Here is a 144,179-nt window from a genome sequence, read left to right as displayed (position 1 = left end):
ATCTACGAGGTGGACCAACGAGGGAGAGGTGTCTAAATGATCGGACAGTGTGCATTGGACCAGGAAATGTATGCCCCCACCTTTCTGAGACTGGGAGACACTCAGTGACGGATGGAACTGGTAAAAAGGAACAACCTATTACCTAGAACATGTTACTATCTGGTTGTATTCACCTTTCAGCTTGAGATATGATAGAAAGTCAATGATGGTGTGGACAATGTCTTCATCCGTTATCCTCTGAGCTCCTTAGAAAACACAGAGGTTCTTATTAGATACAGATACAGACTTTCAACCAGCCACAGCATCTTAGGAGCTCCTTAGCTTCTCTACTAACTTCAGTTCGTTCACAGAAATCTCAGCGAGACTCTTACACCCTGTCATTAATCATCCCCACGTTCCCTGAACTAATCTGTGATCTGTTCAGACACCCCTCGACTTTGGGAATGCACTGCCTGATCCATCAACTCATTTAAAGCACATTTACTTCCACTGAAAGTACTTCTGTACAGTTATAGTTATAGTGTGTGTGTGTGTGTGTGTGTGTGTACCTGATTTGAAGTCATCCTCCATGTCCCTCTTCCCTGCAAGGCCGTGCTTATCACTCAGAGTCCTGTGGCTATCAATGGCATCTGATCACAAAGCATAACCACATCATAATCCACTTACACACACACCGCAGCCCCGTCTTGTACAAGAGGTGCTGCAGGAAGCTTCAGGCACCCCGTTTGTCCCCACCGAGGCGCATTATCCTGAGATTATGCACCTAGAGCAACCTGCAGGGCTTCAGTCATGGAATTGCTTGTTCTTTTAACTGGACTTTGACCAGTTTTGCAAAAGGCACAAAGGCAAAGGAGAACAGGAGTCATGTTCAGAGACAGAAAGAGGCAGCGACCTGCTGAGGAAGGAGGGGTCTCACAGTCAGAGGTGGGTAAGTATCCTACGTTCGGACTCAGATTATAGCGGTAAAGACTGCCTTTAAAATACATTCCCAAAATATTAAAAATAAAAAACCCACACAACCCCTAGAGCTGGAGAAGCTCAGAAAAATGCTTAAAGCAAAACTAGGTACGATTTTAAGTTTGTCCTGGGATCCCCCTACGTTTATAGAGTGTAATTCACTTTTAGAGCACTGTCCTATCATCAAGGAGGAGGTGGTTTCCTACCCTCTTCGAAAAGTTACATAGTGCCGTTTCTGCAGTGCTGAATCCAGAGTAGCAACGACAAAGGCTCTAATCTCTGTTACAGCCCAGTGACTGGAGCATTACAATGATTCTGATGCTGTAATTTTAAGGTAAAAATACTACCTAGTGTTGCTTTAAGTGCAGAGTAATATCTAGAACCTGAAGCATCTCTCAGCACAGGAACTGGAGCGTACACCACTCTGTTCTTCTCTTCACGGATCTCTGCAACAACACACACTATCACTTTACACACAGCAACAACACACCATCACATCACAACCAAGCAAACCAAAGTTGAACACAGCTAAAATGATCATTTATTTACTGGAAATATGCGTCATTACATTTAACTACGTGTACTTGAGTAAATGTAACTAGTTACTACCCACCTCTGCTTAAAACACAGCCAAGAAACAGCCACACACACACACGCAGGCAGAGAAAAGCTGGAGGGAAAAAAGCTTAATTCCTGCGTAGGTCTGCTTATAAACGTATATATTTATACAACGGGACCTTTTATGTGCTTAACTGCTGCAGCAGGAGGACTTTTATTATGAAGCTAATAATTCAATATTAATTTTGTTAGGTTTGATGACAATTTCAGTTCATAATTTAAGAGATATATGTTTGTAATGTTATTTAAACTTCTCTATTTAAAGCAATAGTCCACTTTTTCTCCAAATGTATGAGCAGCAGCAAGAATCGGTGACTAGCGTCTTTAGCGTTAGCGCTGGAGCTAGAGAGCACAATGTTAACAAGAAATGGAAGCTTATGTACTCCACAAGGATTAGGCAAATGTTTTTAAAAAGGCACCTCCCTTACTCTGAAATATATTCACTTTCTCTATACATTCATCCATTCATCCATTCTAATTGTGGTGGGTCCAGACTTTAGCTGGAAACAATGGGCTCAAGGCAGAAACACACCCTGAACAGACCATCACACACTCACCCAGTCGCACATGATGGAAATGAAACACAGACACACACTCCTGTAGACAGTTTCTCTCTCACACACACACACACACACCTGTCCACTCATAATTTCCTACATTACTCCAAATGTTAGCTACATAGTGCAGTTTCTGCAGTGCTGACTCCAGAGTAGCAATGACAGAGGCACTATTCTCTCTATTACAAAGCAAAATGATATCCTTTTTTTTTTGAGACTGTTTTTAAGGTATAAAATACTACCTAGTGTTGCTTTAAAAAAGATTTCAAACAGCCGCTCTGTTTGAAATTTTCGACACATCATTAGCATGATGCTAATGGCTAAGCTTTCCTTACTTGTAGGTCACATTAGCCTCGTTGCTTTTGTTTAAAACAAACACAAAAAAACAACAACAACAACAACAACAAAAAAAGCGTGTCTTGGCTGATCCCATAGGTTGGAGTTAAGGGGGAAATGTCACAACTTCCATTTTTTGTGTTCCTGTCAAATGATTTCTTTAAGGGAAGCCTACGTTAGTCGTACATCTCTCCACTGAGAGGCATTTTCATTCACTCGCTTTCTGCAGACGTTTTCATGCCGCGTTGATACTGCGCTGACAGTACAAACACACAGAGCCATACAGCACAGAGCAATTCCCTGTGTTGACGTTAGCGGCCTGCAGGAGCTAGCTTACATTCACCAAGCAGCTCTTCTCTCCCCCTTGCACTGGGAGCATCCTTTATCTGTATTAGATGATCAATACGACCTGAAACACACGGATGAGGGAATTTTACCCGAGCTTACACAACTCCAGCAAATGCTGAACGACAGACGCTCTTTTTCCACACACATTCACTTAATACGGGCACTGCAGGAAATACAACTACCAAATTAAACATTAAAGAAGAATAGAGTGAAAAGGGGCATTCTAGACTAAGTTAAAACACTGAACCATTGCTGTTACAAATAAGACATGGACATGGCTTTGGACCTCACTCTTTTACTCCATCACTTGTAGCAGTCTAAAGTGTTTCCAGCAGAGGGTGCTGTTGCGATGCAAGTGCAACTTTCTGAGAGATCATTCCTTTTTATTTTACTGGGTCCATTTCCATCCTCTATTATTATTAATATTATTATTATTACTATTATTATTCATTAATGACTTTAAGTTTTTACTCGAAATCACTTGACATTTTAACCCTTTAAAGCCTGCAAAAACACTGCAAAAATGCAAGTAAAATTGATTAAATCTAGTCTAAATATTTATTGTTACTCATTCGGTAATTGTTATAAGGTTATAATAAGATCAACCACGTATTTGTACATTATTTTGACCTGTTTGAAGTAATATTATCTACAGAAAGTGTTTTATTCCAGTGGCAGAAATATTTGCTTAATTCAAGAAATGATGTAAAATGATGCTTAAAAGAAGGAAACATCTGTCAATGGAATACAACACTTTCTGATATAAACCTGACAAACACCACGTGCTAATTCATGTCAGAATGCCCCTTTAAACAAGAAACGTTGGAATCAAAAACTTCATAAATATTAAGCTCTAAATGATATTAAATGGATGTTTAATAAAAAAAATAAAAATAGATAAAATGAGTGTTCCTATTTCTTTAAAATGGAATGGAGGATCACTAGCTTTGACCTGACTGAATTGTCAAGTGACCTGGAGAAAGTGTGTGAATATGAGAGAGAGAGAGAGGGGGGGGGGGAGTCAGAGAGAGGAGAGCGAGAGAGAGAAGGAGAGAGAGAGAGAGGGGGGGGGGAGAGAGAGAGCGAGAGAGAGTCAGAGAGAAGAGAGCGAGAGAGAGAGAGAGAGAGGAGAGCGAGGGAGAGAGAGAGAGAGTCAGAGAGAGGAGAGAGAGAGAGAGAGAGAGAGAGAGAGAGAAGAGAGAGAGCGAGGGAGAGTCAGAGAGAGGAAAGCGAGAGAGAAGGAGAGAGAGAGAGAGAGAGAGAGAGAAATGCCTGAGCCAGTTTGGACCAAGACATTTTGAGAGAGACTTACGCGGGCCCAGCAGGTATCCAGCGCTGTTCAGTGTCCACCCACGTTTCTCCTTCGCCTGGAGGAGGAGCACTCACAGATCAGTAAAATGACCTTTTTCTTAAAAGGTGCAGTGTGTGAGACTCATGTAGCAATGAATACCCCTCCCTCACTTTCCAGGCTCATTCTAAACTAACAGACACACAGTGTGATTATATTCCCCTGAGAGCAAGGAGACGGCGGACCACGGCTGGGGACTGAGGCCAAAGTTGGAGGTCCACTAGTGTTTTACACAGAGTTTTCTGGGCGAACCACCAGTGAATAAACAGAATTTTAGACAAAACGCCACATTCACATTCACAGTTTTGTTATTCTTTATAAATTTGATCAGTAAATAACTTTAATCAGCACAGTGTCAACATTTTCAGCATTTAATCATTTTATATCAGTCTTATACTCATTATTATATCTCTCAGAGTTGTTGGTGATATTTGTATTAGTGTGTTTTCCAGAATAAAAGCCTCTGTGAGTGTAAAATCTGTGTGAGGAGATTATAAATGAATTATATCCGGTACATGACAGTAATCTGAGGGGTCCAGCAGTGGTCTACAGTCAGTGGTGTGACAGCCTGGACTGATATGTGCTCACTGTCTGGGCACCAATAAAACATCTCGTGTACTACATCCTATTTCTGCTAATACAGCCCCCTACATCTACACCCTGAGCCTTTAAACCACACTTTACTGAACGCACTTCTCAATTACAGCTGCCACCATTTTACCATTTTACTGCAAAGATCAATATTATAAATCACAGAAGTTTGTTGGATATTTACAAGCAAAATCACCACTGCTTTAAGGTCAATTATGAGCAAATGAAATGAATTATTGTTAAATGTGAATCTAAAGGCTGCAAATAAATCACTTACAGTGAATTAACGATTGTTCTCAGAACGGATAACAACACAAGCCCTAGACTTTTTATGTCATCTCCATATCTGCGTGTGTGTGTGTGTGTGTGGTTTACTGCATCATCTGAACACAGCAGCTGTACTTCACACTGCGTGAAAATCTCATGAAAAACCGACCAATAGATACGCTCCAAAATCACTCTGAATTACGTCTTTTTACTGTTGACTTTCGCTGAAAGTTGAGCAAACTTTTTTCCGTTCTCCTGTTATATGTTTTCCTTTGTATACGTTCAGACGTATACAAATCCTCGTATACTCTAATCCTCGTTATAAACCGCTATGAGAATGTTGTCTAATTCTACAAAGAAAATATCAATTAAACTATAGCTGTTTCAGACACGTTTAGTTTTAATGATAAACGCAAGCCGCTCTGAATCTGCACATGTGAAAAGTGAAAGAGAGAGAGTTGAGTGGATGTCACTTACCGCTATGACCATCCCCACAGTCTCTGAGAGGACAGCGCAGAGGATAAGAGACACGCAAACTCCACCTAAACACTTCTGCATCTGTAAAGAGAAAAACAGCAGAAGTGAGCCCCACACGCCCAGGCTCCGTACAGATAAGAGCAGAGTTAAACACCGCGGGAGGGAAGAGAACTCACCTTGAGTGTGTGTGGCTTCTGTCCTGGAGGATATCTCAGTGTGTGTGTGTGTGTGTGTGTAGAAGAGTCAGTGATCAGCTCTGGTCCTCAGCTCCCTCTCTTTATGAAGCCTGAGCTCCACGCAGCTCTACGTCAGCAGACGGAGCCTGAAAGTCAATTAGAGATGATCCTGCTCTCATACTGAGCTTTTAACGATGGGTGTGTGCTCTTATAACTGCTCTGCACCTATAGAGAGGCACAAACAGCACCGCTGAATCATCAGGACTGCTCTTATTCAGACCCAGGTACAGTGAACACGTCCCCGTTTGGGTCCTCCTCATTGAATAGGTGTTTACTGTGATTCTACGCATACATTCTGCTTTAAGGACGTGAGCTTAAATCAGTTTATACATTTAGCTTGAACAGACATGGACAAAAACTTCAGACAACTCAGAATTATAGATTTATAATGCCACTTAAACTTAAATTTACACTTAGGAAGTCTGCTATAACATCTGTTAGTACCCCCTACTAGCGCTTACAATAAGATTAAGCCTTACTCTAACCTTAAACTTAATCTTAAATCTAACCCTGACCATAAACCTAACACTAAGCTCCATGAAAAACAACTCCGATTGTGTCCTGAACCCCAGGGCGTCACAGTGGTACAGACCACAGTGCTACCCCACAGACGGCAGGTAGTGTCTCTGTCACAGCTCCAGGGTCCTGGAGGTTGTGGGTTCGAGTCCCGCTGTGGGTGACTGTCTGTGAGGAGTGTGGTGTGTTCTCCCTGTGTCTGCGTGGGTTTCCTCAGGGTGACTGTCTGTGAGGAGTGTGGTGTGTTCTCTCTGTGTCTGCGTGGGTTTCCTCCGGGTGACTGTCTGTGAGGAGTGTGGTGTGTTCTCCCTGTGTCTGCGTGGGTGTCCTCCGGGTGACTGTCTGTGAGGAGTGTGGTGTGTTCTTCCTGTGTCTGCGTGGGTTTCCTCCGGGTGACTGTCTGTGAGGAGTGTGGTGTGTTCTCTCTGTGTCTGCGTGGGTTTCCTCCGGGTGACTGTCTGTGAGGAGTGTGGTGTGTTCTCCCTGTGTCTGCGTGGGTGTCCTCCGGGTGACTGTCTGTGAGGAGTGTGGAGTGTTCTCCCTGTGTCAGCGTGGGTTTCCTCTGGGTGACTGTCTGTGAGGAGTGTGGTGTGTTCTCTCTGTGTCTGCGTGGGTTTCCTCCGGGTGACTGTCTGTGAGGAGTGTGGTGTGTTCTCCCTGTGTCTGCGTGGGTTTCCTCCGGGTGACTGTCTGTGAGGAGTGTGGTGTGTTCTCCCTGTGTCTGCGTGGGTTTCCTCCGGGTGACTGTCTGTGAGGAGTGTGGTGTGTTCTCCCTGTGTCTGCATGGGTTTCCTCCGGGTGACTGTCTGTGAGGAGTGTGGTGTGTTCTGCCTGTGTCTGCGTGGGTTTCCTCCGAGTGACTGTCTGTGAGGAGTGTGGTGTGTTCTCTCTGTGTCTGCGTGGGTTTCCTCCAGGTGACTGTCTGTGAGGAGTGTGGTGTGTTCTCCTTGTGTCTGCATGGGTTTTCTCCAGGTGACTGTCTGTGAGGAGTGTGATGTGTTCTCCCTGTGTCTGCGTGGGTTTCCTCTGGGTAACTGTCTGTGAGGAATGTGGTGTGTTCTCCCTGTGTCTGCATGGGTTTCCTCTGGGTGACTGTCTGTGAGGAGTGTGGTGTGTTCTCCCTGTGTCTGTGTGGGTTTCCTCCGGGTGACTGTCTGTGAGGAGTGTAATGTGTTCTCCCTGTGTCTGTGTGGGTTTCCTCCGGGTGACTGTCTGTGAGGAGTGTAATGTGTTCTCCCTATGTCTGCGTGGGTATCCTCCGGGTGACTGTCTGTGAGGAGTGTGGTGTGTTCTCCCTGTGTTTCTGTGTAGGTTTCCTCCGGGTGACTGCCTGTGAGGAGTGTGGTGTGTTCTCCCTGTGTCTGCGTGGGTTTCCTCCGGGTGACTGTCTGTGAGGAGTGTGGTGTGTTCTCCCTGTGTCTGCGTGGGTTTCCTCCGGGTGCTCCGGTTTCCTCCCATGCTCCAAAAACACATGTTGGTTGGTGGATTGGAGACTCAAAAGTGTCTGTAGGTGTGAGTGTGTGAGTGAATGTGTGTGTCTGTGTTGCCCTGTGAAGGACTGGCGCCCCCTCCATGGTGTATTCCTGCCTTGCGCCCAATGATTCCAGGAAGGCTTTGGACACACCGCGACCCTGAACTGGATAATGGTTACAGACAATTAATTACTTACATGTAGTTCACTGTGCAGGTTCTAAACTTTAAATCCATGCCACATTTGTATATTTATGTAAATGTAAGTTTAATTATACTTATATTTCATGTATATTTCATTACAACTGTATGCATAGTAAATTATAATAACTCTGTAATATGTTTAAAAAAAGGGTTAAAATGTTCAGAACATAAAATCTATTGTTTGCATGAAGCCCAAATAATGTCAGATTCGCTGAGGTGGAGGTGGGTGGCCGTTCTTGCCCTTATTCCTTGATTCAAATTGATCTAGACTCATTCCATGTTCATCTTGCGCTTAAATTTTCTTTCACTGCGGCTTTATCAGTTTCTCTATTACATCTTCCCCAGTCAGGACTGATGAGGTTATGATGTCGCTGCAGGGTCACAGTGGACTCCAGAAAATCTCAAACCCAATCTCCCGTGGCCTGTAATGCAGTTAGCATCGAGATAGCAGGGGCATGAGGAACTGCGGTGGAGTCAAAGCACAATAGTTTAAGAGACAAGAAAAGACAAAGACAAGAACGCAACAGCATTAAAAGTAAAGTAGATTGTGTACAACTTTTAAGGTGGAGTGGTGAGTGTGAGTAAGAAGCGACTGAATCTTTTAAGGTGGAGCGGTGCGTGTGAGTAAGAAGCGACTGTATCTTTTAAGGTGGAGCGGTGCGTGTGAGTAAGAAGCGACTGTATCTTTTAAGGTGGAGCGGTGCGTGTGAGTAAGAAGCGACTGTATCTTTAAGGTGGAGTGGTGTGTGTGAGTAAGAAGCGACTGTATCTTTAAGGTGGAGCGGTGTGTGTGAGTAAGAAGCGACTGTATCTTTAAGGTGGAGCGGTGTGTGTGAGTAAGAAGCGACTGTATCTTTAAGGTGGAGCGGTGTATGTGAGTAAGAAGCGACTGTATCTTTTAATGTGGAGCGGTGTGTGTGAGTAAGAAGCGACTGTATCTTTAAGGTGGAGCGGTGTGTGTGAGTAAGAAGCGACTGTATCTTTTACTGTGTAAGTTTTTTATTCACTATTTGAATCCCCACAGAAACATATTTATAATTCAAGCTGTTTATTATTGTAGACCTTTAGAAGACAAATTGTGAACATCCCATTTAGCAGAATGAAAGAACATTAGCATACAAAAACCAAATGTGACAACACACTTTAAAAAAACCTGAACACGACAACAACAAAACAAAACCGCAAACCTTCAAACAGAACTCAAGCATGCCACAAAATTAAGTAGTGGGCGTTCATTCATTCATTCATTGTCTGTAACCCTTATCCAGTTCAGGGTCGCAGTGGGTCCAGAGCCTACCTGGAATCATTGAGTGCAAGGCGGGGATACACCATGGAGGGGGCACCAGTCCTTCACAGGGCAACACACACTCACACATTCACTCACACACTCACACCTACGGACACTTTGGAGTTTCCAATCCACCTACCACCATGTGTTTTTGGAGTGTGGGAGGAAACCGGAGCACCCGGAGGAAACCCACACAGACACAGGGAGAACACACCACACTCCTCACAGACAGTCACCCGGAGGAAACCCACGCAGACACGGGGAGAACACACCACACTCCTCACAGACAGTCACCCGGAGGAAACCCACACAGACACAGGGAGAACACACCACACTCCTCACAGACAGTCACCCGGAGGAAACCCACACAGACACAGGGAGAACACACCACACTCCTCACAGACAGTCACCCGGAGCAGGACTCAAACCCACAACCTCCAGGTCTCTGGAGCTGTGACAGAGACACTACCTGCAGCACCACCGTGCCACCCTTAATGGGGGTTAATTAACATATTAATTCATGTTTAGAAAATAACAATGCTTCTCAACTGCCCTGTCTCCTCTGAGAGTGGTTTGAGATGATTCTGAAGCTTTTCATTTTAGATATTACTGAGTTAACAGAACTCAAAACAAAACAAAACATTTAAGAAGACTTTAAAATGGCTCCGGCCCCTCGTCTGAGTCTGTCCAATCACAGCGCTGGACCCGTGTTTATGTGAGAGCACAAAGACGAGGTTAAACTCAGCAAAACAGACACAACGAGCGCGGAGAAATAAGAGCACTGAGTAAAAACGGAGAAGAAAGAGAACAGAGTGAAAACGGCTAAAAACCAGAGCTTCTGCTCCTCGCTCCTCACTGCTGTGCGCTCGGGGTCGGGGTGAACAGCGAGCGGCTCATTATCATTTAAAGGAACAGGTGCTGAAAGTGGGTGTTCTGAACAGGGGCTGTTTACACAGGGGGAGAACACTGCTGTGGGGCTCGTGGGGTTTGGACCAAAGCGGGTCACAGACGTTTCATTAAGAAACAGCACTGTGTTCCACTGTGGAGAAGGAGGAGAATGTCCCTCTTTTTCAGCTTGTTCCATCATCTTCAGGTGAACTACTGGAGGAAGTACAGCTCTGGAACCCTGAAGAGGGAAGTTGCAAAGACCCTCATAATCATCATCATCATCATCATCACGGCTGAGATCTTGACCGTCCACAAAGAGAGTCAGTGATTCACACACCTCCAACCATTACTCAGCCCCTGTTTTCTGCGGTTTGGACATAATCTTCTCTACTCTCTGTGCTCAGAGACATCAGTCTTTTCCTCTTTTCTCTGACAGTTTAGTGGGCTTCAGAAAACATAGGTCACCTCTTGTGTCAGTGTGTGTGTGTGTGTGTGTGTGTGTGTGTGTGTACAGATATACACTGATCATCCTTAAAACAATGACCATCTCGTTGTTTCTAAACTCTACTCTCTCAGCTCCACGGGCCACACAGGGGCGCTCTGTAAAGTCAGAGACAGTAACTCATCTGTCGCTGCACAGTGTGTGTGTTGATCATCCTCTAGTCCTTCATCAGTGGACAAAGGATGGTGCCCCCTGCTGGCTGGACTACTTTAATTTCAGCAGTGGCACTAAAAACTCCAGCAGCTCAACCAACTATACTGTCTGCTGATGGCTTGCCCCCCAAAACATCGGTCTGTCTGTCTGTCTCCCTCTCTCTCTCTCTCTCTCCCCCTTCTCCCTCTCTCTCTCTCTCTCTCTCTCTCTCGCTCTTCTCTCTCTCTGTCTCTCTCCCCCTCCTCTCTCTCTCTCTCTCTCACCCTCCTCTCTCTCTTTCTCTCTCCCCCTTCACCCTCTCTCTCTCTCTCTCTCGCTCTTCTCTCTCTCTCTTCCCCCTTCTCTCTCTCTCTCTCTCTGTCTGTCTGTCTCTTCTCTCTCTCTCTCTCTGTCTGTCTGTCTGTCTCTCTCTCTGCGTGTCTCTTCACTCTCTCTCTCTCCCCCTTCTCCTTCTCTCTCTCTCTGTCTCTCTCTCTCTTTAACTTCTCAGGCCTCTTTAACACTGAGGTTTTTTAAATCTCTGAAATGTGGGGTGACTATTAAATCGCATGCTTTTACCTTTGGGGCTCGGTATAATCACAAACAACGTTTTAAACGGCAGCTTCTTAAATTCATAACTCCAGACGAATCCAGGTATTGGATGTTTTACTGTTGTTCATGGCTCTGGTAATGTCCAGAATCCTCCTTCAGTTTGGGTTTCACAGAGCCATGAACAATGTGGAGGTGTGTGGAGGAGTGGTGCCATGACGGCGTGATGGGAGCTGAAGACAGTAAAGAGTGATGTGTGTAAAAGTGGGATATTGAACTGAATGAGCTTCCTGTACAGTGTCTGTTAAACTGCTGAGTAAAGGTTACGTGTTCCTTATGAGCCTTGGTTCCTCTCAGCGCTTTAAACCCACGCAGACACAAGGAGAACACACCACACTCCTCACAGACAGTCACCCAGAGGAAACCCACACAGACACAGAGAGAACACACCACACTCCTCACAGACAGTCACCCAGAGGAAACCCACGCAGACACAGAGAGAACACACCACACTCCTCACAGACAGTCACCCGGAGGAAACCCACGTAGACACAGAGAGAACACACCACACTCCTCACAAACAGCCAACCGGAGGAAACCCACGCAGACACAAGGAGAACACACCACACTCCTCACAGACAGTCACCCAGAGGAAACCCACGCAGACACAAGGAGAACACACCACACTCCTCACAGACAGTCACCCGGAGGAAACCCACACAGACACAGAGAGAACACACCACACTCCTCACAGACAGTCACCCAGAGGAAACCCACACAGACACAGAGAGAACACACCACACTCCTCACAGACAGTCACCCGGAGCGGGACTTGAACCCACAACCTCCGAGTCAGCACTGCACCTGAACTAATATTCTTTAAATAGTTTAAATCTGATTCATTTTAAACTCTGAACTGCTTTTAGTGAAGTAGTATATTATTAACACGAATAGTACGAACCTATTGAGCTGTTTTTATTCTAGAGCTTTAAATAATTCACAGAGCTTTGTTGCATGGAGAGATCCTAATTTCTCCAGTGAGGAAGGCTTTACGTTTATTATATTACTGAACTAAACTAAACTCCAGAGCGGCGTGTGTCTTGAGAGGAATAGGAGCTGCCGCAGAGCTTACGGGAAAACGACATCGTGACAGAGCGAAGAAAGCCCACCAGGTCACGGCAGCTCACTTCACCACCTTCTCTGCACCCTCCCAATGGCCGGAGAAAGAAGAGAGAGAAAAGAGGAGAAAAAAGCCCTCTGATTTCTCCTTCTGCTTTTAGCGCAATCTCTCCACCAACAGCAGCATCAAAGGAAATGGGCCACATCACAAAGTACCAATGATTAGGTGTGTTATGAGGGAAGATGAGGCTTAAGAAAAGAGACACAGGCTGGATGTGCCCGGCCATTGTGGGCCGTAAAAAAATAAATAAATAAAAAAAGCACAGAGGTTCCACCTCAAAGAAATGGATTACAGGGGCACCGCTGGACAACATGCCACAAAGCCACATTCTTAGCAGCACACGCCGTTTCTCAGCAGCCTCAGAGCACTTGATTAGCATCAAAATGGAAGATTTGCAGCAGTCCCGGCATCAGAGCAATCTGAATCCCAGATTATAAACATATTGCACATACTAAGGCCACGAAATGGAGACTGATTCAACCTCAGTGTGTAGTAACATGGATTTACAGCCGCACGCCTGTTTTTCACTCATACATAAAGACCACCCTTTAGAGCGTTATAACAGAGCCATGTCCTCGAAAACCCCAAACCTCACTGCTCTCAGGAAAGTACACCGTACAACGACAAATCATATGCTTTATCTGTATTAAATACAAGTTATTGTCAGTTTTCAGGGCACAACGCTGTTTAACAATCCCTCCCTCAGGTCAGAGGCGCATTAATGTGTGAATCTGGAGCCCACCAACTCACACACTGTGAAACAAGACCCCCCCCCCAGTCAGTTTTCTCTGTGCTTTAGAATTGTCCCGCCCCCTCGTCTGAGACTGTCCAATCGCAGCACTGGACCCGCAAACAAAGGCTGGGATAAACTGTGTAAAACGAGCTAAAACATAGCTAACGAACTGTGGCATAAACGTTAGCCACAACATTTCCGTACAGTTCATCAAAGGTAAGACATTAAATAATAATGTACAATGTGTATCTTTATTCTAACAGTTTTTATTTTGTTCGCAAATATTTGTAGAAAACTAAAATTGACAGCTAATGTTTTGCAGAGAGGATAACAATGGGTTGGTAGCTAAACAATCAGCTGCAGCTAACAGGCAAATCTCGTGTGTACATTACATGAAGGGTTAACATGGATCCTCCCCAATCACAGACGCATTCTTACGGCTCAGTTACAGCACTGTCATTCTGACGTGTTACACTGTATTACCAAAAGTATACACACATTCATCCAAATCATTGGTTTCTGGTGTTCCAATCACTTCCACGGCCACAGGTGAATAAAATCAAGCACCTAGGAGTGCTTCTACAAACATTTTTGAAAGAACGGGTCGCTCTCAAGAGCTCAGTGAATTCCGGAACAGTACCGTGATAGGACGCCACCTGTGCAACACGTCCAGTCGTGACATTTCCTCACCACTAAATATTCTACAGTCAAGTGTCAGTATTATAACAAAGAGAAAGTGACTGGGAACAACAGCAACTCAGCCACAAACTGGTAGGGCACGAAAAATGACACAGAGGGTTCAGCTGATGCTGAAGCACAAAGGTTGGCAACTTCCTACAGAGTCAATCACTACATACTTTCAAACTTCATGTGGCCTTAAGAATCGCTCAAGAACAGGGCGTAGAGAGATTCACAGAATGTGTTTCCATGGGTGGCGGCATGGTGGAGCAGCAGGTAGTGTCTCTGTCACAGCTCCAGGGACCTGGACATTGTGGGTTTGAGTCCCACTCCGGGTGACTGTCTGTGAGGAGTGTGGTGTGTTCTCCCTGTGTCTGCGTGGGTTTCCTCCGGGTGACTGTCTGTGAAGAGTGTGGTGTGTTCTCCCTGTGTTTGCGTGGGTGTCCTCCGGGTGACTGTCTGTGAGGAGTGTGGTGTGTTCTCCCTGTGTTTGCGTGGGTTTCCTCCGGGTGACTGTCTGTGAGGAGTGTGGTGTGTTCTCCCTGTGTTTGCGTGGGTTTCCTCCGGGTGCTCCGGTTTCCTCCCACACTCCAAAAACACACGTTGGTAGGTGGATTGGAGACTCAAAAGTGTCCGTAGGTGTGAGTGTGTGAGTGAATGTGTCGCCCTGTGAAGGACTGGCGCCCCCTCCAGGGTGTGTTCCTGCCTTGTGCGCCCAATGATTCCGGGTAGACTCCGGACCCACTGAGACCCTGAACTCGATAAGGGTTACAGACAATGAATAAATGAATGAATGTTTCCACGGCCAAGCAGCTGCATCCAAGTCTTACATCACCAAGCGCAATGTAAAGCATGGGATTCCATGGTGTAAGGCACACTGCCACCGGACTCTAGAGCTCTATGAATATCGTCCTATGAATTTGGTGGTGGCCAAGAGAACGGTACTTGTCTTATAATTATGCAGTGGGGTTGTTTTTCGGCCGCTTAGTTCCAATGAAAGAAACTCCTAATGCTTCAGCACATTGAGAGTTTGGACAATTTCGTGCTCCCAACTTTGTGGAAACAACTTGAGGACGGCCCCTTCCTGGTCAAACATGACTGTGCACCAGTGCACAAAGCAAGGTCCATAAAGACATGGATGAGCGTGTTTGGTGTGGAAGAACATGGCTGACCTCAACCTGACAGAACACCTTTGGGGTGAATTAGAGCGGAGACTGAGAGCCAGGCCTCGTCCAACGTATTTACTGTGTTTACTTTTAGTTGTTTATCGTAATGTAAATGTTACACATGTTTGATCTCCGGCGCTTTACGTCGTCTGTGAGAGTAGTTTTATGTAACACCTTGGTCCTAAACGTTGTTTCTTTTCACTGTGTACTGTGCACTTCCTGTGGTGGGAATCATAATAAAATCCACTTGACTTGACTATGATTGTGTCCCACAATGTCACCAATAATGCTGTTGTTTTGAATGGTTTCCCGTGTGTTTTTGAATCATTAATGTGTGGCTTCATTAAAACAGACGGTGTAGTGTCAGACAGAGCTTTAGTTACTGTTTAAAATTTCTGTATCATTCTCCTACATTCTTCTACACTTTGCGTCTGCAGAAACACTGCGCTAATGTGACGTCTGATATTTCCTTACCAGAAGTTTAATTGTATTGTCTTGGACAGTAATTCTGAAAGAACACCAGTATTGTATCCTCTGCCTACTGTCAGTGTTGACACAGGAATCATTAGCAATGTGGTTTAGGTCTCTGTCCTGTGTAAAATTGAGTTTAACCAGTGCATTGTACTCTCACAGTCAGTTACACATGGCTGCTCATTATGGGTCACTGTTAATGTGAAGCAAAACTGCACTCATATTGGAACATGTACACAACAGGCAGCTGTGTTTGACTGTGTTTAACCTGAAAACATAAATAATAACAATGGCCCTTATTCATCAAAATAAGGTTGAGTCAGATCTGATCCCCTGAAAGCTCTGATCTTCTCAGTTCCGTCATTGGTGAATCTCTTTATTCAAAGTCCCCTCTGTGACTCGAGGGTGTTAGAAAAGCCATTCAAAAATCCATGACCAATGCTTTCTGTGGAGGAAAAGTCAGTCTACGTGGGGGCACGGCACTAACAGAATAAGTTAGGCTGCTTTTGTTTTATTATTTCCAGGAGCAGAGGGCTGTGGAGAGGCTAAATACAGGTGGAGAGACTGAATACAGGTGGAGTGTGTGTGTAGTGTGTTTATAGCTGTGGAGAGGCTGAATACAGGTGGAGTGGGTGGTGTGTTTATAGCTATGGAGAGGCTGAATACAGGTGGAGTGTGTGTAGTGTGTTTATAGCTGTGGAGAGGCTGAATACAGGTGGAGTGGGTGGTGTATTTATAGCTATGGAGAGGCTGAATACAGGTGGAGAGGCTGAATACAGGTGGAGTGTGTGTAGTGTGTTTATAGCTGTGGAGAGGCTGAATACAGGTGGAGAGGCTGAATACAGGTGGAGTGGGTGGTGTGTTTATAGCTATGGAGAGGCTGAATACAGGTGGAGTGTGTGTAGTGTGTTTATAGCTGTGGAGAGGCTGAATACAGGTGGAGAGGCTGAATACAGGTGGAGTGGGTGGTGTGTTTATAGCTATGGAGAGGCTGAATACAGGTGGAGAGGCTGAATACAGGTGGAGTGTGTGTAGTGTGTTTATAGCTGTGGAGAGGCTGAATACAGGTGGAGAGGCTGAATACAGGTGGAGTGGGTGGTGTGTTTATAGCTATGGAGAGGCTGAATACAGGTGGAGTGTGTGTAGTGTGTTTATAGCTGTGGAGAGGCTGAATACAGGTGGAGTGGGTGGTGTATTTATAGCTATGGAGAGGCTGAATACAGGTGGAGTGTGTGTAGTGTGTTTATAGCTGTGGAGAGGCTGAATACAGGTGGAGAGGCTGAATACAGGTGGAGTGGGTGGTGTGTTTATAGCTATGGGGAGGCTGAATACAGGTGGAGTGTGTGTAGTGTGTTTATAGCTATGGAGAGGCTGAATACAGGTGGAGAGGCTGAATACAGGTGGAGTGGGGGTACTGTGTTTATAGCTGTGGAGAGTCCGAATACAGGTGGAGAGACTGAATACAGGTGGAGTGGGTGGTGTGTTTATAGCTGTGGAGAGGCTGAATACAGGTGGAGAGGCTGAATACAGGTGGAGAGGCTGAATACAGGTGGAGAGGCTAAAAACAGGTGGAGTGTATGGAAGCAAATCTTTCTCATCAGTCTTTGAAATATAACCACTTCTGAATTTGTAGCACTGAATTCTTTTGCACTGAGATTATGAATCTGTTTCCACAGAGAAGTGGAGGGTTTCCAGGAACAGAGCGGAGGGCTGTGTTTTTAGCTGTTAGCGCTGGAGAGACTGTGCTCCTCCTCCACCATTTTTTCAGCAAAATAAAACTGTTATGATTTGAAGTTACAGAGCTCCTCCTAAGGTTTCATCCCCCAGCCTCGAGGGAGTGTTTCCTGCCACTGTCGCCTTTGGGGCTTTCTGATCCACATTCTGTTCTGATACCAATTCTGTAAATCTACTTTGTGACAACATCAGATGTAAAAAAAAGTGCTGTAATGAAATATATAAATCCCTGGGTCAGCACCACCGCAGCACAGGTGAGCAGAGCTGAGCAGAGCTGAGATGTTTGCAGATGAACCGGGCCGATCCAGAGCAATGTGTGAAGCAGTATTCTGTATTCAAAGTAGATGTGATTTCAATTGGATGATGCAGGGAATGCCTTTATTGTGTGTTCAGGTCCGTATTAAAACACAGTGTAAATTACACACAGGGGCAGGCTGACAGCACAAATGCTTCCACAGAGATGCTGCTGAACTTTAACACACACAGATACTTTACAAGATAAATAACAAATGCCTCACTGGACAGATTCCTTTCAACATTTAGCCCCAAACAAAAAGTAAAGTAAACTAATATTCTTGTCATTTATTTCATTCATTCATTCATTGTCTGTAACCCTTATCCAGTTCAGGGTCGCAGTGGGTCCAGAGCCTACCTGGAATCATTGGGCGCAAGGCGGGAATACACCCTGGAGGGGGCGCCAGTCCTTCACAGGGCAACACAAACTCACACATTCACTCACACCTACGGACACTTTTTAGTCGCCAATCCACCTACCAACATGTGTTTTTGGAGTGTGGGAGGAAACCGGAGCACCTGGAGGAAACCCACGCAGACACAGGGAGAACACACCACACTCCTCACAGACAGTCACCCGGAGGAAACCCACACAGACACAGAGAGAACACACCACACTCCTCACAGACAGTCACCCGGAGGAAACCCACACAGACACAGGGAGAACACACCACAATCCTCACAGACAGTCACCCGGAGGAAACCCACGCAGACACAGAGAGAACACACCACAATCCTCACAGACAGTCACCCGGAGGAAACCCACACATCACATCATGACAGAAACTGACGAGTTTACCTTTTAACTGTTTTTAAACGTTACTAAAAGCAAGCACCACATTTTATCCACCCTCGCACTCCTCCTGCTCCCCTACAACAACGTCATTACACGTCAATGAAAAGCACAGTGAAGGGATTAGAGCTTATCGTAGGAATTGGGACGGGGGAAGACTGTGGAGAGCAACATTTTTGGACATTTCTGGCGATTTAAAGATCCCAAAAAGAGGACATGTCCGGCTAAAAGAGGACGTCTGGTCACCGTACGTAAATGCACTGCATACACTAGTGACAGTATTCAGAGGAATGGCCAGGCTTTGACAGTAGTTCCAAAGGGTAGAGGCATCAAAAACAAAACACCCACCCGCTACTGGACAGACTGGACCTATGGGCAGCTAGCAGAGGGAGCCCAGTGGACCTTAGTTTGTGAGAAAATTTCAGCCTGAAACAAAATCCTGAGGCACCCAAAGCCATCGTGCGACCAGTCGAGAAAAACCGAATGAAGAGGTGTGTAACAAAATCAACAGAAAATAGAAATCCCAGTTTAACGTAAAGCACAACTGCCTTGTTACTGCCTCCCTCTAATCTTTGATAAGCTGTGTACAAACGGGTTTACGGAAAACACAAATGTGGACCCGGTCACGTGGCCCAGCTCCCTCCTCAAATAATGAGACTGGCTAATTTCCCCTGAAGGCCACACCCGTGGTGTATGTCTTGTTTCAGCTTTAATTATCCAGCTCCCACACGCACTGAGAACCAGAGGGGAACAACACGGAGCGTGCAGGTAATACCATTAATATGTGCAAATTACACTTGATTTGTCACTTTTTTACCACCTTATAATGGAACACAATATTAGCAATTTCAACACATTACAATGTGACACTGCAATTATGGGTTATTTGGAAAGATAGGGGATAATAGGGCTGTCTCTCAAAGCCGCCATTCACTTACCTTTACCATGCATCAGCTGGGAAAAGTGCTTTTCTCCTTATAGACTTCACTGTCCTTCTGTCACACGCTGCTCCCGGCCACACATCTCAGGACTCGCTTCAGTTCACATGCTGTATATAACAGCAGCACTGTCTTAGGAGGCTGAGAAACTGATTCTTCACACTATGTAACATTAGAATAATCATATAAATAAAATAAAAACTGCACACGGAGTGTAGGAGCATTCAGTTAGAAAAATACGTTTGGTTCCTGATGTCTCACCACACTTCTTCCCCCAATGAGTCTGGCTCTACACGACTCAACCTGACTCAGCACGGCTCGACTCGCTTCAAGGCTAAGCAGCAGCTCTATGAAAGTGTCAAACAAATAAATACAGTGGAGTTTGTATGTTGTTCCTAACTTGTGTTTATTGAGAGTCAGAAAACATGTTATTTCTTACTAATTGAAGGAATAAGGTTTAAAAGACCGTTGGTCCCCCCCCCCCACGGTGTTGGGAAACTCTAATAGGCGTCTTGCCTGTGACGTAGATGGTGGACAACACTCTAGAAGCTGCACTTAATTTAATGCAAAATGACGAAAAGGTGTGTTGTTTTTGGCTGCAATCATTCAATGTACAGTGGGACATCTGTGCACAAATGGCCCAAAGATCCCAAAATATCCAGAAAATGGACTAAATTTGTCCACTTTAAACGGGCACTTTGGAAAGGACCCTCCGCTCACTCCGTTATCTGTAGCTCATTTCACTGGCGCTTTTCCAACAATATGGGCATGTAAGGACACCAACGAAAGGTGTTCAAGAGCCTCTGTAACATGGAGGTAAACAGGGTAAGGACACTCACTTCGCCTGTTTTAGTTGGTGTTAGTTAACGTTAGCTTGACTCGCTAAACTCGGTGGCTCAGATTATACTCGGCTACGTAGCTGCATTACGGAGGTTTATAGTGTCGGATGAATTCGAGTTCGACTTCGATCACATTTACAAGAATAACAGTACCTCTACATTTGAGTTTAGCTTATTGCTAGGCTATTGTCATGAATAATGTTGGTTATTTAGCTAGATACTGTCATAACAGTCAGTCATAACGGTGTTTTACCGCGGCGGTGTTCAGCTGTTGTCCACCAGTGACGTCACGGTCGCGTTCGAGAATTTCCGTAGCGAGCTCGGGTTTTTCCATCCATTTAATAAAATTGTCAGTTTTAAAGCAAATTAAGCTGCTATTTTCATTTTAATTCATACTTATATCTGTCAGTAACTACAATAATGTGGAATATACATGGAGGTCCATTAAGTGGTGCTTAGCCTTTAAAGCTTGTCACTTTCCCACCTGCAGCCCCCCCCCCCCCCCCGAGTACCTACTCAGCTCAGTTGGAACCCGGCGTGAACTGGGACTGAAAAAACGTACTTCGTTTCAGCGACCTGTACCAGATTTGTCCAGTGAAAAAGTCGTCGAGTCGTGTCGGTTTCATGCAGTGGAAAAGCGCCATAATGGGGCTGAGTAAAAACGGAGAAAACGAGGGGGAGAAGAAAGAGAACAGAGTGAAAACGGCTAAAAACCAGAGCTTCTGCTCCTCGCTCCTCACTGCTGTGCGCTCGGGGTCGGGGTGAACAGCGAGCGGCTCATTATCATTTAAAGGAACAGGTGCTGAAAGCGGGCGTTCTGAACAGGGCTGTTTACACAGGGGGAGAACACTGCTGTGGGGCTCGTGGGGTTTGGACCAAAGCAGGTCACAGACGCTTCATTAAGAAACAGAACTGTGTTCCACTGTGGAGAAGGAAACTACTTTTGAAGAGAATAATTAAAAAACATATCTCTTGAAATATTAATTAAACTTATAAAAGTATAGGTTAGGGGCGGCACGGTGGCGCAGCAGGTAGGTGTCGCAGTCACACAGCTCCAGGGGCCTGGAGGTTGTGGGTTCGATTCCTGCTCCGGGTGACTGTCTGTGAGGAGTGTGGTGTGTTCTCCCTGTGTCTGCGTGGGTTTCCTCCGGGTGACTGTCTGTGAGGAGTGTGGTGTGTTCTCCCTGTGTCTGTGTGGGTTTCCTCCGGGTGACTGTCTGTGAGGAGTGTGGTGTGTTCTCCCTGTGTCTGCGTGGGTTTCCTCCGGGTGACTGTCTGTGAGGAGTGTGGTGTGTTCTCTCTGTGTCTGTGTGGGTTTCCTCCGGGTGACTGTCTGTGAGGAGTGTGGTGTGTTCTCCCTATGTCTGCGTGGGTTTCCTCCAGGTGACTCTCTGTGAGGAGTGTGGTGTGTTCTCTCTGTGTCTGTGTGGGTTTCCTCCGGGTGCTCTGGTTTCCTCCCACAGTCCAAAAACACACGTTGGTAGGTGGATTGGCGACTCAAAAGTGTCCGTAGGTGTGAGTGAATGTGCGTGTGTCTGTGTTGCCCTGTGAAGGACTGGTGCCCCCTCCAGGGTGAATTCCCGCCTTGCGCCCAATGATTCCAGGTCGGATCTGGACCCACCGCGACCCTGAACTGGACAAGGGTTACAGATAATGAATGAAAGAATGAATGAAGTATAGGTTATACTTAAAGGATAGGATCACTAAGTAAGATTTTATATATTTGCTCATGGGCTCCCCCTAGAGTTTTTTTTACAGCACTGTCCTGAAATCAAGACAGAGCGGGGAGGGGAGCTGTAACACCTCCTGTTACAGCTCAATGGAGTGGAATGATTTTGAAAGTGTAATTTTAAGGTAGAAATAGTACCTAGTGTTGCTTTAAATGCTACACGAGTTACAGAAAGGTCTCATGCCTGAACAATGTTATGCTACTGTTTTCTAGGTCAGATATCAGTGCAGGTTCTCCTCAGTGGAAATGTAATGTATAACACGCTGTTCACTTTAAACAGAGGACGAGGGTTTATTACCAAACCCCAGCAGCTCAGCTTTCACGTACGATCCTGAATCATTAGCATTTACTAACGTTTACATTTGTATTTACTCCTTTGTCAGACTCGGATCTTGAGCGTCAGTTCCCACCGCAGGGGGCAGGGCTCTTTGTTGAGGCCTGATGTAGTTCTGTGTTTGAATCAGAGTTTAAGAATAGAAAGAGGTTTCTGAGGACAGTCTGATACCTGAGGTCACCAGCATTTTATTACGTTTCTATCATTGTGTTCTCTACAGAAGACAGATACGTGTTTGGACAGTAAGGGGTTATTTTTGTTCAGAAATCAATATAAATGGAGAATGTATGGATTATATTAATAAAATATAAGAACTATAAAACATCGGGTGAAATAAGTGTTGAACACGTCAGTTTTCTAAGTAAATGTTTATCTAAAGCTGCTATTGACATGGAATTCTCACCAGACGTCGGTAACAATCCGTCCACTCCACACTTCCACAAACACAGATATCACATCATAATATAATCCACAAATCACGCTATTAATTAAGTGAAACTGTCCTCAGGTGTGTGTGTGTGTGACTGGGTGAGTGTGAGTGACTGGACGAGTGTGTGAGTGAATGGGTGAGTGTGTGAAATTTTCCTCAGGGGGGTGTGTGTGTGTGTGTGTGTGTGTGTGTGTGAGTGAATGAGTGAGTGTGTGAGTGATTGGACGAGTGTGTGAAATTGTCCTCAGGTGTGTGTGTGTGTGAGTGTAATTGTCCTCAGGTGTGTGTGAGTGATTGGACGAGTGTGTGAGTGACTGGGTGAGTGTGTGAAATTGTCCTCAGGTGTGTATGTGTGTGAGTGAATGAGTGAGTGTGTGAGTGATTGGACGAGTGTGTGAGTGACTTGGTGAGTGTGTGAAATTGTCCTCAGGTGTGTGTGTGTGTGAGTGTAATTGTCCTCAGGTGTGTGTGAGTGATTGGACGAGTGTGTGAGTGACTGGGTGAGTATGTGAAATTGTCCTCAGGTGTGTATGTGTGTGTGTGTGTGAGTGAATGAGTGAGTGTGTGAGTGATTGGACGAGTGTGTGAGTGACTTAGTGAGTGTGTGAAATTGTCCTCAGGTGTGTGTGTGTGTGAGTGTAATTGTCTTCAGGTGTGTGTGAGTGATTGGACGAGTGTGTGAGTGACTGGGTGAGTGTGTGAAATTGTCCTCAGGTGTGTATGTGTGTGTGTGTGTGAGTGAATGAGTGAGTGTGTGAGTGATTGGACGAGTGTGTGAGTGACTGGGTGAGTGTGTGAAATTGTCCTCAGGTGTGTATGTGTGTGAGTGAATGAGTGAGTGTGTGGGAGACTGGGTGAGTGTGTGAAATTGTCCTCAGGTGTGTGTGTGTGTGTGAGTGTAATTATCCTCAGGTGTGTGTGTGTGTGTGTGTGTGTGTGTGTGAGTGTGACTGGACGAGTGTGTGAGTGACTGGGTGAGTGTGTGGGAGACTGGGTGAGTGTGTGAAATTGTCCTCAGGTGTGTGTGTGAGTGTGTGGGTGTGTGTGTGATGTCCTGTGATGGACTAGTGCTCTGTTCAAAGTGTGTTCTCTTTGTCCCCAAACTGTCCTCAAACCTGGAAGCAGAAAATTATTCAAAATGTCATAGTACAGTGAAGTATTAATATCATACTTTCCCTGTATTTACAGTGTGTTAATGTCTCCATACGAATCTGGTGGTTCATGTACAGAGAGCAACAAGAGAGTAACAACTGGGGATTAGAGCTCACCATATGATTTACTTACAACGTAAATTCCATTATTTTTGTATATTGTTACTGTCCGATTAAAAATATAATAACTATACATTAGAGGAAAAAACCTTCGTAATTTTCAATGGTAATCAAAGTAAAATAATTTTTAAAGTAATTTTGGAGCATTTCTATTGGTTCATTCATCGTGATATTTACAGTGTGAAGGACTGCGGTGCAGGTTCTTGCTATTCACCAAACCCAGACTCATCCATCAGACGGCCAAACAGAGAAGTGTGATTCCACAACACATTTCCAGCGCTCCAGAATTCAGTGGCCGTGGCTTAACACCAGTCCATTTGACACTTCACCTCGTGCTTGGTGATGTAAGGCTTGCATCCAGCTGCTCAGCCACGGAAACCCTGAAACTCCTGGTGCCGTTTTTGCACTGATGTTAATGCCAGAGAAGGTTGGGAACTCAGTTTATCAGGTCAGAGCTTTGGTGACATTTACACACTGTGTGCCTCTGAACTTTCCCTGGTCACTTTGATTCCGAGTTGCTGTGGTTCCTAAATGCTTCGACTTTTAAATTGTACCTCTTGTGGAACATCTAGGAGGAAAAAATACTACAAACTGATGTGTATCAATAGTGACATCTTATTCGGAGTACCACACTCAAATAGTGTCTGTTGGCAGATGTGACAGACCTGGGCTGTTGGCGCTCTCCTCCGGTGTGTGGTCTGTCCTGTGATGGACGTCATCTCTCATGGAAGAAGCAGGTGCTTGGCCTCACGCTTACAGGTTTGGAGTCATCGTGTGAGACAGCTAACAGCCCACAGAGGGAACTGGACACGACAAATGATGTGGGGAAAGTTCAGCAAAATCCAGACGATGAAAAACTAGTTTATTTTTTGCATGTCTCACTGTCAGGAGATAAACAGCCAGTGGAAGCTGGTTTGCTTTCCATTGCATCTCAAGAGCTGATGATATGTAAACGGATGTCTGTGCGGCTATTTTCTTTTTTTTCCTCGCTCTCTGCCGTTGAAGTGACTCACTAAATTGGGGTCTTTAGTCCTAATGGCCAGCGGTGTGATCTTCTATTGAGCCGTGGAAATGAGTTTAATTGGGAACCGATCCTGTTTTCCCAGTGCAGCTGCTGAACTGACTGTGCTCTTCCCACAGACGTACTTCACTGACATTAACTCACTGTCTGAGTCTTTTGATGTTTTCCCGGAGGAACGTTCTCTGAAGTACGCAATATGGCAGGCTCTTACTGGCAAGCACAATCGCTACTACTTTCTTCAAGGACATCAGCCACTCTCAGGGACGATCTGATTGTTTGCTGCAAATTTACAGCAAATTAAATAAAAATCATTGTAAATGTAGAAACACTACATTAGAAACCTGATGTGGGGCAGAGTGATGGTGTAACAGGTGATGTCTATTCAACACAACCCTAGCGTCGCGGGCGCTCTAGTTTCCTCCCCAAACAACCCCCAAAAAACAAGTGTGCTGATATGTGGCTTGGATGTGTGTTGTTGTCCACAGGCGTGTGAGAAAGAAACTGGGTGCAGGCGTGAGTGAGTGACTGGATGAAGCTGCCCAGAGGCGAGTGAATGAGTGACTGGGTGAAGCTACCCACAGGCATGAGTGAATGACTGGGTGAAGCTACCCACAGGCATGAGTGAATGACTGGGTGAAGCTGCCCACAGGCATGAGTGAGTGACTGGATGAAGCTGCCCAGAGGCAAGTGAATGAGTGACTGGGTGAAGCTACCTACAGGCATGAGTGAATGACTGGGTGAAGCTGCCCACAGGCATGAGTGAATGACTGGGTGAAGCTGCCCACAGGCATGAGTGACTGGGTGAAGCTGCCCACAGGCATGAGTGAGTGACTGGGTGAAGCTACCCACAGGCATGAGTGAGTGACTGGGTGAAGCTACCCACAGGCATGAGTGAATGACTGGGTGAAGCTACCCACAGGCATGAGTGAATGACTGGGTGAAGCTACCTACAGGCATGAGTGAATGACTGGGTGAACCTGCCCACAGGCATGAGTGAATGACTGGGTGAAGCTACCTACAGGTGTGAGTGAGTGACTGGGTGAAGCTGCCCACAGGCATGAGTGAGTGACTGGGTGAACCTGCCCACAGGCGAGTGAGTGAGTGACTGGGTGAACCTGCCCACAGGCGAGTGAGTGAGTGACTGGGTGAAGCTACCTACAGGTGTGAGTGAATAACTGGGTGAAGCTGCCCACAGGCATGAGTGAGTGACTGGGTGAAGCTACCTACAGGTGTGAGTGAGTGACTGGGTGAAGCTGCCCACAGGCATGAGTGAGTGACTGGGTGAAGCTACCTACAGGTGTGAGTGAGTGACTGGGTGAAGCTGCCCACAGGCATGAGTGAGTGACTGGGTGAACCTGCCCACAGGCATGAGTGAGTGACTGGGTGAACCTGCCCACAGGCGAGTGAGTGAGTGACTGGGTGAAGCTACCTACAGGTGTGAGTGAATGACTGGGTGAAGCTGCCCACAGGCATGAGTGAGTGAAGCTGCCCACAGGCGAGTGAGTGAGTGACTGGGTGAAGCTACCTACAGGTGAGTGAATGACTGAGTGAAGCTGCCCAGACGTGAGAGCGAGACTGGGTGAACGTGTGATGCACTGAGGCGGGGCTTAAAGCAGCATGTCCCCGCCCCCTAGAAAAGGGCACCACCTCTTTTGTATTTTGATCACAGACCCCGTGTAGGGAAATAGTGAACAGGGCATGGATTTGGACGCAGCTTTGGTTTGATCTTCCGTGCGGACGGAGGAACATTTCTCTAAAAGGGAATAGCACACAGCGGCCACTATCGTGAAGTAATGAAGGGTGGCACGAATAAACAAGACTTCAAGAAATAATTCCCTTGCATCTTGCCGGCACAGAGAGCATTTTATTTAAAAAAAAAAAAAAAAAAAAAAAAAAAAAAAAAAAGGATGGGTGCATGATTGAAGAATCTTAGTCCCAGTTTTTTTTCCAGGTAGAAAAGTTCAGTTCAGCTGCGTGGAAAGAGTTCTGTAAAAACCAGGCCAGTTTCTCCATGGGCCATGAGAGAGAGACAGAGAGAGAGAGAGACAGAGAGAGAGAGAGACAAGAACAAAACTGATCGTGGCCAAGTTTAAACATGGAGTGAAGAGAGGGAGAGGGACATTTCTGAGGCTCTTCATAATATTATTTCCCCTACTTTTTGAATAAATAAAAAAATTTAAAAGAAAAAAAAAAAAAAATCCAAAGAGGACGTGTCTGTTTTTACGGTCTCGCTCAAGTCGAGAGGAAAGACACATTTACAAATAATACCCGTGGCAAAATAAACCTATTTCGAATATTTAAAACACTAATAAATTTAAGAATCAAAGACCAACAGATCGCCAACGTGACATTTTCGTGGTAGCTTTTGCTTTTACTTGGAAATTAAATACCAGATTTTTTGTGCAAGAGGAACCCTTATCAAAAACAAAACAAAAAGACAGCTTATCGTATTTTGGTCACACTACGTGTTCCGATCGGTAACGTTTGGTTATTAATCTTCTGCGTCTGTATACATTTGTCTTTTTATAAAATATTTTTATTCATACAATCATTCGAACTATAGCAACATTACTATTAACTTTGAGTGGCAAGATATCAGACAGATCACCTCATAAGAACAATAGTATATAAACGAATGCAAAAAAAAAAATAATAATCATCGGAGTACAGTTCTCTTCATACAGTTCCAAGTTTTCTGTACAGATGTCTAATATGAATATTGCTGGTCCTGATCTGGTGGAGTTAGTCTGCTGCTGCTGTGGCGCCCCCTGGTGGCGTGAGGAGTTTATCACTGGCGTTGTTCATCACATAGGGCCGTTCACCGCAGCCTCGGGGGAGGGCACACACTGCTCTATTCTAGAGAGAGAGAGAGAGAGAGCAAGAAAGAAAAACAGAGAGGGAAGGAGGGGGCGAGAGAGAGGGAGGGAGGGGAGAGAGAGAGGAAGAGATAGAAAGAGAGAGAGCGAGAGAGAGAAAGAATGAGAGAGAGGGAGGGGGAGAGAGAGCGAGAGAGGGGGAAAGAGAGGAAGAGAGAGCGAGAGAAAGAGAGAGATAGAGCGAGAAAGAGTGAGAGAGCAAGAAAGAAAGAGGAAGGGAGGGAGGGGGAAAGAGAGGTGGAGGGAGGGGGAAAGAGAGGTAGAGGGAGGGAGAGGGGAGAGAGAGGAAGAGATAGAGAGCGAGAGAGAGAGGGAGAGAGAGGAAGAGATAGAGAGCGAGAGAGAGAGGGAGAGAGAGATAGAATGAAAGAGGGTGAGAGTGAGAAATTCAGAACCACAAAAATAAAATCACACACTGTAGAAAACACAGTACACAGATCCCGTCTCTGCCGCTTTACAACATCTACGTGGTCTGGAAGCTCAATCATACACCATCCAGAGTTCAGAGGGCTGTGTGACTTAAAAAAAAAAAAAGATACTTAAATATCATTAATTGGAATTAACTTTTTAAATGTTGGGTTAATTTATTTAAATCTAAAAAAAAGCTTAAAACGCTGTCGCTGTGCAATGAAAAGCCTGTATGTTCATCTCTGTCAACTCTTAGTTCACCACATTTGATCCGTCACAATGAAAAGGCTGTGATGAATCGACCAATAGAAATGCTCCAAATCTTTTCACATCCAGCTCCATTAAAAGTTAAGGTTTATTCCTTCTTTCAGTTACTAGGTTTCAGATTCATGTTTTTAATTGGACAGCAACGAGAAGTGAATTTATTAAATATATCAGATATATATTACTTAGTATAATTAACTAATTATACATAATGACGCACGTACGTTATTTTACTGAGGGGTTCAGGGTTATTTCTGCTCGTGTGGTCGACGTGTCATGGCCGACTCTAACAGGTGACGTTGACAGATGTAAGTATTTAACGGTGCACGACCCGGCGCTCATATTCGGCCTGAACCTGCCGTAACTAAGGGGAACCAAATCTGTTCTAGCTTTGGGTTTAAGCCCAAATCTGAGGACTCTCCAGGACTTTGGGTTTAAGTTATCAGGCTAAATCCAACCCCCAGTGATGTTGAGTTTAGGAAAACAAACGTGCTCTGTACTCACTTGGCTTCTTCCATGGTGGCTGCGTTCTCGAGGGGGCCGTTCACAACCTCGCAAGCAGCCTTTGTTTTCTCTTCTAAGTGCTTTGCACTGTCAGACGAAAGCGGGAGACGGACTCAGTTACACTCAGTATGTTGTAAAGCAGCGAACACGTAAATAAACAGAGGCAAGTAGCGAGTTTGAGTGTGTGGTTTTATTTTTGAGAAACAAGAGGGAATGCATTCTCAAAACTAAAAAAAAATTAATAAAAATAAGGTTTGTTCTCTCAGCGCTGCCGTCCGGACGCCTCTTACCCAGATTTCTGACAGTTGCTAGCAGACAGCGGCGATGCATTCCTCTCGCTCTCTTCGCTCTCCCCGACGACGTACTTCGCAGATGCATCTTCAGAGGTAGATCGTTTCTCCTCCTCACTGAAAAGCAAGAGCAGGTGATTTTAACCATCACCCCTTTCTCCACGTTCACTCAAGCCCAGTTAGGATCATGAGACTGGACCTGAGTTTGGATGCTACTAGAATCTGCTTCTGGACTGAATTCAGAACTGAAGAGAAGCTTTAAAATCACTGTGATGCTCCTGTGATCTGTAGTACAGGGAATGGAGCCTCTGTCATAGCAACTCCAGGCTCAGCACTGCAGAAAACGCACTATGTAACTTTTGGAGGAAGGTAGGAGTTTGGGAGATTGACCAAAACATTATGACCTTCACAGTGAGGCCCTCAGATCCTTGCACTGAATTTCTCTGGCTTCCAACAACAGACCATTTACTCAAGGCCTGATATACCCTACGTCCTCAACAGGGGGCCCTGTATCCAAGTGCTTATCTAAGTACATATACAGGAACAAGAAAGTTGTTCCCCAAAGGAGCAGCCACTTGAACTACAGAAGAACAAAATGATTTTTAGAAAGTCCAACGTTAACGTTTAATAGCATTTCATTATCGAAGAATTTCAGGTCAGAATTCAGTTCCAGGGTTCACACTACTAAATAAAATCCAAATTCAGATCCCTGGCATGATCCTAACTCAGAAAGCCCACCTGTCCACGACCCCCAAACAAACATCAGACAGAAAACATGCAAAACAGAGCTGACCACATCACAAACGACAGGGGAAAACAAATGTGCCATAAATGGGTTTGGGCTGGAGACGAGGCGTGATGACGTACAGCACATGGGGAAGCAGAGGGACGTCTGCTTAGGGGCACACAGTCTGTTATGGGATTCTGCCTGAAGGGTGGTTCTGTTTAGGATGTGAGGTGATGATGATGATGATGGTGAAGGATCATTCCAGAGAGGGGAACACACCAGCTAGCCATCATCTTTAACCCTTAGAGTTCAGAGGCAATACCAAAATCAGGATTCTTTAAGATTTATTGCTCATGACTTCACTGAACTGAGCTAAGTTTTAAATCCACACTGCGCCTGTACACAGAGGAGGAGGAGGTGTGGTATTGAGTTATATGGCATTTTTCCACTGCATGGTCCCTACTCTACTAGACTCTACTCTCTGATTGGTCCCTGGTTGGATTTCTACTCCCACAGCTCCCTGCCGAAATGTCGTCTCTAACCCCGTCTCTAAGGGGAACTTAAGTGGGCTTTGGAAACCACAACAACGGCGGCGGTAACGTTAAGCGGTGTTTACTCATGGTGTATCGGCGTGTTGTTGTTGTTTGGGACTGAACACAGCTCCGTCATCAGTTCAGACAGATCAGTAGAGTTTGTTCCTTCCTTGTTGCAGCGTCCAGCTCTCGCTGGATTCTTTCGTCAGCCACCGATCCAAGGAGCGTTTGAACCTCTTCAAAAGACCACGGCATCATTTTACGAGCTGCCGTCATGAGTCGGATAAAAACAAACGTGATCTCTGCTGCAGCTGGAGATTTTACAGATGGAGAATTGGTGCTGGTCGTCTGCGTCGCGTGGCGTAGAGTGACGACTCTCTCTGGACGATCAGCGCTCTGCAAGGTTTACACGCCACGGTTTAGTCCCTACTCGACTCGCTCTGAACCACGAGAGAACAGCCACTAAACAAGAACCCGCTTCCAGAACCAGGACCTGATTCACCTGGTGGAGAACCAGGAAAGCCAAGTAGAGTCAAGTAGGAACCATGCAGTGGAAAAGCACTAATAGCCTACTCTACTTAATCTCCAGTCAGAACAGCTGTTAAGTACAAGCCCTTCCTTTTTTAAAAATTCACCAATCGAACATTAGATTAAAACCACTGCAAGTTGCAGTGAATAACACTGATGATCTGATTACAGTGCCCCCCTGTCGAAGGGGGCAGGGAGGAGTTAGTTCTTGATGTTGATATAGTTAGTGGTCAGTGTGCACTAGTGACTCAGGACCCTATCGTTGTTCACCGCTTGTCTTTCCACGTTGGGGCAGTCATGACCAGTGCACACCAAGAACACCGCACAGATCTGAGGTTTGAAGACTGACCAAAACCTTATGACCATCACAATGTGGCCTTCAGATCCTTACACTGAACCTCTCTCCTGCTTCTACATCACCTTCAAGAACTGACTCACTACTTGATATAACCTCCAACCTCCTCATGGGGGCTCTGTAACGAGAACAGTGTTACACACCTCATTTGACAGTGGTTTTAACTGGTGTCTGACTGGTGAATTTTTGAGTTTCTAACTTTCCAGATTGTAACATGCTGAAGTAATGCAAATTAAACCCCAACTAGACTTCTAAGGGTTAAGTCTACTTGCGTTTATTAAAAAAAACAATCAAACTGCTCTTGTAGTTAAGCCTTTAGCATCTGTAAAGCCACCGTCTCAGATTAGTGCTGCTTTGTCTACACAATGACTGTTCAGGTCTCACTATTGAGGCCCGCGATGTGGAAGAATTAAGGTGTGTCTCTTTTTCCTGGATTTGGGCTCATTTACTAAATTTACCTCTTCGTCTTCCACCCACAAACGTTCTCTCACAGTACCTACTGCAATCATTGGTCAGGAAAACTCTTCTATGAATATATATTCATTTATATATGTTTTAAACACGGTGTTAGACCGCTGGTCAACTCAGGAGTGGCCCGTTCATTCAAACTACAAAACAACTCTGTTTCTAAAACCCACATGGTTTCACTGGTATATTTATTACATTCAGAGTTTGTAACTCTGTGTATAGATCAACAAGTAAGGACGATTAATACTGTATTTTTTCCACAAATGGTGAGATACGATTGAACAGAGCAAGCAGAACATTCATCAGCTTCAGCTGTTTGTTGTGTACAGATCTCACTAGTCCCACCTAGATTTATCATGAGTATTTTCCCCTCTGTCACAAGCTGAAAGTGCAGCAAAATATTCTTCCTCCTGCCATTGATCAATCCCCCAAACACTGCTCTGTCCAGAGTTAAAGATGTATAATTATTTCCAGAAAAAAAAGAGGCCTAATCTCTTGAACATGTTTTAATTGTAGTCCCTGCAAATCTCTTGTAGGATCTCTGCAAATTCAGAGCGAAGTCAGTCAGCCAAGCGGCATTCTCTCTTTTTCACAGAGTATACACCTTCTAGCGTAACCACACACACACACTAAAGGCTAAATGCTGGTTTTACACTTGAGGAGGACTATAAGCAATATCAAATGAAGTCAAGCTTTTCTGTAATAAAGGGAGAGACTGGTAAACAAAATCCAGGCACACTATGGCTTCTCTTTACTTTGAATGGACTTTCTTTAACCAGTTTTCACAGTAGCTATGAGAGAACATACGCTGGTGGTGCCTGGAGAGAGTATTTCATTTCTGGGACCAAAATATTTGAACCGTTAATGTTTGAAGAGTCACGTCCTGTGACAGAGGAGCAAAGTGAGAGAGAGAGACAGAGGGAGAGAGAGAGAGAGAGAGAGAGAGAGAGAGAGAGACAGAAATCTATACAACAGGATCAGTAAGAGCTCTTCAATCCTGCTGCTGACTTTTGTGACGTGTGTGTGCTTTGCTTTTAGAGTTATAGGATTGTTTTAACTACCTCCAACAACCTGCACATCTGGTATTAACATGCAAATGGGGATGGAGAGAGAACCATTAAAAATGAAAACAAAAAACAACAACAAACAGAACAGAACATGGCTGTAAATCAGAACTGAATGGCTGACATGGAAAAAAACAGACATGGCAGAGGGCTGCCACCTCCTCCTGGTTGGCTGTACATACCGATAAGATTTCAACACCCTGAATTCCCACGCACGCAGAGAGAGAGAGGAAGCGCATGTTTTAACAGTGGAGGTACACACTTGTTTTTCAAGTAGAAAACAAAAACAGGTGTTGTCTCTGTACACAGGGTGACAATAAATCAAAGAGAAGACAAGTAACGACAGTGTTTACACATTTCAGAAGCCCTGAGAGAGGGCAGGACCCTGGCCTGCTGGCTGTAAAGAGGGTGGGACTTTGTGCAGAGTGACATGAAGCCAGGTTGGCGGGGTTTCCAGGGGATTAGGGAGGAGAGGGTGATGGAGAGCGCCGAGGACTGAACGAACAAAAGGTGCTTACCTCTTGAAAACAGCAGTTTCGGTTTTGGCATCTACAGTAAGGCTGAGCGTCTCCTTCATGGAGCCGTTGATGACTGTCTCCGTGATCCGGTCTCCGGCTGGTTCCTCCTCCGCCTCGGAACCTGCCGGTTTTCCTCCGAGGGAAGTGGGCGGCTGAGCGCCTTCGTCACCGGCCCATTGCCCCGCACCTGCGGAGGGGAACAGGGACTTAACTTCGTGTCTAGATCTACTCCTGAGCTTTCACTGCAGTATTTCATCGTCACGATGCAATTCATTGAGAACCAAATTATTGTTCCACAATGCTCAAGTTAGACTCCACTTTAAAACAGTGATGCATTTACACTCTGGCATTATACACTGATCCTGCAGCAACATTCAACATAGTATTGCAGTCCGATTGTTTTAAAAAGGACAGATCATTCTCGCAGAGGTGCTGCCCCATGCCTAAAGCACGCTGAGCATGTCCTGTTGTGAGAACCCATTGGAGACACACAAAATAAAATATCTCCCACAAAATCTCTGGACCAGATTCTCTGGAGTTTACATATAAAACTATATTCAAACTGGAAATTCGAGTAAAAATGGCTTTGGTGTGGTTTGTGCTGCTGGAACAAGACATATTCCCTAATGGATCCATAAAGCTCTCTGTCTCGGTGTGTCTGTCTGTTCACACTGTTAAATGTGAATGCCTCACACCAGGTTCACTCATATATCAATATCAAATGGTGCTTTTTCACTGCATGGGATGGTCTCGACTCGGCTCAACTCAATTTTAGCAGGTCGCTTTCTTGCACAGCTCTGCTACGAAATGGAAGGGGTGACGTCACAAAACCCCATCTCTAACTGGAACTGCGGGCTTCGCAAACAACCAGACCACCAGCGGTAAAGTCAGGCGCTGTTTACTCGTTGTGTGGCGTGTTGTTGTTGTTTGGACTGAACATGGCTCCACCCCCAGTTCTCAGATCAGTTTTCATTGTCCCATGGAGATTTGCACTGGCCACCGACCCAAGGAGCGTTTTAAACTTTTCAAAGCCCTTCTGGGGAATGTTACAAGCTGCTGCTGAAAGTCAGATAAAATAAAAACATGAAAACTGCTGTAACTTCAGAAATTTTACAAGCAGTGGGTTTGTGCTGGAGCTCTGCGCTTTGTGGTGATTGACAGGTCTCTGGCCAATCAGAGCTATGCAGGGTTTACACCTCACATTTAGTACTGACTCAGCTCGATTCGTACCAGGTGTTGAGCGGGGACTTAAAGTACCTGGTTCCAGAGACCAGGACCAGTTTTGGGGAGTAGATAAGCAAAAGAGTCGAGCATGTTCCATGCATTGTAAAAGTGCCATAAGTGACCTGCTTTTAAAACTCTGGAGCTGTCATTCTACAAGCTCCTTCACTCTCAGCTTTGATCTCCATTACCCAGCCAGAGCTGATGAGAATAAAATTCTTCACGGTTGTCCAAATTATTAGTTTATAAAGACATTATGTTTTTAATAAACTTCATAAAGAAACATCTATTTTGCAGCGTACAAATATTGACTGAAAATGTCGGCACCATGTTCCACTTGTTTTAATCGAGCCGAGAGACAGAAACCAATGTTCTGGGCCAGTCTGGAGGGTCAGGACCCACTGGGTGGGCTTTAATCATATTCTTGGAAAAATCTTAGAGAGTATTGGCTCACCTGCCGGCGCATTCACACCAAGAGGGTCCACTGTCTCGGTGCTGGTCTCCATTGCCACCGGGGAGTTACTCCTCAGTGGGTCTTTGGGGCTGAGGAGAACAAACAACAGTAAGAAAAGGTATGAACTAGCAGCTGCCGACCAGGCAGGGAAAAACAAGTACAGGTGTGTGTAAGATCAGCTCACTTCACAGGTGTAAAGCTGGAGAAGTCGGCCCAGCCGGTCTCCGTGGCAACGGCAGCAGGTGAGTTCCAGGCGGCAGTCTCATTAGGGGCGGAGAGGGGAGTGGACGAAACGGCCCCGGTGTCCATGGGGACGTCGTCAAAGTTAGCTGTCCAAACATGCCCTGGGAATGAGGAGAGTGGAGACGACAAGCTTCTCTTAGAGAACGAACTGAGCAATGGGTTTAGAGTTTCAACACACACTGCAGGGTTTTCTCCAGAATGGAGGAGCTGGAGGAAGAGGAGTGTAGTGATGGAAAATAAGGTCCAAGTTCAAGGCTCAGATCAACTACAGAACGATGCCTCACACTAGGGCTGGGCAATAGATCCCTGATATAATATCACAATATTTCAGGGTATTTTGGTGATAATGATATTATTGGCGATATGAACATAACACTGAAAAGTGCTTTTATTAATTTCAAGAGCACACTACTGTAACAAAAAAATGTTATATGTATATATATTATATAAACAACCGTAACTTACCATGATTCTCATATTTACAAAAAAATAAATAAATAAATAAATAAATAAATAAAAAAACGTAAAATGCTTAAAGCCTCACAGTAAATAACAAAACAAATACAGAATGGTGTCTGTGCAAAGTGGGGTTTATGTGCCATCTGTTATTTTTGGTAGGAGGGCTGTTCTCAGAACAGTAATGGCAGTCTAAAAACTCCAGTAGCTTTGCCTTGTATCGAGTAGCCACTTCATTCATTATCTGTAACCCTTAACCAGTTCAGGGTCGCTGTGGCTCCATAGCCTACCTGGAATCATTGGGCGCAAGGCGGCAATACACCCTGGAGGGGGCGCCAGTCCTTCACAGTGCGCACACACACACACACACACACACACACACACACACACTACGGGCACTTGTGTCGCCAATCCACCTACCAATGTGTGTTTTTGGACTGTGGGAGGAAACCGGAGCACCCGGAAGAAACCCACGCAAACACAGTGAGAACCACTAAGATTTCTTATCCAGTGCAATTCCACCATTAAAATTAAAGATGTACTTTGGTGAAATGACATCTCCCATGCGCCTCATGTAATCCCTGTCAGAACAGAACTGCAGGCAGCACACAGAAAACTGACTGGGGCTGGTCTTGTTTTGTTGTGTGTGTGGGTTGGTGGGCTCCAGGGATCTGTTTTTAAATCGTGGAAATGTTCTTTAGTTGGTTCTTCTCTTTCATGGTTTATATTTTTTTAGTAACTTTGAAGATTCCGATAAATGTTTGAAGAAATAATTTTATTTTGGTTCTGCCTACCTGAAATCAGAATCGTAAAAGGGCCTGTTAAATAAACACCTGGGGTTTACATGTGATTAAAAAAACAAGACTTAGTGGATCCCACTGCTGAATGAACTAAGCAAACTCTTTTAGAATCACATTTCACACCCTGCAGTCCCGGCTCATCTTACAGGACATAAACCAACCCCGTGTCCCAGCATGGCTCATTACTGGTGCATTTTACAGTCTGACTGATTTGTGCAAAGTGGAAACAGAACAGACCCAGCGCAGATTGAATGCTTGTGCACAGAAACACAGCTTATCTAAAGTCTTTAAGATGAACAAACAAATTGTAATTCTGTTTCCTCAGCAACAAGCAAGTCCTCACCTTCCCCGCTGTCCACCTCCATTCTGTCATCGGCGGCCGTGTTAGCCGGCTCAAACGGGTCCCGCTTCACGTCCTCCTCCTCCGAGTCTGTACTCTCCTCGCTGTCTGTGCTGCCGGAGCTCCTGTCAAACACTGCACGTTAGTATCATGAGGAAGACAAACTAGAACAGCGTTCTCTAACACATTCCAACTAGTAATGTCGATCGCAGCATTTGTTTTAGTCAGATCCTGTCTCCTCCAAGAAAGCAGCACCTTATTTCTCTGCAGCACTGCCAGCAGGCTCACCTCTCCACAGGAGAGACGCCATGTTCTGCGGTGAATGACACTAGAACACAACATTTTTTGAGATGTATGTTGCTTCTGAAACGTATTGCATGCTTCTTTCACAAGATTCGCTCAGCCACGATCCCTGTATTGTTTTTTTTTTTTTTTTCAAATTAAAAGCCCTATGTGGGGTTCTGTTCATGACGTTTCAAAAAAGTCTGTAGCTGACTGTTCTGATCTTCATCTGTTTAATCTTTTGGTGAATCTCTCTGATCAAGCCCCCGTCTGTGTGTAAATATAAACAGAAGTTTGAAAAAAATGCTTGATATGCAGCAAACAATCAACACTACCATTTATCAATAAGAGCCATAACAGCAAGAACAGAAGCAGACACCAACACGGATCTGTGCAGATGGCGTAGGTGGAGATATTTTACATGTGCTCTGCTATAAACCCACACTGGACCTCCACGTTCCATTTAAAGGACTGTTTGTAAACATTTAAAGGCAATGTCTACGATTATGGGGAAATGCCTTTCTCTTGTTTGTTTATGTTCACAAGCTCGGCGTCTTTTAAGGTGGAGTGGTGCGTGCGAGTAAGAAGCGACAGTATCTTTTAAGGTGGAGCGGTGCGTGCGAGTAAGAAGCGACTGTATCTATTAAGGTGGAGCGGTGTGTGTGTGAGTAAGAAGCGACTGTATCTTTTAAGGTGGAGCGGCGCGTGCGAGTAAGAAGCGACTGTATCTTTTAAGGTGGAGCAGTGCGTGCGAGTAAGAAGCGACTGTGTCTTTTAAGGTGGAGCGGTGCGTGAGAGTAAGACCCACCTCTGGAGCATGAATACAGCATCTAACGTTTACCAATTTACAGACACTGGGGCTTGGTAAACACATTAGACCAGCAAATGGTGGAGATGCGTCATCAGAATTTAATAAAAAGTGAACGTCGCCTTTAATGAAAGAAAGCTTACTGTGGCTTAATGCAGCGAAACCACAAAGAAAGTTAGAGAAAATTACCTTATTATTACTATTCACTGTCAACACTGAGCGCATTTACATGCATTTAATAATCCGACCACTAAACAGAATCAGATTTTCTGTGGTCTTTACATGGCTTTAACATAATGTACTGTCAGAATGATGTGACACACACTGTGGCGCTGAGGAACTGAACAGAGCTCTGAGTCACCCAGCCTCCGAGTCTGTCGAAGGGCTGTGTCTGTGCTGTGTTCCACTGTACATTTCTCTCTTCTTTCCTCTTCCTGTATCTGTTATTTTAAATTAAAAGCCCTATTCAGATGTTTGTAATTGAGATTTCGTTACATTTCATGAAATTCTGAAGCGGCTGTTGCAGCAGTTCTGAAACGAATGAATACATTCATATAATCGGAAACACTGCAGTGGGTAAAGACCTCACTGCGTGGCCATGAATCTGGGTGCGGTGCAACTTACCTTGGACGTCTCTGAGCATCGGGAGCAAACGTCATGTCCTTCTCATCCCAAATATCCTCCTCGTCTGAGCCAGCGTCTTCAAACTGTTGAATTTTCTCTTTACAGCAGGCTTCAAACAGAGCCATATTCGCCTGCAGAAACATGCACGTGCACAAACAAAAAAAACACCACACTGTACAAGCAGCTCTCCTCCAAGAAACCACACCTTAAACATCGTCACACCACTTTCATATTCTGGCTTTAAAGGCATTATGACTGAGTCCACTGCTGTGAGATGAACACACAATATACTTACACTTTCATTTGTATTCAAGGAAAAATTGATGTCTGATATTCTATCAAAGGGAATACTGCAAGGTTAAAGAGAACAGAGTTTAGTTCAGTTAAATACGTTAGAGAGCGACAGCACAACAGCTTACAAACACAGACACAACAAGAGGGGAAAAAAAATAAATAAATAAAAAAATAAAAAACAGCACCCTGAGCCCCACCATAAACCCACAGATGGAGGGAAATAAACACCCCACTCGGACAATCGTTCGTATAAATCAATTTGTAATTATCAGTACTATTGGTGCCACTCTCTGGAACTAAGACAGGAACGTTTATGGCTGTGTTCCACTGGTCTGTGCCGTAAAACAGTTTTCTAATCTGCGATTACACGCCCGGAGACAAGTACCCGAGCTGAATCTGGTTGTCCTTACAAGCTGCTCTCTTGTGGGTGCACTTCTGAGCTGTTTTATCACAAAAATATTCACAACATTATCAACAAACGTGACTTGTGTGCTGTGCAGAGCAGATTAAGCGAAACAGTTTCAAATCAATATTAAACATGAATTCTTTCCATTTAATATGAAATAACAAGGCTCAGAGCGGTTGTGAACATGCAGAGTCAAACTTTATGTTCCCGGTTTAGTTTCCCGAACAGCTGCCGAGTGTGTGTTAGTTTCCTTTTGAGAGCACCATAGTAAATCCCAAACACGTGGCGGTTAATTACTGATTTGATTTAAAACTGTAAGCCAAAGCACCTTAATAACTGACCTCTCCCACCCAGACAACACCCCACAACCTGCAGGCCTAGCTTTCAGACACAGACCAGGTCTGGGCGACAAGGACAAAGCCAGTTCACAAACAAGATCCTGACACTGAACCGGTGTATAGACGGTGATGTAGTGGTTGAAACACTGATTCATATTTATATACAAAGGCACATAAACGGTGTTTACCTTCTGCTACAGCCCTGGTTTTAAACTACAAATATACAATTAGTTTTTATTTTTGTTTCCTGATGGTCTTCTACTGGTTTTGGGTGAATACAAACAGCTAAGCTTTGTTTAAAACAGGACCAAACGCGTTGACTAGGTTCTTGTTTTGTTTCTGAAATGTGTCTTGGTTTTCTTAAGGTGGAATATTAAGGTGGAGTTGTAAAGTATGTAACTGGCTTTAGGAGGTGCGCCTGGTTGTTTTAATTAATGATGCAATTTTATACTAGTTTTTTTTCCTATGTATTTTTATTATTTTAAATGGGTGTGAATAAAGATTTAAAGAATTTAAATGGTATTAATCCTACACAATAACAGTTTCTTAATGGTTCAAACCTCCTCTGTTAAGATTTTACTCTGCATCTCATTTATATATATATATAAAAAAATTTTTTAATAATAATAATAATAATAATAGGCTAATGTTGGCTAAGTTGGATTAGAACGTAGCATAGTACGTGATGTATTAATAATATTAAAGGCTAAGCACCACTTAATGGACCTCCATGAATATTCCACATTATTGTAGTCACTGACAGATATAAGTATGAATTAAAATGAAAATAGCAGCTTAATTTGCTTTAAAACTCACAATTTTATTAAATTGACTGAAAAACCCGAGCTCTCTATGGATATTCTCGAACGCGACCGTGACGTCACTGGTGGACAACAGCCGAACAACGCCGCGGTAAAACACCGTTGTGACTGACTGTTATGACAGTATCTAGCTAAATAACCAACATTATTCATGACAATAGCCTAGCAATAAGCTAAACTCAAATGTAGAGGTACCGTTATTCTTGTAAATGTGATCGAAGTCGAACTTGAATTCCTCCGACACTAGAAACCTCCGTAAGGCAGCTACGTAGCCGAGTATAATCTGAGCCACCGAGTTTAGCGAGTCAAGCTAACGTTAACTAACACCAACTAAAACAGGCGAAGTGAGTGTCCTTACCCTGTTTACCTCCATGTTACAGAGGCTCTTGAACACCTTTCGTTGGTGTCCTTACATGCCCATATTGTTGGAAAAGCGCCAGTGAAATGAGCTACAGATAACGGAGTGAGCGGAGGGTCCTTTCCAAAGTGCCCGTTTAAAGTGGACAAATTTAGTCCATTTTCTGGATATTTTGGGATCTTTGGGCCATTTGTTCACAGATGTCCCACTGTACATTGAATGATTGCAGCCAAAAACAACACACCTTTTCCTCATTTTGCATTAAATTAAGTGCAGCTTCTAGAGTGTTGTCCACCATCTACGTCACAGGCAAGACGCCTATTAGAGTTTCCCAGAGTTGGGGGGGGGGGGCGGTCTTTTAAACCTTATTCCTTAAATTAGTAAGAAATGTTTTCTGACGATCAATAAACACAAGTTAGGAACTCAAACTCCACTGTCTTTATTTGTTTGACTCTTTCATAGAGCTGCTGCTTAGCCTTTAATTACCATTTTCCCCAAAACCATTTTATTTTTGGAGCATCCACACCTACATTTCCCACCTAGGACCAGATAAACCTTATGAACTCATTTTAACTCAATCCAAGGAATTTTATTTTTCCAGAAGGGAATAAAGTTTACGGCTCTTCTCAAATTCTCCTTTGGTGATATTTTAAAAGACAGCTCACAGTAAAAATGATCAGGTTAGATTTATTCCAGAGCACAACTGGACTGTACCATTACTCTGCAGTGAGGGGAAGTCTGCGTACAAAAGCGAATGCAGGCATTAAAGCTGAACCCTTGTTTAGCCCAGGCTTGGTCTGTGTGTGCGCGTGCATGTTTTTAAGCAGAATTTAGCACCTCCTCTGGCAGGGAAAGGATAAAAATCATGCAGGATGTGTACTCACTCCACAACATCGTCCTGATCGGCAAACTCTTCGTCATTGAAGCCAAACTGCTCAATAAAATTGGACGTCATTTGTTGCATCTGATAATCAGAAAAGGCCTGGCAAACCCAGGACCAACGATAATGATATAGTCTCGACACTACAAGGACAGCTTCATCTTCTTCATTTCAAAACAGTCAGTCAAACAGTAAGAACATGCACGCTACTCGTGACAATGACAAACACGTAAGTAGCTGAAACACACGGAGGTTAGCCTTACTGGATAGTGTATTAGTGACAGGAGAAACAGATTCAAGACTAAAACACAGGAGGAATGTCAGAGGAGCTCATCACTTTACAGACTTACTTGCTGCAGAGACGAATCCTGATGGAAACCGCTGTCTTTGAAATCTACCTCGTCGTCGCTGGACGAGTGAATATGATGTGTGTTAACCTGAAAACAAATTTATTAAACATTATAAAAAAAAAAAAAAATGCTTGAAACGTACACCTGCTTCAGCCCACAGTGATGTTAAATCCAGCCTGTAGCTGGCTGGAGCACTGTCTCATTAGGGACATAGACATACCGTACTACACCACAAACCTGGGGCGTTTGAACACGAGGCATCTATGGCGTCAAACTAGGTTCTAAATTCCTGAGAACCAAACAGAATCCATAAACAATAAATGACATTTCATAACTGTTATTTATTCATTTATTATAATTGTGAAAGTGTCAAAGTGATGTTTTGGTTCTCAGAACTTTACAACCTATTTTGATGCCATAGGCATCTACAATAAAATAACCTGCCATTAACATTAAGGCAACTTAAAAATAAAATTACAGTGTGCATGAGGTGTCTTTTTAGCCCTTTTCCACCAACATGGAACCCACCTGGTTCCTTCGTTTTTTTGTTTTTTTTTACAATTCCCACCTGGAACCAAAGAACAGTAGGTTCTTCAGCAGGAACCGTGATGGCATCCGTGGGCGAGTCGAGATAAAGAAGCTCCAGAAAGAGCTCTGAGCCTGAAATAAAGCGTTATGGCGCACTGGAGCTGGACGATCATTTACAGAGTGTTATAAAAAATAAATAAAAGGAAATAAAACAGGGACCTGCTCCGTCTGTGTGTGTTTCTGGGGCTGAGTTCAGTGCCACTCCAGGAGCATTGCCTACATTTCTCCACTGTTCTGGAGCTCAGCAAACGACTCAGAGCCCTGCGTCATTTCCACGTGTATCATATCTCTCTCTGATCTCACTGTGCTGTAAACAGTGGATTAACCATGACTCTGTCCTCACTCTGTCCCTTTATCTCTGTCCCTGCAGCTGAATCCAGACACAGCCAGGTGGGAACTCAGCCCCCACAGCGCCCCCCGATTATGAGGTATCCTTGGTTCTCATTAAACCCCGGTGGAAACGTGGGGGGCCAGTTCACAGGAGCGCATCAAGTTTTCTAGAATCCAGAACAGAACCGGTTCAAGAACCAAAGTTCTTTTGGTGAAAAAGGGCTATTTGTGAATTTTAGTATATGATGCCTGTTTTACTGGCCCTACTTCAGCTGAATAAAGTGAGATAAGTTCTGAGCCTTTCCACCTAAACGTAGTCACAGAGGTGTTCTTCACAGTATGTGCTGTGATTCAGAATCATGAAGAAAAGATAAAACCAGGCCAACACTGGTGTTATTAACCCCTCAATGCACTTACTAAGTCTACAGTGTTTTTCTTGTTTGTGTCTGCTAGTTGCCCCGAGGTGAAGGATTCCCATCTCTCCCGATCATCCTCCTGGAGCTCTGTGGAAATGCACATGGGTGGAGTTTAGACTGATATTTGACAGGATTTTGGTTAAAACACTCACAGATACAAGTCAAGGTTAATAACTGAAAAGTGAAAGCGTAAAATACAAAATAAATGATTCCATGTTTTAAAAAACTGATGCTTGGGAGGAAATCTACTACCAGTTTTGTAGTGAACATTTAGTTATGAGCACAGTTCTTTAACACTAACTCACACAAAACTGTAAATGTTTTATGAAAAAGTTAAAGTCCGTGTGTGTGTTGACAGATAGCACTTATCGGGTTGTGAGACAACGACACAGTGAGTAAAATAAACACACCTGAAATGAGCTGTTGGATCTGAGCTCCGTTTGGACCCTTGTCGCTGTTATGCACTATAGAGTTGGCTATTCTGGTCAGGTGACCCATGTAGCCTCTCCGACGGCCACCCTCGGTCCTGCACACACACACAGAGAGAGGGAGAGAGAGAGAGAACACAAGAGGAAGATCGCAAATTAAGAAAAATAAGAAATAAATTTGGAGACAGAAACAAAAAAAAAAAGGTGAAGTAGTCCTGCTGAGACATCACTTCTCATTTTAATTACTTTGAAAACACGTAACACCAATTTTACATGGTATAATAAGAAACAGGAAACTGGATTAAGAACTCACACATTTTTCTTTGTTTCCCAATAGGTTTAAATAAATGATAAAGCTTTGACCAGTTTAATTCCGTTCCCTAAACGTCTCAAATTAAAACGAGAACACACTGGATGGACATATTTCCTGTTATTGTCCAGTTTTAGGTCTGAACTGCATGAGATGATGTGGAACACCCATAGACTGACATAAACCCAGATGCATTAAAATTATTAATAATAATAATGATAACTATAGTAATAAACACAGAAATAGGAATTCCTCTAGGAGTTTAGAAATGATCACATGTGAAAGAGGTGAACCCCCCGTATTTACTCACTGTTCTTTCTCATTAGAGCTCCACGCATCCAGAATTCTCTGTATCAGCCTGCACTTCTGAAAGAGCTGTGAGGAGAGAGAGGGAGAGAGAGAGACAGACAGACAGGAAGAGAGAGAGACAGAGAGAGACAGACAGACAGATAGAGAAAGAGACAGAGAGAGACAGAGACAAATAGAGAGAGACACAAGTAAATACACGGACCAGGGTTATATAAACTTAAACATATTTTTATTCTAATTTACAGAACAGTCAAATCAGGGGACTCACGTGTGTGATGAGGATGTTTTCTCTGACTGGCTCCTGTTCGTCCTCTCTGATTTCTGTGTCGCTCTGGGTTGGGGGCATCGCTAATATCATGGCAGTACAGATTTCTACTTGAATGTGAAGGAAGTTGTTCCAAATGTATTTGAAGTACATGTCCTGGGGATAAAGTAACAGAACAGTTAACTCTTATTAATTTAAGCCACAAAGGGCCTATAGTCTTCTCAATCATTACTGCAACACTGATGTATTACTCTAAAGCACATCATAGTCATGTTAATAAGCTCTCAGTGTTTAAGATCTCACCAGAATGACTCCCAGCATGTTGAGGTTGATCAGCTCCTGGTTGATGATATGCGTGTTGGTTTGCAGAAGGCTGGCCACTAATCGGACCACATTAAGGCGCGTGTTCCCCACCGGTGGGTCCAGCACCCCCCACGTAGTCTTTAAAATTGTTTTCTGTTTTAACAAAAATAAAAAAACATTTCAGATTTACTCTCCCTTCCACTGACTATGGGACAGACTGCAGTTCATTTCTCCCATTCCTGCTTTTAAATCCTTGACAAAGTTCTGGCCCGCCGCTTGGAAGCGGTACTTTCATCCATTATATCACCTAACCAGCGGGATTTATTAAGGATCGCCTCTCTCTTAGTAATATTAGATGTCTTTAAATATTCTTTATAGCTCCTCTCCACAAGGCGTGGCTGAGGCTGTACTATCTTTGGATGCTGAAAAGGCCTTTGTTAGCAGTATCATTTGTTTTATATTTATTTATTACCACTCTAAATTACACAATATTAAAGGGCTGCGATTTTCTTGGAGCCCGGTAAAAGAGATCAGACGGAGTGAAGCATCGGCCATGGACAGAACCTCCTCTAAACACCTTTTGGATCAAGATGAATATATTTAAATAAAATTAAATACATAAATAATGAGCAATTTTGAGAAACAGATTGAAACACCAACAGCTAGCAGTTAGCATTATATATAACCACAGTTTCCAGAGAGGGTTTGCTGTATTCACAACGACAGCCAAAATGTGAAGAAATATTCTGAATGAAAAACCCAAAGCATAACTGGATAACCTCAAACCTGAGTCACAGAGTCTGGTTTGGGCAGAGAAGTGACAACCTCCCTCGACCCAGGCTCACCTTTGGAGGCTCCAGCAGGAGTTGGTGGAAGTCTTTCAGTCTGGGTTTGACCGCATCAAGGATGCTCTGGTTAACAGAGAAGGACGGGTGATTCAGTCCGGGAGGACAAAGCTCCAGGTGCCCCTCAAAGCTGTGAAAGAGCAAAGACACAAGTCAGGAAGCTCTTTTTAGAGACTGCTGCAGTAAATAAGAGCATAGACTTGGAGGGAGTTCAGGGGATAGGAGGTGGAGGACACAAACCGCGGTCAGCCAAACTTACGCTGGTCTACGTGTCTCTAAGAGCGTAAGAAGTATCTGGATTACGCTGACTATCGCGGACTCGTTCTTCTCTTTGTCGAAGATGTTGGACAGCAGCTGCTCTACAGTCTCTTGTCTGAGGAAAGAAAACATAAATCAGAAGACAACTTTAAAACATGTAATGTCCAGTGCATTAGGGCCATTGCATTAACCAAGTCTCCACCATGGCACTAAAGGACAAGTTTACGTTTATGAGTCTTTAAACCTAACCAGGCTGGTAAGGACAGGAATCAACAATGAACAAATTAACCCTCTCCACGCTTCCAAGCTTAGAGGCTGAGAAAGGTAAAGCTTCAGCACATCTTTTCACACCGTTACAGATTTAAAAAATACAAGGGGCTTGGTAAAAAAAAAATATGATGTGAAAAGTGAACCAATAACACCTGCTGAATAGAGATTGTAGATTTTATGCTGAAACAGAAAGAACAGCTATTAAGAACCCTGCTTTTTAATTAAATTGGAAACAAAACAGAGAAGAGGGAAAAAATAAAAAGACGGCTGTCACATCTCAATGATTTTTCGATTCTCTACCGGGATAAAAATGAATAAAATTTTTTTAAAAAAGTGTTATTGTACCACGTACAAAGAAATGAAAACTCTTCTGCATTTCCTTCTGTGGCAGTGAACACACACACACACACAAACACTAGGGGCTGTGAACACACACACACACACTAGGGGCTGTGAACACACACACACACACGGGGCTGTGAACACACACACACACACGGGGCTGTGAACACACACACACACACTAGGGGCTGTGAACACACACACACACACACTAGGGGCTGTGAACACACACACACACACACTAGGGGCTGTGAACACACACACACACACACTAGGGGCTGTGAACACACACACACACACACTAGGGGCTGTGAACACACACACACTAGGGGCTGTGAACACACACACACACACACACACACTAGGGGCTGTGAACACACACACACACTAGGGGCTGTGAACACACACACACACACACACACTAGGGGCTGTGAACACACACACACACACACACACTAGGGGCTGTGAACACACACACACACACACACACTAGGGGCTGTGAACACACACACACACACACACACACTAGGGGCTGTGAACACACACACACACACACACTAGGGGCTGTGAACACACACACACACACACACTAGGGGCTGTGAACACACACACACACTCTAGGGGCTGTGAACACACACACACACACACTAGGGGCTGTGAACACACACACACACACACTAGGGGCTGTGAACACACACACACACACACACTAGGGGCTGTGAACACACACACACACACACACTAGGGGCTGTGAACACACACACACACACACACTAGGGGCTGTGAACACACACACACACACACACTAGGGGCTGTGAACACACACACACACACACTAGGGGCTGTGAACACACACACACACACACACACTAGGGGCTGTGAACACACACACACACACACTAGGGGCTGTGAACACACACACACACACACTAGGGGCTGTGAACACACACACACACACACTAGGGGCTGTGAACACACACACACACACACTAGGGGCTGTGAACACACACACACACACTAGGGGCTGTGAACACACACACACACACTAGGGGCTGTGAACACACACACACACACTAGGGGCTGTGAACACACACACACACACACACTAGTGCACTAGGGGCTGTGAACACACACACACACACTAGTGCACTAGGGGCTGTGAACACACACACACACACATTAGTGCACTAGGGGCTGTGAACACACACACACACACACATTAGTGCACTAGGGGCTGTGAACACACACACACACACACATTAGTGCACTAGGGGCTGTGAACACACTAGGCCACAGTTTCAGTTCATAATTTAATGGGAATAATGCCATATTCTCTTTAATCTACAATATCTCTAGTCAACAAGTGTTGCTCTTTTTACATTAAAATCTAAAGCGTTAGGGCTCAGCTTGCGTGGAGAACACTGTTAATAGTATTTTCAGCTTACACCAGTCGAGAGACAAAGTTTGACAGGGAACACAAACATGAATGGCTGTAGTTCATCCAGGAAATGAGTAAACAGTCAACATTAATCTAGTTTAAAAAAAAAAATCTGATCGCGTCCACTCTGTGGTTATTTACTGTTCACTACACCTCCCAGTGACAGGGGGAGGGCGTGGTAGAGCAGTACTGTAGATCCTGAATATGGGGGAAGTGCCAACTAAGCACATTTTATAAACCACTGTTCAAACCAATGATTAAATAATACAAAACAATGAGGGGGGTGTGGAGCACTGTCAGCCAGGAGGTGGGATTAGAAGGGAGAGATCTTTTACGGTGTTTGGATTGTACACTTTTATGGCTGGGGAGTTAGCTGCTGACCCTGCCTTGGCTGTATGTGTCACTGTGTAAATGTATAGTGTGACTTAAGAGAAGTGAGGAAAAAAAAAAAAAAGGCGTGAACACTAATCCTGGTGAAAGGGACGTACTTCTCCAGTGTGGTCAGCAGAGGATCGGGATCGGAGCTTCCCTGTACCTGAAACATCTGATCTCTGCTGAGGCGAATGATCTCACACAGAGACTGGGATGCATTTGAGTGCCTCTGCGCAAGAGAAAGAAAAAAATAATAATAAGCCACAACAAACCCAATGAGAAAAAGCATAGGCAGTGTAGGGTTAGGTATTACAGAGCACTTACATCCTCATCCTGAGAGGGCTGTATCATGTCCACCAGCCGCTGGATCACCTTCTCCTCATTCAGCCACTGCACAAATAAATAAAACATTACATTTGAACCAATATTTTGTTTCTACATCATACCGGGTAAGATACATTGACCTTGACGCGTTCTGCTTCGCTATAGTGCCACCATCAGGCCAAGCGCTGAGTAGCGGGAGGGTTTACTACCTGTAGGGCGTATGGTTTGGGCTGCCCATCGAATGTCATCAGACAAACAGATGTAGAAAAAAATAAAACAGGACGAAAACAATACGGCTCCAGCACCTTCAGCGCTTGGACTCAGAAAAAGGAAACAAAGCAGTACTTACATTTAAGACATCTTGCCTGAGCTGCTGGGGCTCGATGCAGGTGAGCATCCTGAGGAGGAGGTCCATGATGGCTGAGGTTCCTATGTGTTTGATCATCAAATCCACAAAATCTTCCCTCTTCCTCAGGAACTCAACGATCTACACACAACACAGATGGGGCACTTCGGTCAGACACTCAACGGGAGTAGATCAGACACAGCGCGAGCTGCTGGAGTTTTTAAACCCCTCAGTGTCTGGACTGAGAACAGTCCACTGACCAAAAACATCCAGCCGACAGCATCCTGTGTCACTGATGAAGGACCAGAGGACGACCGACACACACTGTGCAGCGACAGATGAGCTACTGTCTCTGTCAATTTCTCTCACAAAGTGGACTAAAGCAGGAGGCCTCAGCGCTGCAGTGACTTTAACACAGAGGTGGTATAGTTGGGACGGGCGATGATTAAATTGGGAGGACAGTACGGAGTAAAAGGCGTACAAACAGGTCAGAAAGCTGAGTACTCTGTAGTATTCCGATCCGTACTTGTCCGAAAGAAAAGAGCAGATCATGTTTTACCTGCTCCGGCTTTCTGCCGATGAGGATGCTCAGGACCTTGCTGAAAAAGCTGGCCAGCAGAGGGTTCAGCGGCGGCTCGTTCTGCAGAAACCCGTACAGTTTCATCAGTAAACTCTCATCTTCTCCTAGTCTGTCATTGATCTGCCCAACATCTGAGGTCAGCAGCTCACAGGATATGTTGGGGTACCTGAGACATTAATCAGAGCACAGGCCACACATTTATGAAGCTGTTTTGAAGATACAATCACAAATAACATTTGTTAACTGCCAAAAATATAAGTTTACTTGGTGTGTCAAAATAATTAATGTCTTAATTTAGACTGATATCAATTAAACAACGAATAGCAGATGATTGTCTCTGTTCTTCTGAACTTTTCAGGAAAACACTGAAGAGAGACACTGCTCCAGATGTCCTTTACCCATGAGCACTCTGTTCTTCTCTCTGACCTGTGTACATTTCATCTCCTGGTGCTAATAAAAACACAGAAACCACAAATGCTCTTTAGTGTTGATCTGCAGCGCTGTGTTTCCACATTTAGAGAAACTACAGTTGTTTCTGTCTGAACCTTGACCCGAGGTCTGACCTCCAACAGTCACCTGCATCATCATCATCATCTTCCTCTGAATCTGTCTCACAACATCTACGTCCACAACTGAGCAACACATTTTACACACAACTTGTAAAACTTGTCATTGCTGTAAAGAAGAGGTTGAATTTTCTGGATATTTATTATAATTAATGAGCATTTGACAGGTACCATACACTACAGCTATGAAATGGAACAGAAATGATTAGTTTTACTCCAAGTAACATCCCTCAGATCACACCTGGAGCTTCAGTTTTGGCAGAAAAAAATTGCCTTTACATTTTCTCCTGTGTTTTCATGAAGATATCAATTGTGTAATGGTTTGGTAAACGCTGGGAAATGCTTCCACTTCATTCACAGTTCAGTAGAGAACTCAGAACACTGCCCCAAAAGGATGGAAGTCTGTTTCAGTTCTTCTCTTCATTAGATGATGAAAGAGCCTGTTTCATATTTGACATGTTTGGCTTTAAAGGGTTAAAAATTCAAATGGTGTAACAGCATTTTCCATCCCTTAAGCCCATAGTACACTGTGCACTTTCTGTAGCAATGATAGTAAGACTGGTCTACACTTTCCAAAGGAAGAGTTGGCAAAAAGGTCAAATGTAAACACTGAGAAAAAACCAAAGTGAATCCCCAGGTCTGTTTCACACTGAACACAATCACACACTGAATACGAACAGAGCACGGCTCAGACACAGAGACGGAACTCCCAGCCGCATCGGAAACACACCCCCCACCTTTAATACTGGAGTGTGTTTACAGCACGAACCTCGTCAGGGAACTATGAGGCAACAAACAACTACTAAATCTTTTATTAGTCATAATCGAGGTAACGTTAGTCACGTTCAGGTAATCACCCAGCACCAGGCTCACTGACATTCCTCCAAAACCAGGACCAGAGTGACATATCTCAAGTCGGAACACAGCTGTGAATTACAAAATCAATTACACTCTACGTCACAGCTATAATAGCTTTCAGTCGATAACCTGATGAACGGTCTGAGCTCTACTGCCGTCTTACTTGTATTTAATCCTCTCCTCCACGTCGTCGCTGGGCTCCTTGGTGATGTAGCACACCAGGTCCTCCATGCACTGCGGCCGCACCAGAAAGTCGACCAGCTTGTGATTCTGGGCTTTACACTCCTGTAGAACGTCCTCCTCGTCCATCACCTCCGTCAGAGTCACGTCCTCCTTGTCCAGGAGCGTGTCGATGTGAGACGTTGTGTGCAGGTCAAACTTCCAAAACATGGCGCTTCTGGGGAAAAAAAAATAATAAACCAAAGACAGCAACTTTAGCTCTGACTACTGTCAAGTAAAAAGAGGACACTAGAGCTGTGTCTGACGTCCTACACTCCGTCTAGTTTTCTGAGGAAGGTGCCACTTCACCTGATAACTTTAAGCCAAAATGAAGTGTGGATGACAGGTATAACCCAAATGCTTTTAAAATTAAACACAGCACAGAAAACTAAACATATCTGCCCATAAAGTTGCTGTTTTTCTGTTTTGTTGTAGCAGGGACTACACATTAAGTGCCCAAGGGTGTACCTACTATCTAGAGGTTTCACATCGCATTTAACACCCAGGGCTCAATTGAGAAGCAGTGAAAGTGTAAACCAAGCTCTGCAGGACTCTGATTTCTGTTTTGAGGGACCTACCTGAGCGTGACAGAGCTCAGAGGGTAAAAACTCTGATTAAAAAGAAAAAAATGCTTGAACTCTTTGAGACTTCTGGCCCATTCCAGGCACCGCGGGTCAGAGAGGGACGCTAAAGAACCGCACACATGCAGCGGGACACTCCTCGGCCACAGCAGCACGCTCAGCACACACCTGAAACCAACCACAGAAAAGTAGAGTCATTAAATGGCACAGAAATACCATACGTGCAAACAGAATCACCAACAAAAATGATATTTTTATAACACGATTCTGGTACATTTCAGCAAACAAACTTAGATCTCCCATGTGGACAGGGGGTTTATAAACGCGAAACCTCACAAACCTGAAGCCCCTTGGCATATTTCTGTACGTTTATATTTTTATTTATCGGTTGAGTTCAACCTTATGGACTTAAATTAACAAATAAATGCTGAACTAATGTCTTCAAATACTAAGATGTAACAGTAAACTGAAGCCACCAGATATTAAATCAGTTGCACGTTTCATTATTCAACACTTCACTGCGTCTCCAGTTCCTTCATCAGTGCGTCTCCCCTGATCACTCAACTACAGTATTATGTTATCCATGTGAGAATAGCAGAACAGGCTGAAGTTGGCTCTTTCTCAACTCTTCTTTTCCACTTAAAACCCTACCAAAACTGGGCCAGCTTGCCTGTGAGTAGAATCCAGCTGCCCTGCTTTTAAGGTGGAACAGAGAATTCAAATGAAAAAGCTGCACATAAATAGCCTTATTTAGATTCGTCCTACGTAGAAACACTGGGTAAATCAGTGTGCCTGCATGTGTGAACAGAGCCGCTAATGTCCCGGAGAATCCCACCATTTTTTTCAGCTTAAGCTTTTAAACAGCTTAAGACCCCTGGTTCCAGCTGAGTCATTACCGGGATTCAAACCTGCTATCTTCAGGTTTTCATCGTTGCTGTCCAAGACAAAAATTTAGTTTCTCAAGAACACAGTATATTTCTCAAAAAACACAACCAAGACCATTTTCACCTTAGAAATTAAATAAAAACCTATTTACAGTCGTAAGTGCACAGTCCAATATTTAAAATTTAATTTACGTACAAGTTCTATGTGTTATTTTAGAGAGCAAACCTGACATGTGATTTTCTTAATATGGAAAGCCAACAAACTACAACTACACACTGTTCTGCCAAGCATGGTCCGGCTTCACCATCAGATCCCAGTTTTTATAACGTAAATAAAAAAATCAGCACACTCAAGGACTATTAAAACACACTACCTTGTAAGGCTAAATTCGGATGTAGGTAAATACATAATCCTAGTTGATATATACTAAGAAATATTAAAATAAGCTTATATAAACAGAGCTCTTGTGCCTGATATTTTCAGCTTCTCACTGGTCTTTTTTTTTTTTTTTTAATATATCAGCTGCTATAAACAGACGTTGACCGAACTCTAAATTTAATACATGGAAAAACTAAAGACCACAGTAAAGAAAGTGCAGTCAGGTGTTTTCAGTAGATAGTGCTGCTATTTTGTATGTTCTACTGTTAAATAATATTCTGCTAATAATTTTGCCAAATTCTTCTATGAAAAATATATAATAAATGCTAATGACGATTAAGTAGGTATTTTGCATGCGTCATTCAGAACTAATCGACAATCTTTATATCAATTATATCGATGTTTTATATTCCATTATGTCCCCACTGTGCGTTCATTGTACTGTCTCTTTAAAACCACGCTACCAGGCTGTAGTCACGTGATTCTGCCGCTATCTGCCACATGAAGAACCTAAACGCAGAGGCCGACCAAGCGACTACAGCAGCTCGCACCAAAGAAAAACTCAGTGTCTGATTTGAACGTGCTGTGTTTGACTATAATTAAGACGGAAAAAAAAAAAATAATAAAAAAAAATAAAAAAACCAGAGGGGAACAAGCTCATATTCACATTGTTTTTCTTGCACATGGCATTATATTCTATTCTCTTGTTCATGCTTTGTATTGAAAATAACATTGAGCTCCGTTTTAATGTATAAAAGCTGTTATATAATATTTATTTCATTTATTATTATAATTAATTTTCATTTTAAGAAACATATTTCTCAAATATCTGCTTATTCAGAAATCCTTTTCCTAACGTAGCACAATAAATGAATGTGTGTGTTTTGTATTCTCTGCGAGTAGGTATTTCTCAGAAAGAGCCCAGTCCCTTGACAGAGAACAGGTTTTTCCTCCTAGGCAGTGCAGCATCAACACGGGCTGTTTCCCTCCCTCTGGGCTAAAACACAGACACGAAACACAGAGGGTAAAGGTTAGAAAACAGCCACGCTGATGCTCATGAACGGCGGACAGGAAGGAAAGCTTATAAATAGCTTGAAGGGGGACTGGGCAGCTCAGAGAAAGCTCAGTCATAGGGCCTTCGCCACATCACACAACAGGGTAATGTACACGGATCAGACACTAATCTGCTCAGCACACAGGTCAGTATATTAGACATCCATCTTCCCAGAGCACAAGCCTGATATTCAGGGGGCGCAAACCTCCCCGAAACAATCCGAATCCTGACATCTGCAAAGCTTTTGAAAAGACTGCATCTCTCACTTCTTATTCATTTCTACTGATTTTAATGAGACTGAAAAACATCTCTCTCAAAACACACACATCACAAACTGAAAGTTGCTGCTGAACTCACGCACTCCTGTTACTAGGAGACGCAGATAAACACAACCACAGGAAATTATACGAGCTCGCCGCTCGTGCTGTTTTTACCATCGTCTAAAAATCAGTCTGTTTCTGCACGCTACGTCATTTACTCTCCGAGTGTCGACTCCAACCGAACCATCTTCACACTAGAGTCTGCTCAGAAAGGGACAGAGGAAAATCAGGGATGAAGTCGTAGGATAACCCTGATTTCTCCCCCTCAATATTCACACACACACCTCCAGATTCTCGGCTAAATGTTGAGGGGATTAGCGCATACGGTAAACACTTACTGGAGCCTATATGTTTGCTATGGCCATGAGAACCCAACAACACATGTCTAAACAACATGAAAACAAAACAGAGCAGTGTGAGGATCAGTTGTCAGAAGAGAAAAATTTACACATCTTTATACAACCCTTCCACAAAACACTACAAAAAACAAAGAGATTAACAATAAATTTCATCATCAGAGCCAGAACAATGCTGAATGATCATTTCTTTGCCGCATATATATACGTATATATATGACCGCCCTCACAAATATTCTCAAATACGTAGACAGAGTAGTATAACCTGGCCTTAAAGCAACTCCATTACTTGTCTGCAGAATAAAATAAATCAGGTGAAAAACTGTAGGTAATTCTTTACATTTCTAGAAAAGACCAACATGGCCAATCCAGACGGCAATAAAATCACAGAGGAGCTCCTACAAAAAATGAAATTACCTCAGGACCCTGTGGACATTTAACCCTGTGCCTTTAGGAGTTACAAGGTTCATTTGTTTTCCCCCCAAAAAGGGGCAGGGATATGCTGCAAGGCGAAGTGTTGTGATGCACTAATCTGACATATCTGCCTACTCACAGCAAATTTATGAGTGTTTTAGCCGGCACAAAAAGCAACCAATCCCAACGGAGCTCATCCACATAAATTAGGTTTAAAGCCCTCCTGTTTAATATAATTTATAATATTTTAATAATTTCATATAAACATATAAATTGTGGTTATTTTCAGTACACAAACCCAAACAAACTTCACAATAGTTATTCAGTAAGATACGGGCTCTTTAACTGTGTTTGTAAAATATGGTTAACACAGATTTTACAACAAACAATCTCCAAATCTGCGCTCGGAGGTTTGAGGAAAAACACTTTTGTTTTTGTAAAAGTTACAGCGGGCCCGGCGTTAGCTATCTATGCTAAGCTAACGCTACGGTTGAGCACTGATAACACAGGAGTCCCAATGAAACCGAACCGCAGCGGCTACATGGCATCCAAGTATTAAGCTGAGCAGTCGTCTAAAAACGCTTTAAAAGTTGAATCTGTATTAAACTCATTGTTCATAATCATCCGTTAATATGTTAGACAAGCTATAAGTAGACACAGGTGTTCACAAGTTCAGTATTATTTGCGTTATCCGAGTCAGAAGAGCGGACGAAGCTGAAGTCGGCTCTTTTTCGACTTCTCCTTTCCACCTTAAAACTCTACGAACAGCAGGGCTGGTACGCCTGTGCGCAGAATCCAACTGTCCCGTTTTTAATGTGGAAAAGAAAGTATATTCCAATTAAAAAGCAAACGAAAAGGAGGCAACTTCAGTGTCACGCACAAATATTTAGCCTTATTTAGCTTTAGCACTAGCTTAGCTTTAGCTTAGCGCGCTAAGCTAACGCTCCCCCAGTGTGCCCAACAGCGAAGAAACGAAGAGGAACGTACCGATTAAGAGCTTTTTACGCTGCAAAGACCCCGACATGAAGGTCGGAGAAGCATTAGCTAAAAAGGCAGAAAAAATATAAAAGATATAAACATGAGAAAGTCGCGGAAATGTTGATGAAAATAATGTTAAAGTGCTGACAGTCCGAGTCTGACAGGCGCCAAAAAACAGACTCCCGGAGCAGCACTGCTCAGGATGGCGGCGTCCCCTTCCTACTGAAGTGTCGTTTGAGAAAGAGACGATTCAATGACTCGACGACTCTGAGTCGAATCTTTCAATTGAACGTGGGCAATGGCGTCGATTATAAACCCTGAAAACTCCTGTCTTTTTAGTTACAGATGTAGAGGTATATCACCAATAAAAATTTTAGTCCCCTAATACTTCAAACATGCATCAGCCCTTTCACCTTCATCAGAACCACTGCATTTAAAGCAATACTTGGTAAGATTTGGTATTTTACCTTCTGAGCTCCCCCTACAGTTTCAGAGTATAATTCTTACCCTCTTCCAAAAGTTACATGGTACAGTTTCTAGAGTGCTGAGCACAAATATCAATTACAGAGGCTCTATTCTCCTATTACAGCTCAGTGAAGCATTACAATCTTTTTGAAGCTGTAATTTTAAAGTAGGGCGTAGTGTGGTGTGTTCTCCCTGTGTCCGCGTGGGTTTCCTCTGGGTGACTGTGAGGAGTGTGGAGTGTACTCCCTGTGTCTGCATGGGTTTCTTCCGGGTGACTGTCTGTGAGGAGTGTGGGTTCTCCCTGTGTCCGCGTGGGTTTCCTCCGGGTGACTGTCTGTGAGGAGTGTGGTGTGTTCTCCCTGTGTCTGCGTGGGTTTCGTCCGGTTTCCTACCCTGCTCCAAAAACACACATATGTAGGTGGATTGGAGGCTCAAATGTATCTGTAGGTCTGAGTGAATGTGTCAGTGTGTGTCACCCAGTGAAGGACTGGCGCTCCAAGGTGTGATCCCGCCTTGGGCCCAATGATTCCGGGTAGGCTCTGGACCCTCTGAGACCCTGAACTGGATAAGCACTTACAGACAACGAATGAATTTTAAAGTAAAAATACTACCTAGTGTTGCTTTAACCCATCTGTGGCAGTGAATGCATATTAGCTCCGCCTCTATCTCCACCCACTCCTCACCTGCTCACATACAGCTCAAAAGTCACGCCCCCAAGTTGGATTGGTTTAATTTAATAATTGGCTTGGAGAATGTTAATTTTAAAAATGTCCTGCTTACACAATGCTAGTGTTCACACCATTAGTGCTGTACAAAGCCCCGCCCCTTAAATCGCCACAGACAAACTAGCTGTGCTATTGGCCAAGGGCACGAATTCACATGTGCTTCTGAAATTTTCAGAAATAAATTCTAATGTGACCGCAGCTATAGTCTTTTGTATTTGTGTGATTTAGGGCATTTTGTTTCAGTTTCACAAATTATGAATAGTAGCTATTTCTGTTCCTATTAAGCTTTATTTTATTTTATTTTAACTTTACTAGGGGCTGTGAACACACACCCAGACCGGCGAGCAGCCATCCCCGGCACCTGGGGAGGGTTGGGGGCTCAAGGTTACTTCAGCCGTGGATGTTCCCGCCAGTCCTGGGGATCGAACCAGCAACCTCCCGGTACCAAGCCCGGATCGAACCAGCAACCTCCCCGTACCAAGCCTGGATCGAACCAGCAACCTCCCAGTACCAAGCCCGGATCGAACCAGCAACCTCCCAGTACGAAGCCCGGATCGAACCAGCAACCTCCTGGTACCAAGCCTGGATCGAACCAGCAACCTCCTGGTACCAAGCCCGGATCGAACCAGCAACCTTCCGGTACCAAGCCCGGATCGAACCAGCAACCTCCCGGTACCAAGCCCGGATCGAACCAGCAACCTCCCGGTACCAAGCCTGGATCGAACCAGCAACCTCCCGGTACCAAGCCTGGATCGAACCAGCAACCTCCCGGTACCAAGCCTGGATCAACCAAGCCCGGTCTCTAACCTTTAGGCCAAGGTTGCCCCAATAATTACATCATGAACATATCATACAGCATATGGACATTTTTTCTGTAATGGTTGCTGACCTCTGTGATGTCCACTGAGTTTACTGTGTGTTTATTTACATAAGAATTAAAGTCTCCGGTATATTTGCTCTGTTCTGTTCTATAGTTCTCTCTGCTCTCTCTGTTCTGGAGAAGCTGTGTTATATTTGTTTAAAAACAGTGGTTTCATTTTATGTATGTTTTTTGAGTGCAGTATAATTTAACATTGTTTATATTCCAATTCCAATGTCTGTATAATCTTAATAACTAAGTTTTGGTTGAAAATTCATTGCTGTTTAAAGGGGTGTAACTGCATTATTATGCTATTATATTATCGTTATGTCAGTGTAGATAAGAATATTTTCCACTGCAAATGGCTACTCTCGCTTACCACCAAGGCGATGCTCAGTTCATCTCGAACAAGCCTAACATCACCTTTCATGACATCTATTGTTCAGGACATTCGAATACACGTTTCTAGAAACTTCTGAGGAGACTCTGAAGGTAGCTTATGTTATCAGACTACCACTATAAGAGTCATTTATGAACCGGCACTTATTTGTGAGCCGAACTCAATTGATTCGATTCACTGAAAAAGAGCCGGAATACGGCTTACTTACCCTCCCCCAACCGTAAAAACCAGACCTGTCAATCAATCCACCTGCTGAACACTGATTGGCTCAAGCGCACCTCAGTCAGTATGTGGCGTTTTTAAATAAACCCAAACACAGCGTTCAGCTCCAGCGGAAGAAAACCGGAGTTATAACTGATCCTTGTAAAATAGGCCTAGTTAGAACTGAGCTACATTTTATTAGATACATTATGAGTTAGAAATGCTAATTTAAACGCACCCACGCCGATGTGAACCAATCAGATTCTCGGACGCTACGGAAAGCTTAAATCTGATTGGCCGCAATCCCTACGGTCCGCCTCTGCAAGCCGTCTTCACGATTCATGTAAAAAATGTCTCACAAATGAAATATCTCACCGACTTCTCGAGTGCGTGTCATGTTCCTCTCGCAGAAACCCGCATGTTTAAAGTTTCACGACAAGAGAGGTGGGTTTTAAAGGCATTAAAATACACAGAAGCCTCCCCGACTCCGGTTTCTTCGGATCGTCCTTCTTGCTTGCTCTCAATGCCTTAGCAACAGCATGACGTCACTGTGATCGACAGGGCGACGGCCAATCATCGGCGGGCTTTCAACCGCAGCTTCGTGGAGGCGGCCCCACCGGCTCTTTACAGTGTTTCGGTTCACAGGGTAGAGTCGACACTCGACTCCCAAACGGCTGTTTAGTCATTATCGTGTGCACCCACAAAATTTACCAATATACTACAATGTATCGTTAATTTAGTAAAAAACTTAGACACAAACACTTATTTATTAACCACAACAAAAAAACTCAACGCTACATGTTATTCTGAACCATATTTACAGAGCCCTGCTAATGGCGTCAGTTCAATATTAAATAGTGTGACAGATTTAACAATCTGGTTACCTCCTGTATGTGGTGTTCACATAGGTCCAAAGTGGGTTGTCTAGAGTTGTTTAGAGAAATGTTGTGGGGTCTCCATACTGGCCCTATGTTTAACCCATCGCGAGATTCTACTTAATTATTAGAACACAATGAGTGATGACTAAGCTATAATTATGGGAAACTTCTTCACTGCTAACACTCAGTTTTGGTTTCACAATGATTTACAAAAAAAAACATATTTCAGTGTGTGTTGGCTCACCTAAAAGAACCGAGTCAAAAGAGTCGACTCGTTTGCGAACGACATTTGTGAAGAGTGTGGCCTATATCTGTATGGGTATCTTTACCGCACTTGGTGGCTGAAATGTGTGCTCATTTCAAATCAGATCAAGATTTGGGGATGAGTGCTCGCTGACAGAGCATCTGGACCCTCTCTATCTGGGCCATGCTTCTTTGTTTACTAGAATACGACCCACTTCCCCATTGACTGAATATAGGTCAGACTGGTCAAGGATCAGCCAGAGCAGATCTGCAGTCACTGCCCGGGTCAGTGTGGCGTAACAAATTAAACCTGACACCTGAACCATAGTTGAGATTCACGAATCAGTCAGATGAGAGGGGATTTCAGCTTTGTTCAACACAAATGTATATGATCTGTACTGTATTTAGAATCATGTTCAGAATCAGAACCAGATTTCCTGCAAAGTACCATCAGCACAAAACATTCATTACAGCTGCAGCTCACACTGAGGTTATTCTGCCTAACACTAACAATTTACTTATTATTTTATAGTACATCTGTAGACGTTGTAGGAACTAGATTTTTAATAGTAGAATTGTAATGTTAACAAATGAAAACTAAATTTAGCAGTGGGAATTGAATGGACTATTCAGTAATTATATGTATGAATTGACCATTTGTATTGTTACTAGTAAAACATAAAACTTTACTAATAAAATGTCTGATATTAAATAATACATATATAAGTTAAAGTACATTTTTAATATTAGTAGTGGAGTGGGACGGTGGAGCAGCAGGTAGTGTCTCTGTCACAGCTCCAGGGTCCTGGAGGTTGTGGGTTGAGTCCCGCTCCGGGTGACTGTCTGTGAGGAGTGTGGTGTGTTCTCTCTGTGTCTGCGTGGGTTTCCTCCGGGTGACTGTCTGTGAGGAGTGTGGTGTGTTCTCTCTGTGTCTGCGTGGGTTTCCTCCGGGTGACTGTCTGTGAGGAGTGTGGTGTGTTCTCCCTGTGTCTGCGTGGGTTTCCTCCGGGTGACTGTCTGTGAGGAGTGTGGTGTGTTCTCCCTGTGTCTGCGTGGGTTTCCTCCGGGTGACTGTCTCTGAGGAGTGTGGTGTGTTCTTCCTGTGTCTGCATGGGTTTCCTCCGGGTGACTGTCTGTGAGGAGTGTGGTGTGTTCTCCCTGTGTCTGCATGGGTTTCCTCCGGGTGACTGTCTCTGAGGAGCGTGGTGTGTTCTTCCTGTGTCTGCATGGGTTTCCTCCGGGTGACTGTCTGTGAGGAGTGTGGTGTGATCTCTCTGTGTCTGCGTGGGTTTCCTCCGTGTGACTGTCTGTGAGGAGTGTGGTGTGATCTCTCTGTGTCTGCGTGGGTTTCCTCCGGGTGACTGTCTGTGAGGAGTGTGGTGTGATCTCTCTGTGTCTGCGTGGGTTTCCTCCGTGTGACTGTCTGTGAGGAGTGTGGTGTGATCTCTCTGTGTCTGCGTGGGTTTCCTCCGTGTGACTGTCTGTGAGGAGTGTGGTGTGATCTTTCTGTGTCTGCGTGGGTTTCCTCCGGGTGACTGTCTGTGAGGAGTGTGGTGTGTTCTCCCTGTGTCTGCATGGGTTTCCTCCGGGTGCTCCAGTTTCCTCCCACGCTCCAAAAACACACATTGGTAGGTGGATTGGAGACTCAGAAGTGTCCGTAGGTGTGAGTGTGTGTCGCCTTGTGAAGGACTGGCGCCCCCTCCAGGGAGTGTTCCTGCCTTGCCCCCAGTGATTCCAGGTAGACTCTGGACCCACCGCTGCCCTGAACTGGATAAGGGTTACAGACAATGAATGAATTAATATCAGTAGTAATAATTTTTCCTTTTTGCAAAAATTGGGCAAATTAAGAAATCAGCTGTGACTAATAAGAATTAAAATTTCACATTTGAAAGTGGTCCATCAAGGTCAGGGTCGCAATGCACCACACACTCACAGAGCCACTCACACATTCATCCAGTCACTCAAACGGAGTCAGGAGCCCTGTCCTAACGGTTAGAGCAGAGGGAAAGGTTGTTGGTTTGATTCCCACAAGCAGCATTAAAACTAGGGGCGGTGGGAGTGAAGGAACAGCACTGTCCTCCTCCTCAATCCAAGGCTGAGGGGCCTTTGAGCACAACTACAACTGTGCACTAGTGTGTGTGAGAAACTGTCCACAGGTGCAGGGTGTTTTACTCCAGTATCTGATCATTCATCTTCACTGTAGCTCAGAATCTACTGTGGTTTTCCGCCACTAAATAAAGGAAAAGAAGTGACAGCAGCTGGCCCTAATCCGTTCTGCATGTTTTAAATTAGGCATGTCATTGAAGTGTGGTTTTTATTAGGACCAGTGGCTGTGTGCTGTCAACATGTGGGATTTCCCTTTTGGAACCGCACACAAATCTGTTCTTCTCTTTTAAACCGCACTGAGAGAGGAAACTCCTCTCAGATACAAAACCCTGACATTACACCCTCTGCTGCACTTTCCCCATCATTCTGTGTTTTCTCTCTGCTTCATTACACCTCCTCTGTGCAGTGTGTCTGTGGCTGTGCCTTCACACAAACAGTTAAAGCCATAGTTAAGACAAGAATAGGGTTAACCCAACCTACCTGGACTGCAGAGGATCAGCCAGGTATCAGCACCTCTCAACGGGATCTGCTGTGACGGATCTGGGCAGTTTACATGCGAGTGGATCAGACACAGCAGTGCTGCTGGAGTTTTTAAACCCTGAGAACAGTCCACCGACCAAAAACATCCAGCCGACAGCGTCCTGTGTCACTGATGAACAACTAGAGGACGACCGACACACACTGTGCAGCGACAGATGAGCTACTGTCTCTGACTCTACATCTACAAGGTGGACCAATGAGGGAGGAGTGTCTCACAGAGTGGACAGAGAGTGGACACAGGGTTTAAAAACTCCAGCAGCACTGCTGTGTCTGATCCACTCTACACCAGCACAACACACACTAACACACCACCACCACGTCAGTGTCACTGCAGCGCTGAGAATGATCCACCACCACATCACACCTGCTCTGTGGGGGTCCTGAGCGCTGAGGAACAGGGGGGGAAATAACTAAGCATGCAGAGCAACAGATGGCTTAAAATCTGTAAAGGTATGGACAAATGGAGGTGGTTGTAATATTATGGCACACATCAAGTAGCTAAATTGCGCTTGAAATTAGAACAATATAATTCTTGAATTTTATAATTTTATGAACAGTGAGAGACGGCAGCAGAAAAAGCCAGTGGTTTTGAAATTACACTCTCCGACCACAGGGGGGCAGCAGCAGGACGGGAACCAACACGACACAAGAGGGTTCTATATAGAGTCAAAATCCCTGGTGTAATGTAGAATTAATAATAAAAACAACTGTAAATTGGGTCAGATTCTGTGAGATGAGCTCTGTTTTGGTTCATAATCCAACAAACTACTGAAAATGGTCAATAAACTACAGTGAGTCTTCATTCTGTAAATGAGGATGGTATAAATACAGTGTACACCCAGTAAACAAATAGCCGTTGATTTAACGTTGAAATAACGTAATGACTGCCGTCTAATCAACGTCCTTTTCAACAGACATTGAAAAGACGACTATTAGACTTATTTTGGACGTCTATTGACGTTATTAATTGGTCCGGAAGTAAATTTTTTGTATAAAACGCGTTTTGGACGTCCACTGACGTTATCGATTGGTCACCACTTGATAACTAACTTATTAAGATGGATTTTGGACGTCCATTGACGTTTAAAATATGTCCGTGACGGACAGACTACTTTTAGACCTATTTTGAACGTCCAGGGACGTTCCTTGTTTACTGGGCAGTGCTGTGAAAAATTCCTACACAGATTATTATTATTTAAAATAATCTATTTTCTCAGTAACGTGGTGCTTAAAATTATATTTAATCACAATTAACACAAAGAACATAAATACAGTAAAATTAAAAAAGCTTTCTTCCAAAAAGTAGTTGCCGTGCTGTGAGCGAGTGAAGAACAGTGTGTTTCCAGATGTTTCTCCTGATCGTATGGATTTATTAAATCTACAGCACACCTCATTTAACACAATGGAGTATTGTCGTCTGATCCTCTTCGTCATGATGACCACAGGAGAGAGATCTGGACGCAGGCGGCTCACGCTCACGCACTCTGTCTGCGAAGACACGCTGTTGGAGCACACGCAGAATGAGGCCTGGCACCGTCCTACTGAAACAACCATGAACTTCCCTGAAAAAGACGTCACCTCGATGGAAGTGTTTCTCTATTCACTTTCACAATAATATCTTCACACAGGTCAAACATGGCGTGGACACCAACGTCCACAGACCATAAACGCATCGGCCATAGCAACCTTTCCCTGATGATAGTGTGGGTGGTCCATTTTGTCTTTTATTTATTTTAACCCCCAAAACAATCCAGAAACATGGACATTGTCTCTCTAACATGAGTTTGGTGGCCTCCGATATCTCTGTGGCATTGCTGTATGGAGTTGATGGAAGGTTTTCTCTGTGTAATAGTCTCTTGCGTTTTTTGATGCAGCGAGGGAGGTTTATCACAGTGTGACGAGGGTTTCTCCTGCAGAGCCGTCTGAGGGCTGGAAGGTCAGGTTCATTCAGCAGTGGTGTCCGACACGGACTTAGGTTTCTCAGAATTCCTGAGTCTTCCGCAGTGTTGTGGACGGTAGACGGTGAGAGACTTAAAGTCTGAGACTCTCACAGAGTTCAGCACAAACTGGTGACCACTTTCACTTCCTCCTGCTTGGTCTTTTTTCTGTTTGTTGAGATTGGTTGTGCTTATGGTCTGGTGTATTCCTCTGTGTGTGTGTTGTTTCTTGGTGCTGTGTGTTTTTGTGACAGAATAAATGAGGCAAGAATAAAACATTCCTTAAAATAGAACCTTTATTATATAAAAATGCTTCAGATACAAAAATTATCACGTGTGCATTTTACACGAGGCGTTTGTACAAAAACGAAGGCGTGAACGGCTTTAAACTGTAGGAAGAGTTAGGAGAATTCACAGAAAGCTGCTGACCAGCCTCAGTGTTGGGGCCAAACGGTCAACAAACGTATTTCAGTCATTTTCAAAACCTACAGAGACAGCTTTGATGTCGCAGAAGTGGAAACAGTTTGGAAAATGAGCTTTGAGCTGGAGAACTCTTACATGTTTTAGGGAGCTGTACCTACAGAAACGACTGTCTCTGACTTTACATCTACGAGGTGAACCAACGAGGTAGGAGAGTGGAAAGAGAGTGGACACGGGTTAAAAACTCCAGCAGCACCTGCTGTGTCTGATCCACTCTACACCAGCACAACACACACTGAGCAGTGAGAGTTCTGACCATTGGAGAAGTGGGTGACAGGCGACTAATGAAGTATGCAGAGCCACAGATGGACTACGGTGGTGAGTGGAGCTGATGAAACGGTCAGAGAGTCTAGAAATGACTGGTGTGTGTAATTGTCTGTGTTTATAAATGAATCACCTGCTACAGATGGAGCAGAGAGAGAGAGATGAGGCTGAAAACAATGGCTGCACTTTGGCTGATGTCACGCAGCTGAAGGAAAAACCCTGCTTTCTGAAGCTCTGTCACCTGGTTTATTTCAGACGTCGGGACTTCTTCTGTAGCTACAGGTGGAAGAGAAAGTGCTCAGGGGGCGACTGTTTGGCAAATTTTCACTCTTAGTTCATGGCTATGTTCGGCCACAAATCTGAACCGTGGTGTATCATCCACACACACACACACACACACAAACTGCAGAGGGACGGAAGCACTCAAGGATTCAAGTGCGAGAGTAAACCGTCAGTTTGGACTTTGGAGGAAGGCCTCCACACAGTGAAGGTGGAGTAAATCAGGGATGGGGTAAAGCTGAAGAAATGACGCATGTATCTTATGGAGCTTTTCCACTGCGTGAAACCTACTCGACTCTTGTGCTTTTCAACCGGCCAAATCCGGTCCTGCTCCTGGAACCGGGTTCTTGTTTAGTCCCTGCTCGCTTACGGTTCCAGAGTCGGTACTATATGTGAGCTCTGATTGGCCAGAGACCTGTCAATCACCAGGAAACACAGAGCTCCAGCACAAACTCAGCGCTTGTAAAATCTCGTTCACATTAGTTTTTATCCGACCCTCAGCAGCAGCTCGTAACATTCCCCCGAGGGGTTTCTGAAGAGGGTCAGACGCTCCTTGGGACGGTGGCTGAGGAAAATCTCCAGCGAAAGCTGAACGTACGACAAGGAAAACTGCTCTGTGAGGAACTGGGGGCGGAGCCGTGTTCAGTCCAAACAACAACAACACGCCACACACCGAGTAAACAGCACCTGACTTTACCGCCGCCGTGTTGTCGCTTTCAAAGCCCGTGGTTCCCCTTAGAGACGGGTTTTGAGACGTTGTGGGAGCTGTGCTAGTGGAAAAAACAGCAGGTAAAAGCGAGTCAAACCAAGCCGAGCTGATTCCATGCAGTGGAAAAGCACCATTAATGGAATATTTTAGACAATTGCCTGCGGTCTGAACACAGCCTGGCGTCTGATCGTACAAACCACCTCCCAATTTGAGCACATCCTTCAAACCTGATTTACCAAGTCACTTCCCAATCACTTCCAAGAACTGTTTACAGCTCTCCTGGAGCGCTAGGCTAAAACACTGTGCTAATCCCACCCCTGCCCCCCACAGGGACACACACAATCAGCAGTGAGTGTGTACACGAGTTCTGTAAGAGCTCAGCCAAAAAATACACAGATGCTCCCTACACTAGCAGATGAAACCTTAAATAAAAATATCAGAAAGCGTAATCTGTGTTGTGTTTGGTGAATGATGAGGAAAGGAGGGTCTACACTCCCCCCTCGCCCTGAAACAATAGCTTAGTTTAACTCCAAACGAAAAAGACAATACAAACGAAACACAAACGACAGGGTCTCGGGGCGCCGCGGGAGAGATTTGGCGTTGTTCTCGTTAGAAACATTTCAGGATCACAGCTCAGTACAACACACACACACACACTGGTCTGGGACCCAGCGTCACCCTCATCAGGATGAAGCAGTTAATGAATGAATGAGTCCAAACAGAACCTGAGCGGACACTGAAGAGAACAGGCTCTGATTTGTTTTAAAATACGCCCCACGAATATTTCCTCGAGGCTTTTTACTAAAGGCAGCGGTTCTCTACAAAACCGTGAAGAAGGTGACAGCTCAGAAACCCAAGAGTGAAGACGCTAGAGTCACAAACGCAGGTCTGGGGTGTTTCCTGTGTGCAGTGGGCAGAGGAAGGACGATTGGCGATTGTTGTTTGAGAGAGTTTAGGGAGTCTATGGGGTAATCAGCTCCTCTGACGATCGCAGGAAGTCTCCCGAATTCAGGGGGATGGTAAACGATGATCTTCGGGAGGATCCTGTAGTGTGTGGTGACTACAGTGCGATCTCTACTCGTCCGATCTCCTCCGCTGCAGTCGGGGCCCTCGTTAACACGTGAACCAATGAGAGTCGAACTGCAGTCCGCCATGTTTGTTCGGCAAACGTCTTTGAGCTGTTACTGAGGGAGGAGGTGCGAGTGGTGTCTGTATTTAATGCTGCCTGTTTCTGCTCCAGTATCTTGTTGTAATAAAGTTGTAATGATTCTGTCGAGGGGACGCTGAAATAGTGCCGTTAAATCCTGTCTCTAATGTACGGTAGTGTGGGCAGCCGTGGCCTAAAGGTTAGAGCTCAGGCTTGGTACCAGAAGGTCACCAGCAGGAACATCCACGGCTGAAGTGCCCTTGAGCAAGTCACTGAACTCCCGAGTGCGCCGGGGGATGGCTGCTGGCCGTGAGTGTTTATTCCTGAAATCTACAGACTGCAGTTGTGTCTGCGTCTTTATACGTGCAGCAGAATATTTAGACTTTTTTATCTGAATTGTTCTGACTTTATTCTCAGAAGGTTTTTTCAATGGCGTCTGAGTTAGAGAGGGAGCCAGACGGCAGGGTGTCTGCTGCTGTCTGTTTCAGACACGGTCCGAATCCTGTAGTGTGCGCCAGGACCCTGTCCTTCATCTGACATCGTTTGTCAGCTCCTGACCACTGCACGCCAGGAACACCACACAAGACCCACATCCTCTTCCTGCTTCCAACATCGGCGTCAAGGACTGGGAGTTCCGAGTGGTCACTCTTCACTGTGCCTGTGGTTTTAATCTTGTGGCTGATGGGTGTAAATGTACAGGTTTGTGTTGCTTTCGAACGTTTGGCCTGTGGCGTACGGGACACTGCTGACCGCTCCCACAGGCTCCTTCAGACGAACGGTGTTTGAGAAAGATTCCGATGTGATTCTGTACAAGACTGAAGCTGAAACCTGGCTACGAGATTAATAACGATACACAAATATTAATCAGGATCAGTATGATTTTACAATCAACCTACAGTCAGTTTATACTCATGTATTTATATATATATAAATATATATATATAAACATATACAGATGTGATTTTGCTGGCTGTTTGTCATTATTCAGAGTAAAGGATTATGTACAATAGCAGCAAACACACATTTGGTAAAACAGAACTAGCCAAACGTCGCTAGCAACTGTTTCGTTTTTACTTACAAAACAATCAACAAGTCACACAGGAGAAATTATTATTCACTGAATTATACATATGTACAATGTCTCTGCTCTGAATCTGGTTTGGCAAATTGTTTTGGCTTTTTATTATTTCCGAGGATTTAAGAATGATTTTCTTTTCCCGCTCACTTCAACTCTCCAGGCTCCGCCCACAATGCTGTTTGTGGTTGAACTGAGGCCACGGTGGACAAGCTTCCGAACCGCAGTGAACAGGTTTGACTGAACTCGTGACAATGCTTTGTCCAGGTGTAGGTCACAGTAATTACATTATCGACTTATCGTATGATATATGACCACTCCTGTAACTGTTTTTGTTGACGTCATATGTCCCCACTGTTTACTGTGTGTCCACGTTCCTAATATTTCCTCCACCCGCTCCGTTCTGTTCTCCGGTTTTCTCTGGTCTCTCTGTTCCGGAGCCGTTACGTGAATGTCTAACGTTATGTTTAACGTCTGAATATTCTTAAGTACATGTTTGCTGAAAGTTCATCGCTCTTTAAAGAAGTATAACTGCATTTTTATGCTATTATATATTCATCAGTGTTTCCTCTGGGTGACTGTCTGTGAGGAGTTTGGTGTGTTCTCCCTGTGTCTGCGTGGGTTTCCTCCGGGTGACTGCCTGTGGAGTCTCCAATCTGGGAGAACACACCACACTCCTCAAAGTGTCCGTAGTGTGTGTGTGTGTCGCCCTGTGAAGGACTGGCGCCCCCTCCAGGGTGTATTCCCACCTTGCGCCCAATGATTCCAGTTAGGCTCTGGACCCACCGCGACCCTGAATTGGATAAGGGTTACAGATAATGAATGAATGAATGAAAAATATCATTCAATGCAATTATTTCTGGGACAATATATCGACCACAAAAAAAACAAAAAACCCCCCAAAAAAGGAACTTATGACCCAAATCCTCAGAACAGAATTTAGCAGAGGACTAACTCTACCGTGATACAGACTTACTGCGTTCTACAGAGCTACATTAATTTGAATGACTGCTCTGTAAAGCTTGTCCGACCTAGCAACAGTAGCTATGCAAGAACACATTTGTGGGCGGAGTCTGGAGAAATCAGGTAGAACGGGCTAAGGCTCAGAGTCTAAATTTAGTCCCAAATAGTTTTCTAAGTGACGCTATACGACTAAATAAAAATTCACTTACGCTTCACATAATGGTTCAGATCTAGTGGTTAGAGCCGAAGGGAAAGCGTATAAAATTATAAACGATTACGTTTATATGCACATGCACAAAAGCTGTACAAAAAGACTTCAATGAGCCATGCAGCGAGCTTTGATGATATAGGTTTGATCACGGGTTTGGCGTCTTCGCGTTGGACGCAGTAGCCTCCTCCTTTGATTGTGTGTAAAAGGCTTATTCATTACTTCTGAGAGAGTAATCGCCGTGAATCAGTGGCGCTGGGACTGATCGGTGGAGGACAGCGTTGGGCGTGGGACAAGAACCAAAACAAAAGAAACAAAAAAGTAAAATACCACGCGATATACATTCCATCGCACCCAGTATTTTAGTCCCATCCATACTCCTCCTCCTCTTCTTCAAAGCCAAGTGAGACGTCCCCCTACGCTGCAAAACAGACCTTAGGTTCGGATCTTTGTCGTCCCTACGTCCTTTTTTCTTTATGCTCACCGCTGCCACCTAGTTCGCACGTAAATATTTCCAGATTCACAGATGCACCGTGGCTCACGGATGACCTCCTGTTTGCCTGCGGCTAGTGATACTTTCTGTAAGCATCGATTAACACATCTATGACCGTCCGATTCACGTTCTTCGGTTCCTCTGTGGCACCGTTTGAAGTTCCATCGCTGTGAGACGTCTGCTTTTTCAACGGAGCAAATCAACGAGGCCCCCTATGCCTCCTGTAGTGTACTGCAGTTTGTAGGAATGCGTAGGATATACAGTCGCGTGTGAATGTTTGAACACTTGGTCAAATGACGTTGATTTGTTGATGTCTGATCTGAAAATAAGTTTACACACTTTTACGCACGAGTAGATTTAAATATAGCCTTTGTTCCACATTTAAACATCGGCGCACAGGTTTAACACACAATGTCAAATGTGCGCGGGCTTCATAAGTTAAATTTAAGAGAGGTGTGTTCACTTATTTTCATTAACAAACTCAACAAACACGTCACGAGACACGGCGCGGCCAAACCCCAATGGTACAACAGTGTGAAGGTGAGAGTGGTGGTCAGGAGGAGTCGGTGCATGGTGACGGAGGAGGAGGGCACAGGTGAAAGTAGCTGCGCTCTGTGGAGGGTGAGGGAGGGCAGCTTTCCTCTGCCGACATGTACTGACTGCGGGGCGTTGGGGGCGGAGGGTAGGGGTCCGAGTCCGAGTTCAGGTCCATGTAGTATTTGTTGCTTTTCCAGCGGCTGGTGGTGTAGTCGCTGTCGCACACGTCCGTGCTGCAGGGTGTGGTGGGCGGAGCCCCGCCGCGCATCACGTAAGGCCTGAGGGAGGTGGGAGAAAAGGAGAAACAGGTAAGAGTTCATTTAAATAAATCTACACAATTTTATCAGTGAGGATCACGCTACAGTCTCACTCTCTCTCTCTCTCTCTCTGTGTCGCTCGCTCTCTCTGTCTCTCCCTCTTGCTCTCTCTCTCTCTCGCTCTGTCTCTCCCTCACTGTGTCTCTCCCTCGCTCTGTGTCTCTCGCTCAGTCTCTGTGTCTCTCGCTCTCTGTGTCTCTCTCTCTCTCCCCCTCTCGCTCTCTCTCTCCCTCTCTCTCTCTCTGTGTCGCTCGCTCTCTCTGTCTCTCCCTCTCGCTCTGTCTCTCTCTCACTCTGTCTCCCCCTCTCTCTGTCTACCCCTCTCTGTCTCACCCCCCCCCCTCTCTCTCTGTCTCTCCCTCGCTCTCTCTCTCTCCCTCGCTCTGTGTCTCTCGCTCTCTGTGTCTCTCTCTCTCTCCCCCTCTTGCTCTCTCTCTCGCTCGCTCTCTCTGTCTCTCCCTCTCGCTCTGTCTCCCCCTCTCTCTCTGTCTCTCCCTCGCTCTCTCTCTTTCACTCTCTGTCTCTCCCTCTCGCTCTCTGTCTCTCCCTCTCACTCTCTCTGTCTCTCTCCCTCTCTGTGTCTCTCGCTCTCTGTCTCTCCCCCCCTCTCTCTCTGTCTCTCCCTCGCTTTGAATACGACACACAGTCACCGAAATATGACAAAAGAGTGGGATAATGTTTGAATTTTGAATTGAAACAAACACAAAAAAGTTTAAAAGATATTTGGAGAAACTACAAACTAAACATTAAATAGAAATAAGGAGTAATTCTTTCTAGTTTTTGTAAAATATGCTGTGGACAGTGAATATTTGATATCAGCTACTGAATATGCTTTAGTAAATATTGGATAATGTGTAGGCTGTGTGTAGTGTGTGTGTGTGTGTAGTAGAGGACTGTGTGTGTAGTGGAGGGGGTCTCAGACCTGTAGGAGCGGGTGGTGGAGGGGCTATTTGAAGAGTAGAACACCTCAGTGTTGTAGAGTGAACGGTCCGTTGCTGGAGATGGAGGAGGGTTCAGAATCTACACACACACACAATAAACAGGTTAGCTCATTACACTCACTTATCATCATCATCCACCACCAACAACAAAAAGACAAACAATGAGTTCGCTGAAGTAATTGTAGGCATCAGTGTAGTCACACTACGCAGCAGGTAGTGCCTCTCACAGCTCCAGTGTCCTGGAGGTTGTGGGTTCGAGTCCTGCTCCGGGTGACTGTCTGTGAGGAGTGTGGTGTGTTCTCCCTGTGTCTGCGTGGGTTTCCTCCAGGTGACTGTCTGTGAGGAGTGTGGTGTGTTCTCCCTGTGTCTGCGTGGGTTTCCTCCGGGTGACTGTCTGTGAGAAGTGTGGTGTGTTCTTTCTGTGTCTGCGTGGGTTTCCTCCGGGTGACTGTCTGTGAGAAGTGTGGTGTGTTCTCCCTGTGTCTGCGTGGGTTTCCTCCGGGTGACTGTCTGTGAGAAGTGTGGTGTGTTCTTTCTGTGTCTGCGTGGGTTTCCACCAGGTGACTGTCTGTGAGGAGTGTGGTGTGTTCTCTCTGTGTCTGCGTGGGTTTCCTCCGGGTGACTGTCTGTGAGGAGTGTGGTGTGTTCTCTCTGTGTCTGCGTGGGTTTCCTCCAGGTGACTGTGTGAGTGAATGTGTTAGTGTGTGTCACCCTGTGAAGGACTGATGCCCCCTTCAGGGTGTGTTCCTGCCTTGCACCCAGTGATTCCGAGTAGACTCCGGACCCACCACCACCCTGAACTGGATAAGGGTTACACACCATTTTCTTCTTAACGATTTTAATTTATTCATTTGCTTCTGTTGAATATTACTGATTAAATAATATTTTAAAATGGAAATAAAGGCAGAAATAAAGGCTGATTGGTGTTAACGTTAATTTGCCCTCTCACTGTGACCCCTTGACTACAGGGGACCCCCAACATTTGCACACATCTGTGTAACAGAGTTAGTGCGAATAAAGCACCTGTGGGTAGAAGTTAGCCTTGGTGCTGGAGGAGCTGCTGGACGAAGCTCCCGTCACGTGATTCCTGTCGTAGAGTGGCGCTCCACTACTGCTGCTGCCCATCAGGCTCACCGAACTCATCATGGACTTCCCACACGAGATACCTTAATTACACACACACACACACGAGTGATAAAACCAATAATATGAAAAGATAAGTGTTCTTTACTTTGTTGAAGAACCATAAGAGGCCTGAACATTATTCTCCACCAGAGGGCAGTGGAGAGCCTGATTGGTTAATATTAATTTTAACTAGCGTAATTTTTGACGACTGTAACAAAGGACACTGTCTCACAATCCACCAGGAAACAGAAAGGGAGGAGCTTCTTGCATCTCCGTCCCAAATAGTGCCCTACTCCCTACATAGTACACTTCACAGTTTATAAAACTAAGACTAAAGAGAGTGCACTAAATGTTAGACAGAGGGACATGAATCATATTGAATATAAATGGTTTATTATCTGAATTTTATGACCTACACTGTGCACTACGTAGTGTGGAGGGAGATATTTGAGTTTCAACTTTTAAAAAGAAAAAAATACGGACAGCGTTTCAGCTGCAGCTTGATATGACGTGTGTTGCTATAGCAACAGTTCATTCAATCCCATTAATAGGAGACTGTGTATGGTAATATTTTGCCGAACTCTATACTGTACAGATTATTACACTGTATATACTGCATAGCATTAGTGTGTAGTACACGACTGGGATTTTGCCCATGCACCAGGATAAAAAGAGAAAAAAGAAAAGAAGGAATAAATGAAAGAACAGCTGTAGAAACACATCTGGGCCACGATGGAGATATTATTTCTGGATTTTAAAAACACCACCACCACAAGCACCTCTCAGGCCGTGTTTTTACCTGTGAATGTGCCGTGCTGGGAGTTGTTGGGGGCGATGAAGTTAAGGGGGACATGGGGGGTCCCACTGATGTAATCGTGGGGGAATCCTCCGTTTGGTCCTTTATAGCGCCGACACACCACGCGCTGGCACACGAAGCACATCCCGCCCAGCACGAAGACGGAGAGAATGATGCCGATGACGGGGCCAATTGTGTTGGTGTGTCGCTGATCGTTCGAAGACGGCTGGAAATCTGAGGAGGAACAGGAGCAGTCAGTTTTTCAGTAAAAGAGTTTCACATTTGACTTTCCTCACGTCGTTACTAAAACTAAACAGACGAAGGCGTTGTCTGAATCCACAAACAAGCATCTCTCCTCACTAAACCTAATCCTCAATCCTCACTGTCCTCGTCCGTTTCCCCGGCAGTAACAATGCAATTAGACTGTAGGGGGTGCTGCTGGTTCCCTCTGTTGCACATGCTCTGTATTCCATGAACACAGAAGTGTTTGTGTGGATCAACCTGTATCGGTTATATTTCAGAAATCGCTGGATGTTGTGGGAGGAGTCAGTGGGCGGTTCCTAAATAAGGAGCTTGTATCTTATCCAGTTCAGGGTCACAGTTGGTCCGGAGCCTACCCAGAATCACTGGGCAAAAGGCAGGAACACACCCTGGAGGGGGCGCCAGTCCTTCACAGGGCGACACACACTCACACATTCACTCACACCTACGGACACTTTTGAGTCTCCAATCCACCTACCAACGTGTGTTTTTGGAGTGTGGGAGGAAACCGGAGCACCCGGAGGAAACCCACACAGACACAGGGAGAACACACCACACTCCTCACAGACAGTCACCCGGAGGAAACCCACACAGACACAGGGAGAACACACCACACTCCTCACAGACAGTCACCCGGAGGAAACCCACGCAGACACAGAGAGAACACACCACACTCCTCACAGACAGTCACCCGGAGGAAACCCACACAGACACAGAGAGAACACACCACACTCCTCACAGACAGTCACCCGGAGGAAACCCACGCAGACACAGGGAGAACACACCACACTCCTCACAGACACTCACCCGGAGGAAACCCACGCAGACATAGAGAGAACACACCACACTCCTCACAGACAGTCACCAGGAGGAAACCCACGCAGACACAGAGAGAACACACCACACTCCTCACAGACAGTCACCCGGAGGAAACCCACGCAGACACAGGGAGAACACACCACACTCCTCACAGACACTCACCCGGAGGAAACCCACGCAGACATAGAGAGAACACACTACACTCCTCACAGACAGTCACCCGGAGGAAACCCACGCAGACATAGAGAGAACACATCACACTCCTCACAGACAGTCACCTGGAGGAAACCCACGCAGACACAGGGAGAACACACCACACTCCTCACAGACAGTCACCCGGAGGAAACCCACGCAAACACAGAGAGAACACACCACACTCCTCACAGACAGTCACCCAGAGGAAACCCACACAGACACAGGGAGAACACACCACACTCCTCACAGACAGTCACCCGGAGGAAACCCACGCAAACACAGAGAGAACACACCACACTCCTCACAGAAAGTCACCCAGAGGAAACCCACACAGACACAGGGAGAACACACCACACTCCTCACAGACAGTCACCCGGAGGAAACCCACGCAGACACAGAGAGAACACACCACACTCCTCACAGACAGTCACCCGGAGGAAACCCACGCAGACACAGAGAGAACACACCACACTCCTCACAGACAGTCACCCGGAGCGGGACTCGAACCCACAACCTCAAGGTCCCTGGAGCTGTGACAGAGACACTACCTGATTTTATCAATCAAACCAAATTTAATTACAACAAAAGTCGTCACAAAGCAGCTTTACAGAGATCCGGGTCCAAGCCTCTTATGAGCAGGCCGAGCGCAACCCTCAACCCGCAACCCATCCTACTCGGGACGATACCGGAGAGCACAACAAACTGAAGGAGTCAGTAGAAAAAGGTCAAGACCCCCTTGTTTCATAAACAGACAACTCTAAAGAGGCCACCAAGTGCACTTTGTCGACTAAATTCAACCCTAAGTCTTCTCTAGAGTCTTCAGCGCCCCTCCCTCTGAAGCTGAGACAAACACAGTGACCCTGTCCGAGTGAGGAGTGGCCACACTCACCACAGAAAAGCTCGTCTGATCCGTCCATGCAGTCGGGGTATGAGTCACACTGCTGCTTCTTCAGGATGCACTTATTATTGCTGCAGCGGAACTGGTTGGGCATGCAGATGGCTGGACAAAGGAAAACAGACACGTTAGCGCACAGATCATACTCTTCAATGCACTACTCCCACAACACTACATCTTTACTAAAATCACTCAGTAAAGAGATACTTCTCATGGCAACAACGGCAAAAACAACCAACACAATACAGAGGAAGTTTTGAAATCTCAGTATTGTTGATCTTTAGAACAGACATATTGTGCTTTTCCACTGCAGGGTCTCTACTCTACTCTACTAGACTTGTCATTTCTCCTTCTCCACCAGGTGAATCAGGTCCTGGTTCTGGAAGCGGGTTCTTGTTTAGTGGCTGTTCTCTCGTGGTTCAGAGCGAGTCGAGTAGGGACTAAACCGTGGCGTGTAAACCTTGCAGAGCGCTGATCGTCCAGAGAGAGTCGTCACTCTACGCCACGCAACGCAGACGACCAGCACCAACTCTCCATCTGTAAAATCTCCAGCTGCAGCAGAGATCACGTTTGTTTTTATCCGACTCACGACGGCAGCTCGTAAAATGACGCCGTGGTCTTTTGAAGAGGTTCAAACGCTCCTTGGATCGGTGGCCGACGAAAGAATCCAGCGAGAGCTGGACGCTGCAACAAGGAAGGAACAAACTCTACTGATCTGTCTGAACTGATGACGGAGCTGTGTTCAGTCCCAAACAACAACAACACGCCGATACACCATGAGTAAACACCGCTTAACGTTACCACCGCAGTTGTTGTGGTTTCCAAAGCCCACTGTTCCCCTTAGAGACGGGGTTAGAGACGACACCAGGTATATTTCGGGGGATAGCTGTGGGAGTAGAGTAGAATAATGCAGTGGAAAAGCACTTATTGTGGGATTCATCTGCAGCATTTTAAAATAAAATCTGCCGTTTAATGTATGCGTAGTGTGCACCGTGCTGCTGCGTTACCACCAAACATACCAAGACTGGACCTGATCTGAAGCAGTACTCAACAATAAAGGAGTAGCACTGAAACTGGGGGCAAACCACATTAAGCTCATGGCTAACTATGATCCTGCATCATAACACAGTGCGGCACAGCCTGTCCAGTGTGATGTGTCATTGTGTTTTGATCAGTGTTTGATCGTACTGTCGCAGTCCTGCTCGTCTGATCCATCTGCGCAGTCATGCTCTCCGTTACAGCGCATCTGAGCGTCCACACACTGGCCTTTATCACAGCGGAACTGCAGCTCCGAGCACACGGGGCAGTTCATCTCATCGCTGTGGTCAGCACACTCTGCGATTCCGTCACAGCGCCACGACATCGGGATGCAGTCGATATCCCCTGTGGCGCAGGTGAACTGTTCACTGGAGCAGGTGGGGGGCTCTGTGGGAGGAGGAGGAGGAGGACAGTTAGTGAGTGTGTGTGGCCCTGTGAAGGACTGGCGCCCAGTGCCCAGTGATTCTGGGTAGGCTCCGGATCCACCGCCGCCCTGAACTAGATAAGGGTTACAGAAATTAAACGCATGAATGTAATTAACAATCGGCTGTGTTTATTATGTAAGCTACCTCTGGTGTGACTGCCCTCCCTCCCCATTCACTCAGTCACTAATAAGTGTTGAAGTTAAGACATTAGCATAACTCTCATGTGTGAGACAGACTTGTTAATGGTGCTGTTGCTACTGTGTGTACTGCTGTGTTTGGTGACGCAAACCTCCACAGCTGAGCAGGTTCTGCAGTAGAACCAGGTGCATGGGGCAGGAACAGCGCGGGGTCCCATCTCCTTTGGCGATGCAGATGTGAGAACAGCCTCCGTTGTCGCGGGAACAGGGGTGAGACGCTGTAGAGAGACGAGCTGGTAAACATCAGGCCAAACTTCATGACATGCTAATCATCTGTTGTTCATTAGCTCCCTCTGTCTCACTTTCGTCTCCCACTGTCTCCCACTTACCAAAGAGCAGCTTTCCATCCACCAAGGTTTTGCAAATTATGAAAATCCTGATCGGAAAAGGCCCAAAATTCACGAAAAACACCCAAATATCGCTAGGATAAGGTGGACAAGTTTGGAAAAGGGTTTTTTGAATCAACGAGGTGGTTTAAGCCGGTAGAGATCTACTGCACATGCAGCACAGCGCCCCTCAGAGCCCCGGACTGACCCCGCGACCACAGGCTGTTAACAGACTCCCCCAGTTCCTCTTCCCTCCTCTCCCTGCTTTAGGACCCCTCTGTGCTCACACCAGCGCCCCCTGGGGGTCTGATTTTAGAGTGCGTGTAGATTACTGTACACATACAGCACTGAGCAAAAGTCAGAGACCACACAGCATTTATTTACTGTTCTTTAAAGATGTTCAAAAAAGCATCATCAAAGCAAAACCCACCCCTTGTTTCGATGCCGTCCCTGATCCCGAAGCCAACGTCATCTGGAGTTTATTCGCAAAAGTGGATGGAAACGCAGCTCATTTTGCATTTTTTTCTGCCGAAATTGCTTTATTGTGCAGAACATTTGCGAACGTTTTGGATGAAAACCCAGTTACTGTCTCACTGTCTCTCTGACAGATGGAGATGATGTGAGACAGTGGGACAAATTGTGAGCTTGTGAGAGAAAAGGAGACAGTGGGAGACACTGTGGACCGGGCAGTGAGAGAAAAGGAGACAGTGGGAGACACTGTGGACCGGGCAGTGAGAGAAAAGGAGACAGTGGGAGACACTGTGGACCGGGCAGTGAGAGAAAAGGAGACAGTGGGAGACACTGTGGACCGGGCAGTGAGAGAAAAGGAGACATTGGGAGACACTGTGGACCGGGCAGTGAGAGAAAAGGAGACATTGGGAGACACTGTGGACCAGACAGTGAGAGAAAAGGAGACAGTGGGAGACACTGTGGGCCGGACAGTGAGAGAAAAGGTGACAGTGGGAGACACTGTGGACCGGACAGTGAGAGAAAAGGTGACAGTGGGAGACACTGTGGACCGGGCAGTGAGAGAAAAGGTGACAGTGGGAGACACTGTGGACCGGGCAGTGAGAGAAAAGGGGACAGTGGGAGACACTGTTGACCGGACAGTGAGAGACACTGTTGACCGGACAGTGAGAGAAAAGGAGACAGTGGGAGACACTGTTGACCGGGCAGTGAGAGAAAAGGAGACAGTGGGAGACACTGTTGACCGGACAGTGAGAGAAAAGGAGACAGTGGGAGACACTGTGGACCAGGCAGTGAGAGAAAAGGAGACAGTGGGAGACACTGTGGACCAGGCAGTGAGAGAAAAGGAGACAGTGGGAGACACTGTGGACCAGACAGTGAGAGAAAAGGAGACAGTGGGAGACACTGTGGACCAGACAGTGAGAGAAAAGGAGACAGTGGGAGACACTGTGGACCAGAGAGTGAGAGAAAAGTGGGAGACAATGTCTACCACTGTTTCTCACTTCAGCCCACTATCTCCCAACTTCTCTCACTATCTTCCTGTGTCTGAGACACTGTGTCTCCCTTCTGTTCTCTATCTCACTGTTTCTCACTGACAATAATAATAATTGTACAACAAAATGTGTCTTCCGTGTTTAACCACCCATCTGTGGCAAGGAACACACACACACACACACACAAGTGCACTAGGGGCTGTGAACACACACCCAGAGCGGCGGGCAGCCATCCCCAGCGCCCAAGGAGCACTCGGGGGTTCAGTGCCTTGCTCAAGGGCCCATCAGCCGTGGATGTTCCTGTTGGTCCTGGGGACAGAACCAGCGACCTCCCGGGCTCTAACCTCTAGGCCAATGCTGCCCCCTTTTAGGGTGTATCTGATGAAAATGACATAGCGAGTGTATATCGTACCGAACTCCTCCGGCTCCATGTACTCCACGGCGTGAATGCCGGTCAGGAACTGAATCCGTCCCTGAATCCGCGTCCGTTTGTCCCCGGAACGTTTCTCCACCCTCTCGATCATCTGCTGCTGTTTATCGATCCAGTACAGATGCTCACCCAGGACGGTCAAACCGATCGGCTGCAGGATGTTAGAGTCCTGAAGAACTATTCTGTTGGCTCCTGGATTAGAGAGAGAGAGGGAGAGAGAGCAGAAAGGAGGGAAAGAGAGGGAGAAGGAGACAGAAGACAGAGGAAACAGGGGTGGAAGAGCGTCAGAGATCAAAAAGAAAAGAAAGTAAAAGAGAAAAAGGAAATGAATGTAAATTGTAAAGAAGGGAGGAAAAAATAAAGAATGGAATGAGAGAGTAAGACATTAATACAGGAAAAGAAAGAGCACAACAAAGAAGAGAAGAAGGAAGGAATAAAGAGAAGGAAAGAACAAGAGAGGGGGGGGGGGGAGAGGGGGGCAAGAGGCCAAAAGAAATCAGTCAAAGTATTCAGAGGTTTTATCTGATACAATAAATCCCCCCCTCCCTCCCTCTCCCTCTCTCTCTTTCTCTATCCCTCTCTCCCTCCCTCTCTTTCTCTCTCTCCCTCTTTCTCTTTCTCTCTCCCTCTCTCTTTCTCTCTCCCTCCCTCCCTCTCTTTCTCTCTCTCTCCCTCCCTCTTTCTCTCTCCCTCCCTCCCTCTTTCTCTCTCCCTCCCTCTTTTCTCTCTCTCTCTCTCTCCCTCTTTTCTCTCTCTCTCTCTCTCTCTCCCTCTTTTCTCTCCCTCCCTCTCTTTCTCTCTCTCCCTCTTTCTCTTTCTCTCTCCCTCTCTCTTTCTCTCTCCCTCCCTCCCTCTCTTTCTCTCTCTCCCTCCCTCTTTCTCTCTCCCTCCCTCCCTCTTTCTCTCCCTCCCTCTTTTCTCTCTCTCTCTCTCTCCCTCTTTTCTCTCTCTCTCTCTCTCTCTCTCCCTCTTTTCTCTCTGTCCCTCTCTTTCTCTCCCTCTCCCTCCTCTAACCTGCTGTTTATGTACCTCACAATCTCCCGCTGCTCTGAGATCAGATTAAAACAAACAAACAAACAAAAAAAAGTCACACTGAAGGCAGTGGAGGTTAGGTGGTTGTGTAGTGGATGATGAGGGAAGAGAAAACACTGGAATCTGACTCCATGACAAATTATGTTCTGATTCCCCCATTTCCCAGCACCACTGCTGCACTGTTTTTCGAAATCCCTCTCTCTGTCTCCCTCTGGTGTGGATTTCTCTTCTTTTGCCAGTTCTGACCGCTGACAGGTTTTTGGGATTTAGATCAAACGCTTCATGAAGAATTCAAGGAACAGAAACTAGTTTTTCTTTTCCACATACTACACCCCCCACGGTGTGTCTGATTAGCAACCGTCGCCAAGAGGGCAAAGAAATAAATATAAAATCAAATCAAATCACATCTGACTCAGAGCGTCACAGCCAAAGCCGGCAGACGGAGAATCCAGCTTTCAGCCAAACACAGAAATCAAAATCAGACGCAGTCCAAACACACCCTGCAGCAGAACCAGCTCGGTATGAAATAATCAGACTCTGCGCAGTAAACACCTTTAACCTTTAACGCGGAACTGGACGGTGCCTGTTCTTGAACTTAATCTGGAACCATTCAGCGCATTTCCACCGACACGAACCAGAAAACTTCATTCGCAGCTAGAACCAAAGAACAGTAGATTCCTCAGCGTGAACCGTGATGATATCCGTGGGCGAGTCGAGATAAAGAAGCTCTGAGCCTGAAATAAAGCGTTATGGCGCAGTGGAGCTGGACGATCATTTACAGAGTGTTATAGAAATAAAAAAATAACAGGAAATAAAACAGGAACCTGCTCCGTCTGTGTGTGTTTCTGGGGTTAAGTTCAGTGCCACTCCTTTCTTCACTGTTCACGAGCTCCGCAGAACGGGTCAAAACTCTGCGTCATTTCCACACGTGTATCATGTCTCACTCTGATCTCACCGCGCTGTAAACAGTGGATTAACCATGACTCTGTCACTGGCTCTGGATTCAGACACAGTGACACTGGAGCTGGTGTTAGAATGTGTTTGATAGCACCAAGGTACCAAGTACCCTGAACAGAACCGGTTCAAGAACCAGAGTTTCTTTGGTGGAAAAGAGCTACATGTTCATGCAGATGTGTTTATTGAGCACATGAGAAAGTTCAAATTCCATGTGTACGGCGTGCACCACCCACCTGAGAGGTCGCTGCTCTCGATGCGTTTGAGGTCGGCGTCCACCCAGAACAGTTTCCCCAGCTTGTTGTCCAGAGTGAGAGCTACAGGGCGGATCAGACCGGTCGTGAAGAGGGACTCCCTCTCCGTCCCGTCCAGAGACGCCCCCTCGATTTTAGCAGAACGGTCCTGCAGCGTGGTGAAGTACATGTACCTGCACAAAAAAGATCAAAGTGAGAGGAATGTGCAAACACACCACCTGATGGTAATTTCAGGACTAGGATGAGATTCACTGAGGGGTGGGGGGCTGGGGGGGGGTTCTTTTGTCATCATCATCTTCATCTTCTTTTCCACTTCTATCTACTTCATGACAAAAAAACAAAACCCAGGCTTCTGTCACCCACAACTTCCACCAGCTCCTCCCGGGGGATCCCCAGGCGCTCCTAGGTCAGCCGGGAGATATAATCCCTCCAGCGTGTCCTGGGTTTTCCCTGGGGCCTCCTTCCAGTTGGAAGTGCGTGATGTATCTCCAGTGGGAGGCGTCCAGGAGGCTCCTTACCATTACCCAGCGCTCCTGACCCTAGCTGAGGTGGGGATCGACTGGTAGTTTCAGAGCTTTGTTTACGCCTCAGCTCCGTCTTCACCACAAGACCCTGAGATACCAGAACTCCTTCACTGGGGCAGTTTCATGGCCCTTAGCAGGGGATTCTATTTGTCCCAGAGATAAATTCCTCAAAGAAAGAGGCGCGTGTTTAACTGTCTCTATCCTGAACTTGAATCAGAGTGGACGCAGGAGCTGAGGCCTAGAGTGGAAGCTCCTACGCTGAAGCTGAGAAGCACCTGGATCCCTCACCCAACAAAACTGGCGACTGCTACACCCCGTATTTGAGCCGTCATTTACCCTACGCTTCTAAACACCCGACTTGCTGCTTGTGCTTCCCGAGGATCTCCAGGTGAAAAGAGCGGTCAGACCTCAGCTTACTCTCACACACCGTTTTAAACACCTCCGTTCCACACTGGATATCCACCCTCGACAATTCCCTAGACTTGCTGCTTTGTGTGTTTTGTCTACAGTCAGATTGTGTTTGTGTAAATTCAGAGCCCCCACTGGGAATTCTCTTCACCATCTGTTAGTGATTTTACTCCTTCTCCAGATCCGCATTATGTCCAAAGAAACACCACGTTTCTGCCAAGTCCTCGCTGTAGACGTGGTTTCAATTTGTTCTAGTAAAGATTACGCTGATGTTGGACACTCTGTGCTGAAGCAGCGTCAGGTCAGACGGTCAGTCGACTGAGAGCAGCGCAGATGTGTGAAACGCCTAGTCATTTGGTGGAAATTTCCCATTTCTACAATCTACAAAATCTATTTTAAAACACGGTAAGTGTTTTATAGAATGAGTGCCGTAGTGTAACAACCCCGTTCACCATAAACAGTCCTTAACCTTCAGACCCGACCATAACACTTTTAAACGGCTAAAAACCCAGAGCTTCTGCTCCTCGCTCCTCACTGCTGTGCGCTCGGGGTCGGGGTGAACAGCGAGCGGCTCATTATCATTTAAAAAGGAACAGGTGCTGAAAGCGGGCGTTCTGAACAGGGGCTGTTTACACAGGGGGAGAACACTGCTGTGGGGCTCGTGGGGTTCTGATCCTCACCCTTTCTCTGCGTTGACGACGATGGCGCGGGGTTTATCCACGTCGTCCTTCAGCACCTCCCCCACCGCGTGTCCGTCCATGCGCTGGATGTTGATGGTGTTGGTGGTCTCGCAGGTCCAGTACACTGTGCGGCTGAAGGGGTCCAGACTGAGGTCGTGTGGCTGTTTTGGCGGCTGGGTGGAGCTCTGGGGGACCACCGTCGACGCCTGGTAGAGGATAATTACAGAAGTGTGTACAGATATGACAGGTATGAACGTCTGAAACATTAAGATTTTGAATATGGAAATGATTCATTCATTCATTTGTTTATAGCTCATTCATTCATTCATCCATCTCTGAGCTCTTCACCTTGATCAGGGTCACAGTGGTTGCAGAATCACTTGGCACACACACACACACACAAATGTGGACAGTTTCTCTCACACACACACACCTGTGGACAGTTTCACTCTCTCTCACACACACACACACACACACACACACACCTACAGGATGCCACAGTTTAAGGAGCTCCTTCTCCCCGGTGCAGGTGTGTGTGAGGGATAAAGGTGAGAGTGTTGTACCTGAGAGCCGTCGTCTCTCGCTCGGCGGATGTTCTGGCGTCCGTCGACCCAGTAGATGAAGCGCTCCAGGGGATCGAAGCTGATGGCCTTCAGGTTCTTCAGGACATGGATCGGCAAAATCATATCCGGACTCTGTTCACCCAGAACCATACGACTGATCGAACTCCTCTGACTGAACAACAGGAAGCTGGAGGGAGCTGGAGAGAGAGATAGAGAGAGCGAGAGAGAGAGGGACAGGGAGAGAGAGAGAGAGAAGACAAGGAAGAAAGGATTGTGAGGGGTTGAGAGAGAAAGAGAGTGAACAAAAAGAAAAGAATACATAGAGGGATACAATTATAAACTATATAATTATAAAATGGGTTTCCTCCGGGTGACTGTCTGTGAGGAGTATGGTGTGTTCTCTCTGTGTCTGCGTAGGTTTCCTCCGGGTGACTGTCTGTGAGGAGTGTGGTGTGTTCTCTCTGTGTCTGCGTAGGTTTCCTCCGGGTGACTGTGTGGTGTGTTCTCCCTGTGTCTGCGTAGGTTTCCTCCGGGTGACTGTCTGTGAGGAGTGTGGTGTGTTCTCTCTGTGTCTGCGTAGGTTTCCTCCGGGTGACTGTGTGGTGTGTTCTCCCTGTGTCTGCGTAGGTTTCCTCCGGGTGACTGTCTGTGAGGAGTGTGGTGTGTTCTCCCTGTGTCTGTGTGGGTTTCCTCCGGGTGACTGTCTGTGAGGAGTGTGGTGTGTTCTCTCTGTGTCTGCGTGGGTTTCCTCCGGGTGACTGTCTGTGAGGAGTGTGGTGTGTTCTCCCTGTATCTGCGTGGGTTTCCCCCGGGTGACTGTCTGTGATCACTGTCTGGGTCCCACTAACAGCCCCTGTACCAACCCACCCAGAGCCCACATCCATCAGTCTTACACTGTGTCCATAAGTGTTTCCCTATTCACTAAGCACTATATTCCTATTTTGGTTTTCACAAAGCAGCTTTGCAGTGTGTGTTTGATACTCACAGCTGCAGTTGCGTCCGTTGGGGTCGAGTGTGTAGTGTGAGGCGCAGCGGCACTGTGCCCCGGACGGCGAGGCGAGGCAGAGGTGGGCGCACTGTCCGTTGTTGTTGGAGCACTCATTGGCGCCGTCCTGCCGAGATGAGTGGAACACCAGGATGTCCATCACATACTGCAGATGCCCCTGCACCAGGGTCCGGTTCAGCCCACTGTGCTTATCTGCACGCTCGATACTGCGCAATGTCCAATCCGTCCAGTAGATGAAGTCTCTGTACTGCGTCAGCCCGAACGGATGCGGGAGATCGTCCGCAACTATCTCCCTCTGCAGGCCTGGAGGAGAAACACAGGACATTACATACAGTCCACTGCAATGTCACATGTGTACAAATAAAGCACACTTGTCGGGGTGTGCTGAGCTGAACTGCACAGCACCGAAAACCCTTCACTCGACTTTGTGCTCACAGATATAAGGCTCAGTGCATTCCCCCCCCCACACACAGCCCCTCCACATGGTAATACCGTATACTGTGATAATATTTTGAGATGGTATGACACTATGAAAAATGAGGATACCACCTGTCGCTAGTTTTAACTTAGTATGAAGGAACAGACATGGTCTTAGTGTATCTCACCCTGCATGTTAGTAGACTCGATCATGCAGGTGTCCAGGTCGGTCCAGTAGAGGCGTTGGTCAGCGTAGTCGATGGTGAGGCCGTTAGCTCGGCCCACTTTATCCACAAGAGTGATGATGTTGGTGCCATCCATGTGAGCTTGAGCAATCCGTGGGCGACCGCCCCACTCCGTCCAGTACATATACCTATGGGGCCAATGAAAAGCTTTAGTTACACACTCTCTGGCTCCATTCATGCAAGCGTAAGTGTCCCTGCTGGACTGAGAACTGTCCATCCAGCAGGGGGCAGCGTCCTGTGTCACTGATGAAGGACTAGAGGACGACCGACACACACTCTACATCTACAAGGTAGACCAACGAGGGAGGAGTGTCTCACAGAGTGGACAGAGAGTGGACACAGGGTTTAAAAACTCTCTGTGTGTGAGGTTAAAAAGGTGGGACTCCAGGTTTCAGAGCTCTGAAGGCGGCACTGCGGTGATTATGTAATGACGTTGAGTTTTACTTTCTTTAGGCAAACATGAAACATGTTCGTTGGCAGAAGCTGTGCACTGTTCCTTCAGGGCAGGTTTTGTGTGTGTGTGTGTGTGTGTGTGTGTGTGTCTGTGTGTGTAAAGAATGCCTGTGTGAACATGCCGTGTTGCCTGTGTGTGGCTCTGGAAGTGAACTCATGTCCTGCAGGCATTCCTGTCAAAGAACTGAGAAACCTTCACTTACACAGTTCTGCCACAACATTAAAACCACCTCCTTGTTCCTACACTCACTGTCCGCTCTCTCAGCTCCACCAGCCACTTGTAGCTCTATAATTACAGACTGTAGTCCATCTGTGGCTCTGCATACGTTGTCACCCCCCCTTCCCCCCTGTTCTTCAGCGCTCAGGACCCCCACAGAGCAGGTGTGCTGTGGTGGTGGATCATTCTCAGTGCTGCAGTGACACTGACGTGGTGGTGGTGTGTTAGTGTGTGTTGTGCTGGTGTAGAGTGGATCAGACACAGCAGTGCTGCTGGAGTTTTTAAACCCCTCAGAAAGATATTAAAACAAAGTGTGGTGTATATGTGGCGCCGGTGCTGGGGTCTCACCCGTTAGCTGGGTCTAGAGCCAGAGAGCGTGGGTTATCCAGGTCTTTGCACACGAGAACCTGCCGGTACTGTCCGTCCAGACGGGCCACTTCGATCCTGTTGGTTCCGGTGTCGGCCCAGTAGATGTTTCTGCCCATCCAGTCCACCGCCATGCCCTCAGGAGAGTCCAGTCCAAACTCTATCACGGCCTCCACGCCGCTGCCGTTCATGAACGCCCTGCTGATGGTCTGAGACACAAGACAGAAGCTGCATCACACACTCAGACCTCCGCGGTTCTTCTACCACAACATCCCAGGTCCTTTTACATGGGTTTGGGTTTTAAACGTCTGAACATTTAAAGAACCCTGAAGAAACCCCTGCAGTATTTGCTACAGAGATCTGTGCAGAAAATGTAGAACAAGCAGTTAACACACACTTTTAAATTATTACAGAGGGCTGGATTAGTCTTTATCCCGTTTTGTGGCGAGTTCTCACCCAATCTTTCACTGCCTCCAGTTCCTGCTGGTAGCTGCTATCTGAACTCCCCCATCACACACTGCTGGGACGTTAGGAATACACACTCCAGCCCAGACACTATTACAACACCAGTGTTTTGGAGTAAATTATATTTTGATATTTAATTAAATATATTCCAGTGCTTTTACACTGCATGGGATTGTCTCGACTCGACTCAATTTACCTGGCCACATTTCTTCTAGCTCAGCTCCCTATGAATTGGAGCCGGTGATGTCATAAATCTCTGTCTCTAACAGGAACCGTGAACTTTGAAAAACGCAACACGGCGGCGGTAAAGTCAGGTGCTGTTTCCTCGGTGTGTGGCGTGTTGTTGTTGTTATTTGGACTGAACACGGCTCCGCCCCAGTTCCTGACAAAGCAATTTTCCTTGTCGTACGTTCAGCTTTCGCTGGAGATTTTCCTCAGACACCGTCCCAAGGAGCGTCTCCTCTTCAGAAACCCCTCGGAGGAATGTTACGAGCTGCTGCTGAGCGTCGGATTAAAACTAATGTGAACGCTGCTGTAACTTCAGAGATTTTACAAGCGCTGAGTTTGTGCTGGAGCTCTGTGTTTCCTGGTGATTGACGGGTCTCTGGCCAATCAGAGCTCTGCAGGGTTTACACCTCACATTTTGAAATTCCATTAATTTCAGTGTGATTCGCGCATTTCAAATGCAGAATTTGACACATGAATTGTCATCCCTTACCAAAAGAGCTGCCGCTGGCTTTGTGACCTCTGACCCTCTGCAAATTATCTCCGCACTCTCTGAACTGACACGGAGGCAGCTCTGATGGTTGTTATTTTAAAACTGGAGATGTTACGCAACACTTTCGGGCAGATTTCCTTAAACAACACAAAACCCTCCTCCGAGAACCCCTCATATTCTCCAATCACAAACATTCACGAGACGAAGCAAAAGCCAGTGTGAAATCTCTAATTATAATGAATTATACGATAAGCTCTAAGCTCTGAGGAGGACCCTCTCCTACCTTGGTGCTAACGTCTGTCCAGAAGATCCTGTTCTCTGCCACGTCGAAGTCCAGGGCGGACACCTCTTTGACGCCGGTCACCGGGATGGCCACGTCATTGCTGTTAGTCCCCAGGGAGATGCTGCGGATGTCGGCGCGGTTGGTGAAGACGAGGAATGCTTCCGGAACGACGCAGGTGCGTAAATCACTCAGCAGCTCCAGGCCCATGGGGCACGCACACGTCACGCCACGCGGCACGAAGAAACACAGGTGACTGCAGCCGCCGTTAGAGTCCGCGCATCCGTTAGTGCCTGAACACACACACACACACACACACTCTTAAATCAACAGGCGACACATTGAGGTCAGTCTGTAGACGTGTCGTCCCCATATACAGTTTCCTTTATTTAAACCAACACTAGGTAAGGTTTGGTGCTTTTACAGCACTGCCCTGTAATCGAGGGAAAGGGAGTGGTGTTTTCTTACCCTCCTCCATAAGTTACATAGTGCAGTTTCTGCAGTGCTGTGCCTGAAGTAGCAGCAACAGAGGCTCTATTTTCCCTGTTACAGCTCAGTGGAGCACCACGAATGATTTTGAAGCTGTAATTTTAAGGTTAAAATGCTACTTAGTGTTGCTTTAAGGCCTAGGCTTTATGACCAATTTACCCAACATCACCTGGGACTGCAGGTAAATAAAACAGTTATTAAACCAATTGCTTAAATTTCTTACCGAACGTTTCCGTGACCTTGGTGGCCTTGAGGCCCATGAGGTCAGGGAGCTGCTCTACGATGACCTCCCTCACCGCTTTACTGGTGTGGACCCTCTCGATGCTCCGGCGCTGCCAGTCACTCCAGTAAATGTAGTCCCCCAGCAGCGTGAAGCCGAAGATGTGCGGCAGCTTGTCTTCCAGCAGAACCATCCTGTTAGAGCCGTCCACGTTTATCACCTGAGAAAAACACAGAGGGAGACGACAGGTAAACGAGGAGTAACTGTGGGGTCTCAGAGGGCTTCCTACGGTGGCTAAAAACTAAACACTTTATAAACCCTGTCCTGAAATAATCAATAGCTCACACTGTTAGAGAGAGAGAGAGAGAAGAGAGAGAGGGAGAGAGAGAGAGAGAAGAGAGAGAGGGAGAGAGAGAGAGGGAGAGAGAGAGAGAGAAGAGAGAGAGGAAGAAAGAGAGAGAGAGAAGACTGGATAGGGAGTCTTCTGGATGTGTAAATGTAAATGTGTAATTATATGTCATTCCACATTTAACCTGTGGCAGTGAACACACACACACACACACACACACTAGGGGCTGTGAACACACACCCAGAGCTGTGGGCAGTCATCCCCGGAGCAGGGAAGCAGTTGTGGGTTCAGGGATCCTCAGCTGTGGATTGAGGAGGAGGAGGACAGTGCTGTTCCTTCACTCCCACTGCCCCCAGTTTTAAAGCTGCTCGTGGGAATCAAACCAACAACCTTTCAGCCCTCAGCCCTCTGCTCTAAACATTAGACTGGGTGGATGTGGAGGGTGGATGTGGAGGGTGGATGTGGAGGGTGGATGTGGAGTCTTGAAGTGGAGGCGGGCAAAGCGCTAGATGTGAAAGCGGGACGTGGGGTGGAGTGCTGCAGGCAGTGAGGCAGCTGGATAAGAGCTGAGACGCTTTAAATTTGTCTGGATTATAACAGTGAGCACTCCTCCGATGATCCTGCGGTCAGCAGGAGACCCTCGGCATCACAAACACAATTCAGCTGTAAAACTACATTAGACACGCCGATCTGACCCCAGCACCGGCCGTGACTTCTCTTTCTCCGCTCCCTTTATACCCTATCCCTCAGAAACGGAGCGAGGAGAATACAGAGTGAGAGCTTTACTGACCAGACACACACACACACACACACACAACTCCTAAACACACTCAAAAACACAACAAAACAAACAAAGAGGCTTCTCTGCAACTGAGAGAGAGGGAGGAGGAGGAGAAGGGGCGGGGGTGGGGTGGGGTGGGGCGAGGGGGAGGTAAGAAGTGGAAGAGATAGAAGAGAGAGATCTATATAAAGTGAAAGCCATAAAGAGAAAGAGAAAAAAGGGAGAGAGAGAGAGAGAGGGAGAGAAAGAGTGTAACATCTATCTAGTGAAAGAGCAGATGCTGAGAAAGATAGATAGAGGGATAGAGAGAGGGATAGAATGTGAGCAAAGAAATGCAGAGAGCGAACAGATCTATTTAGAGGAGAGAGTGATAAAAGAATGAAAAATAAGAAAGAGACAAATAGATCTATGTAGAGAAAGAGAGAGATGTAGACAGAAAAAAGAATGAGACCTGGGGAGGGGGGAGAGACAGAGACAGAGAGAGAGAGAGTGAGAGAGACAGAGCGAGACAGAGAGAGAGAGAGAGACAGAGAGCGAGACAGAGACAGACAGAGACAGAGAAAGAGAGAGAGAGTGAGTGTGTAACAGGCTGAGCTCATAGAAATGGAATTCGTCTCTGATTTCTCTTTTCCAGTCAAAAAAATGTCAACGGCCCTCATTTTCTGCACCTTCTACATTTACATTGACTGAGAAAAACAGTTCTGATCTGAGACGTCAATAAAGGTCTTAAAGGTCTGTGTGCTGCGTACTGAGTAAAAACAGAGAAAACGAGAACGGAGAAGAAAGAGAACAGAGTGAAAACGGCTAAAAACCAGAGCTTCTGCTCCTCGCTCCTCACTGCTGTGCGCTCGGGGTCGGGGTGAACAGAGAGCGGCTCATTATCATTTAAAGGAACAGGTGCTGAAAGCGGGCGTTCTGAACAGGGGCTGTTTACACAGGGGGAGAACACTGCTGTGGGGCTCGTGGGGTTTGGACCAAAGCGGGTCACAGACGTTTCATTAAGAAACAGAACCGTGTTCCTCTGTGGAGAAGAAGAAAATCAGCTGGGGCTCTGATGGTATGTGATGGGGAAGAGTTCTGTGCTACACATTCTCTCACAAAGGCCCAACTGAGCCATGACTGTTTATACAAACCATTCTCTCTAATGTTTTACAGCAGTGTGTGAGTGTGTGTGAGAGTGTGTATAAGAGGGGGATGGGTTTACTGTGAGAGCTGATTTAGCAACACCACCCAAATCCTTCACTGTTAATTTTGGCTGCGAAAGCTCTATAAAACTCTTCCGGCCGAGACGTTCCTCACCAGGACACACACACACACACACACACACACACACACACACACACACACACACACACACAGGGACGTGCTGAAACAGAATCAAGCCTGCGTCCTGTTTACTCCTACAGTAAATAAACAGAAAGCAAATAAAATATTAACATCCTGTGGGGTCTGAATGACGGACTGTGAGTTGAATCACGTCTCAAAGACAAACACCGCGAGCGCAGCTCCGGGGGCCTTGATTTCAGCCGAGAAACATGAGATCAGAGCGAGACGGTCCAAAAATGTCAATCTGAAGCTTGTAACAGTGAAAGAAACAATAACAGTGAAAGCAAACTCAGCGAAGGGCCTGCTTCTACTTTCTCAAGAAAAGTTCTGGAGAAGGAGGAGAAAGGGAGGAATGGAGGTTAAGAAAGAGGCAGTGAGGAAGGGAACAGTGTACAGAGGAAGGAAGGAGGGAGGTAGGGAAGGAGAGAAGGAGGTAGGGAGGTAGTCGAAAGCGTGAGAAGGAGGAATGGAGGGGAAGAATGAGGTAGGGAGGCAAAGATGGAGGGAAGGAAAGAAAATGTGGTGGAAAGGAGGGGAGAATGAGGCAGAGAATAAAGTAGAATAGAGATAGAGAGAGAGAAATGTGGTCGAACCTCTGACGTCTGCTTTTTCATGCTCCAGCTACGAGGCTAATGTTGCTAACAAGTGACAGAGGTTTGTACTCCACCCATTAGCATGATGCTAATTACAGCTAAACCATCTAACACTCACCTGAAACTGTCTTTAAAATCTTTTAACCCGCCGCTGATGTGGTTTCTGACTTTGCATATAGAGTGATTTAAGGTAGCAGTGAATATAAGGCAGCGATGGAATTAATACAGCACTGGATTTAAGGTGTCAGTGTATGTAAAGTGGCAGTGGATTTAAAGCAGCAGTATACTTAAGGTAATTGTTTTTTAAGATACATTTATTTAAGGCAGCAAGAGGTTTATGGAAGCAGTGGATTTAAAGTTCCAGTGAGAGAGAGAGAGAGAGAGCCTAGCATACCGGGCTGAGACACTTTGTTTTTGTTTTGTTTTTTGTTTTTTACCCAAAAACACTATTATACCCCCATTACAGATCGTTTAAGAAGCTCTTTACACCTGGAGAGCAGCCCCCCGGACCTTAGAGGGTTAATGTAGTGTTGTGTAATGTGTTGGTGTCATTGCCCTGTCCTCTCTGCCTCTTTGTGTCTTTAATAAGAAAGGTCTCAGCTGTGTTGGCTGTGGTTAACAGTGCGGTTCCTGGTGGGTATTTTTTTGTGTAAATCTTTGGGCCGAGCCCCAGGCGCCCTGCGATGGAGCCGTTATCCTGAGCCTGTCCTGAGCTGAAGGAGACTCCGGGGGGTCACCGTGGAGGATCAAAAGCACCGCCGCTCGTCCGCTGATGGGATCAATAAGGTCTTTCAGTGCCGTCCCGCTGAAGCGGCGCTCGACTCTCTAACTGTTTTCAGAGCCGTGCGAGGCGTGAAACCTGATTTACGCCGGATTTCCCCAACAACGAGCCTTGCTCTGAAACGCTGGCCACGCTCATGATGCAGCCTTTGTTTCTGTGTTAGCGCCGGGTTCGAGTGAAGCTGTTGGGGACGGGCTTTCAGGCCGTTTCTGGGCACATGAAGGGTTTTTGTTCATTAGAGGCACGTGTTTCTGCCCTGATTTTTTAATCTGTGGTGAAAAAAAGCTGAACTAAGATTGATGTATAAAATTCAGACACTGAATCCACAGCAGGTGGCGCTGCAGGCCGTGTCTCTTCCACACCGCTCTGGGGTCTCAGAGTCCTGAGGAAGATCCTCTGCTAGGGTCTGCATCTATTTTTATCTTTGCTAAATGCAATTGGTGAATTTTTCAGACATACTGCTCTCCTATTGGTCAAATTTTATACATGTTCTTCTCTTATTGGTGTGTTTTGTTGCTCTATTCCTGCTCCATAGGGGGGTAACACTGACTTATTTTTGCTGTTACAGTTACATTACTTAAGGTGGAACTGGCTCCACCTTAAAAGATACAGTCGCTTCTTACTCACACACACCTCTCCACATTAAAAGACACAGTCGCTTCTTACTCACACACACCGCTCCACCTTAAAAGATACAGTCGCTTCTTACTCACACACACCGCTCCACCTTAAAAGATACAGTCGCTTCTTACTCACACGCACCACTCCACCTTAAAAGATACAGTCGCTTCTTACTCACACACACCGCTCCACCTTAAAAGATACAGTCGCTTCTTACTCACACACACCGCTCCACCTTAAAAGATACAGTCGCTTCTTACTCACACACACCGCTCCACCTTAAAAGATAGTCACTTCTTACTTACACGCACCGCTCCACCTTAAAAGATACAGTCGCTTCTTACTCACACACACCGCTCCACCTTAAAAGATACAGTCGCTTCTTACTCACACACACCGCTCCACCTTAAAAGATACAGTCGCTTCTTACTCACACACACCGCTACACATTAAAAGATAGTCGCTTCTTACTCACACGCACCGCTCCACCTTAAAAGATAGTCGCTTCTTACTCACACGCACCGCTCCACCTTAAAAGATACAGTCGCTTCTTACTCACACGCAACGCTCCACCTTAAAAGATACAGTCGCTTCTTACTCACACGCACCACTCCACCTTAAAAGATACAGTCGCATCTGGATGAACACAAACAGCGAGGAGTTTGTTTACGCTGCCTTTAAGGAGGAGAACTCCTTTTTGATTTTCTTGTTAAAAGAGTTAAAAGCGCTCTGGGAAAGGGAGGCCTCAGTTCAGCGGTGTTTCTCCAAAGATAATAAGCTCCTTCAGTTACAGGGTTTACACCAGGACCACAGCAGCGCTCATGTAATCTAATCTGATCTAATATTACACCAAGCTTTGCTACCTCAGACTTGTTGAACGAAGGAAAGGTGCCTTTAAGGTCTGACAGGGCCCCACAGCGAGCGGCCCCCTACTGGAGATGAATGAAAAACACAGCTCTGGCCGTCTGTTTTTCTTTCCTCCACACAGTGCATTATGGGAACCCAAAGGGTGCGCACATCACAAACCAGCGCGCCGCAAAAGCTTTCTGTGAAGGCGCAATCTACATAATTGTTCCACAAAGGGGCGCTTTTCTACGCCGCACATCAGTCAAATGAGTTATCTTAAGCATCTCTGGACTGAAAGGGGACAGAAAGAGGGGGAGGGGGTCACCGCGGCAACTTCAGAGACTTTATTTTCTGAGGGGGCAGTGGTGGGACGCTGGGGGTGGGGGTCCGGGGGGCTGCTGAAAAGAAGGAAAAGCACACTGAGGCAGGCAGAGGGGCATAAAAGAGCACAATCCACGCAGTGTTTAAAGAAAAAGCCCCCGTGCTACGGCCAATAGCCCCGCGCCGCTTTCAGCCGTGCCACCGCCGCCGAGATGAAAGCGCGGCGTTCCTCTGGATCCGATTCAAAACACAGAGCTTTCAGCAGCACACACAAGACTCACACTCTGGAGGAATTTCAGGTGCTCTAACCACAAACACAGCGCTCCGGATGAGTTTGTACTCCGGTCATGCGCAGGAACGTGGCTCTGGAGCGTTAGGGAACAACAAAAACTACGATGAATCAGAGCGAAAAGCGGCCTGACAGTTTTAAAGAGAACGTGTTCTCCCTCTCGTCTCCACAGTGGAACACAGTGCTGTTTCTTAATGAAACGTCTGTGACCTGCTTTGGTCCAAACCCCACGAGCCCCACAGCAGTGTTCTCCCCCTGTGTAAACAGCCCCTGTTCAGAACGGCCGCTTTCAGCACCTGTTCCTTTAAATGATAATGAGCCGCTCGCTGTTCACCCCGACCCCGAGCGCACAGCAGTGAGGAGCGAGGAGCAGAAGCTCTGGTTTTTAGCCGTTTTCACTCTGTTCTCTTTCTTCTCCGTTTTTACTTAGTGCTCTTATTTCTCCGCGCTCGTTGTGTCTGTTTTGCTGAGTTTAACCTCGTCTTGGCGCTCTCACATAAACACGGGTCCAGCGCTGTGATTTGACAGACTCAGAGGAGGGGGCGGGGCCATTCTAAAGTCTGCACTTGATGTTAGAACGGCTCATTTTATCCTGCGTTTTCTGACTTAGGCAGCACACAGAAAACTGACTGGTTGAGAGAGAGGAGGACAGTGAGTGTATGAGAGCGGGTGAGCAATAGAGAGAGAGAGAGAGAGAGAGAGAGATCCTTTATTTATAAGCGGTCAGGCAGCACACATTCCTGAGGCCAAGAGGCACTTTTCTCCTCACTGAAGACTTAATGTTGTTTTCAGCTCCCAAAAAAGACCCCAGCCCCTTTTAACCCCACCTCCGACCCCACAACCCCCTGAAACACCCTGCCCTGACCCCACCATCCCCCTGTAACACTCCACTTCCACCCCACCACCTCACTTTAACACTCCGCCCCATCCCTTCATCCCCCTTTAACTCCCCTAACCCTGACTCCACACATGTTCGCTAACCCAGAACCTCTCTGTACTTCACTCGGAGGAGCTGTGTGTGTGTGAACGTCCCAATCGTTTGTCCCAGAAATTACCCGGACTTTATCCTGCCAGCCCATGTCAGAGCGACCCTGTGTGAACAGAGCCGAGAATGTTCCAGAGAATAGCGCTGTATCTCCTGCACACAGACTCCGCCCCCTGTCTGAATCAGGCAGAATATTTCCAGCTGTGAAAACTCGACTGACACAGAACATCTCCGGCTGAGTGCTACATGGAAATGGGCTTCTCCGGAAAATATCCGGACCGGATTCTCCCAACGTTTTCTGGCATTTTTTATGAAAACGCCTAGAGAGACAGACAGAAGGGTAGAGGAGAAATAGAGGAGACAAATAGCGAGATAAGCAAAGGTTAGAGACGGATATAATGAGAGAGAGAGAGAGAAACAGAGGATAATGAAAGAGAGAAAGAATAAAGGACAGAGAGAAGAAGAGAAGTTAAGAGTAAAGGGACAAATAAAAGGGGAGAGAGAGGCAGAGAGAAAGGGAGGAATGGAGGGTGGGGGATGTCCTCCTTTCTGTTTATAAACCCATCTTTCAGCAGTGTGTGGCAGGGCTGTAGAAATGCGTGCACACACACACACACACACACACATTTAGGCTGCAGTCATTCCCAGTTTCTGGATGACAACAATCTCACAGACGCTGTCAGTCCAAGGCCCTGGGGACAACAGCAGCTCGGCATCTGATCTGCAGTTTTTCTTGAAGAGAGAAACTGATCAGAGGAAACTGTTTAAAGATTGTGTGAGGTGAGTTTTTAAGCTTCAGAGACTCATTAAAAGATTAAACCCCTGGTCAACCCAACGGAGCGGACCGACACCTGCCCACCGCACAGAGAATTGCTGGAACACAGCAGTGTCAACAGTAAACCGTGTCATAACCCTGTGTCTTTTTGAACAGTTTACCTCGATCTTGTCCGTTTTGGCGTCGCCCCAGTACAGTTTCCCTGTGGCGTAGTCCAGCGCTAACCCGTTAGGCCATCCCAGAGACGAGTTCACCAGAACCACACGATCAGAACCGTCCAGGTTCGCACGCTCGATCTTGGGCTTCTCCCCCCAGTCCGTCCAGTACATGTAGCTGCCGAAGGAAGAGTAAAGAGGTAAGAGACAAAAGTGTCCAGACTCTGAAATCTCCTTTTGATGACGTACCTAAAGCTAGACTACAGCTTTTCAGGTTGGTCACTCCGAACTGGTCACTCTGTGGTCAGTGAACCACTTCTGCGTTGACCCGGAGGTCTGCTTTGGATCAGTGTCCAGCTGGAGGACCCAACCCTGACCCAGTTCATCCAGCCTCACTGAGACAATGCTGGACATGATGGAACCCATGGGTCCGTCCCAAAACCTAGTGAGCTTTCTACATATTCAACTATCCCACCTTAAATACGCTGCCTACTGAGATACCTTAATCTGGCAGAGGTTTAAGGTGGTGAATCACTCTTCAGTCACTAAGGCAATCCCATGATGCAAGGTGTGCTGGTTTCCTCCCATGCGCCAAAAACACACGTTGGTAGGTGGATTGGAGACTCAAAAGTGTCCGTAGGTGTGAATGTGTGAGTGAATGTCGCACTGTGAAGGTATGGTGCCTCCTCCAGGGTGTGTTATAGACAATCAATGAATGAATAAAATGTTGAGGCGACCCTAGCCGCTGAGTGAAGTAAACACAGGTCGTGTGCAGGTTGTGGAACACTTCTGAAGGAGAATGAGGCCCTAAATGTAACTACAGTCCAGCAGCTCCTCTGATATCATTGCAGACTGGTGCAGAGCTGCTACAGAGCGGCGCTAGTCGCCTGGGAATGAAGCGCTGCTCTGTTTTATTTGTGTTCTGATGACATACCAGTGTCGTAAGGGGAGATTTAACCACTGCGCCCTGTAACTCAGCTCCAAGGAGAGAGAGGACACTCAGAAACAAGATAAAGCAGGTGTTGTGATTGAGGACCTACCCGTGCATGGGGTCGAGGACGATAGCCCGGGGCTCACTGAGCTGCTCTGAGATCAGGATGCGGCGGGAGGTTCCGTTGAGCCGGGTCACCTCGATGCGGTCAGTTCCAGTGTCAGTCCAATACAGGTTCCGGGCGACCCAGTCCACGGCGATGCCGTCTGGGTGGTTTATCTCCGCGGTGATGAGGGTTTGGGCCTCGCTGCCGTCCAGCCGGGCCCTCCGGATAGCCCGGACTTCATCATCTGTCCAGTAAACGTATCCCTCCACGGGGTCATAGTCCACCGCGATCGCGTGCCGGATGTCGCTCACCTGCAGAACAATGTCTGTGAAGTCGGGCAAATCCAGAGAAATCCGGCGAAGATCTGTACGTCGCGCTAGGAGGAGAACCTGCTCCGCTCCTGAGAGAGAGAGAGACAGAGAGAGAGAGAGATTCCCATTTTGTTATTTTCCATTTTACTTCATAGTCTTTCATTATAAAAATAATGTCCAGAATAATAATAATGCCCCTGTGTAAACAGCCCTGTTCAGACCGCCCGCTTTCAGCACCTGTTCCTTTAAATGATAATGAGCCGCTCGCTGTTCACCCCGACCCCGAGCGCACAGCAGTGAGGAGCGAGGAGCAGAAGCTCTGGTTTTTAGCCGTTTTCACTTTGTTCTCTTTCTTCTCCGTTTTTACTCAGTGCTCTTATTTCTCCGCTCGTTGTGTCTGTTTTGCTGAGTTTAACCTCGTCTTTGCGCTCTCACATAAACACGGGTCCAGCGCTGTGATTGGACAGACTCAGACGAGGGGGCGGAGCCATTCTAAAGTCTCTGCACTTGACGTCAGAAGCGAAGCAGAATCAGAACGGCTCGTCTAATCCCGTGTTTTCTGACTCAGGCAGTGCACAGTAAACTCGTTTCACGGTGTGTATTTAATGTGCACAGGCACTGATCAGGGGAGTTGTCCCTTTTAAGGTTTTTGTTTTTGGGGGAGAATGACCTCTGTTTGATTGTGAACCCAGGAGTTGAATAAGGTGAACTGGAGCAGGTTCGGTTCTGAAGGTTCCCCCTCCGGCTCTGCACAGCTGCTCTAGGGAAAGCAATTAGGCCGAGTGTTTCTGCCTTATTCAAAGAGCGTGTTCAGCCGAGCAGCGCAGCCATCAGCTCCGACACCAATCAGAGGAGACGGAGGAGAAAGGGCCGCCGCGCTCTTTCATTTATCCACCGGGGCGCAGCGCCGCCGCCTTTGATTGTAATTTGTCCTTTACTCCGCGCCCCGTTTCTTCAAAGTAAGGCGGACGTCTCGGGGAGAAAAAAACCACAACAAATGCCTTCAATTTAGCCAACCAAGCTAAACGAAGGAGAAAGCTGTGGACATTTACTTATGTTAATCCCCCCTCTCCCACCGCCCCCCACCTGTTCCTGCTAATCAGAATCCAGCTCAATGAGCCTCTGCTTTTACAGTCGCTTCGGATCAATCTGCGGGGGTACCACTTAAAGTGATAGTTCAGCAAAAAGAAAAACTTACCCGCTCCAAACGACACGTCTGAGGAATGTTTCAGGATTTATACCAAATAAAATGATGATTTAATCACATCAGTCACTGAGAGAGTATCGCTAAATAAGCTTTGGGCGAAAGACTTCAATAATCCTTAATTTCTACACCACAATTAGTCCCGCCCCTTCTGTGTGATTGGCTGTGAGATGTTCCAGGAATGCCAATATTACTCTGACCGAAGCTCTTCTGGTATTACTCCACGAAACACACGTAACCCAACAACGACGGCATCGTTTACAAGACAGAGGTGGGCTGCTTTGACATTTTCAACCTTCTTTAAACTGATTCGGTTTCTAGTTAAAGATTAGGGGAGAGGCCTTAGGGCTGAAAGGTCATTGGGTCGATTCCCACGAGCAGCAGAAAAACTGGGGGCGGTGGAAGTGAAGGAACAACACTGTCCTCCTCCTCAATCCACGGCTGAGGGGCCCTTGAGCAAGGCCCTGAACCCACAACTGCCCACCGCTTTGGGTGTGTGTTCACAGCCCCTAGTGCACTAGAGTGTGTGTGTGTGTGTATATGTGTGTGTGTTCACAGCCCCTAGTGCACTAGTGTGTGTGTATATATGTGTGTGTGTTCACAGCCCATAGTGCACTAGTGTTTGTGTGTGTGTTCACAGCCCATAGTGCACTAGTGTTTGTGTGTGTGTTCACATCCCCTAGTGCACTAGTGTGCGTGTGTGTTCACATCCCCTAGTGCACTAGTGTGCGTGTGTGTTCACATCCCCTAGTGCACTAGTGTGTGTGTGTGTTCACAGCCCCTAGTGCACTAGTGTGTGTGTGTGTGTGCACTAGTGTGTGTTCACAGCCCCTAGTGCACTAGTGTGTGTGTGTTTGTGTTCACAGCCCCTAGTGCACTAGTGTGTGTGTGTGTGTTTGTGTTCACAGCCCCTAGTGCACTAGTGTGTGTGTTCACAGCCCCTAGTGCACTAGTGTGTGTGTGTGTGTGTGTTCACAGCCCCTAGTGCACTAGTGTGAGTGTGTATGTTCAGAGCCCCTAGTGCACTAGTGTGTGTGCGTGTGTTCAGAGCCCCTAGTGCACTAGTGTGTGTGCGTGTGTTCACAGCCCCTAGTGCACTAGTCTGTGTGTGTTCACTGCCACAAACTTATTAATTGCGGAAAACACAGTGGAGCCATTATCCACGTTCTAATCTGATAACAAGTGAAAACAGCAATGGAATAAAACCAGGAAAATACTCCGTCTGTGTGGATTGTGTGACTGTGCTCAGCGCAGGACGCGGCACACTCCAAAACACTCACTTTCAACTTAAACAGAGAGGACTTCACATCGTTTACACGTGCATCATGTCTCTATGATCTGACCGCTGTAAACAATCAATTTACTATTCGTTTATCTCTGGCGCTGTTCTGATTTAGACCCAGAGCAGCTCTGAATAACACAGTGTTGATTTCCAAAGAAGGCTGAAGAAAAATGGTCAACACTGTTGGTACAATTTTAAATTAAGACGACAGTTATAAAGCTTTATAAATGGTTTAAAAACCTGTTTATTACATGGTTATTGATGTGTTTGTGAACACTTTAAAAGTCAGTAATAATCCTTTGTAACACAGAGAGAGGAAGTGTGACAGTGACCTGCTGTTTGATTCTGAAAGAGTTAAAGGATGAGCTCAGAGCTGAGGAGGTGAGTTTAGTCGTGTCTCTTGTTAATGTCCACGCCACGTCATCGTCGCTGTATAAAAGACACTCTGTCGGTGGGTGGTTCATTAAAGGGTTAAACATGTTAACAAACCTGTGCCGGAGCTGACGGGGTTAATGTCGACTGATGGAGGAGGCACAGTGAGGTCAGTATTCGGCGAGAGCTAAGGTTTAACTGGAGATGGATGCGGGTTCACTATTTGGCAAACAGCAGGTCAGTGTTGCCCTTTCTATCTGTGTGTTATAACTGATCATTAATGACTATTAATGTGTACACATCCTAATTAATAAGCCTTAATAAAAGGAAGGTAAACCATTTAAGCGCAGTCTTATTCTAAAGTGGTAGCACTTTGTTTAACGTGGAGTATAAAGACAAAGACTCTTAAGGGTTAAACAATACCTTTCCATTACTTGGAGGTTCACAGTCAAACCTGCTTCGGCTGATCAACGACACTCTGGGAAAGATGAGCATGTGGTCTGGGGGTGGGGGGGGGAGGCTGAGGCACTGGGACAATATCACTTTAGGCTGCAGTGTTTCATTAATTCCAGCAGAAATGAAAACGGTGGACTTTTCATTAGTGACGCAACACTGGGCGACGCCACATCGCAGCCCACAGCACAAACGAGCGCGAAGAATATGTCTCATTGTTTCCTGGCCCTGGGAATACACCGCTTCAAATCTGAAAGAGTTATAAATTCAAGTCGTGAGGCCGTGCATCTTGGGAAGGGGCGAGCGAAGGAGCAGGAGAGAGTGGGACTTTTTTAAAATAAAAGAATGGCCTGCCGTTAATGGTCCGGGTGCAAAGAGACAATGCCTCACTCTGTTCCTCAGTAGCTGGGAAAGAAAAAAAAAAACAAGTCCTGGACCTTGATTTCAGGACGGCCCTTGATGTTTTGAGGGGGTGGGGGGTGGGGGGTAACCCAGCCCCCCCCCCCCATAGCCCTTCACCCCCAGCAGAGACGGACAAGAAAAAGAACAATAATTCATTTAGCATTCATGAGAAAAAAGACGCTGAAACACTAAAGAATCCTTGAAGTCCTGATGCTCTTTCTTCCCGCTCTGACTGCCATCACATACAAATGCAGATGGACCCACAGCTCTGGGGGGGGGAGTGTGTGTGAGGGGGGAGTGAACGGACGCGTATGGACATGGGCCTAGGGGACAACTCGAATCTAATCAAACATATAGGTTTCACTCAGAGAGAGAGAGAAAGAGTGAGAGTGAGAGAGAGAGAAAGAGAGAGAGTGAGAGTGAGAGAAAGTGAGAGAGAGAGAGTGAGAGAGAGAGAGAGAGAGAGAGAGAGTGAGAGAGAGAGAGAAAAAGAGAGAGTGAGAGAGAGAGAGAGAAAGAGAGAGAGTGAGTGAGTGAAAGTGAGAGTGAGAGAGAGTGAGAGAGAGAGAGAGTGAGAGAGAGAGAGAGAAAGAGAGAGTGAGAGAAAGAGAGAGAGAGTGAGAGAGTGAGAGAAAGAGAGAGAGAGTGAGAGAGTGAGAGAGAGAGAGAAAGAGTGAGAGTGAGAGAGATCCACTAAACAACTGCTGGACATCTCCGGTCAACTTTCTCCATCTTCCCTAAAATCTTCTTTATTATGTTTACACCCAGGTCGGTTGTGAAAGCAGTTTGACCAATGGCAGCAGTGCGGAGGCGGGGCTTAAACAGAATGTTTAAAATCTGTATGAATCCACACGCGGTGTGTTGAGTGTAGAATTAATCCCTGATCTGGAATCAGTGCGAAAAATTCCACCTAACCCTAGTCTGATTTAAGTCGAGGCTAACCCTAGACTCATGTTTATAACGAAGTTAAGTATCATTAGTGACTGATGTTTGGCCTAAAATTGGTGTCTTAAAGTTTTTAGTATAAAAGCCCACTTCAGAAAGGACTCAGAATGATATTTTAATAACAGTCATGTTGACGATACAAAACTTGCTTCTACAGCAAACAACTGCTAACTAATTAAAGATAAAATAAATAATGAATTAATACTGACTCTGTATCTGCTCAGAAAGAGACACTGCAGACCCCTGGGACCGAGGTATGGGGGTGAGTTTGCGGGGAGGGGGTTAAACTCCGTCGTCTCTGGGTTTGTGGTGATTGAAATTAGCAGGGACTGGGGCGGGCTAAATTGTGCATTCAGAGTCAAAAAGCGTGGAGCAGCCATCTGTCAAAGATTAGGCATCTGTCACGGCCCCGTGAACGCGGCTGCATGCTAATGCACTACAGCGTGCCAACAGTCTCCAGAAAAAACACCCTCAGAACCAACCGCACTTTATAAACCTCCGGCTTATTCTTCTAAAGCTTCATCGCAGTCGACGTCGTCATAAAAACGATGAGGAATACTGTCTCTGATGTGCACGTCCCCAGAGGACTCCTCCCTCATTACAAGATCGTAAACGATATCCTCCAGAGCCGTAGCCAAATGAAGTATGATCTTCCTCCAGTAACTCCACTGGGGTTCTAGATGCTGGTTCCACAGCAGCTCTGAGACTTCCACAGGGCTCTTTCCTTCTGCTCTCGACTCGCTGTGCACTGGCTGAAGTAGGGCTTTACTTATCCGTGCACACACAAACACACTAGTGATTAGGGGCTGTGAACACACACATACACACTCTGAGCGGTGAGCAGTTGGGGGTTAGGTGTCTTGCTCAAAGATACTTCAGCCATGGATGTTGAGGGAGGAGACAGTGCTGCTCCTTGTCTCCACGCTCCCGCATTTTCCTTCTGGTCCAGGGCATCGAACCAAACAACCTTCTGGTCTCAAAAGTGGCTCCCAAACCTTTAGTATATGACGGCCCTCCACAGTGAAAATAAACCAGAATGCGTATGAAGTGCACTTCCATCATGAATTTTATTCTTAACTCCTTCACTGATATGGTCAGTGGTGTCTGGTCAGTTACCTGCATTCACCCGTGTTGTTACCTAGTTTGCATAAACAGTTTGATGGCAGCACTGGAGGTGAGATGTTACCTGGTTTGGGGTGTTACCCGGTTTGAGGGCAGTACCTGATGTGAGATGTTATAAGGGTAAAGGGGTGTTACCTGGTTTGAGGACAGTACCTGATGTGAGGTGTTACCGGGTTGGGGGAGTTACCTGGTTTGAGATGTTACCTGGTTAGGAGAGTTACCTGGTTTGAGATGTTACCTGGCTGGTGGAGTTACCTGATGTGAGGTGTTAGCGGGTTAGGGGAGTTACTTGGTTTGAGGTGTTACCTGGTTAGGAGAGTTACCTGATGTGAGGTGTTACCAGGTTGGGGGAGTTACCTGATGTGAGGTGTTACCGGGTTCGGGGATTTTCTTGATGTGAGGTGTTACCAGGTTGAGGGAGTTACTTGGTTGGGCGAGTTACCTGGTTTGAGGTGTTAGCGGGTTGAGGGAGTTACCTGATGTGAGGTGTTACATGGCTGGGGGGGTTACCTGATGTGAGGTGTTACCGGGTTGGGGGAGTTATGTGGTTTGGGATGTTACCTGGTTGGGGGAGTTACCTGATGTGAGGTGTTACCGGGTTGGGGGAGTTACCTGGTTTGAGATTTTACCTGGTTGGGGGAGTTACCTGATGTGAGGTGTTACCGGGTTGAGGGAGTTACCAGGTTTGAGATGTTACCTGGTTGGGGGAGTTACCTGATGTGAGATGTTACCTGGTTGAGGGAGTTACCGGGTTTGAGATGTTACCTGGTTGGAGGAGTTACCTGATGTGAGATGTTACCTGGTTGAGGGAGTTACCGGGTTTGAGATGTTACCTGGTTGGGGGAGTTACCGGGTTTGAGATGTTACCTGGTTGGGGGAGTTACCCGGTTTGAGGTGTTACCTGGTTGAGGGAGTTACCCGGTTTGAGGTGTTACCTGGTTGAGGGAGTTACCCGGTTTGAGGTGTTACCTGGTTGAGGGAGTTACCCGGTTTGAGATGTTACCTGGTTGGAGGAGTTACGTGGTTTGAGATGTTACCTGGTTGGGGGAGTTACGTGGTTTAAGATGTTACCTGGTTGGGGGAGTTACGTGGTTTGAGATGTTACCTGGTTGGGGGAGTTACCTGGTTTGAGATGTTACCTGGTTGAGGGAGTTACGTGGTTTGAGATGTTACCTGGTTGAGGGAGTTACGTGGTTTGAGATGTTACCTTGTTGAGGGAGTTACGTGGTTTGAGATGGTACCTGGTTGAGGGAGTTACCTGGTTTGAGATGTTACCTGGTTGGGGGAGTTACGTGGTTTGAGGTGTTACCTGGTTGAGGGAGTTACGTGGTTTGAAATTTTACCTGGTTGAGGGAGTTACATGGTTTGAGATGTTACCTGGTTGGGGGAGTTATGTGGTTTGAGATGTTACCGGGTTGGGGGAGTTACCTGGTTGGGGGAGTTACCTGGTTTGAGATGTTACCTGGTTGGGGGAGTTACGTGGTTTGAGATGTTACCGGGTTGGGGGAGTTACGTGGTTTGAGATGTTACCGGGTTGGGGGAGTTACGTGGTTTGAGATGTTACCTGGTTGGGGGAGTTACCTGGTTTGAGATGTTACCGGGTTGGGGGAGTTACGTGGTTTGAGATGTTACCGGGTTGGGGGAGTTACCTGGTTTGAGATGTTACCTGGTTGGGGGAGTTACGTGGTTTGAGATGTTACCTGGTTAGGGGAGTTACCTGATGTAAGGTGTTACCTGGTTTCAGGTGCACTGTGTTGGGGTTTTACCTGGTCTGCAGGTCTTGCTGTCCTCGCGAAGTTTGACGCCAGTGGGGCAGGCGCAGCTGTAGAAGGGTGGAGACGGGGATAGCAGACACAGGTGAGAACAGCCACCATTTCCATCGCTGCAGGGAGTATGGACTGCGGAAAAAGACGAGAGAAAACAGACAGCTGTAATGACTGATTTTAAAATAGAAGCCTTTTTTTTATATAACAGACCAATTCACAGACGTTCTTCCGGTCAGGAACACGGGAATACTTCAGCTCGGTCACTCAGGTGTTATGACCTAATTCCTTTTGAAAAAGGCTGTATAACCGTAATTGGACGGGATTAGTTTTACCTGTGGACGTTGGGTAAAGTATTACCAGAGTATTTCAGTAGTTTTAATCACGTCCGTGAAGATAATTTCAGTCATTTTCCGTGATAAAATCCAAAAAAATGACCTAAACCTGGGGTCTGGAATAGGCAGCTCGTGGTCCGAGTCCGCACCCAGACGCTGTCCGATCTGGACCTGGACCTGTTTAAGAGCTGTTTGTTTGTTTGAAGCGTTGTGACTCTTCTAGTCGTTACGGTTCAGGTTTAGCGCTTCAGGAAACTCACAGACCAATCACATGTGTTTCTGCATATCACACGTGAGGCTCCTCAGCCAATCAGATCTGTGCATTATGATGAGTGCCATGACTCCACTGAGACTCCACACACACACACACACACACCTGGTCTGAGAAATACAGGATGCACGTTTCTCTGTGATGAGAGATTTACAGTCAGCAGTATTGCAGCTCGACCCAAACACACAGACAGACCGGACAATAGCGGGGTCAGAGAGAGCATTTCCTCATCACTGTCTGACTCTTAGACACACACACACACACACACACGTACAGACAGAGAGAAAGGCTATTTCCTCACTACATAACACACACAAACACACACACAGGCTGGGGGGAATGTGAAACATGTCAGTGGAGAGAGCCTTGACCTCATCTCTGTCTCTCCCACACTCTCACACACACACACACACTCGCACAGAGAGAGAGAGAGAGAGAGAGAGAGAGAGAGAGAGAGAGAGAAAGAGAGAGAGAGAGAGGTGCTATTTCCTCACCACAGCAGTCTAACACTTACACACACACACACACTCAGGCTGCAGAGAATGTGAACTTTGTCAGTGGAGAGAGCCTTGACCTCATATCTCTATCTCTGTTTCACACCCACACACACGCACGCACGCACACACACACACACACACACACACACACACACACACACACACACACACACGCACACAGAGCACAGTCTGAATTCTGGGACAAGGTTCAGGGACAGGAGGGAACTCCACTCTGAGAATATTTCTGTGAGAAAAACAAAAACAAGTTAAGGAACAAGAGTCCGGGACACGCTGTGGTTTATTTTCCTTTCGCAGGTGAAGATTTCTGATCTAGAACCAAGTTCTCTTTCTCGTACAACACGTTAAACTCTCCTCAGACTTCCTCGGACTCTGTTTTCATAACAAACTATTAGCCGACGCTGTTAGCACACGGCTAAAACGAGCTGTAGATAAGGCCTTAAACAAACAGGCAGCACACGCAGGGCTTTATCTCTCCACCTCTCTGTTAAATGTGTGTGTTTATTTGCTGAAGCTGGAGCTGAAACATTTTCTCTACAGTCTGCTCCATTTCACCACGACTCCCCCACCACAGAACCCCACAAGTGAAGAAAAGAAGGAATGAACAGAGAGCAGCAGGAAAATACGCTCAGATTTTACATTCTGTTCACCTGAGAGCAATAAACACACTCAAACAAATATCTCTATTCATCGCATTCTGAGGAAACCTGGAACGGTTAAGAAATGCTAACGTAGCGGCGCTCATAAATCAGCAGCAGCACTGAGGCCATGCGCTAAGAGTGCAGGGAAAAAAAAAACGTCAGCAGAAATGAAGACTAGCGCCATGCGTCCAGACTGGACAACGCATTCCCAGGGCGTTTCTGTGTCTGTGAGGGTTCGTTTACGACTGGAGGAGAATATAAACAGCTAATAGCAAGATCTAACCACTTAATATTACCATTACATTCACATACAGCTAACTCTAAACAGAACATCAAATAAACAAACATCACTCACTGGCGCCCTCTAATGCCCAAGTCCAGACGAATATGAAAATGATTAGATATTCACGCCAGTCCAGCAGGGGACTATAGTTGAGCTTAAACAGAGACATCAAAATAACACAAAGCCTGAGACGTTTAATCCCAAATCACTCCATACTCCCTCTGTAGGGCACTACACTAGTCCTGAAACAACTAAATCTAGATCATAACATTTCATTCATTCATTCATTGTCTGTAATCCTTATCCATTTCAGGGCGGCGGTGGGTCTGGAGCCTACCCTGAATCACTGGGCGCAAGGTAGGAACACACTCTAGCACCAGTCCTTTACAGGGCGACACACACTCACACATTCACACCTACTGACACTTTTGAGTCTCCAATCCACCTGCCGAAGTGTGTTTTTGGAGCGTGGGAGGAAACCAGAGCACCCGGAGGAAACCCACGCAGACACAGGGAGAACACACCACACTCCTCACAGACAGTCACCCGGAGGAAACCCACGCTGACACAGAGAGAACACACCACACTCCTCACAGACAGTCACCCGGAGGAAACCCACGCAGACACAGGGAGAACACACCACACTCCTCACAGACAGTCACCCGGAAGAAACCCACGCAGACACAGGGAGAACACACCACACTCCTCACAGACAGTCACCCGGAGGAAACCCACGCTGACACAGAGAGAACATACCACACTCCTCACAGACAGTCACCCGGAGGAAACCCACGCAGACACAGAGAGAACACACCACACTCCTCACAGACAGTCACCCGGAGGAAACCCACGCAGACACAGGGAGAACACACTACACTCCTCACAGACAGTCACCCGGAGCAGGACTCGAACCCACAACCTCCAGGTCCCAATGGATTTTCGCGATTCTGAGGCGACCGTGTGGTGTGCTTTTGTGTTTCCGACTCACTGTTGGGCTGTCTCTCCTGGCTGAGGACCTGGATGTCCATGGGGGAGTAGATCCCGTTGAGTATTTCTCGGCGGTTGTCTCCGGTGTGTTTGTTGCAGGCATGAATGGAGCGTGTCTGCCAGTCCGTCCAGTACAGCGTCTCTTCAAACAGCGTCAGAGCAAATGGGTGGGTCAGCGTCCCCTCCACCACCGTCTCCCTGGAGGAACAACACAACACCAAACCCAGGTTATTCCTACAGCACATTCAACAGCAATAAATACAAACACATTTACAAATATTTTAAGATGGAGCGGTGCGTGTGAGTAAGAAGCGGCTGTATCTTTTAAGGTGGAGCGGTGCGTGTGAGTAAGAAGCGGATGTATCTTTTAAGGTGGAGCGGTGCGTGTGTGAGTAAGAAGCGACTGTATCTTTTAAGGTGGAGCGGTGCGTGTGTGAGTAAGAAGCGACTGTATCTTTTAAGGTGGAGCAGTGCGTGTGTGAGTAAGAAGCAACTGTATCTTTTAAGGTGGAGCGGTGCGTGTGAGTAAGAAGCGGATGTATCTTTTAAGGTGGAGCGGTGCGTGTGTGAGTAAGAAGCGACTGTATCTTTTAAGGTGGAGCACTGTCGCTAATGCAGTTAGCCGTCTTCCCTGCATCACCCTCTTCTAAACTTACAAAGCAACAACAGAGGCTCCATTCTCACTATTACAGCTCAGGAGAGCTGTAACGTTAATGTAAAAGTACTACTTTGTGTGGCTTTAAGGCATCAGCATAGCTCTATTAGAGACAAAGTTCACCAGGCCTCAGCAAACAATACAATATGTCACACACATGGCAGCTATGAGAACTCCACACAAAACAAGACTGGTAGGTGCAAAGGAGGCACTGTTTGCTGATAGCCCACCAACCCACACACTGTGAAACAAGACCCCAGTCAGTTTTCTGTGCGCTGCCAGAGTCAGAAAACGAGATAAAACGAGCCGTTCTGACTCTGCTCCGCTTCTGACATCAAGTGCAGAGACTTTAGAATGGCCCCGCCCCCTCGTCTGATTCTGTCCAATCACAGCGCAGGACCCGTGTTTATGTGAGAGCACAAAGATGAAGTTAAACTCGCAAAACAGACACAACGGAGAATACCAGAACGGAGAAGAAAGAGAACAGAGTGAAAACGACTAAAAACCAGAGCTTCTGCTCCTCGCTCCTCACTGCTGTGCGCTCGGGGTCGGGGTGAACAGCGAGCGGCTCATTATCATTTAAAGGAACAGGTGCTGAAAGTGGGTGTTCTGAACAGGGGCTGTTTACACAGGGGGAGAACACTGCTGTGAGGCTCGTGGGGTTTGGACCAAAACGGGTCACAGACACTTCATTTAGAAACAGAACCGTGTTCCTCTGCGGAGAGGCACAGGCAGGTCCGTGATGATTTAGACAGATTCTCTTCCATCCTGAGGAAGTGAACTCCAGTTCTGGCTGATGAGCCACATTTGTGGTTTGTGTGTGGAGGTAGATCTTCTGCCAAACTATTACTCGGCCCTAAACATCTTTTAAATGTAATTTGGTCCAGCATGTCGCAGCTCTGTCTTTATTTAGAGCGCTGCAGTGGTTTGTTTACGTCTTCCTGATGAGGTGCTGGGCACTGTTCCATCGCGCAGATGAACAGTGGAGGAAATACAGGCTCAGAGGGAGCGTTTAACACACAGGGAATAAACCTCCTGCCCTCAGAGCACCCGCCAACAGGGAAATTAAACAACTCCTCCTGTCAGCGCTGTGTCTGCTGCGGTCATTAACAGCCAGCGGCTAAACAGCTGGGGTCACTCAGTCCACACCAGTCTGCTGCTTACTGTCATTACACAGAGCAGTAAACTCCACCGCACAATCCAGAGCTGAGCCTCGGCGTCCTCTTCAGCCGCAACGACAAAGGGAGACGCTAATACAGACGTAAATAACGCACAAATCAGACATTCACAAACGGGAGAGGAATGACCGCAAGGAATCAGGAGAGATCAGCAGCACTGGAAACGTTTAAGACCTTACGATAACTCACTTTTTAAATCCAGGGGGCCTCCATATTATTTTAATTTTACAAAATTTACAAAACATGCTGCAGTTTATAACATTTTACACATCTTTTCTGGAGGCACTGCTAATTAAACAGAAGTTAACAACAGTGTAACTACCTAAAAGTGCTTAAATTATTGATAAAACATCTTTTCTATAATAAAAGTCCTTATCTTGAGCCTCAATAACTTTTACAATTTTTTTTAAATGAAGTTAAATATAAAGAAAAGGAGTAAAAAGGTAAAAATAACGTTATTTACAGCCCAAAGCTAATAAATAATCAGAACAAATCATAATAAAAATCCCATGATGCAGTAGTTTTGTTTTGGTTCGACCTCTGGTTTAAGTTTGTGAAACGTCACGGAGTTAGTCCTGAATCTCGACGCTGAAAGGTCTGTGAGACGATGACGAACGACTCCTGGTGGTGTTTCTGATCGTCATCGCTCGACCCGCTCCTCGTTCCCGGTTCCTGGGGCTAAAAGAGGGGCATGTTTTAATAGCGTGTGAAGAACAGAGGGGAAACGTAATTGCTTCCAGATCTCGCTCCGTTTTTGACGTAGGTGGGTTGCTCGGCGGCGGCGGGCCGTTTGAAGTCGGCTGGAACACTAAACTCCACCATTAATCAGAGGTGTCCAGAACACAGACATGAAAGCGGCCGCATTGTTTTAAAAACAACAGAAGGTAAGTGCTAACAGAGGAGCGCGGACTCTCGGAGACAAGACAGAGGAGCAGAACGTAGCGCACGCTTCTCTCCCCATGAATCCTTCACGGCACTGATCCACCCTCCATCAGCGTCCGAGCGCCAAGACTCTCTCTTATGGATGTGGTCGGACTGTAATATTGTTCACTGGGAAGCAGCGTTGGGTTTTTGAAAAGTGCTTCATAAATGCAGTGTGTGATGGAATAATGCAAACTAACACAAGACAAGACAAGTGTATGTGAGAGAAGTTTAGAGTCTGACGTGTTCGTCTTCAGCAGTGGGAGTAACTGAAGGTCATGTCAATGATGCAGGGGCCGAGGGATCAAATGAGGGAGCGATAAAAGGAATTACAGAGGGAGCAAAGGAGTGATAGTGTGAGCGAGGGTGTGACTGAAGGAGCGAGGGAGTACTGGTGAGAAAGTGATGAAGAGAGAGGGGGATTAAGGGTGCGAGTAACTGATTGAGGGGTTGAGCGAGTGCCGAGGGGAGTCTGTGACTGAAGGAGTGAGGGAGAGATCAAGGGAATGACTAAGAGCGTAGGGATTGAGGGAGAGGGTATTGGCTCTTTTCCACTGCAGGGTCCCTACTCGACTCACTTCGACTCTGCTCCTCCACCAGGTGAATCAGGTCCTGGTTCTGGAAGCGGGTTCTTGTTTAGTGGCTGTTCTCTCGTGGTTCAGAGCGAGTCGAGTAGGGACTAAACCGTGGCGTGTAAACCTTGCAGAGCGCTGATCGTCCAGAGAGAGTCGTCACTCTACGCCACGCAACGCAGACGACCAGCACCAACTCTCCATCTGTAAAATCTCCAGCTGCAGCAGAGATCACGTTTGTTTTTATCCGACTCACGACGGCAGCTCGTAAAATGACGCCGTGGTCTTTTGAAGAGGTTCAAACGCTCCTTGGATCGGTGGCCGACGAAAGAATCCAGCGAGAGCTGGACGCTGCAACAAGGAAGGAACAAACTCTACTGATCTGTCTGAACTGATGACGGGGGGCCTACAGAGAGTAGGGTCCAGTAGAGTAGGAACCATGCAGTGGAAAAGTGCCATTACATAGTGAGTGAGTGAGAAGGGAACAAGTCAGCAATTAAAAGAAGTAATACACAGTTACGTAAACCAATCCTGCCTCATACGAGAGCTCATTACAGCGCTGTAGTTAGACAAAGGCTCCACACAGTCCAGAGTTTACTGCACCATTAACAACAGCAGTCTTTCAGAGCTCCTCCCCCAGAATGAAGGTGGAGCTGACCCTGGACCAGTGCTGAGAGTTGCCCCCGCTCTGTAAACCAGGCCTGTGCTGAAAGCCCTGAGTGAGTGAACGTGATCCAGTGCTGGAGAGAACATATCTCTCCTATAAAGTCCCTATTAAACTACAGCAACAATAGGAAATGTATGCCTTTACCCAGGGGCCACAATCCTCCTCATAATGCCTGACAGACTCAGGTTACTGCCGTATATGGCATGCAGGTAAACTCTGAACGAGTGTGTACGAGTGTGTGTGTGTGTGTGTGTGTGTGTGTATTCTTACAGTCGAGTATCTTATGGCTGTTTGGACTGGAGCTTTGAGCAAAAATGACCCAGAGAACAGTGAGAAAGTGAGAGAGGAGGTCTGAGGGAGTGGGAGAAAGAGTGAGAAAAGAGGAAAGAAACGAAGGAAAAGATAGAGAGGGAGAAAGGGAGAGATAGGAGAGGAACAAAATGCAGGAGGATAATATAGAATGAAAATGTGGGAAAAGAGAAAACAGAGAGAACAGATAAAGAACTGTGAGAACAGAGAGAGAACAGTGAAAACAGAGAGAGAACAGGGAGAACAGGGAGAGAACTGTGAAAACAGAGAGAGAACAGTGAGAACAGAGACAGAACAGTGAAAACAGAGAGAGAAAACAAAGAGAACAGAGAGAGAACAGGGAGAGAACGGGGAGAGAACAGTGAAAACAGAGAGAGAACAGTGAGAACTGGGAGAGAAGTGTGAGAACAGGGAGAGAACAGTGAAAACAGGGAGAGAACAGTGAAAACAGGGAGAGAACAGTGAAAACAGGGAGAGAACTGTGAGAACAGAGAGAGAACAGGGAGAGAACAGTGAAAACAGAGAGAGAACAGGGAGAGAACTGTGAAAACAGGGAGAGAACTGTGAAAACAGAGAGAGAACAGTGAGAACAGAGACGGAACAGTGAAAACAGAGAGAGAAAACAAAGAGAACAGAGAGAGAACAGGGAGAGAACAGTGAAAACAGAGAGAGAACAGTGAAAACTGGGAGAGAAGTGTGAGAACAGGGAGAGAACTGTGAAAACAGGGAGAGAACAGTGAAAACAGAGAGAGAACAGGGAGAACAGGGAGAGAACTGTGAAAACAGGGAGAGAACAAGGAGAGAACAGAGACAGAACAGTGAAAACAGAGAGAGAAAACAAAAAGAACAGGGAGAGAACAGTGAGAGAACTGTGAAAACAGGAAGAGAACGGGGAGAGAACAGTGAAAACAGAGAGAGAACAGTGAGAACTGTGAGAGAACTGTGAGAACAGAGACAGAACAGTGAAAACAGAGAGAGAACAGGGAGAACAGAGAGAGAGAACAGGGAGAGAACTGAAAACAGGGAGAGAACAGTGAGAACAGTGAGAGAACAGTGAGAACTGGGAGAGAACTGTGAGAACAGAGACAAAACAGTGAAAACAGAGAGAGAACAGGGAGAACAGAGAGAGAACAGGGAGAAGAGAGAGAGAGAACAGGGAGAGAACTGAAAACAGGGAGAGAACAGTGAGAACAGTGAGAGAACAAGGAGAGAACAGTGAGAACAGAGACAGAACAGTGAAAACAGAGAGAGAACAGGGAGAGAACAAAGAGAGAGCAGAGAGAGAACAGGGAGAACAGAGAGAGAGAACAAAGAGAACAGAGAGAGAACTGTGAAAACAGGGAGAGAACTGTGAAAACAGGGAGAGAACAGTGAGAACAGGGAGAGAACAGCGAGAGAACAGTAAAAAGAGAGCCACAGGGAGGGGGCGCTGTGGGATCTCACTGACTGCTGATGTCACACTGTGTAAACGGGTGGGGGATAAACACAAGCCGAGTCGCCCCCCGCAGTGTGAGTTTAGAGTTTAGATTAGTGCCGTCGTTAGACCTGGTAAAGAGTCAACACATGAGAACGGTGTGGAAAATGTTCCAGAGTTTCTCCTGCATGCGCTGCACAGGCTCCGCCCACAAGCGCTTAATTTCCTGCTAAAAGAGCACGTCTCACACAGAAAACTTCTGATGAACTTTTATTTTCAAATAAATGATTGGTGACTTCATTCGAGAAGACGATGTTACTGTCACCATGAGAAACGTGAATGTGACTTTAATCATGAACAATGTAAGGATTCTGAATTATCGTTTGTGTTTTATTTGATATTTTATTTCATATGCCACATCCAAATAAAGTGTGTGTGTGTTTGTGTGTGTGTAAAACCCACCGTGCGGTCCCGTCCAGGTTAGCTCTGTGTATGAAGCTGAGTTTAGCGTCGGCCCAGTACAGTTTCTGCTCCTGCAGGTCGATGGTGAGTCCGTTTGGCCAGTAGATCTCCTCCTCCACGATGACCCTCCTGCTGCTGCCGTCCATCCCCGCCCGCTCTATCCTCGGCTCCTCCCCCCAGTCCGTCCAGTACATGTACCTTGTGGGTGAAAAATATATTACCAACACGTTTAATTTCACTGTGACACATTTTATACTCAGGATAAACTTCATTCTAATTAAAATTAAAAATTAAAAGAAACTCACACACACACTTTCTGAGCCGAGGGATATTGACCTTTTATCTCTAGAAGCTCCAAGAGCCGGTCATGACAAACACTCTCACACTCCCTCACTGTTAAGCCTGGGGAACGCGTGGGATCACATAATACACACTGGACCATGTTATTAGAAGCATAAAATGTAACTCTGGTAGTTCTCTAGCCGTTATAACCACAACGACCCACAGTAAAGCACTTTTTACCAGAATCGATGTCTAACACTAAAAACTGAGCTAATCCAGCTAAAGTTAGCAGGCGCTAGCACTCGCCCTCGTTCATCAGTAACTCTCAAAACCAGCTTATAACACTGTCCTCAACAAAGCTTGGGTTCCACCGACACAAATTTAACTCATTTAATTCACACAGCAACCGGAGAACAGCACTTATCACCACAAACGATGCCTAATGCTAAAGCTAATCCGGCTAAAGTTAGCAGCTGCAAACCCAGGCTCACAGCTCAGCGACTCTCACAAACTTATTATATCAACTTTCAAGTTTGACAATCTGCAGCTCTGAATTCATTCATTCATTGGAACACCCAGTCACTCACTGTCACACACATCTGTAGACAGGTGTTGGTGTGTGTGCGTGTGGTGCTTTGAGTGTTATGTAGAAACGACTGAACTGAGCCCTAGACTAAACATCAGCGCAGCTTTAAAAAGAATAAAGGCTTTAAAAATCAAAGACAGCACCAGCATCATCACACCAAACACCAGAGAATACACACACACACACACACACACACACACACACACACACACACACGCTCAGCTCAATGTAGCTTTAACACAACAAAGACCCATTCTGGAGTATGTTTACTGGTGATTTTGACGGTAAATAAACAGCTGTTATGGTTAGATATCACCAACAGACATCAATGACGCTGTTTACAGCTGATGTGTTTATCAGGATTATATCTGGATAGGAATCATCGACATACAAATACAGGTGTGAACGCACCCAGACACACTTAAACAGGATTCCAAGCCACATTCGTCTAAGGCTGCGTTCACATTACCAGCTCCAATGGTCTGGAAGTAAACGTCGTCATTGCCATATGCTCAGCTCTAGCGGCTGAAGTTGGGCGCAGCACAGCGTTCACACCATGATAGTGCTGGGAAAGAATTTCCTGTGCTGTGATCTAACGAGGCTTTACACTGCGATATGCGACATGACTGCCCCAGATTACCTCATTTATCCTGACTCTAGTCCTACACTCCTCACTGTCGCCTGGAACCGTTCCTTCCGAGGCTCCACGACGAGAGCCGGACGACAGGAAGCGAGATGAGATTCAAATTCCATGTATCTCCCCATTTCACTGCGGCTTTTCAGGCACAGATTTTGCTTGTTGCCTCGTCTGAGTTACCTGGCTCTCCCTTTTCGTTTGGTCGAGAGCCGAAATGCTCCCAAACTATTGAAGCTGCATTTGGTTTTGTGGTTGGTTTGCTGCCATTGTTTCCATTTTATAAAAGAAGACTGGCACTCAGCCGTTGTTCAGATGCCAACAGCTGGGGAAAGTTACACTCAACCTTTTTATATGACTTTTTAAACATATTTAATTATCATTCATTACACACACACACACAATGAAGTGTAAAACAAGAAAGACCTTGCAAATAAAGGGACAACTCTAACACATTGCAGTGGTTGACATTATTGTGGTTATTCCACACCATGTTTTCTGAATAGCCTCTTATTAGATAGAATTAAGAGAGAAACTCCGGAGTATCGGGTCTGGAAACGTGCCAGTACAGTCGTTCACAGATGTAGCGCATAGCGGGAGACGTTATAAGCGAGACGCGTTCTCTCAGCGGGAAATGATGCATGTGCTTTAGCCGTGGGGGCAGAGCCTGTGCAGCATGCGTAAAAGCATCTCTGGAACATTTCCTGTTCCCAACTTGCACCCAGTGATTCCGGGTAGGCTCCGGACCCACCATGACCCTGAACTGGACAAGTGTTACAGATAATGAATGAATGAATGAATTCTTTTAAGGGTGCGGATTTCAGTGTGGGTTTCAGATTTCAGACGCAGGTGTAAGTCACGATGCAGTTCACACTCTCAGAAAACCACCAGGTGGAGACAGGGTCACTCTACTCTGTCATTCCCTCTCTCCGCAAACCTGTCCTGAGATGGACAGAATACGCAGTCCCTCTTCGGAAAACATCTGTGAATAAAATCTGTGAAGTGTCCCTTTAACTTCAGACTTGATGGGAGTGTCCTCGTCCCCCTTGTGTCCCCCCTGAAGAGAGATACGCCTCAGTTAAAGTTGGAAATGGAGACAAACTGCCAGAGAACAGCACATTGTACTTGCTACAACATTTAACAGGACTCCAAACCCTATGTACACACAGGTTTAAGAGCTGCCAAGCGCTGCTTTACTCATCTACACGAGCAGAAGAGTCCGGCAGCCCCCCGCCACTAATGTCTCCTGGGGGGATGTCTGCTGCCACGGACTAGTCCTTCTATTACTGGAAACACAGTCCTTCAATTCATTCATTCATTCACCTTCTGTAAGAGCTTCATCCGGGTCAGGGTCGCCATGCGTCTAGAACTTACACAGAATAACTGGACACAAGGGAGAGCATCACACACTCACCCTGTCACTCACACACTCACCCAGTCACTCACACCTGTGGACAATTTCACACACTCACCCACTCGCTCTGACACACACCCTGTCACTCACACTTGTGGACAGTTGCACACACTCACCCAGTCACTCACACCTGTGGACAGTTTCACACACTCACCTACTCACTCACCCTGTCACTCACACATTGACCCAGTCACTCACACATTGACCCAGTCACTCACACATTGACCCAGTCACTCACACCTGTGGACAGTTCCACACACTCACACCTGTAAACAGTTTCATACACTCACCCAGTCACTCACACACACACACACACACCCATAAACAGTTTCACACACTCACCCAGTCACTCACACACACACACACACACACACACACCCATAAACAGTTTCACACACTCACCCAGTCACTCACACACACACACACACACACACACACCCATAAACAGTTTCACACACTCACCCAGTCACTCACACCTGTGGACAGTTTCACACACTCACCCAGTCACTCACACACACACACACCTGTGGACAGTTTCACACACTCACCCAGTCACTCACACACTCACACCTGTGGACAGTTTCACACACTCACCCAGTCACTCACACACACACACACCTGTGGACAGTTTCACACACTCACCCAGTCTCTCACACACTCACACCTGTGGACAGTGTCACACACACACACTCATTCATTCACTCAGCTCTGCCGATGTCTGTTTTAAATGGTTTAAACCCGCCTTTTCTCATAAGTATAGTGCTGTGATTGGACAGACTCAGATGAGGGGGCGGAGCCATTCTAAAGTCTCTACACTTGAAGTCAGAACCGGAGCAGAATCAGAGCGGCTCGTTTTATCCCATGTTCTCTGTTACAGGCAGCGCACGGTAAACTGACTGGGGTCTTGTTTCACAGTGTGAGGGTTGGTGGGCTCCAGATGAACACATTAATGTAAACATGAAGTAAACGAGGGGCTTTTCAGAATGCGTCTCCTTTAAGACTCTGTACAGACTCTGCACGCGTGTCACCAGAGGAAACAGCGGTGGAGCCTCATGCCAGAGGAGTAACCAAGCATGCGAACCCCACCCCCAGCTGAGGCTCCGGCACATTCCCCTCAGTTAAACATCTCTTACACACGCGCACACACACACACACACACTGCAGCTCACAGCACCAATCAGCCACAACATTAAAAGCACGGCCAGCTGAGGAAAACAACACTGATCTGGTTCCACTGGCCGCTGCTGAGGAGTGGGATTTAACACCAGGCAGTGACTCTACACTCCCTTCTTCCATTCATCTCTCTCTCTCTCTCTCTCTCTCATCGTCTAGACATTATTTATTCATCATCTACTCATCACTCCATCTACAATTCATCCATCCATCCATCACTATTTTATTCAGTCACAGTAGATAAAAAGATAGATAGATTAAACAGGACAACACAACCAGGATGCTGCGTCTCATCAGTGAACGCACACACACACACACACACACTAGCAGCAGTGAATACAGACCCATGTGTGTGTGTGTGTGTGGGTCTGTATTCACTGCTGCTAGTGTGTGTGTGGGAGAGACTGGGTGAGTTTGTCAAACTGTCCACATTTGTGTGTGTGTGAGAGAGAGAGAGAGAGAGAGAGAGAGAGAGAGAGAGAGACTGGGTGAGTGTGTGAAACGGTCCACAGGTGTGTGTGTGTGAGAGAGACTGGGTGAGTGTGTGAAACGGTCCACAGGTGTGTGTGTGTGAGAGAGAGAGACTGGGTGAGTATGTGAAATGGTCCACAGGTGTGTGTGTGTGAGAGAGACTGCGTGAGTGTGTGAAACGGTCCACAGGTGTGTGTGTGTGAGAGAGAGAGACTGGGTGAGTGTGTGAAACGGTCCACAGGTGTGTGTGTGTGAGAGAGAGAGACTGGGTGAGTATGTGAAATGGTCCACAGGTGTGTGTGTGTGAGAGAGACTGGGTGAGTGTGTGAAACGGTCCACAGGTGTGTGTATGTGAGAGAGAGAGACTGGGTGAGTGTGTGAAACGGTCCACAGGTGTGTGTGTGTGAGAGAGACTGCGTGAGTGTGTGAAACGGTCCACAGGTGTGTGTGTGTGAGAGAGAGAGACTGGGTGAGTATGTGAAACAGTCCACAGGTGTGTGTGAGAGAGACTGGGTGAGTGTGTGAAACTGTCCACAGGTGTGTGTGTGTGTGTGTGTGTGAGAGACTGGGTGTGTGTGTGTGTGTGTGTGAGAGACTGGGTGGGTGTGTGTGTGAGAGAGAGAGAGAGAGAGAGAGAGAGCGAGAGAGAGAGAGAGACTGGGTGTGTGAAACGGTCCACAGGTGTGTGTGTGTGAGAGAGACTGCGTGAGTGTGTGAAACGGTCCACAGGTGTGTGTGTGTGAGAGAGAGAGACTGGGTGAGTGTGTGAAACGGTCCACAGGTGTGTGTATGTGAGAGAGAGAGACTGGGTGAGTGTGTGAAACGGTCCACAGGTGTGTGTGTGTGAGAGAGACTGCGTGAGTGTGTGAAACGGTCCACAGGTGTGTGTGTGTGAGAGAGAGAGACTGGGTGAGTGTGTGAAACAGTCCACAGGTGTGTGTGAGAGAGACTGGGTGAGTGTGTGAAACTGTCCACAGGTGTGTGTGTGTGTGTGTGTGTGTGTGAGAGACTGGGTGTGTGTGTGTGTGTGTGTGAGAGACTGGGTGAGTGTGTGTGTGTGTGAGAGAGAGAGAGAGAGAGAGAGAGAGAGAGAGCGAGAGAGAGAGAGAGACTGGGTGTGTGAAACGGTCCACAGGTGTGTGTGTGTGTTTGTGTGTGTGTGTGTGTGTTTGAGTGTGTCTGGAGAGGGATTTACAAATGAATGAAAGGTAATGTGCCAGAGCATGAACTCTGTTGAAGCTGTAAAGTGTTGTGAATGGATCTATGTGTAAATTCTATAAAATACAACTGTGTTAATAAAAATACAGCTCTTTTAAACTGGGACCGATATAAACACGGCCAGCCCCTCGGCCCTGAGTAAACATGTGTGAAATGTAAAGCTTGAGCCTGGTGTGTGTGTGTGTGTGTGTGTGTGTGTGTGTGTGTGTAACAGGATCCTTTCCCCCCAAAACGGCCCCGTTCTCCAGCAGCTCCGCCCAAACACTCTGGAGGAACACGCTCACTTCACCTAACAGCAGCGAGCGCTTAGGAAAACACAGCGGCAGGATGTGTTTCTTTAGGCTGAAGGCCAGGAAAAAGTGTCTGGCTCCTCCTGTTAATGCCTTTATCATACGGCGTGAAGAGAGCGAGAAAGATTCTGCAGAAAACCTCCAGCCAAAATCCCTCACTTCCAAATACATCCACGACTCTAAAAGCCCCCCGCACCTCCACAGCGGCTCCAACACCAGCGCCGCAGGCCCACAGACGCCAGCCCGAGTCTCACGCGCTCACAAACCGCCCCGAGACGGACCGACCATCCAGAGGAGAGAACAGAGCGGCTCCACTGGACGACACCCCCCTACAACCGCTCGGTTCATCCACAAATCCTCTCTCTCTCTCACTCTCTCACTCACACACACACACCTGAGCTGTTAGAGACAACACTGCCAAAAAAACAGAGGGAGAGAGATGTTCTTGTGAGAAAGTAATAGAAGAAAGAGGGAATTAGACAGAGAGAAAAGAGAAGGAAATGTTCACAAATAAAAGAAAGAAAGAGAAGACAAGAGAGAGAGAGAGAGAAGAGAGAGAAGAGAGAGAGAGAGAGAGAGAGGAGAGAGAGAGAGAGAGAGAGAGAGAGAGAAAGAGAGGGAGAGAGAAAAGAGAGAGAGAGGAGAGAGAGAGAGAGAAGAGAGAGAGAGAGAGAGATATGTATCTGAAATAAATAAAAACAAAGAGAAACAGGTGTAGAAATGAAGCGAGAGAGAGTGAGTGTGTGTGTGTGTGTGTGTGTGTGTGTGTGTGTGTAATCACGTACAGAGAGTGTGTGTGCGCTCACCTCTGCTGTGGGTTCAGGGCTATGGCCCGCGGCTGGTCCAGATCCTGCCAGAACAGAACTTTTCGTGAGGTCCCATCCAGATTAGCCACTTCGATCCGGTTTGTTTCCGAGTCGGTCCAGTACAGCTTCCGTCCGAGCCAATCACACGCCAAACCGTCCGGAGAAGCCAGCCCAGCGACCACCACCGACTGACCATAGCCCAGAGTGGCTTCCTTCACCGCTAAAACACACACACACACACAGAGTATTACACAACAAACCACAGCCAATGAACTCTGGGTCTTGAACCGGTTCCGTTAGGACGATTAGAACCTTGGTTCTACACAGTGAACAGTAAGGGGAAGTCTGTTTTAACCAGCACTAAGTTTGTCACAACAACAACAACACCACCTTTCACACACCTCAACTGGAGGGGGAAAAATAATATAATTATAATAATAAATAATACAAAATAATAACAATAATAGGTCTGTCCCAAAGCCTCATGAGCTCCCTACGTAGGCAGCGACTCCATAGGCAGCTGTTTAATCAGCAGAGTTCCTCATGAGGCAGATTATTGAGACGCTGTAGTTGGGAAACAATGATGTCACGGCTTCCCACCCACTGCACACCGCGGCGAAGGTTGCCTCAGCGTTTCAGCGCAGTGGAGTCTAGTCTTTCAGTTTTTTCCTCGTAATTTTGCTCTAGGAGAAGAGTTAAATAGACGTTGCATCATGGCATTGCTTTCGCGGATGAGGAATGGTTCGATGCTGCCTTAAATCTAAGCCAGATTAAGGTATCTCAGTAGGCAGCGTATTTAAGGTGTTTAAAGCCTATGTGCCGGGAGTCGCTAGACAGTTCACTATGTTTTGGGACAGACCCAATAACTACATTACCGACTTATCAAACAATATATGAACATTTCCTTAATCATTTTTGTTGACTTTTTATATCCCCACTGTGTTTACATAAGATAAAGCGAACAGAGTCAAGAGAGAGTCATGGTTTATCCACTGTTTACAGCCTGGTCAGGTCACACCTGGCACTGACCTGCGTCCTGGTGATCCCATCACAAGAGGTCAGCTAAAAGTACCGGTGTGAACGGGGTACAATGCGATGGAAGACCCGATCATTCAAACCACATTCACAGGAGGCGCTTATGACCACGTTATTCCTGTAGCGTGAATAACGAAGCCACAGTAATAAGCACCGCCCACGCCAACCGCGTCACTTTTACAAAAACGAATTTTCAAACCGTACGTTGTGTCTGTGTGTGTGAGAGAGAGAGGGAAATGTGTCGCTTGTAATTTATGTTTCTCTCAAAACTAAATTAAAAAAATAAAACTAAAGACACAAACTCAAAGTGTCCTTTAGGTGTTTATCTGAAATTGATTTAATCCCGTTTGTAATTCACACTTGTAACACCAGAATACATTTAGAAACAGACAGACCCTCTGCTCAGGTGGTCTCGCTGAGTTCGAAAGGGAGCGTTCACACTTACTCTGACAAACCGCATTAACAGAGCAATCACACCAGGGTTCCTTTAAACTGAACCAGAGCTGTCTCTGAGCTTTTTCTGGAGCTTCTTTAGCTCCACAAGGGCATGGACCAAACATTCTGGCTCCGAGGGGGAACGAACCTTTCGCGTTTATGTTGGTGGAAAGGCACCGAACGTTTCAGAATTAGTTGCACAGACTGGAACAGAACCAGCTCCAAGCCTGTGGAAAAGAGCCGGGCGGTGGATTACCAAAATAGGTTTATCAAACCAGGATAAAGAAATGTGAGCTGTAACGCAGAACCCGAACCGAATGGTTCTGAGGTCAGGAACGCAGTCCCCTGTTCACCAGCGAAACACAACAACTCCATTCAGCTCTGGCGCTCCGTTATCAGCTCCAACATTCCTCAGATGTTTCCCTCTCCCTCAAGATCCTGATATAACTCCTCAGCGATGTTACACACGGGGCCGGACTCCAACTACGGCCTCAAACGTGCTCTGGCGAGACGACTGATATCACACACACACACACACACACACACACACTCCAAAGACAGGCGAGTGAATTATCTCCACACTCCAGAAAATGTTCTGTTCACAGAGTAAGATAATGACTGTGACTTAAAAACAACCACTTCACAAATATTTACATTCATTTTACAGCTTTAAATAAACATTCAGAATTAATGCTTTATAGTTTAATGCTTACAGTTGGTAGTTTGGTTGTAGTAGGTGGTAGTTTAGTGCTTATATTTGGTAGTTTGGTTGTAGTAGGGGGTAGTGTAATGCTTACAGTTGTTAGTTTGTTTGTAGTAGGTGGTAGTTTAGTGCTTATAGTTGGTAGTTTGGTTGTAGTAGGGGGTAGTTTAATGCTTACAGTTGTTAGTTTGTTTGTAGTAGGTGGTAGTTTAGTGCTTATAGTTGGTAGTTTGGTTGTAGTGGGTGGTAGTTTAATGCTTACAGTAGTTTTTTTGTAGTAGGTGGTAGTTTAGTGCTTACAGTTGGTAGTTTGGTTGCATTAGGGGGTAGTTTAATGCTTACAGTTGGTAGTTTTGTTGTAGTGGGTGGTAGTTTAATGCTTACAGTTGATAGTTTGGTTGTAGTAGGGGTAGTTTAATGCTTACAGGTGTTAGTTAGGTTTTAGTAGGGGTAGTTTAATGCTTACAGTTGGTAGTTTGGTTCCAGTAGGGGGTAGTTTAATGCTTACAATTGGTAGTTTGGTTCCAGTAGGGGGTAGTTTAATGCTTACAATTGGTAGTTTGGTTCCAGTAGGGGGTAGTATAATGCTTACAGTTGGTAGTTTGGTTGCAGCAGGGAGTAGTTTAATGCTTAGAGTTGGTAGTTTGGTTGCAGCAGGGGGTAGTTTAATGCGTCCAGTTGTTAGCTTGGTTGTAGTAGGGGGTAGTGTAATGTTTAAAGTTGGTAGTTTGGTTGCAGCAGGGGGTAGTTTAATGCTTAGAGTTGGTAGTTTGGTTGCAGCAGGGGGTAGTTTAATGCTTAGAGTTGGTAGTTTGTTTGCAGCAGGGGGTAGTTTAATGCTTACAGTTGGTAGTTTGGTTGCATTAGGGGGTAGTTTAAAGCGTCCAGTTGTTAGCTTGGTTGTAGTAGGGGGTAGTTTAATGTGTACAGTTGGTAGTTTGGTTGTAGTAGGGGGTAGTTTAATGCTTACAGTTGGTAGTTTGGTTGTAGTAGGTTTGCTTGATGGCCTCCTCACTGACGTCGGTCCAGAAGATCAGCCCCTCGGCATAAAGGAAGTCAACAGCGGCCGCGTCCTCTAGGTCACTGACCACCACCGCGGACTCGGCGCGACCCGCCTCAGCGTCCACCAGCCGCACATCGCGCCGGTTAGCGAACAGCAGCAGGGGAGAACCTGCAAACATAACACACACACAAAGTTAGTACAGGAGTCTGACACAACTTCCAGGTGATCAGCAGAAGGACCTGGCTCAACAGGAACCATCTCACAGCCTCCTTCACGGAAGGTTTGGATATAAATAAGTGCTATTTAACGGGTTGTGTTCAGTCCTGTGGCTTAGATAATGCCAAAAAAAAAAATCAATAAATCTGTTCTGTGTCTTTAAGTACAAGGCCAGAGTTCATTCATGTGTATTTAAGAGGTTCATGGGGAGGGGGCGCTGTGGGAGCTCATTAACTGCTGATGTCACACTGTGAAAACAGGTAGAGGGTAAACACAAGCCCAGTCTCCCCCCACAGTGTGAGTTTAGAGCTGAGTTTGGGTTTAAACAGAGAGGAATGAAGCTGAAAACAGACAAAACACTCAGAAGAGCCTTCACTCGACTCTGTGCTCACAGCTACGAGGCTTTATCTCTAAATGTGTGTGATTTGAGCCTCAGTTTCGCTGGAAAACCATCTGCTGTGGTGTGTGTATTAAACCACAAGTGTCTGTTAGCACCAGTTGTGCTTCTAAACAGTGAAGAACCGTCTTATTTCACTTATTTTACGACTGTTCTGTTCCTCCAGCAGCAGCCAATGAAATCTGATCTCTTTCAGAAACAGGTTTTTATCACCAACATGTATCAATGTCCTGAACTGCACAGCGCTAAAAACCCTTCACTTGACCCACACTCACAGATATGAGGCTCAACAGTGCTACCCACTCCAAGGAAACACTCCAGGAATACACTCTTCACCTGCTGCAGTGTCATATACATAACCTGAGTCAGTGACCCTGCACATCCTGTAAGATCCTGTAGGGGGCCCTAATGTCACACACACCTAGTGAGTAATAAAATTACATTGCAGTGCCAGACAAGTGTCTATATCTCATATGTATACAGGTAGCTCTCGGCCAATCAGCTCACATCGCGGAATATAACAGTGATTACACCATCATTACACAACAGTACTAAGCCTGTCTTAATGTAACTGCACTGTTTAACATCAAACACACCCTAAGTGCGCACAAATACACACACACAACCAACCCAGGTTTATTTACAATGTCCACACACACAGATACACCAAAAGATTAAAACCTCAGGCAGGTGAAGTGCATAACACTGATGATCCGGGTACAGCGCCCCCTGTTGGGGGGTCATATATAAATGATGTCAGGCAGTCAGTACACAGGCAGATCTTGAGGTTGATGTTGCAGCAGGAGACATGGTCAGTGTACGGATGTGAGGGCCACACTGTGATGGTTGTAATGTTGTGGTCAGTCTCCAGAGCGATGTGCAGTGGACAGTACCGACCCGAAGTGTTCAGAAGAAGGCCCTTCCTGGGACGAGATGAGGAGGGGGAGATGTTTATAACGGTGTAGTGATTATTTTCTGTAAACGCTGTTGGAGCGGGAGGACTCAGGTGTGTTTACAGTGATTACAGGTGAGGTCACACCTGCAGACCGTTAAACACCTCGGGTACAGAGCTTAATGCAGGGAAGATGATCTGTTCCTGAGGGAAGAAGGACCCTCCAGCTTCTCTGACATGTTATCAACAAACTACGCGATTGGTGAGATTTAATATCAGATATAACACCATTCCTGATTGGATGAGACCATTTTCCCTGCGGTAAAGGGGGGTTTTTGGAAAGGGACGTGGGAGAATGTAGTACAAACGCCCGCAAACTGCCTCAAACACCTTCAGAACTGCTGCTAACCCCCCAAACCAGACCCAGAACTGCCCCAAATTGTGCTTTTCCACTGCATGGGTCCCACTCTCCACTCGCTTAAAGCTTGTCGCTTTCCCACTGGAACAGTTCCATGCAAAATGGAGCCGGTGATGTCACAAAACCCAGTCTCTAACAGGAAAGCACAACAGTGGACTGAACACAGCTCCGCCCCCAGTTCCTCACAGAGCAGTTTTGCTTGTCACATGTTCAGCTTTCGCTGGAGATTTTCCTCAGACACCGTCCCAAGGAGCGTCTTCTCTTCAGAAACCCCTCGGGGGAATGTTACGAGCTGCTGCTGAGAGTCAGATAAAAACTAATGTGAACGCTGCTGTAACTTCAGAGATTTTACAAGCGCTGAGTTTGTGCTGGAGCTCTGTGTTTCCTGGTGATTGACAGGTCTCTGGCCAATCAGAGCTCTGCAGGGTTCCAGCCAAAAAAATCAGCTTAATTTAAATTTGGTTCCTAAATGAGAAAAAACAAACAAGGCGCCAGTAGTTTTTTTTAAGTGCCAAATAATAATATGCAGCCTTCGACTGTTGCCGTGGTTTTTCAGAGTGTTTTTTTTATTTTTTATGATTTGATCCTGTTACAGAGTCAGTTTTTGAAGCGATGTCTTTGCTTGCCTTTGAACAGAATTTGCAGAACAAAAAAAATAACTGGTTCCAGAACCAGGACCAGATTTGGGCAGTGGAAAAGCAGAGGAGTGTAGGAGAGAGAGAGAGAGAGATAAAGATTGTGAAAGTCCAGTGACCGGAGCGTCCCCCTGAATGATCGGACTGGACTTTAGTTCCTGGGGCATTATTAGATTAAGTATTAACCTCTGAGAGGTCAATGCTCTGCACTCTGGCAGGAAAGAACTGAGAGAAAGAAAAGAGAGGAAGACACTGTTTCTGTACGTTCAGAAAACCAGCTGAACACAAAAAGGTTTTAAATTTGACTTGTTCTTCATAGTTTCTCTGTGGTTGGTCTACAGAAAAAACCTGGAACATATAACACTCACCCAGTTATTAAACCAGTCACTCACACACTCACCCAGTCACTCACACACTCTCACCCCTGTGGACAGTTTCACACACTCACCCAGCATTTTCCCCTGCGTGGGGAAACCCACGCAGACTCAGGGAGAACACACCACACTCCTCACAGACAGTCACTCGGAGGAAACCCACGCAGACACAGAAAGAACACACCACACTCCTCACAGACAGTCACCCGGAGGAAACCCACGCAGACACAGAAAGAACACACCACACTCCTCACAGACAGTCACCCGGAGGAAACCCACACAGACACAGAGAGAACACACCACACTCCTCACAGACAGTCACCCGGAGGAAACCCACGCAGACACAGAAAGAACACACCACACTCCTCACAGACAGTCACCCGGAGGAAACCCACACAGACACAGGGAGAACACACCACACTCCTCACAGACAGTCACCCGGAGGAAACCCACACAGACACAGGGAGAACACACCACACTCCTCACAGACAGTCACCCGGAGGAAACCCACACAGACACAGAAAGAACACACCACACTCCTCACAGACAGTCACCCGGAGGAAACCCACGCAGACACAGAGAACACACCACACTCCTCACAGACAGTCACCCGGCGGAAACCCACGCAGACACAGAGAGAACACACCACACTCCTCACAGACAGTCACCCGGAGGAAACCCACGCAGACACAGAGAGAACACACCACACTCCTCACAGACAGTCACCTGAGGACAGGATTCCACCCAGGACCCGAACCCCTGCGGTACCAATGTGAGGCAAATACGGAATTTTTTTAAGGCAAAATTAGTAAAGGACGAAGCTGAAGAAAACTGCGCAGGGAGACTCTGGACAATAGGGAAAGTGCAGATGTTCTGAGTGTGTATGATCAGATCACACCGCCCCATCTTAAAGGCAGCGTCCCACAGCAGAACAAACTCCTACCTGTTTGTGCTCATTCAGAAGCTCTGCAGCTTTTAAGGTGGAACGGTGTGTTTGAGTAAAGCCTGGCTCACTCTACAGGATTCAAGATCCTAACCGGTGTTGGAAACATGTGACACCCCACACATAAAGGCATTTCGCCGGAGTTTCTCTCGAAATGCTACATCCCAAGAGCAGGCGGGAGTCTCTAACACTCGGGCCGTGTCCGAAACAGACAGCGGCTGACGCCCCACGCTCTTGTTGCCTCACAGCAGCATTCTGAAATGAAGGTGTTTGTAGCCAAGTCACAGAGTATTCAGTAATTCAGCACATTGCCCAGGCCCTGTTCACTAGCGCCCCCTTGCCACAATGATTACAACTTTGGAGCAAAAACAGGCAGCATTTAAACAAGCTTTAAATACAGACACGACTCTGCACCTGCCTCCATCAGAACACTGCCTCAGTTTCATACACAGCTGTGATGTGGATGTCTAAAAAACTCCAGATGGCACTTCTCTGCTGTGAGCAGAGAGAAAAAAGTCTAACACCGGACCCAGACACTTTGATTTATTACCCATTTACAGACAGATGTAGTTAACTGTAGAGGGAGCGAGGAGCTGTGTGTGTACAGTGTAGTTTGTGACTGATGTAGTTCACAGAGATTGCTTGTGTGATGTCAGTGTTTCAGAAAAGATCAGTTTTGCTGTAAACACGACGCAACCTACAACCGGCGGTATGCTCAATTCTTCATCATCATCATTAATATTCCAAAACCCAGAAGACCCTGTGTGTGTGTGTGTTATCAGCTGTCCTGGATTTGTGTTCTAGACCTACAGACGTCTGGTTACCATCACCCCCACTCTAAAGAAATCAGAGTCAGATTCTCTACAACGAACCAACTCACACCAAATCAGTGACTGGGTTTACATCTCAATCCCTGGATTAGATTAAACTCGGGGAAAATCAGAGGCTACATGCTTCAAACAAATCAATCCCAAGCTCTGTTCACTTTTAAGGTGGAATGAGCCCTATTCCGTGTTCAGTAAGAAACTGTCTCTGACGGGGAGCACTACATTTCCGTGTTGTGAGGGTGACGTGTGAGCGGTGTAGACTCCTCACTCTCACCTGCTATTCGACACCGAGGCCCGGCGGTGGACCCTCCAGCCTCATTATCAGTAAAGTAACCCAACACCTCCCTTCCTTATGCTTCGAAACTGGACCAAAACTCGAATGTAACCCTCTGCTGGGAGTGGGGGAGTTTCTCAGGGGGACATTTATAACAAACCACTGTCCACGTCCGTCTCCTCAGGGTCTTTGGGGTTATTTCAGAATCAGCAGATATTCGCTTTTTAAAGGTCATCAGGATGATGCTCTAATTTTGCTGATATTTTAAACGGATGATTGTTGATGTGTTTATTTTATGATGGATGATAAATAAACAATAAATTTGTCTCAGTTTTTCCCCTGCGACAGTGTGGAGGAACACAAAGACTCTGTATCACTGCTGAAGGGCCACTGGGACTTATTTCTGTTTTTTTTTTTATTTTATTTAACGTATATTTATATAAAATTGGGCTGGACAATAATCCCATATCAATGTATATCGCAATATAAAATGTTTTAATAACTATACGATTTTTAAACACATTTGCAGTATTTCAGTACGCATTATTTACAGCGTCCACTGACTGACGGTCATTAGAGGGCGCTGTCGTCGTTTAGCGCTCGATTTTAAAGTTAGTTTAGAAATATTAACACTGACAACGTCAAGATTTTGTTGTTTGATGGTGACGTCATGTTTCTTCTTGCAGATTTTCTGTGGATTTTATATTTTTTATATCGATATTAGAATTGTATTGTATCGACCAAAATTAAGAAGATTATCGTGATATAAATTTTGTCCGTATCGTCCAGCCCTAATTTAAAATGGAGGAGTTATTTTATGTAATTTGTTGATGTTTGAAGCTGAGACCAGTTTGTTAAATAAATGTGACTAACAGTTTTTAATGAATCAATCCAAACTTACTTAAATAGCGCTTTTTTACAACTGATGTCAGCGTCACTGAATTGGTATCAGAACAGATAATGTGGGTATTTCTCAGGAGACACCTTTCATTTTATTGTTTGCAGACAGCGGGCTAAAATATATAGTGTTATGCAAATAAATATACATTTGTTTATAATTTTAATCTGCATTATCGTATCGTTATGGTATTGCCATTGGTCCAGATTTCCCATATCGGTGCATCCCTACCCCTCAGTGATGAACCAGCGGTGTCCAGATTGTAGGGCTGAGCAATTAATCAAAAATGTATCTAAATTGATTTTCAGAACTTCTAATTGACCTATTTTTTCTTATCTCATGTTTTTGTTAGTTGTGTTAAAGGGACACTATGTAAGATTTGTTTTTTTGTATCTGGTGCTCCCACTAGTGTAATTCATTTTTACAGCACAGTACTGAAATAAATGGGGACCAGGAAGAGTGGTTTCCTACCCATCCTAATGTTCATAGTGCAGTTTCTGCAGTGCTGAGTCTGGAGTAGCAACGAAAGAGGCCCTATTAGAGCTCAGTGAAGCATCACAACAATTTTGACGCTTAAATTTTAAGGTAAAAATATTACATAGTGTTCCTTTAACACATCACCACAGTGTTCATGCTAAACCAGAGCACACGGAGGAGAAACTAAACGCAGAGGCCGACCGAGCGACCGGAGGGACTTGTACCAAAGAGAAATGCTGCGTCTGTGGTATGGACGTGTTCTGACTTTAATGAAGACAAATGTAAACACTGAGAAAAACCAGTTTCAGACCAAAGTGAATCCCCCGGTCTGTTTCACACTGAACACAATCACACACCGAATACGAACAGAGCACGGCTCAGACACAGAGACGAAGCTCCCAGCCGCATCAGAAACACCCCCCCCACCTTTAACACTGGAGTGTGTTTACAGCACAAGCCTCGTCAGTGAACTATGAGACAAACAACAACTAAATAATCCTGCATTAATCGTAATTGAGGTAAAATGTTAAGGTAAATATGATACTGATTTGCACTGATATCGCTACCAGACGGCACTAAAATCACAGCAGGATGAGAGAGTTTCTAGTGTGTTGTGATCTCTATGAACCTGGATGTTAATATCACGCGATCACACGATGAGACAAACCAAGCCCAGTTTAAACACGCAACAGGAGACAGGCTTGGGTTTTATTTTCACTGGTGCAGTCAGTCGATTAAAAACACTGAACTCAATAATCACACGAGTTTCATTACTGGCAATGGAGAGAGGAAACCTTTCTTTTTTACTTCATTAAATATCTCGGTGTGGTATTTGTGATTTTTTTTAAATTAAGGAATCTATTAATTCAACCAATTAGCATCGGACACAAAAGGTTTAATCGAGAAAATTAAACTCAGGCTCAAAGAGGGAAAAGTGTGTGTGTGTGTGTGTGTGTGTGTATTGTAGAGAGAGAGTGTAAGAGTGTGTTAGTCATATTTAAACATATTTCAACATAAATAAAATGTAATCTACCTTCTGAACTCTACAGCAGTCATTTTAACAGCATCATTTTTCACACATTTTTTAAAGATTTCGGTGAAAGGTTTATACTTCTTTATAAATCCAGGGGCAGTTCTAAAGTGGAAATCTGTTTCTCAGTTTGGGATTCATGTTCTCTATAAAGAAATTTGGATTTGAGCAAATTAGTATAAAATATGTAAATAAGTCAGGAACAAACAGTAAATTCTAGGCAGGTTTTAGAGGTAAACAAAAGCTGCAAACAAAAGCTCCTCGTTTGAACAAATCTAAAGAGAAACGTGTCTCACTCCCCTGCTGTTGTTCTGTTTCTAAAGTGGGATATAATAAGGTTTTTTAAGTTTCAGGCACTAGTTCTGAGGATAGAAGTATGTGCTAAAAACTAAACTCCTAAACATATCAGGATTTTACAATATTTAATGTCCCACTTTAAAAGCAATGCTGCAAACAAAAGTGCCCCGTTTGAACAAATCTGTAGGAAAATGTGTGTTTACCTCAGAAGTGGTGTAAACAAATCAGGAGGAAAATCTGTGTTTGGATTTAAGCAAAGCTAAATGTGTATAATCTAAGGTCGTGTCATATATTTATGGCCAATTCTGAGAGAAATAATATAAATCAAAACACCACTTTTTAACAAATCTAATAGAAAAGTGTTTCTCACTCCGTTGTTGTTTTGAGACGTCTCTAAATTAAACCTGAACTGCAAATATATATATATTTCAAGGTCAATTTTGTAACAGACAACAGCTTTGTGTGTAGAAGTATGTACTAAAATGATCTGTCCTTCAAAGTGTGTTTTTCCACTTTGTGATAGTTTGGATTTGAGCAAAGTTCCTATAAATATATAGGAATAGGACACATATTTACACATTTTATTTTAACAACTCTAAAGAGGAATGTGTCTTTCTCCATTCTTGTGTTCATGTTTTTTCCAGAAACGACTATCATAAAGTTGACAAAACGACCCCTTTTTACAAATTAAGACGAACAAATTTGAGTTTAAAAACGTTAAAACACATCAGAACAAAAGGAACCCTTTTCCACTTGTTGGCGCATGATTTTAAGCTCAATTTTGAGGGTAAAACTCTGAACAAAAGAAGGAAAATATAAGGTTTTTCCTCAGAATTCTCGTTTCCCGTGCCTCCTGGAGAAAGCTGGGTTGAAGTAACGTATTTTAACGGATTTTATGATCACTTTAGTCTTTTGCGGCCAATTCTGAAGCTGAAAATGTAAACAGCCGTTCTCCACCTGAACAATTCAGAAGGGAAATGTATGTTTTTCTTCTCTATTTCAGTTTCAGGTGTTGATTTCGGATTCTAATGTGTATTCGATGTGTTTAGAGGTGAGTATATCACCTACATATCAATAGTATGAATGTATTTGTAACTAGTCTTTAACGGTAGCTCAACATTTACAACAAATTGTTTCGCTTTAGTGATTTACTGACAAAACGGGTACGTTCTGCCACTATTTTTTGTTTTCTGATCTCTTCGATGTTCAAAGTGTGAAGCTTTGTGTGAGTTTTTAAGCATTTTAATCACATTTTACTGGAAAGTGAAGCTAAAGCTACACAGCAGCGCAGCGCACTTGGAACAATCCACCTCATCAGAAAAAAAACGAGCCAAACTGAAATGAATCCGTGTTTAAGCTCTTAAAAACAACAGCAGAGTTTACTCCAGGCTTTAATTGTTTGGGGTAATGTCTTGTGTGTGTGGTTTTCGCGTTTTAAAACACTCAAGAGACTTCTGTAAGCGACTTTGAGAGTAAAAAATTAACAAAAGTCCACCCTATACCTCTCTCTTAGTAGTGGAGAGTCGATTCTGAAAGATTCGAATCGTAGACTCTGAGTTTGCCAGAGAGTCGGTGTCGACTCTGAGGGTCTAAGTGCTGTATTTATAAACACGTTGTAAAATGTAATTACGAGTCCTGATGAAGATGTTCTATAAAAGTTTATTAAGTAATGCGAACGACTTATTAATGTGTGGGAATGATTTAACAAATTAAATATTTAATTACAACATTTCATAACAAATAATGAATATGAATGGATGCCACTGACAGGGTCCAGTGCCCTGCTGGTCAAATCTCCTATTAATTAAGGTGTGCAAATTATTTATTAATGCGTGGGCATTACTTAATAAATAGTGAGAACAAGATAAGTTCAAATATCTCATTCCCACCCCGTATTAACTCATCCCCACACACACTGCAGATCTAATCCCCACAGCTTATTAAAGGAAGACCAAGTCAGTTTTTACAGCACTGTACTAAGATGAATGCAGAGGGAATGGGATGCCTGGCTGCCCTCCTCCAAATGTTACATAGTGCAGTTTCTGCAGTTCTGCGCCCAGAGAAGCAATGAGATGTTCTCGCTATTACAGCTCCTTTGAGCATCACAATGATTTTTAAGTTGCAATTAGAAAGTAAAAATGTTACGCAATATTTCTTTACGTCCATCCCATTCTGTAGTAAGTGGTTCCCACGACTTAATTTTAATTAGGGATGGTTCCAGTAAGAGACCCCTGTGCTATAATGCATGGAATGGAAAGGAATCGAGGAGTCGACTCCAGAAAACCAGGAGTCGTGCATCACTACTCTCTCTCTGTCTGTGTGTGTGTGTGTCGCTCTCACCGTGCAGTAGAGACACACCGCAGCTCAGCAGCAGCTGCACGAATAAAAACTCCATCTCACGGCGAACCGTTTCAGCTGCGCGGCTCCAGACCCATATTTCCAGGCGTCCGGGAGTTTAAGATGTTACAGAGAAACTTTTTAGTCCGTCTTCTTGAGCTTTAAACACTTTTAATCCGTCTGAAAGTGTCTCCCCGTTCCCTCTCTCTCTCCCTCTCACTCTTTTTCCTCTCCCTCCCTCTCTCCCTCTCTTTCTGCTTCTACAGGGAATGACAGCGGAAACGGCCCCTGACGTCAGCCCGTGGGATCGAACTGATATCTTTCCCACCCGTATTCCGGAAAACACCCCGCCCCCTCTTACTTTGATTGGCTATTAGAACTTAAGTAGGTACAACTGGCCAACAGCAGCTGGGGAGGTTTGACAAATCAGAGCGGGGAGAGGGCGGGACAGGTCTGAAAACAGGTGGGAATAGAAAATACAGAGCGTCTGGGTGTTTTCTGACAGTTTCTCGTAAAACTTTGATAAAATTAATGAGGCTGATAATTTTTTTAAGCTTACATTTAATCAGAGTGTATCAAATTATGCATGTTTTTATTGCAGCACACATTTAAAGTAATTGTTAATATTTCCCCACTTTTTATAATAATTAAAAAAATGTTACTATCGTTCTAGTGCTACATCAGAGCGGCGCTCTGCGACACAGCCGCAGGGGCTCGGGTCACTGTCTGTGAGGAGTGTGGGGTGTTCTCACTGTGTTTGTGAGGGTTTCCTCAAACACACATTGGTAGGTGGAGTGAGTGTGTGAAACTGTCCACAGGTGAGAGTGTGTGAGTGACTGGGTGAGTGTTTGAAACTATCCACAGGTGTGAGTGTGTTAGTGACTGGGTGAGTGTTTGAAACTATCCACAAGTGTGAGTGTGTGAGTGACTGTATGAGTGTGTGAAACTGTCCACAGGTGTGAGTGTGTGAGTGACTGGGTGAGTGTGTGAAACTGTCCACAGGTGTGAGTGTATTAGTGACTGGGTGAGTGTGTGAAACTGTCCACAGGTGTGAGTGTGTGAGTGACTGGGTGAGTGTGTGAAACTGTCCACAGGTGTGAGTGTGTGAGTGACTGGGTGAGTGTGTGAAACTGTCCACAGTGTGAGTGTGTGAGTGACTGGGTGAGTGTTTGAAACTATCCACAGGTGTGAGTGTGTTAGTGACTGGGTGAGTGTGTGGAACTGTCCACAGGTGTGAGTGTGTTAGTGACTGGGTGAGTGTGTGGAACTGTCCACAGGTGTGAGTGTGTGAGTGACTGTATGAGTGTGTGAGTGACTGGGTGAGTGTGTGGAACTGTCCACAGGTGTGAGTGAATGGGTGAGTGTGTGAGTAACTGGGTGAGTATGTGAGTGACTGGGTGAGTGTGTGAAACTGTCCACAGGTGTGAGTGACTGAGTGAGTGTGTGAAACTGTCCACAGGTGTGAGTGTGTGAGTGACTGGGTGAGTGTGTGAAACTGTCCACAGGTGTGAGTGAGGGCGGGACAGGTCTGAAAACAGGTGGGAATAGAAAATACAGAGCGTCTGGGTGTTTTCTGACAGTTTCTCGTAAAACTTTGATAAAATTAATGAGGCTGATAATTTTTTTAAGCTTACATTTAATCAGAGTGTATCAAATTATGCATGTTTTTATTGCAGCACACATTTAAAGTAATTGTTAATATTTCCCCACTTTTTATAATAATTAAAAAAATGTTACTATCGTTCTAGTGCTACATCAGAGCGGCGCTCTGCGACACAGCCGCAGGGGCTCGGGTCACTGTCTGTGAGGAGTGTGGGGTGTTCTCACTGTGTTTGTGAGGGTTTCCTCAAACACACATTGGTAGGTGGAGTGAGTGTGTGAAACTGTCCACAGGTGAGAGTGTGTGAGTGACTGGGTGAGTGTTTGAAACTATCCACAGGTGTGAGTGTGTTAGTGACTGGGTGAGTGTTTGAAACTATCCACAAGTGTGAGTGTGTGAGTGACTGTATGAGTGTGTGAAACTGTCCACAGGTGTGAGTGTGTGAGTGACTGGGTGAGTGTGTGAAACTGTCCACAGGTGTGAGTGTATTAGTGACTGGGTGAGTGTGTGAAACTGTCCACAGGTGTGAGTGTGTGAGTGACTGGGTGAGTGTGTGAAACTGTCCACAGGTGTGAGTGTGTGAGTGACTGGGTGAGTGTGTGAAACTGTCCACAGTGTGAGTGTGTGAGTGACTGGGTGAGTGTTTGAAACTATCCACAGGTGTGAGTGTGTTAGTGACTGGGTGAGTGTGTGGAACTGTCCACAGGTGTGAGTGTGTTAGTGACTGGGTGAGTGTGTGGAACTGTCCACAGGTGTGAGTGTGTGAGTGACTGTATGAGTGTGTGAGTGACTGGGTGAGTGTGTGGAACTGTCCACAGGTGTGAGTGAATGGGTGAGTGTGTGAGTAACTGGGTGAGTATGTGAGTGACTGGGTGAGTGTGTGAAACTGTCCACAGGTGTGAGTGACTGAGTGAGTGTGTGAAACTGTCCACAGGTGTGAGTGTGTGAGTGACTGGGTGAGTGTGTGAAACTGTCCACAGGTGTGAGTGTGTGAGTGACTGGGTGAGTGTGTGAAACTGTCCACAGGTGTGAGTGTGTTAGTGACTGGGTGAGTGTGTGGAACTGTCCACAGGTGTGAGTGTGTGAGTGACTGGGTGAGTGTGTGAAACTGTCCACAGGTGTGAGTGTGTGGAACTGTCCACAGGTGTGAGTGTGTGAGTGACTGGGTGAGTGTGTGAAACTGTCCACAAGTGTGAGTGTGTGAGTGAATGGGTGAGTTTGTGAGTGACTGGGTGAGTGTGTGAAACTGTCCACAGGTGTGAGTGTGTGAGTGAATGGGTGAGTTTGTGAGTGACTGGGTGAGTGTGTGAAACTGTCCACAGGTGTGAGTGTGTTAGTGACTGGGTGAGTGTGTGAAACTGTCCACAGGTGTGAGTGTGTGAGTGACTGGGTGAGTGTTTGAAACTATCCACAGGTGTGAGTGACTGAGTGAGTGTGTGAAACTGTCCACAGGTGTGAGTGTGTGAGTGACTGGGTGAGTGTTTGAAACTATCCACAGGTGTGAGTGACTGGGTGAGTGTGTGAAACTGTCCACAGGTGTGAGTGACTGGGTGAGTGTGTGAAACTGTCCACAGGTGTGAGTGTGTTAGTGACTGGGTGAGTGTGTGAAACTGTCCACAGGTGTGAGTGTGAGAGTGACTGGGTGAGTGTGTGAAACTGTCCACAGGTGTGAGTGTGTGAGTGACTGGGTGAGTGTGTGAAACTGTCCACAGGTGTGAGTGTGTTAGTGACTGGGTGAGTGTGTGAAACTGTCCACAAGTGTGAGTGACTGGGTGAGTGTTTGAAACTATCCACAGGTGTGAGTGACTGGGTGAGTGTTTGAAACTATCCACAGGTGTGAGTGTGTTAGTGACTGGGTGAGTGTGTGAAACTGTCCACAGGTGTGAGTGTGAGAGTGACTGGGTGAGTGTGTGAAACTGTCCACAGGTGTGAGTGTGTGAGTGACTGGGTGAGTGTGTGGAACTGTCCACAAGTGTGAGTGAATGTATGAGTGTGTGAGTGACTGGGTGAGTGTGTGGAACTGTCCACAGGTGTGAGTGAATGGGTGAGTGTGTGAGTGACTGGGTGAGTGTGTGAAACTGTCCACAGGTGTGAGTGACTGAGTGAGTGTGTGAAACTGTCCACAGGTGTGAGTGTGTGAGTGACTGGGTGAGTGTGTGAAACTGTCTACAGGTGTGAGTGGGTGAGTGACTGGGTGAGTGTTTGAAACTATCCACAGGTGTGAGTGTGTGAGTGACTGGGTGAGTGTGTGAAACTGTCCACAGGTGTGAGTGTGTTAGTGACTGGGTGAGTGTGTGGAACTGTCCACAGGTGTGAGTGTGTGAGTGACTGGGTGAGTGTGTGAAACTGTCCACAGGTGTGAGTGTGTTAGTGACTGGGTGAGTGTGTGGAACTGTCCACAAGTTTGAGTGACTGGGTGAGTGTGTGGAACTGTCCACAGGTGTGAGTGAATGGGTGAGTGTGTGAGTGACTGGGTGAGTGTGTGAAACTGTCCACAGGTGTGAGTGACTGGGTGAGTGTGTGAGTGACTGGGTGAGTGTTTGAAACTATCCACAGGTGTGAGTGACTGAGTGAGTGTGTGAAACTGTCCACAGGTATGAGTGTGTGAGTGACTGGGTGAGTGTGTGAGTGACTGGGTGAGTGTGTGAAACTGTCCACAGGTGTGAGTGTGTGAGTGACTGGGTGAGTGTTTGAAACTATCCACAGGTGTGAGTGACTGGGTGAGTGTGTGGAACTGTCCACAGGTGTGAGTGTGTGGAACTATCCACAGGTGTGAGTGTGTGAGTGACTGGGTGAGTGTGTGAAACTGTCCACAGGTGTGAGTGTGTGAGTGAATGGGTGAGTTTGTGAGTGACTGGGTGAGTGTGTGAAACTGTCCACAGGTGTGAGTGTGTGAGTGAATGGGTGAGTTTGTGAGTGACTGGGTGAGTGTGTGAAACTGTCCACAGGTGTGAGTGTGTTAGTGACTGGGTGAGTGTGTGAAACTGTCCACAGGTGTGAGTGTGTGAGTGACTGGGTGAGTGTTTGAAACTATCCACAGGTGTGAGTGACTGAGTGAGTGTGTGAAACTGTCCACAGGTGTGAGTGTGTGAGTGACTGGGTGAGTGTTTGAAACTATCCACAGGTGTGAGTGACTGGGTGAGTGTGTGAAACTGTCCACAGGTGTGAGTGACTGGGTGACTGGGTGAGTGTGTGAAACTGTCCACAGGTGTGAGTGTGTTAGTGACTGGGTGAGTGTGTGAAACTGTCCACAGGTGTGAGTGTGAGAGTGACTGGGTGAGTGTGTGAAACTGTCCACAGGTGTGAGTGTGTGAGTGACTGGGTGAGTGTGTGAAACTGTCCACAGGTGTGAGTGTGTTAGTGACTGGGTGAGTGTGTGAAACTGTCCACAAGTGTGAGTGACTGGGTGAGTGTTTGAAACTATCCACAGGTGTGAGTGACTGGGTGAGTGTTTGAAACTATCCACAGGTGTGAGTGTGTTAGTGACTGGGTGAGTGTGTGAAACTGTCCACAGGTGTGAGTGTGAGAGTGACTGGGTGAGTGTGTGAAACTGTCCACAGGTGTGAGTGTGTGAGTGACTGGGTGAGTGTGTGGAACTGTCCACAAGTGTGAGTGACTGTATGAGTGTGTAAGTGACTGGGTGAGTGTGTGGAACTGTCCACAGGTGTGAGTGAATGGGTGAGTGTGTGAGTGACTGGGTGAGTGTGTGAAACTGTCCACAGGTGTGAGTGACTGGGTGAGTGTGTGAGTGACTGGGTGAGTGTTTGAAACTATCCACAGGTGTGAGTGACTGAGTGAGTGTGTGAAACTGTCCACAGGTATGAGTGTGTGAGTGACTGGGTGAGTGTGTGAGTGACTGGGTGAGTGTGTGAAACTGTCCACAGGTGTGAGTGTGTGAGTGACTGGGTGAGTGTTTGAAACTATCCACAGGTGTGAGTGACTGGGTGAGTGTGTGGAACTTTCCACAGGTGTGTGTGGAACTATCCACAGGTGTGAGTGTGTGAGTGACTGGGTGAGTGTGTGAAACTGTCCACAGGTGTGAGTGTGTGAGTGAATGGGTGAGTTTGTGAGTGACTGGGTGAGTGTGTGAAACTGTCCACAGGTGTGAGTGTGTTAGTGACTGGGTGAGTGTGTGAAACTGTCCACAGGTGTGAGTGTGTGAGTGACTGGGTGAGTGTTTGAAACTATCCACAGGTGTGAGTGACTGAGTGAGTGTGTGAAACTGTCCACAGGTGTGAGTGTGTGAGTGACTGGGTGAGTGTTTGAAACTATCCACAGGTGTGAGTGACTGGGTGAGTGTGTGAAATTGTCCACAGGTGTGAGTGACTGGGTGACTGGGTGAGTGTGTGAAACTGTCCACAGGTGTGAGTGTGTTAGTGACTGGGTGAGTGTGTGAAACTGTCCACAGGTGTGAGTGTGAGAGTGACTGGGTGAGTGTGTGAAACTGTCCACAGGTGTGAGTGTGTGAGTGACTGGGTGAGTGTGTGAAACTGTCCACAGGTGTGAGTGTGTTAGTGACTGGGTGAGTGTGTGAAACTGTCCACAAGTGTGAGTGACTGGGTGAGTGTTTGAAACTATCCACAGGTGTGAGTGACTGGGTGAGTGTTTGAAACTATCCACAGGTGTGAGTGTGTTAGTGACTGGGTGAGTGTGTGAAACTGTCCACAGGTGTGAGTGTGAGAGTGACTGGGTGAGTGTGTGAAACTGTCCACAGGTGTGAGTGTGTGAGTGACTGGGTGAGTGTGTGAAACTGTCCACAGGTGTGAGTGTGAGAGTGACTGGGTGAGTGTGTGAAACTGTCCACAAGTGTGAGTGTGTGAGTGACTGTATGAGTGTGTGTGACTGGGTGAGTGTGTGAAACTGTCCACAAGTGTGAGTGTGTGAGTGACTGGGTGAGTGTGTGAAACTGTCCACAAGTGTGAGTGTGTGAGTGACTGTATGAGTGTGTGAGTGACTGGGTGAGTGTGTGAAACTGTCCACAGATGTGTGTGTGTGAGTGACTGGGTGAATGTGACGCTGCTGGAGATGCTGAAGTAGCAGAGAAACACGGTCTGGAATGCCGTTTCCTGCAGTAGTGCAGCGGTCCATCAGTGTCGGGCCTGAATCGGGCCAGGGATGGGTGGAGGAACCCTCAGGATGGTCCCTGACCTCGGGTCTGTGATGATTTACAGGGGTTACAGTACAGCAGAGGCAGGTTAATGTATCTCGCTGGTCTGGGGTGGATGGAGAGGACAGTGTGTGTTGCTCTGGTATGAGGACACAGGGACAGGGAAGAAGACGAGCTGATGGAGTTCATGTGGACGTTCCTCTGACCCGGACCCCACCCTTCCTCTGCCCGTGGTTCCCCAACGGCAGTGTCCTCTCTTTCTGCTCTGCGCCACATCACACACACTGTTCCAGATTCCTCAGGTCTCAGTCCGGTCCAGAGTCTGTGGAATGAGCTGGAAGAACCAGTCTGAACCGTAGCAGCTCCTCAACTGAAAAACTAGCTTTGAATCTGTGTCCAGAAACATTGGGTGCAGAGTAACGTTAGACACTAACTGGTTGTTTAAACAGGGCTTAAATACAGACGCTAGCCTCTTATTCACACTCACAATGAACACTGCTATAAAAATATAATACAGTGAGGAGAATTCATTTCACCTTTTTTCCATTACTGCAGGAGTACTATTAACGAGAGAGACGGAGAGAGACAGAGAGAGAGAGACAGAAAGACACACAGAGAGAGAGGGAGAGAGAGACAGAGAGACACACACAGAGAGAGACAGAGAGAGAGAGACACAGAAAGAGAGAGAGAGAGAGAGAATCAGAAGAGAGAGAGAAAGACAGACAAAGAGAGACAGACGAGAGAGGAGAGAGAGAGAGCCAGAGGGGAAAGAGAGAGAGGGACAGAGAGAGAGACAGAAAGAGAGAGAATGCAGGAGAGTAAGCCAAGACAATAAAACAGAAAATATAGAAAAGAGAGAAAAGTGGATAGAGAAAGAGAGGAAGAGAAAAGGCAGAGAAAGACTAAGAAATAAAGGTGAATCAGAAAATATGAAAAATATGAAAAAGGCTAAAGGAGAAAGTGAGACAAAGACAATAAAGAACAGATAAGAAATAGAAGGAAGAGACTGAACTGACAGAGAGAGAGGGGGGGGCAGAGAGAGAGAGACATAATAAGAGGGCTATGGAGAGAGAGAGAGTGAGAGAGAGGGCTATGGAGAGAGAGAGAGTGAGAGAGAGGGCTATGGAGAGAGAGAGAGAGTGAGAGAGAGGGCTATGGAGAGAGAGAGAGAGTGAGAGAGAGGGCTATGGAGAGAGAGAGAGAGATAGAGAGAGAGTGACAGGGCTATGGAGAGAAAGACAGAGTGAGAGAGGGCTATGGAGAGAGAGAGAGAGAGAGAGAGAGAGAGAGAGAGAGAGAGAGAGAGAGAGAGTGAGAGAGAGAGAGTGAGAGAGGGCTATGGAGAGAAAGACAGAGTGAGAGAGGGCTATGGAGAGAGAGAGAGTGAGAGAGAGAGAGGGCTATGGAGAGAGAAAGAGAGAGGGCTATGAAGAGAGAGAGAGAGTGAGAGTGAAAGAGAGGGCTATGGAGAGAAAGACAGAGTGAGAGAGAGAGAGAGAGAGAGCTATGGAGAGAGAGAGAGAGAGAGTGAGAGAGAGGGTCTATGGAGAGAGAGAGAGAGAGTTAGAGAGGGCTATGGAGAGAGTGAGAGAGGGCTATGGAGAGAGAGAGAGAGAGGGCTATGGAGAGAGAGAGAGTGAGAGAGAGGGCTATGGAGAGAGAGAGAGAGAGTTAGAGAGGGCTATGGAGAGAGTGAGAGAGAGGGCTATGGAGAGAGAGAGAGAGAGAGAGAGAGAGAGGGCTATGGAGAGAGAGAGAGCTATGGAGAGAGAGAGAGAGAGGGCTATGGAGAGAGAGAGAGGAGAGAGAGAGAGGGCTATGGAGAGAGAGAGTTAGAGAGGGCTATGGAGAGAGAGAGAGAAGGCTATGAAGAGAGAGAGAGAGAGAGAGGGCTATGGAGAGAGAGAGTGAGAGAGAGGGCTATGAAGAGAGAGAGAGAGAGAGAGAGAGGAGAGGGCTATGGAGAGAGAGTGAGAGAGAGGGCTATGAAGAGAGAGAGAGAGAGAGAGAGAGGGCCATGG

The 144,179-nt window shown here is 46.1% G+C and overlaps 3 protein-coding genes across 12 annotated transcripts in view; all 3 read right to left on the bottom strand.

Moving 5' to 3' along the window:
* gal (galanin/GMAP prepropeptide) overlaps window positions 1–5,807 on the bottom strand; it is a 6,111-nt gene extending 304 nt beyond the window's left edge. Inside the window, exons 1-6 of one of the 4 annotated variants that reach the window (XM_066649768.1) lie at window positions 5,676–5,807; window positions 5,500–5,580; window positions 4,129–4,183; window positions 2,806–2,877; window positions 549–629; window positions 174–245 (exon numbers count right to left, since the gene is read on the bottom strand). In XM_066649768.1, the coding sequence (XP_066505865.1) occupies window positions 174–245; window positions 549–629; window positions 2,806–2,877; window positions 4,129–4,183; window positions 5,500–5,580 (361 nt within the window). In that variant the 5' untranslated portion in view covers window positions 5,676–5,807. Of the gene's footprint in view, window positions 1–173; window positions 246–548; window positions 630–1,340; window positions 1,404–2,805; window positions 2,878–4,128; window positions 4,184–5,499; window positions 5,581–5,675 lie in introns of all 4 variants that reach the window. The other 3 variants (XM_066649769.1, XM_066649770.1, XM_066649771.1) reach the window with 3 other exon arrangements.
* A 20,942-nt stretch (window positions 5,808–26,749) lies between these two features.
* Window positions 26,750–59,988, bottom strand: ppp6r3 (protein phosphatase 6, regulatory subunit 3). Of its 6 annotated transcripts, none has more exons than XM_066648547.1 (25): window positions 59,973–59,988; window positions 52,051–52,221; window positions 51,417–51,650; window positions 49,809–49,995; window positions 49,253–49,390; window positions 48,904–48,969; window positions 48,696–48,808; window positions 46,159–46,272; window positions 45,900–46,029; window positions 45,055–45,207; window positions 44,755–44,907; window positions 44,488–44,552; window positions 43,850–43,965; window positions 43,441–43,526; window positions 42,106–42,192; window positions 41,760–41,857; window positions 38,954–39,008; window positions 38,659–38,789; window positions 36,948–37,069; window positions 35,290–35,449; window positions 35,106–35,194; window positions 33,431–33,617; window positions 29,238–29,354; window positions 28,948–29,034; window positions 26,750–27,751 (listed from the first exon to the last, which is right to left on the bottom strand). In XM_066648547.1, the coding sequence occupies exons 3-25, from the start codon at window positions 51,641–51,643 to the stop codon at window positions 27,700–27,702; spliced, it is 2,733 nt and encodes a 910-aa protein (XP_066504644.1). In that variant the 5' UTR covers window positions 51,644–51,650; window positions 52,051–52,221; window positions 59,973–59,988; the 3' UTR covers window positions 26,750–27,699. The 6 variants fall into 6 exon arrangements, with proteins under 6 accessions (XP_066504644.1, XP_066504642.1, XP_066504645.1 ...); XM_066648545.1 differs by lacking the exon at window positions 59,973–59,988 and adding an exon at window positions 59,464–59,627; XM_066648548.1 differs by lacking the exon at window positions 59,973–59,988 and adding an exon at window positions 59,464–59,627 and having other exon boundaries at window positions 41,760–41,839.
* Window positions 59,989–65,076: 5,088 nt separating this feature from the next.
* Window positions 65,077–135,665, bottom strand: lrp5 (low density lipoprotein receptor-related protein 5). 2 transcript variants are annotated; one of them, XM_066649912.1, is made up of 24 exons: window positions 135,455–135,665; window positions 125,404–125,604; window positions 122,261–122,480; window positions 115,387–115,584; window positions 109,210–109,406; window positions 106,180–106,311; window positions 98,326–98,722; window positions 97,292–97,463; window positions 89,467–89,683; window positions 88,758–89,047; window positions 87,274–87,500; window positions 86,199–86,383; window positions 85,573–85,896; window positions 84,588–84,784; window positions 84,025–84,230; window positions 82,395–82,585; window positions 80,155–80,364; window positions 78,049–78,174; window positions 77,485–77,721; window positions 76,291–76,401; window positions 74,130–74,360; window positions 73,229–73,371; window positions 72,187–72,284; window positions 65,077–71,225 (listed from the first exon to the last, which is right to left on the bottom strand). In XM_066649912.1, the coding sequence occupies exons 1-24, from the start codon at window positions 135,507–135,509 to the stop codon at window positions 70,964–70,966; spliced, it is 4,827 nt and encodes a 1,608-aa protein (XP_066506009.1). In that variant the 5' UTR covers window positions 135,510–135,665; the 3' UTR covers window positions 65,077–70,963. The 2 variants fall into 2 exon arrangements, with proteins under 2 accessions (XP_066506009.1, XP_066506010.1); XM_066649913.1 differs by lacking the exons at window positions 125,404–125,604; window positions 135,455–135,665 and adding an exon at window positions 124,444–124,462.
* Window positions 135,666–144,179: the final 8,514 nt, after the last annotated feature.

The sequence above is a fragment of the Hoplias malabaricus genome, chromosome 17 (assembly GCF_029633855.1).
Source record: "Hoplias malabaricus isolate fHopMal1 chromosome 17, fHopMal1.hap1, whole genome shotgun sequence".
NCBI classification, from domain to species: Eukaryota; Metazoa; Chordata; class Actinopteri; order Characiformes; family Erythrinidae; genus Hoplias; species Hoplias malabaricus.
This window is presented reverse-complemented; position numbering and strand designations above follow the sequence as displayed.

Excerpts from the sequence above, each read along its gene's own strand:
- lrp5 (XM_066649912.1), bottom strand. The coding sequence starts at position 135,509 with ATGGAGTTTTTATTCGTGCAGCTGCTGCTGAGCTGCGGTGTGTCTCTA. Across the intron at positions 87,501-88,757 it reads GGACAGACGTTAGCACCAAG|ACCATCAGCAGGGCGTTCAT; the intron begins GTAGGAGAGGGT and ends CTTGTGTCTCAG. Across the intron at positions 80,365-82,394 it reads CGAGAGCAGCGACCTCTCAG|GAGCCAACAGAATAGTTCTT; the intron begins GTGGGTGGTGCA and ends TCTCTAATCCAG.
- ppp6r3 (XM_066648547.1), bottom strand. The coding sequence starts at position 51,643 with ATGTTTTGGAAGTTTGACCTGCACACAACGTCTCACATCGACACGCTC. Across the intron at positions 49,391-49,808 it reads TCGGCAGAAAGCCGGAGCAG|ATCGTTGAGTTCCTGAGGAA; the intron begins GTAAAACATGAT and ends TGTTGTGTGTAG. Across the intron at positions 48,809-48,903 it reads AGCCCTCTCAGGATGAGGAT|AGGCACTCAAATGCATCCCA; the intron begins GTAAGTGCTCTG and ends TCTCTTGCGCAG.